General features: G+C 51.6%; 2 protein-coding genes across 3 annotated transcripts in view; one reads left to right on the top strand and one right to left on the bottom strand.

The window, feature by feature from the left end:
• The window catches only part of vps45 (vacuolar protein sorting 45 homolog), a 101589-nt gene extending 67535 nt beyond the window's left edge, over nt 1-34054 (bottom strand). Inside the window, exons 1-7 of the mRNA XM_068022894.1 lie at nt 33809-34054; nt 32350-32484; nt 25306-25366; nt 23223-23302; nt 22240-22308; nt 19569-19706; nt 9452-9562 (exon numbers count right to left, since the gene is read on the bottom strand). Coding sequence (XP_067878995.1) covers nt 9452-9562; nt 19569-19706; nt 22240-22308; nt 23223-23302; nt 25306-25366; nt 32350-32484; nt 33809-33901 — 687 coding nt within the window. The 5' untranslated portion in view covers nt 33902-34054. The remainder of the gene's footprint in view (nt 1-9451; nt 9563-19568; nt 19707-22239; nt 22309-23222; nt 23303-25305; nt 25367-32349; nt 32485-33808) is intronic.
• An 11035-nt stretch (nt 34055-45089) lies between these two features.
• On the top strand, nt 45090-134749 carry otud7b (OTU deubiquitinase 7B). Of its 2 annotated transcripts, none has more exons than XM_068022625.1 (14): nt 45090-45246; nt 76861-76969; nt 82880-83082; nt 86191-86361; nt 86615-86776; nt 97453-97554; nt 101726-101853; nt 102328-102440; nt 107816-107851; nt 108541-108668; nt 115027-115176; nt 115880-115994; nt 127539-127623; nt 129772-134749. In XM_068022625.1, exons 3-14 carry the CDS (start codon nt 82998-83000, stop codon nt 131065-131067), a joined length of 2571 nt encoding a protein of 856 aa, XP_067878726.1. In that variant the 5' UTR covers nt 45090-45246; nt 76861-76969; nt 82880-82997; the 3' UTR covers nt 131068-134749. The 2 variants fall into 2 exon arrangements, with proteins under 2 accessions (XP_067878726.1, XP_067878725.1); XM_068022624.1 differs by having other exon boundaries at nt 86561-86776.
• The last annotated feature ends 9430 nt before the right edge of the window (nt 134750-144179 follow it).

Genomic DNA, 144179 nt, shown 5'->3' with positions numbered 1-144179 from the left:
CCGGGAGTGGGTCAGTATTTACAGGGGGTCCCCGGGAGTGGGTCAGTATTTACAGGGAGTCCCCGGGAGTGGATCAGTATTGACAGGGGGTCCCCGGGAGTGGGTCAGTATTTACAGGGAGTCCCCGGGAGTGGGTCAGTATTGACAGGGAGTCCCCGGGAGTGGGTCAGTATTGACAGGGAGTCCCCGGGAGTGGGTCAGTATTGACAGGGAGTCCCCGGGAGTGGGTCAGTATTGACAGGGAGTCCCCGGGAGTGGGTCAGTATTGACAGGGAGTCCCCGGGAGTGGGTCAGTATTGACAGGGAGTCCCCGGGAGTGGGTCAGTATTGACAGGGAGTCCCCGGGAGTGGGTCAGTATTGACAGGGAGTCCCCGGGAGTGGGTCAGTATTGACAGGGAGTCCCCGGGAGTGGGTCTGTATTTACAGGGAGTCCCCGGGAGTGGGTCAGTATTTACAGTGGGTCCCCGGGAATGGGTCAGTTTTGACAGGGAGTCCCCGGGAGTGGGTCAGTATTGACAGGGAGTCCCCGGGAGTGGGTCAGTATTTACAGGGGGTCCCCGGGAGTGGGTCAGTATTGACAGGGAGTCCCCGGGAGTGGGTCAGTATTGACAGGGTGTCCCCGGGAGTGGGTCAGTATTGACAGGGAGTCCCCGGGAGTGGGTCAGTATTGACAGGGAGTCCCCGGGAGTGGGTCAGTATTGACAGGGAGTCCCCGGGAGTGGGTCAGTATTGACAGGGAGTCCCCGGGAGTGGGTCAGTATTGACAGGGAGTCCCCGGGAGTGGGTCAGTATTGACAGGGAGTCCCCGGGAGTGGGTCAGTATTGACAGGGAGTCCCCGGGAGTGGGTCAGTATTGACAGGGAGTCCCCGGGAGTGGGTCAGTATTGACAGGGGGTCCCCGGGAGTGGGTCAGTATTGACAGGGGGTCCCCGGGAGTGGGTCAGTATTGACAGGGGGTCCCCGGGAGTGGGTCAGTATTGACAGGGGGTCCCCGGGAGTGGGTCAGTATTGACAGGGGGTCCCCGGGAGTGGGTCAGTATTGACAGGGGGTCCCCGGGAGTGGGTCAGTATTGACAGGGGGTCCCCGGGAGTGGGTCAGTATTGACAGGGGGTCCCCGGGAGTGGGTCAGTATTGACAGGGGGTCCCCGGGAGTGGGTCAGTATTGACAGGGGGTCCCCGGGAGTGGGTCAGTATTGACAGGGAGTCCCCGGGAGTGGGTCAGTATTGACAGGGGGTCCCCGGGAGTGGGTCAGTATTGACAGGGGGTCCCCGGGAGTGGGTCAGTATTGACAGGGGGTCCCCGGGAGTGGGTCAGTATTGACAGGGGGTCCCCGGGAGTGGGTCAGTATTGACAGGGGGTCCCCGGGAGTGGGTCAGTATTGACAGGGGGTCCCCGGGAGTGGGTCAGTATTGACAGGGGGTCCCCGGGAGTGGGTCAGTATTGACAGGGGGTCCCCGGGAGTGGGTCAGTATTGACAGGGGGTCCCCGGGAGTGGGTCAGTATTGACAGGGGGTCCCCGGGAGTGGGTCAGTATTGACAGGGGGTCCCCGGGAGTGGGTCAGTATTGACAGGGGGTCCCCGGGAGTGGGTCAGTATTGACAGGGGGTCCCCGGGAGAGGGTCAGTATTTACAGGGTGTCCCCGGGAGTGGGTCAGTATTTACAGGGGGTCCCCGGGAGTGGGTCAGTATTGACAGGGAGTCCCCGGGAGTGGGTCAGTATTGACAGGGGGTCCCCGGGAGTGGGTCAGTATTGAAAGGGGGTCCCCGGGAGTGGGTCAGTATTTACAGGGGGTCCCCGGGAGTGGGTCAGTATTTACAGGGGGTCCCCGGGAGTGGGTCAGTATTTACAGGGGGTCCCCGGGAGTGTGTCAGTATTTACAGGGGGTCCCCGGGAGTGTGTCAGTATTTACAGGGGGTCCCCGGGAGTGTGTCAGTATTTACTGGGGGTCCCCGGGAGTGTGTCAGTATTTACAGGGGGTCCCCGGGAGTGTGTCAGTATTTACAGGGGGTCCCCGGGAGTGTGTCAGTATTTACAGGGGGTCCCCGGGAGTGTGTCAGTATTTACAGGGGGTCCCCGGGAGTGTGTCAGTATTTACAGGGGGTCCCCGGGAGTGGGTCAGTATTTACAGGGGGTCCCCGGGAGTGGGTCAGTATTTACAGGGGGTCCCCGGGAGTGGGTCAGTATTTACAGGGGGTCCCCGGGAGTGGGTCAGTATTTACAGGGGGTCCCCGGGAGTGGGTCAGTATTTACAGGGGGTCCCCGGGAGTGTGTCAGTATTTACAGGGGGTCCCCGGGAGTGGGTCAGTATTTACAGGGGGTCCCCGGGAGTGTGTCAGTATTTACAGGGGGTCCCCGGGAGTGGGTCAGTATTTACAGGGGGTCCCCGGGAGTGGGTCAGTATTTACAGGGGGTCCCCGGGAGTGGGTCAGTATTTACAGGGGGTCCCCGGGAGTGGGTCAGTATTTACAGGGGGTCCCCGGGGGTGGATCAGTATTTACAGGGGGTCCCCGGGGGTGGATCAGTATTTACAGGGGGTCCCCGGGGGTGGATCAGTATTTACAGGGGGTCCCCGGGTGTGGGTCAGTATTTACAGGGGGTCCCCGGGGGTGGATCAGTATTTACAGGGGGTCCCCGGGGGTGGATCAGTATTTACAGGGGGTCCCCGGGGGTGGATCAGTATTTACAGGGGGTCCCCGGGGGTGGATCAGTATTTACAGGGGGTCCCCGGGGGTGGATCAGTATTTACAGGGGGTCCCCGGGGGTGGATCAGTATTTACAGGGGGTCCCCGGGGGTGGATCAGTATTTACAGGGGGTCCCCGGGGGTGGATCAGTATTTACAGGGGGTCCCCGGGGGTGGATCAGTATTTACAGGGGGTCCCCGGGGGTGGATCAGTATTTACAGGGAGTCCCCGGGAGTGGGTCAGTATTTACAGGGGGTCCCCGGCGGTGGATCAGTATTTACAGGGAGTCCCCGGGAGTGGGTCAGTATTTACAGGGAGTCCCCGGGAGTGGGTCAGTATTTACAGGGAGTCCCCGGGAGTGGGTCAGTATTTACAGGGGGTCCCCGGGGGTGGATCAGTATTTACAGGGAGTCCCCGGGAGTGGGTCAGTATTTACAGGGAGTCCCCGGGAGTGGGTCAGTATTTACAGGGAGTCCCCGGGAGTGGGTCAGTATTTACAGGGGGTCCCCGGGAGTGGGTCAGTATTTACAGGGGGTCCCCGGGAGTGGGTCAGTATTTACAGGGGGTCCCCGGGAGTGGGTCAGTATTTACAGGGGGTCCCCGGGAGTGGGTCAGTATTTACAGGGAGTCCCCGGGAGTGGGTCAGTATTTACAGGGGGTCCCCGGGAGTGGGTCAGTATTTACAGGGGGTCCCCGGGAGTGGGTCAGTATTTACAGGGGGTCCCCGGGAGTGGGTCAGTATTTACAGGGAGTCCCCGGGAGTGGGTCAGTATTTACAGGGAGTCCCCGGGAGTGTGTCAGTATTTACAGGGAGTCCCTGGGAGTGGGTCAGTATTTACAGGGAGTCCCCGGGAGTGGGTCAGTATTGACAGGGGGTCAATGGGAGTGGGTCAGTATTTACAGGGGGTCCCTGGGAGTGGGTCAGTATTGACAGGGAGTCCCCGGGAGTGGATCAGTATTTACAGGGGGTCCCCGGGCCTGGGTCAGTATTTAAGGGGGTCCCCGGGAGTGTGTCAGTATTTACAGGGAGTCCCCGGGCCTGGGTCAGTATTTACAGGGAGTCCCCGGGCCTGGGTCAGTATTTACAGGGGGTCCCCGGGAGTGGGTAAGTAGTTACAGGGAGTCCCCAGGAGTGGGTCAGTATTTACAGGGGGTCCCTGGGAGTGGGTCAGTATTTACAGGGAGTCCCCGGGAGTGGGTCAGTATTTACAGGGAGTCCCCGGGAGTGGGTCAGTATTTACAGGGGGTCCCCGGGAGTGGGTCAGTATTTACAGGGAGTCCCCGGGCCTGGGTCAGTATTTACAGGGAGTCCCCGGGCCTGGGTCAGAATTTACAGGGGGTCCCCGGGAGTGGGTCAGTAGTTACAGGGAGTCCCCGGGAGTGGGTCAGTATTTACAGGGGGTCCCCGGGAGTGGGTCAGTATTTACAGGGGGTCCCTGGGAGTGGGTCAGTATTTACAGGGAGTCCCCGGGAGTGGGTCAGTATTTACAGGGAGTCCCCGGGAGTGGGTCAGTATTTACAGGGGGTCCCCGGGAGTGGGTCAGTATTTACAGGTGGTCCCCGGGGGTGGATCAGTATTTACAGGGAGTCCCCGGGAGTGGGTCAGTATTTACAGGGAGTCCCCGGGAGTGGGTCAGTATTTACAGGGGGTCCCCGGGAGTGGGTCAGTATTTACAGGGGGTCCCCGGGAGTGGGTCAGTATTTACAGGGGGTCCCCGGGAGTGGGTCAGTATTTACAGGGAGTCCCCGGGAGTGGGTCAGTATTTACAGGGAGTCCCCGGGAGTGGGTCAGTATTTACAGGGGGTCCCCGGGAGAGGGTCAGTATTTACAGGGTGTCCCTGGGAGTGGGTCAGTATTTACAGGGGGTCCCCGGGAGTGGGTCAGTATTTACAGGGAGTCCCCGGGAGTGGGTCAGTATTTACAGGGGGTCCCCGGGAGTGGGTCAGTAGTTACAGGGAGTCCCCGGGAGTGGGTCAGTATTTACAGGGGGTCCCCGGGAGTGTGTCAGTATTTACAGGGGGTCCCTGGGAGTGGGTCAGTATTTACAGGGAGTCCCCGGGCCTGGGTCAGTATTTACAGGGAGTCCCCGGGCCTGGGTCAGTATTTACAGGGGGTCCCCGGGAGTGGGTCAGTAGTTACAGGGAGTCCCCGGGAGTGGGTCAGTATTTACAGGGGGTTCCTGGGAGTGGGTCAGTATTTACAGGGAGTCCCCGGGAGTGGGTCAGTATTTACAGGGGGTCCCCGGGAGTGGGTCAGTATTTACAGGGGGTCCCTGGGAGTGGGTCAGTATTTACAGGGAGTCCCCGGGAGTGGGTCAGTATTTACAGGGAGTCCCCGGGCCTGGGTCAGTATTTACAGGGAGTCCCCGGGCCTGGGTCAGAATTTACAGGGGGTCCCCGGGAGTGGGTCAGTAGTTACAGGGAGTCCCCGGGAGTGGGTCAGTATTTACAGGGGGTCCCCGGGAGTGGGTCAGTATTTACAGGGGGTCCCTGGGAGTGGGTCAGTATTTACAGGGAGTCCCCGGGAGTGGGTCAGTATTTACAGGGAGTCCCCGGGAGTGGGTCAGTATTTACAGGGGGTCCCCGGGAGTGGGTCAGTATTTACAGGTGGTCCCCGGGGGTGGATCAGTATTTACAGGGAGTCCCCGGGAGTGGGTCAGTATTTACAGGGAGTCCCCGGGAGTGGGTCAGTATTTACAGGGGGTCCCCGGGAGTGGGTCAGTATTTACAGGGGGTCCCCGGGAGTGGGTCAGTATTTACAGGGGGTCCCCGGGAGTGGGTCAGTATTTACAGGGAGTCCCCGGGAGTGGGTCAGTATTTACAGGGAGTCCCCGGGAGTGGGTCAGTATTTACAGGGGGTCCCCGGGAGAGGGTCAGTATTTACAGGGTGTCCCTGGGAGTGGGTCAGTATTTACAGGGGGTCCCCGGGAGTGGGTCAGTATTTACAGGGAGTCCCCGGGAGTGGGTCAGTATTTACAGGGGGTCCCCGGGAGTGGGTCAGTAGTTACAGGGAGTCCCCGGGAGTGGGTCAGTATTTACAGGGGGTCCCCGGGAGTGTGTCAGTATTTACAGGGGGTCCCTGGGAGTGGGTCAGTATTTACAGGGAGTCCCCGGGCCTGGGTCAGTATTTACAGGGAGTCCCCGGGCCTGGGTCAGTATTTACAGGGGGTCCCCGGGAGTGGGTCAGTAGTTACAGGGAGTCCCCGGGAGTGGGTCAGTATTTACAGGGGGTTCCTGGGAGTGGGTCAGTATTTACAGGGAGTCCCCGGGAGTGGGTCAGTATTTACAGGGGGTCCCCGGGAGTGGGTCAGTATTTACAGGGGGTCCCTGGGAGTGGGTCAGTATTTACAGGGAGTCCCTGGGAGTGGGTCAGTATTTACAGGGAGTCCCCGGGAGTGGGTCAGTATTTACAGGGGGTCCCCGGGAGTGGGTCAGTATTCACAGGGAGTCCCCGGGAGTGTGTCAGTATTTACAGGGGGTCCCTGGGAGTGGGTCAGTATTGACAGTGAGTCCCCGGGAGTGGATCAGTATTTACAGGGGGTCCCCGGGCCTGGGTCAGTATTTAAGGGGGTCCCCGGGAGTGTGTCAGTATTTACAGGGGGTCCCTGGGAGTGGGTCAGTATTTACAGGGAGTCCCCGGGCCTGGGTCAGTATTTACAGGGAGTCCCCGGGCCTGGGTCAGTATTTACAGGGGGTCCCCGGGAGTGGGTAAGTAGTTACAGGGAGTCCCCGGGAGTGGGTCAGTATTTACAGGGGGTCCCTGGGAGTGGGTCAGTATTTACAGGGAGTCCCCGGGAGTGGGTCAGTATTTACAGGGAGTCCCCGGGAGTGGGTCAGTATTTACAGGGGGTCCCCGGGAGTGGGTCAGTATTTACAGGGAGTCCCCGGGCCTGGGTCAGTATTTACAGGGAGTCCCCGGGCCTGGGTCAGTATTTACAGGGGGTCCCCGGGAGTGGGTCAGTAGTTACAGGGAGTCCCCGGGAGTGGGTCAGTATTTACAGGGGGTCCCCGGGAGTGGGTCAGTATTTACAGGGGGTCCCTGGGAGTGGGTCAGTATTTACAGGGAGTCCCCGGGAGTGGGTCAGTATTTACAGGGAGTCCCCGGGAGTGGGTCAGTATTTACAGGGGGTCCCCGGGAGTGGGTCAGTATTTACAGGTGGTCCCCGGGGGTGGATCAGTATTTACAGGGAGTCCCCGGGAGTGGGTCAGTATTTACAGGGAGTCCCCGGGAGTGGGTCAGTATTTACAGGGGGTCCCCGGGAGTGGGTCAGTATTTACAGGGGGTCCCCGGGAGTGGGTCAGTATTTACAGGGAGTCCCCGGGAGTGGGTCAGTATTTACAGGGGGTCCCCGGGAGAGGGTCAGTATTTACAGGGTGTCCCCGGGAGTGGGTCAGTATTTACAGGGGGTCCCCGGGAGTGGGTCAGTATTTACAGGGAGTCCCCGGGAGTGGGTCAGTATTTACAGGGAGTCCCCGGGAGTGTGTCAGTATTTACAGGGAGTCCCTGGGAGTGGGTCAGTATTTACAGGGAGTCCCCGGGAGTGGGTCAGTATTGACAGGGGGTCCATGGGAGTGGGTCAGTATTTACAGGGAGTCCCCGGGAGTGGGTCAGTATTTACAGGGAGTCCCCGGGAGTGGGTCAGTATTTACAGGGAGTCCCCGGGAGTGGGTCAGTATTTACAGGGGGTCCCCGGGAGTGGGTCAGTATTCACAGGGAGTCCCCGGGAGTGGGTCAGTATTCACAGGGGGTCCCTGGGAGTGGGTCAGTATTGACAGGGAGTCCCCGGGAGTGGATCAGTATTTACAGGGGGTCCCCGGGCCTGGGTCAGTATTTACAGGGGGTCCCCGGGAGTGTGTCAGTATTTACAGGGGGTCCCTGGGAGTGGGTCAGTATTTACAGGGAGTCCCCGGGCCTGGGTCAGTATTTACAGGGAGTCCCCGGGCCTGGGTCAGTATTTACAGGGGGTCCCCGGGAGTGGGTCAGTAGTTACAGGGTGTCCCCGGGAGTGGGTCAGTATTTACAGGGGGTCCCTGGGAGTGGGTCAGTATTTACAGGGAGTCCCCGGGAGTGGGTCAGTATTTACAGGGAGTCCCCGGGAGTGGGTCAGTATTTACAGGGGGTCCCCGGGAGTGGGTCAGTATTTACAGGGGGTCCCTGGGAGTGGGTCAGTATTTACAGGGAGTCCCTGGGAGTGGGTCAGTATTTACAGAGAGTCCCTGGGAGTGGGTCAGTATTTGCAGGGAGTCCCCGGGAGTGGGTCAGTATTTACAGGGGGTCCCCGGGCCTGGGTCAGTATTTACAGGGAGTCCCCGGGAAGGTGTCAGTATTTACAGGGAGTTCCCGGGAGTGTGTCAGTATTTACAGGGAGTCCCCGGGAGTGTGTCAGTATTTACAGGGGGTCCCCGGGAGTGTGTCAGTATTTACAGGGGGTCCCCGGGAGTGGGTCAGTATTTACAGGGGGTCCCCGGGAGTGTGTCAGTATTTACAGGGAGTCCCCGGGAGTGGGTCAGTATTTACAGGGAGTCCCCGGGAGTGGGTCAGTATTTACAGGGGGTCCCTGGGAGTGGGTCAGTATTTACAGGGAGTCCCCGGGAGAAGGTCAGTATTTACAGGGGGTCCCCGGGAGTGGGTCAGTATTTACAGGGGGTCCCTGGGAGAAGGTCAGTAGTTACTGGGCGAATTCCTCTGGCCCACGAACAGAAAAATAAATCCATCACTTTCCGTTAATCATTGTGCCAGAACTTTCTGTTCTGACTCAGTCGAGAGATGTGATTCTGGGAAAAGGGTCACCATTATAGAAACTGTGTTTCTGAGCATTCAGCCTCAACAGTCGAATGTTCAGCTTCCAGCTTTACTTTACAAAATGAAGGAAGCACAACAGTCTCCTGGCACTGTACCCTGTACCCACACCTTCCGGCACCCTCCAGCAGTCTCCTGGCACTGTACCCTGTCCCCAGACCTTCCGGCACCCTCCAGCAGTCTCCTGGCACTGTACCCTGTACCCAGACCTTCCAGCACCCTCCAGCAGTCTCCTGGCACTGTACCCTGACCTTCCGGCACCCTCCAGCAGTCTCCTGGCACTGTACCCTGTACCCAGACCTTCCAGCACCCTCCAGCAGTCTCCTGGCACTGTACCCTGTACCCAGACCTTCCGGCACCCTCCAGCAGTCTCCTGGCACTGTACCCTGACCTTCCGGCACTCTCCAGCACAGTCTCCTGGCACTGTACCCTGTACCCAGACCTTCCAGCACCCTCCAGCAGTCTCCTGGCACTGTACCCTGTACCCAGACCTTCCAGCACCCTCCAGCAGTCTCCTGGCACTGTACCCTGTACCCAGACCTTCCAGCACCCTCCAGCAGTCTCCTGGCACTGTACCCTGTACCCAGACCTTCCGGCACCCTCCAGCAGTCTCCTGGCACTGTACCCTGACCTTCCGGCACTCTCCAGCACAGTCTCCTGGCACTGTACCCTGTACCCAGACCTTCCAGCACCCTCCAGCAGTCTCCTGGCACTGTACCATGTACCCAGACCTTCCAGCACCCTCCAGCAGTCTCCTGGCACTGTACCATGTACCCAGACCTTCCAGCACCCTCCAGCAGTCTCCTGGCACTGTACCATGTACCCAGACCTTCCAGCACCCTCCAGCAGTCTCCTGGCACTGTACCCTGTACCCAACCCTTCCAGCACTCTTCCCTGTTAAATTACACTGACTGCAGCCTAATGCTGAGCCACTCTGAGACAGGAGGTGCAACATGAGGGCTCACCTGGTTGAGCAGCGGTGTGATGGCATCATCGCTACGATCCAGGATGAGAAGCAGGGGTGGCACCTCTGTCCTACGGAAATCGAACAGCTCGTACTCCTTGGTGATGATTTGCTGCCATTGGAACAGATCAAATGAATTAAGGTGAACAGAATATTGATCTGCGTAATAAATATTCAACAACCTTCCCAAGAGACACAATGCCCTGCACTGCAGAATCTTTCTCTTTGAAAAACTTTTCAGCTTGACAATGTAAGAGAGACAAGTGGGAAACAGAGCACACATTCAGGCATTCAGAGTTTTTTTTAATTCATTCATGGGATGTGGGCGTCGCTGGCCAGGCCAGCATTTATTGCCCATCCCTAATTGCCCTTGAGAAGGTGGTGGTGAGCTGCCTTCTTGAACCACTGCTGTCCATTTGGGGCAGGTAGACCCACCGTGCTGTTAGGAAGGCAGTTCCAGGATTTTGACCCAGCGACAGTGAAGTAACAGCAATATAGTTCCAAGTCAGGATGGTGTGTGGCTTGGAGGGGATCTTGCAGGTGGTGGTGTTCCCATGTATTTGCTGCTCTTGTCCTTCTAGGTGGGAGAGGTCGTGAGTTTGGAAGGTGCTGTCGAAGGAGCCTTGGTGCATTGCTGCAGTGCATCTTGCAGATGGTACACACTGCTGCTACTGTGCGTCGGTGGTGGAGGGAGTGAATGTTTGTCGATGGGGTGCCAATTAAGCGGGCTGCTTTGTCCTGGATTGTGTCAAGCTTCTTGAGTGTTGTTGGAGCTCCACCCATCCAGGCAAGTTGAGAGTATTCCATCACACTCCTGACTTGTGCCTTGTAGATGGTGGACAGAATTTGGGGAGTCAGGTGGTGAGTTACTCACTGCAGGATTCCTAGCCTCTGACCTGTTCTTGTAGTCACGGTATTTATATGGCTACTCCAGTTCAGTTTCTGGTCAATGGTAACCCCTAGGATGTTGATAGTGGGGGATTCAGCGATGGTAATGCTATTGAATGTCAAGGGGAGATAGTTAGATTCTCTCTTGTTGGAGATGGTCATTGCCTGGCACTTGTGTGGCGCGAATGTTACTTGCCACTTAACAGCCCAAGCCTGGATATTGTCCAAGTCTTGCTGCATTTCTACACAGACTGTTTCAGTAGCTGAGGAATCGCGAATGGTGCTGAACATTGTGCAATCATCAGCGAACATCCCCACTTCTGACCTTATGATTGAAGGAAGGTCATTGATGAAGCAGCTGAAGATGGTTGGGCCGAGGACACTACCCTGAGGAACTCCTGCAGTGATGTCCCGGAGCTCAGATGATTGACCTCCAACAACCACAACCATCTTCCTTTGCGCTAGGTATGACTCCAGCCAGCGGAGGGTTTCCCCCTGATTCCCATTGACTCCAGTTTTGCCAGGGGTCCTTGATGCCATACTCGGTCAAATGCTGCCTTGATGTCAAGGGCAGTCACTCTCACCTCACCTATTGAATTCAGCTCTTTTGTCCATGTTTGAACCAAGGCTGTAATGAGGTCAGGAGCTGAGTGGCCCTGGCGGAACCCAAACTGAGCATCACTGAGCAGGTTATTGCTAAGAAAGTTCCGCTTGATGGCACTGTTGATGACACCTTCCATCACTTTACTGATGTTTGTGAGTAGGCTGATGGGGCGGTAATTGGCCGGGTTGGACTTGTCCTGCTTTTTGTGTACAGGACATACCTGGGTAATTTTCCACATTGCCAAGTAGATGCCAGTGTTGTAGCTGTACTGGAACAGCTTGGCTAGGGGCACAGCAAGTTCTGGAGCACAGGTCTTCAGTACTATTGCCGGAATATTGTCAGGGTCCATAGCCTTTGCAGTATCCAGTGCCTTCAGTCGTTTCTTGAAATCACGCGGAGTGAATCGAATTGGCTGAAGTCTGGCATCTGTGATGCTGGGGACTTCAGGAGGAGGCCGAGATGGATCATCAACTCGGCACTTCTGGCTGAAGATTGTTGCAAATGCTTCAGCCTTATCTTTCACACTGATGTGCTGGGCTCCTCCATCATTGAGGATGGGGATATTTGTGGAGCCACCTCCTCCAGTTAGTTGTTTAATTATCCACCACCATTCATGGCTGGATGTGGCAGGACTGCAGAGCTTAGATCTGATCCGTTGGTTATGGGATCGCTTAGCTCTGTCTATTGCATGCTGCTTACGCAGTTTGGCATGCAAGTAGTCCTGGGTTGTAGCTTCACCAGGTTGATACCTCATTTTGAGGTATGCCTGGTGCTGCTCCTGGCATGCCCTCCTGCACTCTTCATTGAACCAGGGTTTTGGTCTCCTGGCTTGATGGTCATGGTAGAGTGGGGGATATGCTGGACCATGAGGTTACAGATTGTGGTTGAGTACAATTCTGCTGCTGCTGATGGCCCCAGCGCCTCATGGATGCCCAGTTTTGCATTACTAGATCTGTTCAAAATCTATCCCATTTAGCACGGTGATAGTGCCAAACAACACGATGGACGGTATCCTCAATGTGAAGACGGGACTTCGTCTCCGCAACGACTGTGCGGTGGTCACTCCTACCAATACTGTCATGGACAGAAGCATCTGCGGCAGGCAGATTGGTAAGGATGAGGTCAAGTACGCTTTTCCCTCGTGTTGGTTCCCCCACCACCTGCCGCAGACCCAGTCTAGCAACTATGTCCTTTAGGACTTGGCCAGCTCGGTCAGTAGTGGTGCTACCGAGCCACTCTTGGTGATGGGCATTGACGTCCCCCACCCAGGGTACATTTTGTGTCTTTGCCACCCTCAGTGCTTCCTCCAAATGGTGTTCAACATGGAGGAGTACTGACTCATCAGCTGAGGGAGGGCGGTAGGTGGTAATCAGTAGGAGGTTTCCTTGCCCATGTTTGACCTGATGCCATGAGACTTCATGGGGTCCAGAGTTGATGTTGAGGACTCCCAGGGCAACATAGACCCTATCAAACACCCCCAGGACAGATACAGCATGGGGTTAGATACAGAGTAAAGCTCCCTCTACACTGTCCCTATCAAACACTCCCAGGACAGGTACAGCACTGGGATTGGCTGCTCTCTGATTTGGGAGCCTGAGTGTTGAGAGCCTCAACGAGGTGCAGCTGAGAGTGCTGGTGGCAGTTGGAGGTTGCAGAGGTGGAGAGAGGAGCTGCACTGAGCAAGGGAGAGCAGCTACCAACAAGCAGAGGAAAACTCCAACAACAGTCTCCATTAAAGAGAAGAAAGGGACATTTTGTGGAAACAAGGCTTTGTCTGGAGGTGGGTGCTGAACACCAGTAATTTACTTTAGACTGTTGGGGGAGGAACAAGTGGCTGGAACAACAAGGGGTGGGGCTGCCAATTCAACAGGAATCTGTGCTGCTGCACAAGCACACAGGAAAGCTCCCTCCCCACCCCAATTGCCAAGCCTGGGTCAGCTGAAGCTGCCCAGCTAAACAGACGGAAGGGGATAGATAGTGCCTGGGCAGCTTCAGCTGACCCAGGTGAAGACGACTCCCCCAACCAGAAGACCGGAAGACCAACTTCAAAGACTGTTTGTTTTAAGTGTACTGTGAGCACCACCTCCAGAAAGCAAGTCATCCCTTCCAGCTTGCCTTTGCCTCTCCTCTCTTACCTCAGCCTCTCCACTAACCTGTTGTTTGTTTGTTTGTCTTTTCAAATTTTTCTGTGAATCTGTTATTTAGTGTGCAAGTCCACAATTTGGGGTGGGTTTAGCTCTTGGACCCATGGCAAGCCCTTCATCACCGGTGGCGGGGCCCTCTACTACCTACGCAGCTGCAGCTTCTGTGGCTGCCCACGTGGCCCCGTCACCCTTTAAATTATTGACATGCAGCCATGGGGTGAAGAGCTATCCCCACCCCAACATGTCTATTGAGGCCTGCGTTAAGGCAATGGCCGTGGTTGTCGGCCCCTCGGCCATTGTTGCGGCCTCAAAGATGTATGGGAAGGCTGTGTTCTTTTTGAAGACCGAGCGGGCGGTGTCCCTGGCCCTGAGTAAAGGGCTCACTGTGGGGGGGACCTTCCTGCCAGTGGACCCTCTGGGGGCCACTGCGCATCGGATAATGTTGTCCAACGTCCCACCCTTCATTCCCAGTGAGCTCCTCCTCCCCCACCTGCACCATCTGGGGGAGGTGAGGTCGGGGATCACCCCAGTCCGGCTTGGTCTTAGGGAGCACAGCCTCCAACATGTCTACTCCTTCCGCCGCCAGTTATTTATGCAGCTGGCGCGGGAGGAGGACACGGAGGGCCAATTTAATGTGGAGTTCCAGGGGACGGCCTACCGCGTCTTTTGGACCTCGGACGGGGCGCGGTGCCACGTCTGCAAGGGGGTGGGGCATGTTCGGAAGAACTGCCCCAACCTCCCGGCCGCCAGCTCCACCTCGGCGGCCCAGAGTGGTTCCGCAGCACCTCCTCCCACTCCCCCCGCACATCCAACAGACACCGCTCAGTCGGTTCCGGAGGCTGTGGTTTTCACAGCCTCTGGCGGGGAGGGGAGCGTCCGTCCGAGCGGAAGGAAGACGCGGGGAAAAAAGAAACATCGTGAGGCGCGTCCCCTGGACACTTTGACTCAACCCGAGCCTGAGCTCAGCCCAAAGCCCATTCCCATGGAATCCACCTGTCCCAGGGCTGGGCTCAGGCCCAGGGTGACGAAAAAAGGAAAAAAGGGTGCGGAGGCGGAGGCCTCTGATGACATGGAGGTCTCTGAGTCTCCGCGCCCAAGTGCGAAAAAGAGGAGAAGGCACCCCTCCACAGAAATAACACAGGGCCCTGAGGTGCAGGGCCCATCTGTTGGAGGGGAGCTGCCTCCTGTTTCTGGTCCTCAGGTGCCCCCTACCGCCACCACCAAGGCTGCAAAGTCCGGGCAGGTGCTCCCTATTCCTCAGGATGGAGGGGAGGGGATGGCCCCGGTACGTGAGGCCCCTCCTGAAGGAGTAAGTGGGGCCCTGCTTGTGGTGGGGGAGCCTGGGGAAACCGCCCATTCCGCCACTGCTACTGGGTCGGGTGTCCTGAATGAAGGGGAGGGCGAGGCCCCAGAGGGTCGGGCCTCCCAGCCGGAGTCCACCACCAACCAGGAGACACCCGACCCAGTTATAACTGAGAATGCTGCCCCATCTGCTGGGCCGGTGGGTGCTGGCGGAGCGGGAGATGGCCTCCTCTCGCCGCCTCCAGTCTCGGCTCCGGCTGGTTTCCCGGAGTCCGGAACTTCTGTCTCCCCTGGACCAGTCATTGGCCTGGGGATGGAGGTGGAGGGGGGTCCTGAACCGCTGGTGCCTACAGGCTCCAGTTTCACAATAGAACCCAGAGAGGACTCCTCCGCCATCGATCCTGGGGGTGGGATCGTGACGGAGGCGGGACCAGCTGGCGCGGCCGGGACGTCCGCCCCACAGTGTGTGGTGGATGTGTCGGCCGCTGGCGGTGACGACCCGGAGGAGGATGGGGATTCGGTGCGGGGCACGGAGGATGATCTTGATTCCATCGCCAGTGAGGTGGTGGAGTCCCTCGTGCCTCCCACCGAATCTCCTCTCATCCCCACGGCGGAACTCCGGGATTTCCTCGCGGCTTGCAGAGGTTGCCGCAATAAAGTTCAGCTGGCCCTCGACCGTTGGTCGAATCTGGCGCTGATCATCCAGTCCGTCCGTGCCGCCCTTAAGATAGCGGGCAAGCGCGCGGACGTGAAACTGGTTGAGAGGCGCCGTTTTAATGTGTTCCTCAATGGGTTGCTGGGGGAGTGGAGGGCCAGGTGCACTTCCACTCCCTCCTCACAGTGAGGTATTGGTGACGGGTTTTACGTACCTTTGACATGAAGATAACCATAGCCAGCCTCAACATCAACGGCAGCAGAGGGGCTCACCGCAGATTTCACAATCTCAGTCCTTAGGGAAGGGAGATACGCGGTGAGCTTTCTGCAGGAAACCCACACCGTTCCGGGAGACGAAGCCACCTGGCTCCTGGAGTGGCAGGGTGGGGTCTACATGAGTCACCTCACCCCTATTTCTAGTGGGGTGGCTATCTTGTTGGCCCCGACTTTTCAGCCGGAGATCTTGGGGGTCAAGGAGCTAGTGCCGGGCCGCTTGCTCCACCTCGCCGTTCGCCTGGGTAGCGTGCCGCTCCACTTTGTGAACGTGTACGCGCCCAGGCCCGGCGCTTTGCAAGCGCGCTTCTTTGAAGAAGTGTCTGCTCTCTTGAACTCCATCGATAGCGGCGAGTGCATCATCCTCGGGGGGGATTTTAACTGCACCCTCGAGGTGGGGGATCGCTCCGGTCCCCAGCGCGGCCAAGCGTCGGTGGAGAAGTTGAGGGGACTGATCAGCTCCCTTAACTTGGTGGACGTCTGGCGGAATCTCCATCCCGACTCCAGCGCCTTCACGTGGAGGTCTGGAGGAGGGGGGTCGCGAATCGACCGCCTCTACATTTCGCAGGCGTACGTCTCCCGTGTCTCGGCGGCCTCCATGCGGCTGGTGCCGTGCTCGGACCACCGCCTGGTGTGGGCGGAGTTCACTCCACTCCGCACGCGGGCGGGGTCTGCGTACTGGCACTTTAACAACCGGCTGCTGGAGGACGTGCGATTTCGGGACTCGTTCTGTCGATTCTGGGCCGACTGGAGAAGGAAGCAGGGGGGCTTCCCCTCCTTGAGGCTATGGTGGGATGTGGGCAAGACTCACATCCGCGTCTTCTGTCAGGAGTACGCGAAGGGGTCGACCAAGAGGCGGGAAGCCGAGGTCGGGCGCCTTGAGAGGGAGGTGCTCGACTTGGAATCCCGCCTCGGTCATGCCGTCGCGGACCCGGCCCTGTGGCAGGCGTACAAAGAGAAGAAGGGCGCGCTGAGGAACCTGCAGCTCATAGGGTCCCGAGGCGCGTACGTGAGGTCGCGGATCCAGATCCTGGAAGATTTGGACCGCGCCTCACCCTTCTTCTACTCGCTGGAAAAATGGCGGGGGGTCCGTAAGCAGCTCGTCGAGCTGCTGGCCGACGACGGATCCTCCATCACGGATCCGGAGGGAATGGGCCTCCTGGTCCGGACGTATTACAGTGCGTTGTTCTCTCCGGATCCGTCCAGCGAGGATGCGCGCAGAGTTTTGTGGGAGGACCTGCCGCAGGTCAGCCCGGAGGGCGCCGAAGGATTGGAGGCTCCGCTCACGTTGGCGGAGCTGACTGGCGCCCTCCACCAGCTCTCGAGGGGCAAATCCCCAGGGCTGGATGGGTTGACCGTGGAGTTCCTCAGGGCGTTCTGGGACGTCCTGGGGGACGATTACGCGCGGGTCCTGGGGGAAAGCCTGGCGACCGGGGAGATGCCCCTCTCGTGGCGCAGGGCGGTCATCGTCCTGCTGCCGAAGAGGGGCGATCTCCGCCTGCTTAAAAACTGGCGTCCGGTCTCCCTCCTCAGCACGGATTATAAGATCTTTGCCCGGGCTATGTCTACCCGCCTGGGCTCCGTGCTGGCCCACATGATCCACCCCGACCAGTCCTACACGGTCCCGGGCCGGTCCATCCAGGACAACATCCACCTGGTCCGGGACCTGATCCATCTTTCCCAGAGGACTGGTCAGTCGGTCGCCTTTCTCTCCCTCGATCAGGAGAAGGCGTTCGACAGGGTGGATCACGATTACCTTTTCGGGACTCTGCGCGCTTTCGGACTCGGGCCGCATTTTGTGGCCCGGGTCCGACTTTTATACGCCGCCGCAGAGTGTCTAGTCAAAGTTAACGGGTCCTTGACGGCGCCCCTTCGATTTGGGAGAGGAGTGCGTCAGGGGTGCCCCATGTCCGGCCAATTGTATACCATCTGCGTGGAGCCCTTCCTGTGCCTGCTTCGCAGGAGGTTGACGGGATTGGCTCTGCGCGAGCCGGCCATGCGGGTCGTCCTCTCGGCTTACGCCGACGACGTGCTCCTCGCAATCACAGATCCCGTTGACTTGCGGAGGATGCGCGACTGCCAGCAGACCTTTTCTGCCGCGTCCTCCGCGAGGATCAATTGGGAGAAATGTTCCGGACTCCTGGTTGGTCAGTGGCGGGTGGACTCCCTGCCGGAGGAGATGACACCTTTTGCGTGGAGCACCACGCACCTCCTCTATCTGGGAGTCCACCTTAGCCCCGCTGAGGAAGCCTGGCCGGCAAACTGGCAGGAGTTGGAGGCGAAAGTCACCGCTCGGCTGGGGCGCTGGACAGGACTGCTCCGAGTGCTTTCCTACAGGGGCCGAGCGTTGGTCATAAACCAACTGGTGGCCTCCATGCTGTGGTACCGGTTGGTCACTTTGGCCCCGCCCCCTGTATTTGCCACCAAGATCCAGAAGAAACTCGTCGATTTCTTCTGGGGCAAGAGGAAACACTGGGTCTCTGCCGCGGTCCTGAGTCTCCCGATCGAGGAGGGCGGTCAGTCGCTGGTGTGCGTCCGCACCCAGGCTGCGACTCTCCGCCTTCGGACCCTGCAGAGATACCTGTACGTCGAGCGTCCTCCCAGATGGTGTGCGCTGGCGACGTATTTTTTCCGCCAGTGTCACTGCCTTCAAGACGACACGCAGCTCCCGGTGGAGTCCGTTAGCCGCGCCTCTCTGAGGGAGTTGCCTGTCTTTTACCGGGATCTTTTCCGAGTCTGGAACATGGTCGCCTCCAGTCAGGGCGCTCCCCCGCCGGCGGAGGAGAGCGCCTCGGCTGTCCGGGCGGCCGACTCCGGGGACGGTCCGGCGGGCGGAGGAGTAGCTGAAACCCCCGGGACGCCCCTCACTGTGGGTGGCGAGGGGGCTCGGGAGTGCGGAGCGATCCCGGCCGAGCTGACCCCCGCTCGGCCGGAACTGCTCATCGGACCCAGGCCCCGAAACCCTCCTCGGGAGCCGGTCCCGCACAATCCGAGCCGCCTCTCGGAAATGCCCTCCGTGCCATTCCAATCGGCGCGGAGGGGTTTCCTGTACGGGCTGCTCCTGCACACTCTCCACTTCCTCGCCCTCGTCAGCCGGCCGGACACGCCCTGGCGGTCCGCGTTGCCATCTGGCGGCGAGGGGAAACCCCGATGGAGGTCTCTCTACGCGGGAGTCTTCCCCCTTTACATCGGGGACCTGGGGTGGAGGGTACTGCACAGAGCAGTCCCGTGCAATAGGCTTTTAAGTAGGTTCACGGACTCCCAGGCCACCTGTACTTTCTGCGGCCTGGACGAGTCCGTGTTCCACATTTATATGGAGTGTGCGAGGTTGCAGCCCCTATTTGAGTATCTGAAGGGGCTGCTCCTCAAATTCTGGCTGCACTTCAGTCCCACACTCCTGATCTTTGGGCACCCGGTGCGGAGGGGCTTGGGCCGGGAGGAGGATCTCCTCGTCGGTCTGCTCCTGGGCCTGGCCAAGGTGGCAATTCACAGGTCCAGGTTGCGGGCCGTCGGGGGTTCCGTCCTCCCCGATTGCCTGCCCCTCTTCCGCGGTTACGTTCGCGCCCGGGTGTCCCTGGAAAAGGAGCATGCGGTGTCCGCCGGTACGCTTGAGGCCTTCCGCGACCGGTGGGCACCGCAGGGACTGGAGTGCATCGTCGATGCCGAGAATGCCATTTTAATTTGAGTTTTTTGTTTATTTTTCTGTTTTAATAAAGTTATTTTTAAAAAAAAAAACAGGGTTAGATACAGAGTAAAGCTCCCTCTACACTGTCCCCATCAAACACTGCCAGGCCAGGTACAGCACAGGGTTAGATACAGAGTAAAGCTCCCTCTACACTGTCCCCATCAAACACTCGAGGTGTTTAAGACCTAGCCTCAGTAATTCAATCCCAACTATGCCAGCAAATCATTTTTCATTTCCCAAGTGCGTTTTCCTGCAGCTGTAGTTCAGAGTGTCTGCTGTGTGGATCTCAAGTGAAGCCAGCATTAACCACCGGTCAGTCACAAATTGAGCCAAAGAATGAGAGTGTACACAGCGATTCTGACTGAAAAGGAACCTGCTTTTCATTCTCAGCAAAGTTCCTTTCAAGCACTGATCAGTGAAGTGGTCAAGTTGAACTTATTCAGACACATGCACAGCTGGTATATTCACCCACTGTTTCCACGATCAGCTGTAAATCTAATCCACACAGATCAGTCTCCACCTCACTTCCATTTACACACACACAAATCACTGCAATGTGTTGCATCACCTTGACACTCTCCGCAAGCCTCTTTGCCATGTCAGACGACAACTGGTAACGGATCATGGGACATTTCTTCAATGACAGTAGGACCGCAGTCAAGCCCTGGGTGGTTCGTGCCAGAAGTGCAGGGTTCCAGTTCCTGCCCTGTTAATAAGGACACAGGACATTAACCCTTGCATAACCATCAGCTAATTAAACAAAAGGGCATTAGAAAACATCTAACTAGTGTCTATATCAAAGGGGACTTCTCCTTATCAACATCAAACACTCCCAGGACAGGTACAGCACAGGGTTAGATACAGAGTAAATCTCCCTCTACACTGTCCCATCAAACACTCCCAGGACAGGTACAGCACAGGGTTAGATACAGAGTAAATCTCCCTCTACACTGTCCCATCAAACACTCCCAGGACAGGTACAGCACAGGGTTAGATACAGAGTAAATCTCCCTCTACACTGTCCCATCAAACACTCCCAGGACAGGTACAGCACAGGGTTAGATACAGAGTAAATCTCCCTCTACACTGTCCCCATCAAACACTCCCAGGACAGGTACAGTATGGAGTTAGATACAGAGTAAAGCTCCCTCTACGCTGTCCCATCAAACACTCCCAGGACAGGTACAGCACGGGGTTAGATACAGAGTAAAGCTCCCTCTACACTGTCCCCATCAAAGACTCCCAGGACAGGTACAGTATGGAGTTAGATACAGAGTAAAGCTCCCTCTACACTGTCCCCATCAAACACTCCCAGGACAGGTACAGTACGGGGGTTAGATACAGAGTAAAGCTCCCTCTACACTGTCTCCATCAAACACTCCCAGGACAAGTACAGCACAGGGTTAGATACAGAGTAAAGCTCTCTCTACACAAAAAAAAAAAAACGGGGATTGGCTGCTCTCTGATTTGGGAGCCTGAGTGCATCAACGAGGTGCAGCTGACTGTGGCTGTGTGCACAGGTTGGAGGCTGCAGGCTGTGTGACTGCTGCAAGTGGGAGATTCAAAAAAAAAAGAAAAAAAAAAAAAACGGGGTTAGATACAGATTAAAGCTCCCTCTACACTGTCTCCATCAAACACTCCCAGGACAGGTACAGTATGGAGTTAGATACAGAGTAAATCTCCCTCTACACTGTCCCCATCAAACACTCCCAGGACAGGTACAGCACGGAGTTAGATACAGAGTAAATCTCCCTCTACAGTTATAGTGAAACCTCAGAACAGATCAATGCTCAGGGTGTTCATTACTGGACTATCCAGACACATATAAATAGTCCCTCCTGACACCTCAACCCAACATTGCTTTCAATATCGAAGGAAGGAATCATCACCCAGGCACCCCACCCTCTGTCTCAACACTTTATCCTCTATCGTTCCTCACTGGCAATTGATTGACTTTAGCTCGGACTGAAATTATCAGCTGCAGAACCTTCACTGGAAAGAGTTGAAGTCATTCATCCTTCAGCATTGACATCGTGCATGCAAGCACCCACACACCCCCATACGCGCACACACCCACCCACAGGCCCCCATACGCACACACACCCACCCACCCGCAGGCCCCCATACGCACACGCACCCACCCACCCGCAGGCCCCCATACGCACACGCACCCACCCACCCGCAGGCCCCCATACGCACACGCACCCACCCACCCGCAGGCCCCCATACGCGCACGCACCCACCCACAGGCCCCCCACACGCGCACGCACCCACCCACAGGCCCCCACACGCGCACGCACCCACCCACAGGCCCCCACACGCGCACGCACCCACCCACAGGCCCCCATACGCGCACGCACCCACCCACAGGCCCCCATACGCGCACGCACCCACCCACAGGCCCCCATACGCGCGCGCACCCACCCACAGGCCCCCATACGCGCGCACACCCACCCACAGGCCCCCATACGCGCACGCACCCACCCACCCACAGGCCCCCACACGCGCACGCACCCACCCACAGGCCCCCACACGCGCACGCACCCACCCACAGGCCCCCACACGCGCACGCACCCACCCACAGGCCCCCACACGCGCACGCACCCACCCACAGGCCCCCACACGCGCACGCACCCACCCACAGGCCCCCATACGCGCACGCACCCACCCACAGGCCCCCACACGCGCACGCACCCACCCACAGGCCCCCACACCCACCCACAGGCCCCCACAGGCCCCCACACCCACCCACAGGCCCCCACATGCACACGCACCCACCCACAGGCCCCCACATGCACACGCACCCACCCACAGGCCCCCACACCCACCCACAGGCCCCCACACCCACCCACAGGCCCCCACACCCACCCACATGCACCCCCACGTGCGCACACACCCGCACCTGCACACGCATCCAGGCAAGTGGAGAGTATTTCATCACACTCCTGACTTGTGCCTTGTAGATAGTGGACAGGCTTTGGGGAGTCAGGAAGTGGGTTACCCCACTCCAGAATTCCTAGCTTCTGACCTGCTCTTGTCCCACAATATTTATATGGCTGGTCCAGGTTTGTTTTGGGTCAATGGAAACCCCAAGGATGCTGATGTTTGGGGATTCAGCGATGGTCATCTGTTGTATGTCAAAGGGAGATACATAACAAATCCAGGGAAGAGGGAATCACACACACCCACTGTCCATACATAAATATTTTAGTGTTATATCACAGCCACTGTCTTCATACCTGAGCACAGCCCGTCAGATTGAGAGAGAACACGTGTGGACTCACAGCAATAAAATCCCCATAAAACTCCTGAAACAGCAAGAAAGATCAGAGTGAAGGAGAGACAAAATGTGAATCCAGGACTTTGGTTGTTAAAAGTTTTCAATTTTGTCAGAGCAAGTAAACCATTCCCTGGGACAAACTGGTTCCAGGCCCCACGGCAGGGTGTGGGAGGGGCTCAAGGCCCAGCGACAGGGGAGGGGGTGTGTGGAGGAATTCAGTGGGGCCCAGGGCCCAGTGACAGTGTTGGCGGGGGGGTTGGGGGGGGGGGGGAAAATCAGGGGGCTCCAGGCCCAGCGATGGGTGGAGGGAATCAGGGGGCTCCAGGCCCAGCGATGGGTGGTGGGAATCAGGGGGTCCCAGGCCCAGCGATGGGTGGAGGGGAATCAGGGGGTCCCAGGCCCGGTGACAGTGTGGTGGGGGGGGGGGGGATAATCAGGGGGTCCCAGGCTCGGTGACAGTGTGGTGGGGGGGGGGGGGGGAATCAGGGGGGTCCCAGGCCCAGCGATGGGTGGGGGGATCAGGGGGTCCCAGGCCCGGTGACAGTGGGGGGGGGGAGATCAGGGGGCTCCAGGCCCAGCAATGGGTGGGGGGAATCAGGGGGTCCCAGGCCCGGTGACAGTGTGGGGGGGAGGGGGGATCAGGGGGCTCCAGGCCCAGCGATGGGTGGGGGGAAATCAGGGGGTCCCAGGCCCGGTGACAGTGTGGGGGGGGGGGGGTTGGGGGGGAATCAGGGGGTCCCAGGCCCGGTGACAGTGTGGGGGGGGAGGCGGTAGGGGACCCTGGGCCCTGATACAGTGTTGGTGGTGGGGGGGGGGGGGGGGGGGGGGGGGAGATCGGGGGTCAGAGCTCACCTCTTTAGAGAGAATGAAAGGGGCTCGCTCCCTTTATGCCCTCAGTCCCTCCCTCCATCAGTTTAAGGGACAGAGCTGCTTGCCACTCACCTGAACTTCAGAAACCACCTCCTGCTCATCAGCCTCAGCCAGGGACTTGATATCACTCTTACTGATCACATTACTGAAATCTACCAACAGAGAGGCAGTAACTGGCTACTGAAACTCAAACCATCATTCCACACATACATAGAATCATAAGATCATAGAAAGTTTAAGACACAAAAAGAGGCCACTTGGCCCATCGTGTCTGTGCTGGCCGAAAAACGATCCACTTAATCTAATCCCACCTCCCAGCATTTGGTCTGTCGCCCTGCAGCTTATGGCACTTGAGGTGCATGTCCAGACTCCTTTTGAATGAGTTGAGGGTTTCTGCCTCAACTACCCTTTCAGGCAGTGAGTTCCAGATCCCACCACCCTCTGGGTTTTTTTTTTTTTTTAGAGATACAGCACTGAAACAGGCGCTTCGGCCCACCGAGTCTGTGCCGACCATCAACTACCCATTTATACTAACCGTGCAGTAATCCCACATCACCTACCTACAATAGGGGCAATTTATAACGGCCAATTTACCTATCAGCCTGCAAGTCTTTGGCTGTGGGAGGAAACCGGAGCACCCGGCGAAAACCCACGCAGTCACAGGGAGAACTTGCAAACTCCACACAGGCAGTACACAGAATTGAACCCGGGTCACTGGAGCTGTGAGGCTGCGGTGCTAACCACTGCGTCGCCCTAAAAAGTTTTTCCTCATCTCCCCTCTAATCTTTCTGCCAATCACTTTAAATCTCTGCCCCCACGTCACTGACCTCTCTGCTAAGGTGAATAGACCCTTCACCTCCACTCTATCCAGGCCCCTCAAAATTCTGTACATGTCAATCAGATCTCCCCTCAGCCTTCTCTGTTCCAAGGAGAACAGCCCCAGCCTATCCAATCTTTCCTCATAGCTGCATTTTTCCAGTCCTGGCTACATCCTGGTAAATCTCCTTTGTACCCTCTCTCTAGTGCAATTACATCCTTTCTGTAATGAGGTGACCAGAACTGCATACTGTACTCAAGTTGTGTCCTAACCAATGAGTTATACAGTTCTAGCATAACCTCCCTGCTCTTATATTCCATACCTCAACTAATAGAGGAAAGGATTCAGTATGCCTTCTTAACCACCTCATCAACCTGTCCTGCTACCTTCAGGGATCAGTGGACATTCACTCCAAGGTCCCTCACTTCTCAGTGTTTTCCCATTAATCGTGTATTCCTTTGCCTTGTTTGACCTCCCTAAATGCATCACCTCACACTTCTCCAAGTTGAATTTCATTTGCCACTTTTCTGCCCATCTGACCAGACCATCAATGTCTTCCTGTAGCCTACAGCTATCCTCCTCGCAATCTACCACACGGCCAATCTTTGTGTTGTCTGCAAACGTCTTGATCGTGCCCTCTACATTTACGTCCAAATCGTTGATATATACCACAAAAAGCAGGAGACCCAGTACTGAGCCCTGCAGAACGCCACTGGAAACAGCCCTCCAGTCACTAAAACAGCCGTCAACAACTACCCTTGGTTTCCTGCCACTGAGCCAATTTTGTATCCACCATGCTGCATTTCCCTGGATCCAATGGAATGTTATTTTTTTAAACCAGTTTGCCATGTGGGACCTTGTCAAAAGCCTTGCTAAAATCCATGTAGACCACATCAACTGCACTACCCTCATCTATCTTCTGTGTTACTTACTCAAAAAAAATCAATTCAAGTTAGTCAAACAAGACCTTCTCTTAACAAATCCATACTGACTATCCTTCATTAACCTGTGCCTTTCTAAGTGACAGTTTATCCTGTCTCTCAGAATAGATTCCAATCATTTTCCAAGATAGCAGCAAGGGACCCAGAGTCTATCTCTGACCTGTGCCCTGGCAGAGATCACTCAGGTCCTTGCTAACTGAGGTCCCTCCTTGACCTCAGGGCACTGAAGCCAACTGCAGCGTGCAGCTGACATCAGCTACCTTGGCAGATCCAGGGGATGGAAATTAAACCCTTTTCTGCTCTGTGCCCCATGACTTTGCACCCTCTGATACTGAGCCATCAGGAGAGCTGTTCCTTTCACAGAAACTAGTCAGTGACGTGACTGTCAAGTACTCACAGACAAAGAACAGACCGTACTTGGGTCTGTGCAGCTCCTGGACCAGAAATTCAACGTTCTCCTAGAAAATACAAATGAACAATTACAATAGGAAAAGCTACAATCTTGTAAAGTGATCCGTACCCCACAATCTTATCGTTATCTCCCAACTCCCACCCTGCATTCACTTCAACTCCACCCTTAAACCCCATCCACACCCCAACCCCTAACCCCCACCATCCCTCAAGCCCACCTTACCCGATTCCCACCCTGCACCCATTTCACCTTGACCCCTAACCTCACCCTTAACCCCACACCCCCTAACCCCACCCCCTTACCCACTTCACCTCAATCCCCTAACCCCACCCTGAACGCCACCCCGAACCCCTGACTCCACCTCACCTCACCCCACCTTCTCACCCAATCCCTTCACTCCACTTTCCCAATTCCCAGAGACAACAAACCTTTTGACTAATAATAAAAGCAAAATACTGCAGATGCTGGAAATCTGAAATAAAAACAAGAAATGCAGGAAATACTCAGCAGGTGGAGAGATGCTGCCAGACCTGCTTTTGACTAATAAAATTGCTGAAACCCATACTAACCTGTATTGTCCTGTCTCCCAGCTGAGCTGCGAGCTGCATATACTTGCCTGCCCAGAATGGTCACAGGGATGCAGTGAGGGGACACAGTTAAGAAGAGACAGTTTGCCTGAGTGAGACATTTGCCAGAGTGAATTTGGAAATTTGGTGCACGTGGTAATTCGGTGTGAAGGGGGAAAGAGGGTCTCCTTTTCCGATTTTTTTCAGTCTCTAACAGCTGGTGAGTCTTCTTCCTGACTCCAAGGTAGGTGAATGCAACTTTCCATGACTTCAGTTTGAATTATTAACTAATTGACTCAAATAATGTTGTACAGAGATGGCAGGGCCGGTGGTCTGCCGCAACTGCAGCACGTGGGAATCTGTGGAAAGCACTGCAATACCAGACAACCATGTTTGCAGTAAGTGTTGGTGGCTTGCACGGCTTCAGCTCAGAATTATTGAGCTGGAGAGTGAGTTGTAGACATTGTGGAGCATCAAGGAGGGGGAAGAGTTACCTGGACATTTTGTTCCAGCAGGCAGTCACACCCCTTGGAGTAGGGAGACCATTAGAGATGGCCAATGGTCAGGGACAGGAGGGTGTGACTGCAAGTGAGGCAGGTAGGGGGAATCAGCATGTAGTGATGGAGGAGCTGCAGCCCCTGACCTTGTCCAACAGGTACAAGGCCCTTGCTACCTGTGTGGATGAAGTGAAGGACTGCAAGGTGGATGAGCGGACTGACCATGGCACCATGGAAGAATGTGGTAGTGATAGGAAACAATATAGTTAGGGGGATAGATACAGTTCTCTGCAGCCGCAATCGGGAGCTCCAATGGCTGTATTGCCTGCCCAGTGCCAGGGTTAAGGACATCTCCTCGTAGCTGGAGAGCAACCTCGAATGGGAGGGGGAGGATCCAGTTGTGGGAACCAATGACAGAGGTAGAACCTGAAATGGTTCTGCTTAGAGAATTTGAAGAGTTAGGGTCCAAACTAAAACACAGAACATCAAAGGTAATCATCTCTGGATTGCTACCTGAGCCACACGCAAATTGGCACAGGGTCAAGCAGATTAGAGAACTAAACGCGTGGCTCAAAGAGTGATGTGGGAAGAAGGGGTTTCGATTCTTGGGGCACTGGCATCAGTACTAGGGAAGAGGGAGCTATTCTGTTGGGATGGGCTTCACTTGAACCGGGCTGGAACCAGTGTCCTGGTCAATCACATAACTAGGGCTGTGGACAGGGCTTTAAACTAATAGGGGGTGGGGGGAGGGTTTGGGTCAAGAGAAATTTAGAAATCCAAAGAGAGGGGTCAGGGCATCGGAGCAGGATGGTGATGTGGGACAGGAAGGGACAGAGAGTTTAACAAAAAATTGTACATTGGCAAATCAGGTCATTGCAAGGAAGAGGTTAAAAAAAATGATATTAAAGTTCCTTTATCTGAATGCACAAAGATCTGTAATAAGATCGATGAACTCGTGGCATGGAGGTAAATGATCTAGATCTAATTGCCATTACCGAGACATGGTTACAAGGAGAACAAGGTTGGGAAATGAATATTCCAGGGTACACAATATTTCGGAGAGACAGACAGAATGGCAAAGGAGGAGGGGTAGCCCTGATAGTAAAGGATGACATAAAGACATTAACAAGAAGGGATCTGGCCTCAGAAGATCATGAAGTAGAATCAGTTTAGGTTAGGAAATTAGGAATAGCAGGAGTCAGAAAACACTGGTAGGAGTAGTTTACAGGCCCTCTAACAGTAGTTATATTATTGGACAGAACATTAAACGGGAAATTATTGGAGCATGTAAAAAAGGTAATGTATTAATTGTGGGGGACTTTAATCTGCATATAGACTGGAACAATCAAATTGGCAACACCGGTCTGGAAGATGAATTTGTAGAATGCTTTCGTGACAGTTTCTTGGAGCAATATGTTGTAGAACCGACTAAGGATAAAGCTATCTTAGATCTCATATTGTGTAATGAAGCTGGGTTAATAAGCAATGTCACAGTAAAAGATCCACTGGGAAATAGTGATCATAATACCACTGAATTTCATGTTAAGTTTGAAAGTGACACATTTCAATCACAAACAAGAATCGTAAACTTAAACAAAGCCAATTCCAAAGGTATGAGGGGAGAACTGGCTAAGGTTAATTGGGTAAACAGACTGGAAGGGATGGCAGAAAATGAACAGTGGGAAACATTTAAAGAAACAATTCAAAGGGTTCAACAAAAGTACATTCCATTCAAAAACAAAAACTCGTTCAGAAAGACCCATCCTTGGCTCACTCAGGAAGGAGATTATTAGATTAAAAGAGGCTTACAATGTAGCAAAAAATAGTAGCAAGTCTGAGGATTAGGAGTGTTTTAGAAACCAGCAAAGGGCCACCAAAAAGTTGATAAAAAGAGAAAAAATAGAATGAGAGAGTAAACTATTGACAGGTAAAATCAAGGAAAACCCAAAGATGTTTTACTAGTACATTAGGAGAAAGAGGATAACTAAGGAAAGGGTAGGGCCGAGCAGAGATGTACAAGGGATCTTACACGTGGATGCAGATGATGTGGGCAGGGTTCATAATGAGTTTTTTGCCTCTGTCTTCACAAAGGAGAGGGATGATTCAGACATTTTAGTAAAAGAGGAGGCGTGTGAAATATTGGATACGATTAGCATAATGAGAGAGGGAGTACGAGAGGTTCTGACATCCTTGAAAGTGGATAAATCACCAGGGCCGGATGGATTGTATCCCAGGTTGTTACAGGAAGCCTGGGAGGAAATAGCGGATGCGCTGAGGATCATCTTCAAATCCTCACTAGTTACAGGAGAGGTACCAGATGATTGGTGGTCTGCGAACGTTGTACCATTGTTTAAAAAGGGTGCGAGGGACAAGCCAAATAATTACAGGCCGGTCAGTCTGACCTCGGTGGTGGGTAAATTATTAGAATCAATTCTGAGGAACAAGATAAACTGTCACTTAGAAAAACACAGATTAATCAGGGATAGTCAGCATGGATTTGTTAAGGGAAGATCATGTCTTACTAACTGAATTGACTTTTTTCAGAAGTAACAAGGAGGATTGAGGAGGGTAGTGCAGTGGATGTGATCTACATGGACTTTAGTAAGGCGTTTGACAAGGTCCCACATGGCAGACTGGTCAGTAAAATGAAAGCCCATGGAATACAGGGGAATGTGGCAGGTTGGATCCAGAATTGGCTCAGGGACAAGAAACAAAGGGTAGTAGTTGACGGATGTTTTTGTGAATGGAAAGCTGTTTCTAGTGGCGTTCCACAGGGCTGTGTTGGGTCCCTTGCTGTTTGTGGTATATGTTAATGATTTGGACTGAAATGTGGGAGGCATGATTGGGAAATTTGCTGATGACACAAAAATTGGCTGTGTAGTTAATAGTGAGGAGGAAAGCCGTGGACTCCAGAAAGATATCAATGGTTTGGTTGAGTGGGCAGAAAAGTGGCAAACGGAATTCAATCCAGAGAAGTGTGAGGTAGTGCATTTGGGAAGAGCAAATAAAGCGAGGGAATACACTATAAACAGGAGGATACGGAGAAGGGTAGAAGTGAGAGACCTTGGAGTGCATGTCCACAGGTCCCTGAAGGTGGCAGGACACGTGGATAGAGTGGTGAAGAAAGCATATGGATTGCTCTCCTTTATTGGCCGAAGTAGATCACCACAGTGGCGCAGTGGTTAGCACTACAGCCTCACAGCTCCAGGGACCCGGGTTCGATTCTGGGTACTGCCTGTGTGGAGTTTGCAAGTTCTCCCTGTGTCTGAGTGGGTTTTCTCCGGGTGCTCCGGTTTCCTCCCACAAGCCAAAAGACTTGCAGGTTGATAGGTAAATTGGCCATTATAAATTGTCACTAGTATAGGTAGGTGGTAGGGAAATATCGGGACAGGTGGGGATGTTTGGTAGGAATATGGGATTAGTGTAGGATTAGTATAAATGGGTGGTTGATGGTCGGCACAGACTCGGTGGGCCGAAGGGCCTGTTTCAGTGCTGTAACTCTAATCTAATCTAATCTAATCTAAAAGCAGAGTTGCGACGCTGGAACTGTATAAAATGCTGGTTAGGCCACAGCTGGAGTTTTGCGTACAGTTCTGGTCACCACATTACAGAAAGGACATAATTGGTCTGGAGAGAGTACAGAGGAGATTTACAAGAATGTTGTCAGGGCTTGAAAGTTGCAGCTATGAAGAAAGATTGGATAGGTTAGGGTTGTTTTCCCTGGAACTGAAGAGGCTGAGGGGTGACTTAATTGTGGTGTACAAAATTATGAGGAGCTTAGATAGAGTAACAGGGAGGACCTGTTTCCCCTAGTGGAGAGGGGGCACAGATTTAAGGGGATTGGTAGAAGGATTACAGGGAACATGAGGAAAAATATTTTCACCCAGAGGGTGGTGGGTGTCTGGCAGTCACTGCCAGGAATGGTGGTGGAGGCAGAAACCTTCAACTCATTTAAAAGGTACTTGGACATGTACCTGAAGTGCTGTAACCGGCAAGGCTATGGACCAGGCGCTGGAAGGTGGGATTAGATTGGGCAGCTAGTTTTCGGCTGGCACAAACACAACGGGCTGAATAGCCTCCTTCTGTGCTGTAATTTTTCTATGTTTCTAGGTTCTAACTAACCAACAAAAACAGATTGTAAGAGCTTTTATAAGTACATAAAAAGGAAGAGAGTAGCTAAAGTAGATGTTGGTCCCCTAGAGGCAGAGACAGGAGAAATCATCATGGGGAATGAGGAAATGGCAGAGACATTGAACAAATATTTTGTGTCTGTCTTCACAGTAGAAGACACAAGTTCCATACCAGAAATAGGCAGTAACCTAGTGGTTAAAAAGAGAGAAGAAATTAATATCAGTTGAGAAAAAGTATTGGAGAAACTTGAGGGACTAAAATCTGACAAGTCCCCTGAACCAGATGGTCTACATCCTAGGGTTCGAAAAGAGATAGTTGCAGAGATAGTGGATGCTCTGGCTATGATTTTCCAGAATTCCTTAGATTCAGGAATGGTCCCGTCAGATTGGAAGTTGGCAAATGTTACACCGTTTTTCAAGAAAGGAGGTAGAGAGAAAACAGGGAACTATGGGCCAGTTAGCCTAACATCAGTCATTGGGAAGATGCTGGAAACTATTATTAAAGAAGTCTTAACATTGTACTTGGAAAAGCAGAGTATGATTAGAACAAGTCAGCATGGTGTTACTAAAGGGAGATTCTGTTTGACAAATTTATTAGAGTTTTTTGAGGATGTAACTAGTAAGGTAGATAAAGGGGAACCAGTCGATGTAGTGTACCTGGATTTCCAAAAGGCATTCGATAAGGTGCCACATAAAAGACTAATAGGCCAGTTAAGGGCTCATGGTGTTGGGGGTAATATATTAACGTGGATAGAGGATTGGTTAACAGATAGGAAGCAGAGAGTGGGCAGTGAATAGTGGGGTGCCGCAAAGATCAGTGCTGGGGCCTCAGCTATTTACACTCTATATTCATGACTTGGATGAAGAGACAGACAGTAATGTATCTAAGTTGGCTGCTGATACAAAGCTTGGTGGAAAGGTAAGCTGCAGGGAGGACGTAGAGAGGCTACAAAGGGATACAGACAGGTTAAGTGAGTGGGCAACAAAATGGCAAATGGAGTATAATTTAGGGAAGTGTGAAGTTGTTCACTTTGGTCAGAAATAGAAAAGCAGAATATTTTTTAAAAGGTATGAAACTGGGAAGTGTTGATGTTCAGAGAGACTTGGGGGTACTCGTACAAGGAACGTACAAAGTTAACATGCAGGTGCAGCAGGCTATTAGGAAGGCAAATGACATGTTGGCCTTTATTGCAAAGGGATTGGAGTACAGGAATGAAGTCGTCTTACTAAAATTGTACAGGGCTTTGGTGAGACCGCAACTGGAATACTGTGTGCAGTTTTGGTCTCCACATTTTGAGAGGATATACTTGCACTGGAGGCAGTGCAGCAAAGATTTACTAAATTGGTCCCTGGGATGAGGGGGTTGTCCGATGATAGGCTGAGTAAATTGGGCCTATATTCTCTGGAGTTTAGAAGAATGAGAGGTGATCTAATTGAGACATAGAGTCTGAAAGGGCTTGATAGAGTAGAAGCTGAGAGATTGTTCCCACTGGTCAGGGAATCTAGAACGCAGTCTCAGGATAAGGTGTCAATCATTCAGGACTGAGATGAGAAATTACTTCACTCAAAGGGTTATAAATCTTTGGAATTCTGTACCTCAGAGGGTTGTGGATGCTGCATCATTGAATATATTTAAGGCTGAGATAGATAGATTTTTGGTCTCGGGATCAAGGGATATGGGAGCAGGCAGGAAAGTAGAATTGAAGCCCAAGATCAGCTATGATTGTATTGAATGGCAGAGCAGGCTCGATGGGCCATATGGTCGCCTGCTCCGAGTTCTCGTGAGTGGATTGCAGGCCCCTGATGTGGTGCAGGCAGTCAGCAGGTGACACGTACCTTGGTGGGCCGCAGGAAGCAGATAGCTTTCAGATGCTTCATAGTCTCACGGTTTGTGGAATCAATGCGCTCAAAGAGATAAACCTCCTTCTGCAGGATCTCAGACTGTGTGTATACCATACTGATGATGCTGGTCTGTGTGAGGAAACAAAGACACTTCACACATTGCCTCCAATCTGCCCTTTCCCCATCAAAATGCTGACTGCCTTGGATAATATACAGAGTAAAGCTCCCTCTACACTGTCCCATCAAACACTCCCAGGACAGGTACAGTACGGGGTTAGATACAGAGTAAAGCTCCCTCTACACTGTCCCCATCAAACACTCCCCAGGACAGGTACAGCACGGGGGTTAGATACAGAGTAAATCTCCCTCTACACTGTCCCCATCAAACACTCCCAGGACAGGTACAGTACGGGGGTTAGATACAGAGTAAATCTCCCTCTACACTGTCCCCATCAAACACTCCCAGGACAGGTACAGTACGGGGGTTAGATACAGAGTAAAGCTCCCTCTACACTGTCCCCATCAAACACTCCCAGGACAGGTACAGTACGGGGTTAGATACAGAGTAAATCTCCCTCTACACTGTCCCCATCAAACACTCCCAGGACAGGTACAGCACGGGGGTTAGATACAGAGTAAAGCTCCCTCTACACTGTCCCCATCAAACACTCCCAGGACAGGTACAGTACGGGGGTTAGATACAGAGTAAAGCTCCCTCTACACTGTCCTCATCAAACACTCGCAGGACAGGTACAGCACGGGGGTTAGATACGGAGTAAAGCTCCCTCTACACTGTCCCCATCAAACACTCCCAGGACAGGTACAGCACGGGGTTAGATACAGAGTAAAGCTCCCTCTACACTGTCCCCATCAAACACTCCCAGGACAGGAACAACACAGGGTTAGATACAGAGTAAAGCTCCCTCTACACTGTCCTCATCAAACACTCGCAGGACAGGTACAGTACGGGGTTAGATACAGAGTAAAGTTCCCTCTACACTGTCCCCATCAAACACTCCCAGGACAGGTACAGTACGGGGTTAGATACAGAGTAAATCTCCCTCTACACTGTCCCCATCAAACACTCCCAGGACAGGTACAGCACGGGGGTTAGATACAGAGTAAAGCTCCCTCTACACTGTCCCCATCAAACACTCCCAGGACAGGTACAGTACGGGGGTTAGATACAGAGTAAAGCTCCCTCTACACTGTCCTCATCAAACACTCCCAGGACAGGTACAGTACGGGGTTAGATACAGAGTAAAGCTCCCTCTACACTGTCCCCATCAAACACTCCCAGGACAGGTACAGTACGGGGGTTAGATACAGAGTAAAGCTCCCTCTACACTGTCCCCATCAAACACTCCCAGGACAGGTACAGTACGGGGGTTAGATACGGAGTAAAGCTCCCTCTACACTGTCCCAGGCCGCATTCGCCTCCTCGGTCTCTCACCGTCTCCTTGTCCATCAGCAACACCTTCATCCCGGGGCCGCTCTCCTCGATCATCTTGGACACATACTGTTTGACAGCGAGAACCACGTTCATGGTGGCGGAGGAGGTTCAGAAAGACTGGCAGCAAATCCCCCGGCCTGTTCGCAGTCCCCGGCCTTTCCCCGTGTCCCAGCGGCAAGGCCCCGCCGCCGCTCCCGGTCTCAGAGCAGAGTGAAGAACGGCGGCGCGGGGCTGTCTGGGAGTTGTAGTCCTCCCTGCCCCGCCTGGGAGGACCGCACTGCGCCGGCGCAGGACTGCCGCGGGGCCACCTGGGAGTTGTTGTCCACTCAACTTCCCTGCCCTGCCTGGGAGGACCGCACTGTGCTGGCGCTAGAACTACAACCCCCATCCTGCCCTGAGTAGCAGGCTACGGGTTCCAGTTGGTGTCAATATGACACCAACATGTTGCTTTGTCAACATTGCGGATCAGAGGTGAAGGCACGATTTAAAGGGCAGGTCACTGCTCTCAGTATCAGGCAGTAGGTTAACTTGTATATTTTATTCATGAGTGGATTGTAGATACAAAAAAATTTAAAGAATAAAGCTGCCAGGAATGGTGGTGGAGGCAGAAACCCTCAATTCTTTTCAAAGGTACCTGGACATGTACCTGAAGTGCTGTAACCGGCAAGGCTATGGAGCAGGTGCTGGAAGGTGGGATTAGATTGGGTGGCTAGTTTTTCCGCCGGCACAGACACAATGGGAGGAGTGGTCTCCTTCTGTGCTGTAATTTTTCTATGGTTCTGTGGAGAACACAGCTTTCCAAATAGTTGTTAGGTAACATCGAATATACAGCACAGAAACAGGCCATTCAGCCCATCTAGTTCATGCTGGTATTAATGTTGCACATGAGCCTCCTCTCAACCTATCAGCAGATCCTTCTATTCCTTTCTCCCTCATATTTGTCCAGCTTTCACCCTAAATGCATCTATTCCATTCACCTCAACCACTCCCTGTGGGAGCAAGTTCCACATTCTCACCATTCATAGTCTTACAGTCATTTACAGTATAGGAGGAAGCCACTCACCCATCGTGTCCATGCTATCCCTCTGTGGAGCAGTCCAGTCAGTCCCACTCCCCTGCTCGATCCCCCTAGCCCTGCAAGTACATTTCCTTCAAATGGACATCCAATTTCCTTTTGAAATCATTGGGTAAAGAAGTTTCTCCTGAATTCCCTGTTGGATTTATGAGTGACTGTCTTATATTTACTACCTCTTCCCCATGGGTGGAAACCTGTCTACCTTATCAAACCCTTTTACAATTTTAAAGACCTCCATCAGGTCACTCCCTCAGCCTCCTCTTTGTAGAGAAAAGACTCGCAGCCTATTCAGTATTTCCTGATCGGTATATAATCTCATTTCTGGTAACGTCCTTGTAAATCCTTTTTGCACCTTCTCCAGTGTCTCTATGGGATGGAGACCTGAAATGTACAGAGTAATCCAAGGTTCATTTCAGTTCTATCCCTTTAGCAGTACATTTCAGTGCTTGTTTTGTTTTTCACAGCCTTATTAACCAGCATCACTACTCTTAGTAAAAGCAAAATACTGCGGATGCTGGAAATCTGAAATAAAAACAAGAAATGCTGGAACCACTCAGCAGGTCTGGCAGCATCTGTGGAAAGAGAAGCAGAGTTAACGTTTCGGGTCAGTGACCCTTCTTTGGAACTGACAAATATTAGAAAAGTCACAGATTATAAACAAGTGAGGTGGGGGTGGGGCAAGAGATAACAAAGGAGAAGGTGCAGATTGGACCAGGCCACATAGCTGACCAAAAGGTCACGGAGCAAAGGCAAACAATATGTTAATGGTGTGTTGAAAGACAAAGCATTAGTACAGATTAGGTGTGAATACACTGAGTATTGAAGAGCGGCAAGTGCAAACCTGAAAAAAACAGTGGGTAAGCAAACTGAACAAACTAAGATGAAATGAAATAAATGCAAAAAAAGATTGTAAAAAATGTAAAAAAGAATGTAAAAAAAAGGAAGAAAAAATAACTAAAAATGAAAGTAAAATGGGGGGCTGTCATGCTGTGAAATTATTGAACTCAATGTTCAGTCCGGCAGGCTGTAGTGTGCCTAATCGGTAAATGAGATGCTGTTCCTCGAGCTTGCGTTGATGTTCACTGGAACACTGCAGCAATCCCAGGACAGAGATGTGAGCATGAGAGCAGGGGGGAGTGTTGAAATGGCAAGCAACCGGAAGCTCAGGGTCCTGCTTGCGGACTGAGCAAGCACTACTCTTAGTGATTTGTGTATCTGACTCAATAGCAGTAATCTCACTCCTGAATCATTAGGTTGTGGGTTCATGCCTCACTCCAGGACTGAAGTGTATGAGCTAGGCTGACATTTCACTGCCTGTCAAATGGTGTAAAAGATTCCATCACTTTATTTGAAGAAGCGTAGGGAGTTTTCCTGCTTTGTTTTCTCCTGGAATAAACAGCATCAAAACAGATTAACTGTGTAATTAACTCATTTACGTTTGCAGGAACTTGCTGTCTGCAAATTGGCTAATACAGTTACTTACAAAACAACAGCAAGTACACTTCAAGAGTAATTAATTGACAGTGGAGCATTTTGGGATGTGAAACAGATTTCATGTAAGTTTATTATTTCCTATAAAAGTGGTGGTTCAGTCGTTTTACAACTGGGTGAGTAACCCAGAGGCTGTGAGTTTAAGACTTAACTTGCACCAAGTCCCATTTCCCTTATAGAGTCATAGAGTTATACAGCACAGAAACAGGCCCTTCAGCCCATCGTGTCTGTGCCGGCCATCAAGCACCTAACTGTTCTAATCCCATTTATCATCCCTGTTCTCGCTGACTTACATTGGCTCGAGGTCAAGCAACATCTTGATTTTAAAATTCTCAATCTTGTTTTCAAATCCCTCCTTGGCCTCACCCCTCCCTAGCTCTGTGACCTTCTCCTGTCCCACATCCCTGCAAGACCTCTGCACTCCTCCAATTCCGATCTCTTGAGCATTCCCCGATTCCCATCGCTCCACCATTGGCGGATGTGCCTTCAGCTGTCTCAGGCCCTAAGCTCTGGAATTCCCTCCCTAACCCTCTCCACTTCTCTCTCCTCCTTTAAGATTCTCCTTAAAACCGACCTCTTTGATCGAACTTTTGGTCACCTGTCCTAATATCTCCTTTTGTGGCTCGGTGTCATATTTTTTTTTATAATGTTCCTGTGAAGTGCCTTGGGATGTTTTATCACATTAAAGGCGCTATATAAGTATAAGTTGTTGTTGTTAAACGCACTATATAAATATAAGTTGTTGTTGTTAAAGGCACTATATAAAGATAAGTTTTTGTTGTTGTTAAGTCCCACCAAGGCAATGCATAAAACTGAATTTAATCAATTCGTAATATGTGAACTGGTAACAGGAAAAAAACATGAAAACTGCTAGATGAACATAAAAACCCAACTCCTTCACCAATCTTCGGGGAAGGGAAACTCCATCTATCATCTCCTGATTACATTCAAGCTGCACAGAGAGTTGGGAGAGACAGGTTGCACGTGAGTGGGAAATATTAAAGTATTAGGGTGGGGTCGGAGTAAGAGGGAACATAATAAAGTCTAAATTAGGGTTACTGAGCATCTATGAGAATGTGCGAAGTTTGTCAGATAAGGTTGGTGTGGTGCAGACGATGTTGTGGTGATAATGAAGACCTGGCTCGAAGGGCAGGACTGGCTGCTAAATATTCCAGGATATGATGTGTTCAGGAAAGATAGGAAAGGAAGGAAAAGAGGAGGGTGGCAGTTTTGATTAAGGAGAGCATTGCAATGCTGGAGGGAGAGGATGAGAGGTGAGAGTGACTGCCCTTGACATCAAGGCAGCATTTGACCGAGTATAGCATCAAGGAGCCCTAGCAAAACTGAGGTCAATGGGAATCAGGGGGAAAACCCTCCACTGGCTGGAGTCATACCTAGCACAAAGGAAGATGGTTGTGGTTGTTGGAGGTCAATCATCTGAGCTCCAGGACATCACTGCAGGAGTTCCTCAGGGTAGTGTCCTAGGCCCAACCATCTTCAGCTGCTTCATCAATGACCTTCCTTCAATCATAAGGTCAGAAGTGGGGATGTTCGCTGATGATTGCACAATGTTCAGCACCATTCGTGACTCCTCAGATACTGAAGCAGTCTGTGTAGAAATGCAGCAAGACTTGGACAATATCCAGGCTTGGGTTGATAAGTGGCAAGTAACATTCGTGCCACACAAGTGCCAGGCAATGACCATCTCCAACAAGAAAGAATCTAACCATCTCCCCTTGACATTCAATGGCATTACCATCGCTGAATCCCCCACTGTCAACATCCTAGGGGTTACCATTGACCAGAAACTGAACTGGACCAGCCACATAAATACCATGGCTACAAGAGCAGGTCAGAGGCTGGGAATCCTGTGGCGAGTAACTCACCTCCTCCCTCCCCAAAGCCTGTCCACCATCTACAAGGCACAAGTCAGGAGTGTGATGGAATACTCTCCACTTGCCTGGATGAGTGCAGCTCCAACAACACTCAAGAAGCTCGACACCATCCAGGACAAAGCAGCCCGCTTGATTGGCACCCCATCGACAAACATTCACTCCCTCCACCACCTACGTACAGTGGCAGCAGTGTGTACCATCTACAAGATGCACTGCAGCAATGCACCAAGGCTCCTTCGACAACACCTTCCAAACCCGTGACCTCTACCTACTAGAAGGACAAGGGCAGCAAACACATGGGAACACAACCACCTGCAAGTTCCCCTCCAAGCCACACACCAGCCTGACTTGGAACTATATCGCTGTTCCTTCACTGTTGTTGGGTCAAAATCCTGGAACTGCCTTCCTAACAGCACTGTGGGTGTACCTACCCCACATGGACTGCAGCGGTTCAAGAAGACAGCTCACCACCACCTTCTCAAGGGCAATTAGGGATGGGCAATAAATGCTGGCCTGGCCAGTGATGCCCACATCCTATGAATGAATAAAAAAAATGTCCCAGAGGGGTCAAGGAGAGAATCTATTTGGCTGGAGCTGAGGAATAGACAAGGTGCACTTCCATTGCTGGGTGTAGTCTATAGGCCACCAACTAGTGGGAAAGAGGGACAAATCTGCCAGGAATTTATAGAGAGGTGCAGGAATTAGAGTGGTTATAATGGGGGACTTCAATTATTCAAATATAGACTGGGATAGTAGTAGTGTAAAGGGCAGAGAGGGGCAAGAGTTCCTAGAGTGTGTTCAGGAGAATTCTCTACAGTGGTATGTTTCCAGTCTAACGAGGAAGAAGACACTGATACACCTGGTTCTTGGGAATGAGGTGGCCAAGTAGATCAAGTGTCAGTAGGGGAACATTTAGGGGACAGTGATCATTGTATCATCAGGTTTAGGTTGGCTATGGAAAAGGACAAGGAACAATTAGAGCAAGAATAATTAACTGGGCGAAAGCCAACTTCAATGAGATAAGAATGGATCTGGCTCAGATAAATTGGAATTAAAGGTTGGCAGGCAAAACAGTAACTGAACAATGGGTTGCCTTTAAAGAAGAGATAGTTCGGGCACAGTCAAGGTACATTCCCATGAAGGGGAAAGGAAAGGTGAACAAATCCAGAGCTCCCTGGATGATGAAAGAGATAGAGATTAAGGTGAATAAGAAAAAGTGTGCTGATGACAAATGTCAGGTGGATAATACAACCTGGAGAACCAGGTTGAATGTAGAAGGTTCAGAAGGGAAGTGGGAAAGCAATTAAAAGAAGCAAAGAGTGAGTATGAAAAGAGACTGGCAGCTAATAGAGAAGGGAATCCAAAAGTCTCCTATGGGCATATTAATGGTAGAAGGGTGGTAAAAGGAGGAGTGGGGCCAATTAGAGACCAAAAAGGGGATTTACACATGGAGGCAGGAGGCATAGCTGAGGTGTTAAATTAATACTTTCATGGGATGGAACAGTCCCATTATATTGGAAGTTGGCAGATGTTTTACTGCTTTTCAAGAAAGGAGGGAGAGAGAAAACAGGGAACTACAAGCAGTTAGCCGAACATCAGTCATTGGGAAAGTGTTAGAATCTATTATTAAGGAAGTCTTAACAATGCACTTAGAAAAGCACAATACGATTAGAACAGGTCAACATGATTTTACTAAAGGGAAATCCTGTTTGACAAATTTATTTGAGTTTTTTAAGGATCTAACTAGTAGGGTAGATAAAGGGGAACCAGTAGATAATGTAGTACACCTGGATTTCCAAAAGGCATTTGATAAGGTGCCTCACAAAAGGTTAATAGGCAAGAAAAGGACTCATGGAGTTGGAGGTAATATATTAGCATGGATAGATGATTGGTTAACAGACAGGAAGCAATGAGTGGCCATAAACGGGGCATTTTCAAATTGGCAGGCAATAAAGAGTGGAATGCTGTAAGAATCAGTGCTGGGGCTTCAGCTATTTACAATCTATATTCATGATTTGAATGAAGAGACAGAGAGTAATGTATTCCTAAGTTTGCTGATGATACAAAAGTAGGTGGAAAGGTAAGCTGTGGGGAGGATACAGGGAGGCTGCAAAGAGATACAGGCAGGTTAAATGAGTGGGCAACAAGATCGCAGATGGAGTATAATGTAGGGAAGTGTGAACTTATTTACTTTGGTCGTTTAAAAAAGAAAGCAGAATATTTTTTAAAAGGTGTGAAACAGGTAAGTGTTGATGTTCAAAGAGACTTGGGTGTGTTTGTACAAGGAATGCAGAAAGTTAACCTGCTGGTACAGCAAGCAATTAGAAAAGCAAATGGTATGTTGGCCTTTATTGCAAGGGGATTGGAGTACAGGAATAAGGAAGTCTTGCTATAATTGTACAGGGTTTTGGTGAGACCACATCTGGAATACTGTGTGCAGTTTTGGTCTCCAAATTTAAGAAAGGATACATTTGCAGTGCAGCGAAGTTTCACTAAATTGGGGATGAGGGGGTTGTCATATGATAGGCTGAATAAATTGGGTCTATATTCTCTGAAGTTTTGAAGAATGAGAGGTGGTTTTATTGAAACATGCAAGATTTTAAAGGGGCTGGGTAGAGTAGACACTGAGAGATTGTTTCTGTTGGTTGGGGAATTTAAAACATGGGGACACAGTCTCAGGATAAGGGGCTGATCATTTAGGACAGAGATGAGGAGAAATTTCATTACTCCAAAGGATTGTGAATCTTTGGAATTCTCTACACCACAGGGTTGTGGATTCTTCATCATTAAATATATTTAAGGCTGGGATAGATAGATCTTTGGTCTGTCAGGGACTTGAGGGATTTGGGGAGTGGGTGGGAAAGTGGAGTTGAATCCTAAAATCAGCCATGATCCCACTGAATGACGGAGCAGGCTTGATGGGCCATATGGTCTACTCCGTCTCCTATTTCTTGTGTTCTTCGTATCTGTCTTTACCAAGGAAGAAGATGCTATGCAGTGCATGGTGAAAGAGGAGGTAATTCAGACACTTGGAGGGTTTAAAACTGATGAGGAGGAAGTATTGGGGGGTAGGCTGCCTGTACTTAAAGTTGATAAGGCATCAGGACATGATGAGATGCATCCAAGAATACTGAGGGAAGTGAGAGTGAAAATTGCGGAGGCACTGGCCATAATTTTCCAGTCTTCCTTAGACTCAGGTGGTGCCAAAGGCCTGGAGGATTGCAGATGTTACACCCTTGTTCAAAAAAGGGTGTCAAGATAAGCCCAGAAACTACAAGCCAGTCAGTTTAACCTTGGTGGTAGGGAAGCTTCTTGAAATGATAATTTGGGACAAAATTAATAGTCACGTGGACAAATGCAGGTTTAAGGAAAGCCAGACCAGATTTGTTAAGGGCAAATTGTGCTTAAATAACTCACTGGAGTTTTTTAATGAGGTAACAGAGAGAGTTGGTGAGGTTAATGCTGTTGATGTGGTGTTGTTACGGCCAGGTGAGGAGGGAGTCACAGTCACCCCTCTTGCCCTTCCTCTTATTTGACTGCAACAGGGTTTATTCCTTTTTAAACAGTGGTTGTACTTATCACCTCAGTGAGTGTTTTACCTTTTATCTTTTACGTGATTGTGAAAGAACCAATCGGACAGGTTTTCTTGAGTTTAAACAAGAAAGAGATGAGTTTATTATACTCAAAAATCTAAACCCGATTTAAAAATAATAAAAAAAATACGCTACACATTCACGTGAGAATCACACACACACAAATAGATTACAAAGTGGAAAGTAGGTTTTCTGTTTAGATTAAAGTCCAGAATAAATGAAACTTAAATACACAGTCCGTGAGCTTGGATGATTCGGTGGTCTTCCAGCTGAAGTTGTATTCTTGAACTCTTTGGCTGGTCAAAGTGTACCTTGTGACTGGCCTGCTTGGCTCAGGGGTATCTTGGAGGCAGAACTGTAGGTGGCTCTCTTCCTCTCGTCTCTCTAGCAGTCTGTAGGCTTGGAGGGTCCACAGTCGCAGCTAGTTTTCAAACTTGATATTTTCTGGAGAAAAAGAAAGGGAGGCACACAGCCTTCCCTGCTGCTTCAGTCTCAGTTACTGCTTGGTTCTTTTTGTGTAACAAAACTCCCAGTTTTTTCAGAGAAGGACAGACAGTCACATGACTGTCTCAGGGTATTCTCTGGAACCTTTTAATGAGATACAAGGTTCAGAATTGGCTACACGGGCCCCAGGAGGCCAATATTTACACTTGGAGGAGTTTGCTCTTTCAAAGTCAATGTGTCAGGATTACCTTGACTGCCATGCTAATGAAACAATCCTAGGTAATTCAATTACTTGGAGCAAGCCATTGTTCTGGGTCCAGGCTTCTCAGACTTCTTTCTCCGTTTGGGCCTTGGAATGTGCAAAGGTGCGGTGCAAGTTGCGGGGCCATCTTGGCTGCCAGTTTTTTTACAGTTAACTGTAGGATTTTCTCTATTAAAAGTCTAATGTAAGTTTCCAACCGATGAATTAATATCTCTCATTTGGCATATACTGTTTTCTTGACAGGTGTACATGGATTTCCAAAAGGCATTTGATATAGTGTCACACAACAGACTTGTGAGTAAAGTTATAGCTCATGGAATAAAAGGAAGAGTAGCAATATGGATACGATATTGGCTGAGTGACAGGAAACAGAGAGTGGTGCTTATTGAATGTTTTTCAGACTGGAGGATGGTTTGTACTAGTGTTCCCCAAGGGTTGGTGTTAAGACCCTTTCTGTTCCTGATATATATTAATGACTTTGGTATTCAGGGCACAATTTCAAAATTTGCAGATGATATGAAACTTGGAAACATTGTGAACTGTGAGGAGCATCGTGTAGAAATTCAAAAGGACGTGTTCAGGTTGGTGGAATGGGTGGACAAGTGGCAGATGAAATTTAATGCAGCAAAGTGTGAAGTGATTCATTTTGGTAGGAAGAAAGCGGCGAGATAGTGCAGAGGGTACAATTCTAAAGAGGGTGCAGGAGCAGAGGGACCTGGGAGTATATGTGCAGAAATCATTGAAGGAGGCAGGACAGGTTGAGAGAGTGGTTAATAGAGCATTCAGCTTCCTAAACTTCATTAGTAGGGGCATAGAGTACAAAAGCAAGGAAGTTATATTAAACTTGTATAAAACACTGGCTCGCCGTCAACTGCAGTCTTGCTTCCAGTTCTGGGTGCCACATGTTAGGAAAGACGGGAAGACTATAGAGTGAGTGAAGAAAAGGTTCATGAGAATGGTTCCAAGGATGAGAAACTTCAGTTACGTAGATAGATTGCAGAAGTTGGGACTGTTTTCTTTGGAGGAGAAGGTTGAGAGGAGATTTGATAGAGGTGTTCAAAATCATGAGGAGTCAGAGTAGATAGGGAAAGACTGTTCCCACTGGTGGAAAGATTGAGAACAAGAGGGCACAGAATTAAGATAATTGGCAAAAGAAGCAATGCAGACCTGAGGAAAAACTTCTTCATGCAGCGAGTGGTTAGGATGTGGAAAGTACTGCTTGTGAGTGTGGTGGAGGCAGGTTCAATCGAAAGGGAATTGGATTATTATCTGAAAAGGAAGAATGTGCAGGGTTCCGGGTAGGTCGGGATGTGACTCGAGGTAAACTGCTCTTACAGAGAGCTAGTGCAGACACAACCGGCTGAATAGGATCATAGGGATTATAGGAAATAGGACCAGGAGGAGGCCATTCGGCCTGTCGAGCCTGCTCCACCACTCAAACAGATCATGGCTGATCATCGACCTCGACTCCACTTTTCCCCACTATCCCCATAGCCCTTGATATCGTTGGTATTCAAAAATCTATTAATTTCTGTCTTGAATATCCTCCTTCTGCGCTGTAACAATTCTGTGATTAACTTGGTTTCTCTGTCCACAGGTGCTGCCTAATCTGTGATGAGTTGCCAGTATTTTCTATTTTCATCCCACGCCTTGTTATTAGACTTTTTAAAGCATTAAAGGTTGGGCAATAAAATGGCCTCACCTGTAAAATTTTCTTCAGGTACGTGGCTAATTGTTTCAGTGCACGCCACCCTTAAATTTATTTTCAGCAGCTGCAAAGGTGTAGTATTCAGCACAGAAGGCAGCCTGTGTGGTACCTTCCGGGGCTGCTATGTGCAACTTATCGGGAAAATTGGGCCTTCGCATTATTGTTCACTTTCTCAGAATGAATTTAAAAAAAAAAATTAGTTTAAAACCTGAAGGGAATTGAGAAGTTTCTTTTTACACAGCAAGTTGTTGTGATCAGGAATGCACTGCTTTAAGGGAAAAAATTCAATGGTAACTTTCAAAAGGGAATTCGAAATATACTTGAAAAGGGAAGTTTTGCAGGACTGGGCAGTGGGATTAATTGGTTAGCTCTTTCAAAGAGCTAGCACAGGCTCAAAGGGCTGAATGGCCTCTTGTGTGTTTATCGGATTGAATGAAAGTACTTGATCAGTTCATTAGCACATGAAGTCTTATTCTGAAACAGGGAAGTTTGCTCAGTCCTTTGAGTATTGGTCATATCATGCTTGCACTTGTAGCAGTGAAGTAATGTTGCTGCATTGTTGTGGCTGCCTCACCCACCAAGGCACCGCCTGGACTGGGGGGAACCTCTGCCCCACCCGCATGACGTCATGCCGCCGTCTGTCATGACGTCAGACGCACGCCCTTCAACCGAACTCCACGAGCCGCGGCCCCGCCCCCCGAGAGCGCCGATTGGTCTGGGCTCCACACAAGCCCGGGTAACCCGGGGCAACCTGGCCGCCCATTGGTGGGGCGCGGCTGTCAATCAGGGCGGGTCCTCCAGTCCAGTAGGGGAGGTTGCGCTGGGAGGAGTGAGCGGCCGTCGCGCTGCGGCTGAGTTTGATGCTGGGAGTGTGGCTGCCAGTGACTCCCAGCCGCCTGGATTTAAGCCCCCTGTCCCGGCGGCTGCCAGGCCTCGGCCCCGGGGGACGTGCGGCCGGCTCTGGCGGCAGGTAAGGCTCCGCTTCTGTTTCGAGCGGCTTGCTAGGCCCGAAGCCTCGGAGTAGAGTTGGCGCGCCGCCCCAAGGGAAGCGCTGAGGTCGGCAGGAGGAACCGTGTACCCCTGGTAGCCCGGGCCTCTGGAGCGATCCCGGGAGCCGGGAGCCGGGGGCCGGGGGGGGGGTGGAGTGGGTGTACCCCCGGGGGAGTGGGTGTTGGAGTCTGAAGTTGGACCGAGGCCCAGGTGTTGGAGAGTTGGTGGCACTGGGTGCTGTTGCCCCCCAGAACACCGGCTGCTACTGGGTGGGCTGGGGTTCCGGGTGCCAGCCTCTGCCCAGTGTCTATTCCCCGGCTGAGAGCCCAGAGACTGAGAGATGGCAGGACTGTTGGACTGTGGAGGGCGTCACATCCAAGGGCTGATGCGCTTGGTCAACGTGACCCCACAAGCCGAGTCCAGGGGAGGAGTGAGCGGCCGCACCGCCACTGGGAGCGGGGCCCATCGTGGCGACCAAAGGAAGAGAGCCGATTCGATTCACCAAGTGGCCCACTCCTGTCTCGAAAGCAAGGAGCAGCTGTCCTGCTCTGGGTCTCCCTCAGCCGCAGGTCCTTCTCTCACAGGCGGATTATCATTCAGTGCTGACTGCAGGAAGGCGATTTTGTAATGTGGCTTGCATTCTGATTTTAAAAAAAACAGTCATTGGGCTCTGAGTGCAGTCCAACAGACGCAATGAAACTCTTCCTTTACATCCAATTGAAGTTATATAATTCTGGAACATGTTGAAACTCTGGCTGTGTCTTTATAACACGGTTACAGTACTGCTGGGGACAGGTCTGTCACTAACACTGGGGTACAGTACTGCTGGGGACAGGTCTGTCACAATAACACTGCGGTACAGTACTGGTCGGGACAGGTCTGTCACTGGATATCACTGGGGTACAGCACTGTCACTAACACGGGTACAGTACTGGTGGGGACAGGTCTGTCACTGGATATCACTGGGGTACAGTACTGCTGGGGACAGGTCTGTCACTGTATAACACTGGGGTACAGTACTGGTCGGGACAGGTCTGTCACTGTATAACACTGGGGTACAGTACTGGTCGGGACAGGTCTGTTACTGCATTACACTGGGGTACAGTACTGGTGCGGACAGGTCTGTCACTGTATAACACTAGGGTACAGCACTGTCACTAACACGGGTACAGTACTAGTGGGGACAGGTCTGTCACTGTATAACACTGTGGTACAGTACTGGTGGGGACAGGTCTGTCACTGTATAACACTGGGGTACAGTACTGCTGGGGACAGGTCTGTCACGAACACTGGGGTACAGTACTGGTGGGGGCAGCTCTGTTCCTGTATAACACTGGGGTACAGTACTGGTGGGGACAGGTCTGTCACTGTATAACACTGTGGTACAGTCCTGGTGGGGAGAGGTCTGTCAGTGTATAACACTGGGGTACAGTACTGGTGGGGACAGGTCTGTCACAGTATAACACTGGGGGACAGTACTGGTGGGGACAGGTCTGTCACTGTGTAACACTGTGGTACAGTACTGGTGAGGACAGGTCTGTCACTGTATAACATTGGGGGACAGGACTGGGGGAACAGGTCTGTCACTGTAAAACACTGGGGTGCAGTAGTGGTCGGGACAGGTCTGTCACTATAACACTGGGGTACAGTACTGGTGGGGACAGGTCTGTCACTGTGTAACACTGTGGTACAGTACTGGTGGGGACAGGTCTGTCACTGTGTAACACTGTGGTACAGTACTGGTGGGGACAGGTCTCTCACTGTATAACACTGTGGTACAGTACTGGTGGGGACAGGTCTGTCACTGTATAACACTAGGGTACAGTACTGGTGGGGACAGGTCTCACTGTATAACACTGGGGGACAGGACTGGTGGGGACAGGTCTGTCACTGTATAACACTGAGGTACAGTACTGGTGGGGACAGGTCTGTCACTGTATAACACTGGGGGACAGGACTGGTGGGGACAGGTCTGTCACTGTATAACAGAGGTACAGTACTGGTGGGGACAGGTCTGTCACTGTATAACACTGAGGTACAGTACTGGTGGGGACAAGTCTGTCACTCTGTAACATTGGGGGACAGTACTGGTGGGGACAGGTCTGTCACTGTATCACACTAGGGTACAGCACTGTCACTAACACGGGGACAGTACTGGTGGGGACAGGTCTGTCACTGTATAACACTGAGGTACAGTACTGGTGGGGCCAGGTCTGTCACTGTATAACATTGGGGGACAGGTCTGGTACAGGACTGGTGGGGACAGGTCTGGTACAGGACTGGTGGGGACAGGTCTGGTACAGGACTGGTGGGGACAGGTCTGGTACAGGACTGGTGGGGACAGGTCTGGTACAGGACTGGTGGGGACAGGTCTGGTACAGGACTGGTGGGGACAGGTCTGGTACAGGACTGGTGGGGACAGGTCTGTCACTGGATAACGCTGAGGTACAGTACTGATGAGGACGGGTCTGTCACTGGATAACGCTGGGGTACAGTACTGATGAGGACGGGTGTGTCACTGGATAACACTGGGGTACAGTACTGATGAGGACGGGTGTGTCACTGGATAACACTGGGGGTACAGTACTGATGAGGACGGGTTTGTCACTGTAGAACACTGGGGGACAGGTCTGTCACTGTATAAAATGGGGGTACAGTACTGATGAGGACGGGTCTGTCAGTGTATAACACTGAGGTACAGTACTGGTGGGGACAGGTCTGTCACTGTATAACACTGGGGGACAGTACTGGTGGGGACAGGTCTGTCACTAACACTGGGGGACAGTACTGGTGGGGACAGGTCTGTCACAGTATAACACTAGGGTACAGCACTAGTGGGGACAGGTCTGTCACTGTGTAACACTGTGGTACAGTACTGGTGGGGACAGGTCTCTCACTGTATAACACTGGGGCACAGTACTGGTGGGGATAGGTCTGTCACTGTAAAACACTGGGGTACAGTACTGAGGGCACAGGTCTATCACTGTAAAACACTGGGGTGCAGTAGTGTTCGGGACAGGTCTGTCACTGTATAAAATGGGGGTACAGTACTGGTGGGGACAGGTCTGTCGCTGTATAACACTGGGGTACAGTACTGATGTGGACGGGTGTGTCACTGTATAACACTGGGGTGCAGTGTTAGTGGGGACAGGTCTGTCACTGTTTAAAACTAGGGTTCCTTACTGGTGGGGGCAGCTCTGTTCCTGTATAACACTGGGGCACTACTGGTGGGGACAGATCTGTCACTGCATAACACACTGGGGTACAGTACTGGTGGGGACAGGTCTGTCACAGTATAACACTGAGGTACAGTACTGGTGGGGACAGGTCTGTCACTGTATAACATTAGGGGACAGTACTGGTGGGGACAGGTCTGTCAGTGTATAACACTGAGGTACAGTACTGGTGGGGACAGGTCTGTCACTGTATAACACTGGGGGACAGTACTGGTGGGGACAGGTCTGTCACTGCATAACACTGTGGTACAGTACTGGTGGGGACAGGTCTGTCACTGTATAACACTGTGGTTCAGTACTGGTGGGGACAGGTCTCTCACTGTATAACACTGGGGGACAGTACTGGTGGGGACAGGTCTGTCACTGCATAACGCTGGGGGTACAGTACTGATGAGGACGGGTCTGTCAGTGTATAACACTGTGGTACAGTACTGGTGGGGACAGGTCTGTCACTGTATAACACTGGGGGTACAGTACTGATGAGGACGGGTCTGTCACTGTCACACTGTGGTACAGTACTGGTGGGGACAGGTCTGTCACTGTAGAACACTGGGGGACAGGTCTGTCACTGTATAAAATGGGGGTACAGTACTGATGAGGACGGGTCTGTCAGTGTATAACACTGAGGTACAGTACTGGTGGGGACAGGTCTGTCACTGTATAACACTGGGGGACAGTACTGGTGGGGACAGGTCTGTCACTATAACACTGGGGTACAGTACTGGTGGGGACAGGTCTGTCACTGTATAACACTGGGGGACAGTACTGGTGGGGACAGGTCTGTCACAGTATAACACTGGGGGACAGTACTGGTGGGGACAGGTCTGTCACTGTGTAACACTGTGGTACAGTACTGGTGGGGACAGGTCTGTCACTATAACACTGGGGTACAGTACTGGTGGGGACAAGTCTGTCACTGTCACACAGGTACAGTACTGGTGGGGACAGGTCTGTCACTGTATAACACTGTGGTACAGTACTGGTGGGGACAGGTCTGTCACTGTATAACACTGGGGTACAGCACTGTCACTAACACGGGTACAGTACTGGTGGGGACAGGTCTGTCACTGTATAACATTGGGGGACAGTACTGGTGGGGACAGGTCTGTCACTGCATAACACTGGGGGACAGTACTGGTGGGGACAGGTCTGTCACAGTATAACACTGAGGTACAGTACTGGTGGGGCCAGGTCTGTCACTGTATAACATTGGGGGACAGTACTGGTGGGGACAGGTCTGTCACTGCATAACACTGGGGGACAGTACTGGTGGGGACAGGTCTGGTACAGTATAACACTGTGGTACAGTACTGGTGGGGACAGGTCTGTCACTGTAAAACACTGGGGTGCAGTAGTGGTCGGGACAGGTCTGTCACTGGATAATATGGGGGTACAGTACTGGTGGGGACAGGTCTGTCACAGTATAACACTGAGGTACAGTACTGGTGGGGGCAGCTCTGTTCCTGTATAACACTGGGGTACAGTACTGGTGGGGGCAGGTCTGTCACTGTATAACACTGGGGTACAGTACTGGTGGGGGCAGGTCTGTCACTGTATAACACTGGGGTACAGTACTGGTGGGGACAGGTCTGTCACTGTATAACACTGGGTTACAGTACTGGTGGGGACAGGTCTGTCACTGCATAACATTGGGGGACAGTTCTGGTGGGGACAGGTCTGTCACTGCATAACACTGGGGGACAGTTCTGGTGGGGACAAGTCTGTCACTGTATAACACTGAGGTACAGTACTGGTGGGGACAGGTCTGTCACTGTATAACACTGGGGTACAGCACTAGTGGGGACAGGTCTGTCACAGTATAACACAAGGGTACAGCACTAGTGGGGACAGGTCTGTCACAGTATAACTGAGGTACAGTACTGGTGGGGACAGGTCTGTCACTGTATAACAGTGGGGGACCGTACTGGTGGGGACAGGTCTGTCACAGTATAACGCTGAGGTACAGCACTGGTGGGGACAGGTCTGTCACTGTGTAACACTGGTACAGTACTGGTGGGGACAGGTCTCTCACTGTATAACACTGGGGCACAGTACTGGTGGGGATAGGTCTGTCACTGTAAAACACTGGGGTACAGTACTGAGGGCACAGGTCTATCACTGTAAAACACTGGGGTGCAGTAGTGTTCGGGACAGGTCTGTCACTGTATAAAATGGGGGTACAGTACTGGTGGGGACAGGTCTGTCGCTGTATAACACTGGGGTACAGTACTGATGTGGACGGGTGTGTCACAGTCTAACACTGGGGTGCAGTGTTCGTGGGGACAGGTCTGTCACTGTTTAAAACTAGGGTTCCTTACTGGTGGGGGCAGCTCTGTTCCTGTATAACACTGGGTCACTACTGGTGGGGACAGATCTGTCACTGCATAACCCTGGGGTACAGTACTGGTGGGAGAGGTCTGTCACTGTATAACACACTGGGGGACAGTACTGGTGGGGACAGGTATGTCACTGTCCAACACTGGGGGACAGTACTGGTGGGGGCAGGTCTGTCACTGTTTAAAACTAGGGTTCCTTACTGGTGGGGGCAGCTCTGTCTTTCTCACACTGGGGTACAGAACTGGTGGGGACAGGTCTGTCTGTATAACAGAGGTACAGTACTGGTGGGGACAGGTCTGTCACAGTATAACACTGAGGTACAGTACTGGTGGGGACAGGTCTGTCACTGTATAACACTGTGGGACAGTACTGGTGGGGACAGGTCTGTCACTGCATAACACTGTGGGACAGTACTGGTGGGGACAGGTCTGTCACTGCATAACACTGTGGGACAGTACTGGTGGGGACAGGTCTGTCACTGCATAACACTGTGGTACAGTACTGGTGGGGACAGGTCTGTCACTGTATAACACTGTGGTTCAGTACTGGTGGGGACAGGTCTCTCACTGTATAACACTGTGGTTCAGTACTGGTGGGGACAGGTCTCTCACTGTATAACACTGGGGTACAGTACTGGTGGGGACAGGTCTGTCACTATAACACTGGGGTACAGTACTGGTGGGGACAGGTCTGTCACTGTATAACACTGAGGTACAGTACTGGTGGGGACAGGTCTGTCACAGTATAACACTGGGGGACAGTACTGGTGGGGACAGGTCTGTCACTGTGTCACACAGGTACAGTACTGGTGGGGACAGGTCTGTCACTGTATAACACTGTGGTACAGTACTGGTGGGGACAGGTCTGTCACTGTATAACACTAGGGTACAGCACTGTCACTAACACGGGTACAGTACTGGTGGGGACAGGTCTGTCACTGTATAACACTGAGGTACAGTACTGGTGGGGACAGGTCTGTCACTGTATAACATTGGGGGACAGTACTGGTGGGGACAGGTCTGTCACTGCATAACACTGGGGGACAGTACTGGTGGGGACAGGTCTGTCACAGTATAACACTGAGGTACAGTACTGGTGGGGCCAGGTCTGTCACTGTATAACATTGGGGGACAGTACTGGTGGGGACAGGTCTGTCACTGTAAAACACTGGGGGACAGTACTGGTGGGGACAGGTCTGTCACTGTAAAACACTGGGGTGCAGTAGTGGTCGGGACAGGTCTGTCACTGCATTACACTGGGGGACAGTACTGGTGGGGACAGGTCTGTCACAGTATAACACAGAAGTACAGTTCTGGTGGGGACAGGTCTGTCACTGTATAACATTGGGGGGCAGTACTGGTGGGGACAGGTCTGTCACTGCATTACACTGGGGGACAGTACTGGTGGGGACAGGTCTGTCACAGTATAACACATAAGTACAGTTCTGGTGGGGACAGGTCTGTCACTGTATAACACTGAGGTACAGTACTGGTGGGGAGAGGTCTGTCAGTGTATCACACTGGGGTACAGTACTGGTGGGGACAGGTCTGTCACTGTATAACACTGGGTTACGGTACTGGTGGGGAGAGGTCTGTCAGTGTATAACACTGGGGTACAGTACTGGTGGGGGCAGGTCTGTCACTGCATAACCCTGGGGTACAGTGGTGGGAGAGGTCTGTCACTGTATCACACACTGGGGGACAGTACTGGTGGGGACAGGTCTGTCACTGTACAACACTGGGGTACAGTACTGGTGGGGGCAGGTCTGTCACTGTTTAAAACTAGGGTTCCTTACTGGTGGGGGCAGCTCTGTCTGTCTCTCACTGGGGTACAGTACTGGTGGGGACAGGTCTGTCTGTATAACAGAGGTACAGTACTGGTGGGGACTGGTCTGTCACTGCATAACACTGGGGGACAGTACTGGTGGGGACAGGTCTGTCACAGTATAACACTGGGGTACAGTACTGGTGGGGACAGGTCTGTCACTCTCACTGGGGTGCAGTACTGGTGGGGACAGGTCTGTTAGTGTATAGTATTGAGGTACAGTACTGGTGGGGACAAGTCTGTCACTGTTTAACACTGGGGTACAGTACTGGTGGGGACAAGTCTGTCACTGTATAACACTGGGGTACAGTACTGGTGGGGACAGGTCTGTCACTGTATAACACTGGGGTACAGTACTGATGGGGACAGGTCTGTCACTGTATAATACTGTGGTACAGTACTGGTGGGGACAGGTCTGTCACTGTATAACTGGGGTACAGTACTGGTGGGGGCAGGTTTGTCACTGTATAATACTGTGGTACAGAACTGGTGGGGACAGGTCTGTCACTGTATAATACTGTGGTACAGTACTGGTGGGGACAGGTCTGTCACTGTATAACACTGTGGTACAGTACGGGTGGGGACAGGTCTGTCAGTGTATAACACTTGTGTACAGTACGGGTGGGGACAGTTCTGTCAGTGTATAACACTTGTGTACAGTACGGGTGAGGACAGTTCTGTCAGTGTATAACACTTGTGTACAGTACGGGTGAGGACAGTTCTGTCAGTGTATAACACTGGGGTACAGTACTGGTGGGGACAGGTCTGTCAGTGTATAACACTGTGGGACAGTACTGGTGGGGACAGGTCTGTCTGTATAACACTGGGGTACAGTACTGGTGGGGACAGGTCTGTCTGTATAACACTGGGGTACAGTACTGGTGGGGACAGGTCTGTCACTGTATAACACTGTGGTACAGTACTGGTGAGGACAGTTCTGTCAGTGTATAGCACTGGGGTACTGTACTGGTGGGGACAGGTCTGTCAGTGTATAACACTGTGGGACAGTACTGGTGGGGACAGGTCTGTCAGTGTATAACACTGTGGGACAGTACTGGTGGGGACAGGTCTGTCAGTGTATAACACTGGTGTACTGTACTGGTGGGCACAGGTCTGTCACTGTATAACACGGGTACAGTACTGGTGAGGACAGGTCTGTCAGTGTATATCACTGGGGTACAGTACTGGTGGGGACAGGTCTGTCAGTGTATAACACTGGGACAGTACTGGTGGGGACAGGTCTGTCAGTGTATAACACTGTGGGACAGTACTGGTGGGCACAGGTCTGTCACTGTATAACACGGGTACAGTACTGGTGAGGACAGGTCTGTCACTGTATATCACTGGGGTACAGTACTGGTGGGGACAGGTCTGTCACTGTCTCACACTGGGGTACAGTGCTGGTGGGGACAGGTCTGTCAGTGTATAATACTGGGGTACATTACTGGTGGGGACAGGTCTGTCAGTGTATAATACTGGGGTACATTACTGGTGGGGACAGGTCTGTCACTGTATAATACTCGGGTCCAGTACTGGTGGGGACAGGTCTGTCACTGTATAACACTGGGGTACAGTACTGGTGGGGACAGGTCTGTCACTGCATAATACTGTGGTACAGTACTGGTGGGGACAGGTCTGTCACTGCATAATACTGTGGTACAGTACTGGTGGGGACAGGTCTGTCAGTGTAGAACACTTGTGTACAGTACTGGTGGGGACAGGTCTGTCACTGCATAATACTGTGGTACAGTACTGGTGGGGACAGGTCTGTCAGTGTAGAACACTTGTGTACAGTACTGGTGGGGACAGGTCTGTCAGTGTATAACACTGGGGTACAGTACTGGTGGGGGCAGGTCTGTCACTGTTTAAAACTAGGGTTCCTTACTGGTGGGGGCAGCTCTGTCTGTATAACACTGGGGTCCAGTACTGGTGGGGACAGGTCTGTCTGCAAAACAGAGGTACAGTACTGGTGGGGACAGGTCTGTCAGTGTATAACACTGGGGTACAGTACTGGTGAGGACAGGTCTGTCAGTGTAGAAAACTGTGGTACAGTACTGGTGGGGACAGGTCTGTCACTGTCTCACACTGGGGTACAGTACTGGTGGGGACAGGTCTGTCACTGTCTCACACTGGGGTACAGTACTGGTGGGGACAGGTCTGTCAGTGTATAATACTGGGTACATTACTGGTGGGGACAGGTCTGTCACTGTATAACACGGGTACAGTACTGGTGAGGACAGGTCTGTCAGTGTATATCACTGGGGTACAGTACTGGTGGGGACAGGTCTGTCAGTGTATAACACTGTGGGACAGTACTGGTGGGGACAGGTCTGTCAGTGTATAACACTGGTGTACTGTACTGGTGGGCACAGGTCTGTCACTGTATAACACGGGTACAGTACTGGTGAGGACAGGTCTGTCACTGTATATCACTGGGGTACAGTAGTGGTGGGGACAGGTCTGTCAGTGTATAACACTGGGGTACAGTACTGGTGGGGACAGGTCTGTCACTGTATAATACTGGGGTACAGTACTGGTGGGGACAGGTCTGTCACTGCATAATACTGTGGTACAGTACTGGTGGGGACAGGTCTGTCACTGCATAATACTGTGGTACTGTACTGGTGGGGACAGGTCTGTCAGTGTAGAACACTTGTGTACAGTACTGGTGGGGACAGGTCTGTCACTGCATAATACTGTGGTACAGTACTGGTGGGGACAGGTCTGTCAGTGTAGAACACTTGTGTACAGTACTGGTGGGGACAGGTCTGTCAGTGTATAACACTGGGGTACAGTACTGGTGGGGACAGGTCTGTCAGTGTATAACACTGGGGTACAGTACTGGTGGGGGCAGGTCTGTCACTGTTTAAAACTAGGGTTCCTTACTGGTGGGGGCAGCTCTGTCTGTATAACACTGGGGTCCAGTACTGGTGGGGACAGGTCTGTCTGCAAAACAGGTACAGTACTGGTGGGGACAGGTCTGTCAGTGTATAACACTGGGGTACAGTACTGGTGGGGACAGGTCTGTCAGTGTAGAACACTGTGGTACAGTACTGGTGGGGACAGGTCTGTCACTGTCTCACACTGGGGTACAGTACTGGTGGGGACAGGTCTGTCAGTGTATAATACTGGGTACATTACTGGTGGGGACAGGTCTGTCACTGTATAATTTTCAGGTCCAGTGCTGGTGGGGACAGGTCTGTCACTGTATAACACTGGGGTCCAGTACTGGTGGGGACAGGTCTGTCAGTGTAGAACACTTGTGTACAGTACTGGTGGGGACAGGTCTGTCAGTGTATAACACTGAGGTACAGTACTGGTGGGGACAGGTCTGTCACTGTATAATACTGTGGTACAGTACTGGTGGGGACAGGTCTGTCAGTGTAGAACACTTGTGTACAGTACTGGTGGGGACAGTTCTGTCAGTGTATAACACTGGTGTACAGTACTGGTGAGGACAGGTCTGTCAGTGTAGAACACTGAGGTACAGTACTGGTGAGGACAGGTCTATCACTGTATAACACTGAGGTACAGTACTGGTGGGGACAGGTCTGTCAGTGTAGAACACTTGTGTACAGTACTAGTGGGGACAGGTCTGTCAGTGTATAACACTGAGGTACAGTACTGGTGGGGACAGGTCTGTCACTGTATAATACTGAGGTACAGTACTGGTGGAGACAGGTCTGTCAGTGTATAACACTAGTGTACAGTACTGGTGAGGACAGGTCTATCACTGTATAACACTGAGGTACAGTACTGGTGAGGACAGGTCTATCACTGTATAACACTGAGGTACAGTACTGGTGAGGACAGGTCTATCACTGTATAACACTGGGGTACATTACTGGTGGGGACAGGTCTGTCAGTGTATAACACTGGTGTACAGTACTGGTGAGGACAGGTCTATCACTGTATAACACTGGGGTACAGTACTGGTGGGGACAGGTCTGTCACTGTATAACACTGGGGTACAGTACTGGTGGGGACAGGTCTGTCACTATTACACTGAGGTCCAGTGCTGGTGGGGACAGGTCTGTCACTGTATAACACTGAGGTCCAGTACTGGTGAGGACAAGTCTATCACTGTATAACACTGAGGTACAGTACTGGTGGGGACAGGTCTGTCACTGTATAACACTGAGGTCCAGTACTGGTGAGGACAGGTCTGTCACTATTACACTGGAGTGCAGTACTGGTGGGGACAGGTCTGTCACTGTATAACACTGAGGTACAGTACTGGTGGGGACAAGTCTGTCACTATTACACTGGAGTGCAGTACTGGTGGGGACAGGTCTGTCACTGTATAACAGAGGTACAGTACTGGTGGGGACAGGTCTGTCACTGTATAACACTGGGGTACAGTACTGGTGGGGACAGGTCTGTCACTGTATAACACTGAGGTACAGTACTGGTGAGGACAGGTCTGTCACTGTATAACACTGAGGTACAGTACTGGTGGGGACAGGTCTGTCACTGTATAACACTGAGGTACAGTACTGGTGAGGACAGGTCTGTCACTGTATAACACTGGGGTACAGTACTGGTGGGGACAGGTCTGTCACTGTATAACACTGGGGTACAGTACTGGTGAGGACAGGTCTGTCACTGTATAACAGAGGTACAGTACTGGTGAGGACAGGTCTGTCACTGTATAACACTGAGGTACAGTACTGGTGGGGACAGGTCTGTCACTGTATAACACTGAGGTACAGTACTGGTGGGGACAGGTCTGTCACTGTATAACACTGAGGTACAGTACTGGTGAGGACAGGTCTGTCACTGTATAACACTGGGTACAGTACTGGTGGGGACAGGTCTGTCACTGTATAACACTGGAGTGCAGTACTGGTGGGGGCAGGTTCTTCATTGGCGATTGGATTAATTTGATAGGATGAGTTCAGATTATGAAACAGTATGTATTCGGTTGTGAGCTATTTTTTGCTTGTTTAAAATAGCTGGCATGAACGCGCTAACTTGATGCAGTGTAATCTCTTCTGTGGTTATTGGTGTTTACCTGTCCCAGCTGCATTGTGCTTGATTTGAAAGTAGAGTTTTTCCCCTTCCATTCCTCAGCAGTTGTTGCCCAGGAAGTATGTGCACTGGCTGAGGAATGTTAGTTTGACCATTTATTGTGAAGTGAGTGTAGGATGGTTGGGCGACAGTTAAACAGAGCTGTGATTTGAATAAATCACTTGGCTTCTGACTGTGTCGTGAACTTCAACTCAACACACATTGGCTAACCTCATCTGATTGCCTGATCGCAGTTCTTCCTCCTTTCCTCTGGCTACTTTCTGTTCTAAATAGTAAAGATTTTCAACGATATGGCGATAGTGCGGGAAATGGTGTCGATGCAGAAGATCAGCTGTGATCTTATTGAATGGTGCAGCAGTCATGAGTGGCTGAATGGCCGACTTGTCCTATGTTCCTGTTTCATTGCTAAGTGAGGTTGGTTATGTTGGTGTGAGGGTTGAACAAAGAACAAAGAAAATTACAGCACAGTAACAGGCCCTTCGGCCCTCCAAGCCTACGCCGATCCAGATCCTCTATCTAAACCTGTCGCCTATTTTCGAAGGTTCTGTATCTCTTTACTTCCTGCCCATTCATATATCTGTCAAGATACATATTAAAAGACGCTATCGTGCCCGCGTCTACCACCTCCGCTGGCAACGCGTTCCAGGCACCCACCACCCTCTGCGTAAAGAACTTTCCACGCATAGCCCCCCTAAACTTTTCCCCTTTCACTTTGAACTCGTGACCCCTAGTAATTGAATCCCCCACTCTGGGAAAAAGCTTCTTGCTATCCAACCTGTCTGTTCCTCTCATGATTTTGTACACCTCAATCAGGTCACCCCTCAACCTCCGTCCTTCTAATGAAAATAATCCTAATCTACTCAACCTCTCCTCATAGCTAGTGCCCTCCATACCAGGCAACATCCTGGTGAACCTCCTCTGCACCCTCTCCAAAGCATCTACATCCTTTTGGTAATGTGGCGACCAGAACTGCACGCAGTATTCCAAATGTGGCCGAATCAAAGTCTTATACAACTGTAACATGACCTTCCAACCCTTGTACTCAATACCCCGTCCGATGAAGGAAAGCATGCCGTATGCCTTCTTGACCACTCTATTGACCTGCGTTGCCACCTTCAGGGAACAATGGACCTGAACACCCAAATCTCTCTGGACATCAATTTTCCCCAGGATTTTTCCATTTACTGTATAATTCACTCTTGAATTGGATCTTCCAAAATGCATCACCTCGCATTTGCCCTGATTGAACTCCATCTGCCATTTCTCTGCCCATTTCTCCAATCTATCTATATTCTGCTGTATTCTCTGACAGTCCCCTTCACTATCTGCTACTCCACCAATCTTAGTGTCGTCTGCAAACTTGCTAATCAGACCACCAATACTTTCCTCCAAATCATTTATGTATATCACAAACAACAGTGGTCCCAGCACGGATCCCTGTGGAACACCACTGGTCACACGTCTCCATTTTGAGAAACTCCCTTCCACTGCTACTCTCTGTCTCCTGTTGCCCAGCCAGTTCTTTATCCATCTAGCTAGTACACCCTGGACCCCATGCGACTTCATTTTCTCCATCAGCCTACCATGGGGAACCTTATCAAACGCCTTACTGAAGTCCATGTATATGACATCTACAGCCCTTCCCTCATCAATCAACTTTGTCACTTCCTCAAAGAATTCTATTCAGTTGGTAAGACATGACCTTCCCTGCACCAAACCATGTTGCCTATCACTGATAAGCCCATTTTCTTCCAAATGGGAATAGATCCTATCCCTCAGTATCTTCTCCAGCAGCTTCCCTACCACTGACGTCAGGCTCACCGGTCTATAATTACCTGGATTTTCCTTGCTACCCTTCTTAAACAAGGGGACAACATTAGCAATTCTCCAGTCCTCCGGGACCTCACCAGTGTTTAAGGATGCTGCAAAGATATCTGTTAAGGCCCCAGCTATTTCCTCTCTCGCTTCCCACAGTAACCTGGGATAGATCCCATCCGGACCTGGGGACTTGTCCACCTTAATGCCTTTTAGAATACCCAACACTTCCTCCCTCCTTATGCCGACTTGACCTAGATTAATCAAACATCTGTTCCTAACCTCAACATCTGTCCCTCTCCTCGGTGAATACCGATGCAAAGTACTCGTTTAGAATCTCACCCATTTTCTCTGACTCCACGCATAACTTTCCTCCTTTGTCCTTGAGTGGGCCAATCCTTTCTCTAGTTACCCTCTTGCTCCTTATATATGAATAAAAGGCTTTGGGATTTTCCTTAACCCTGTTTGCTAAAGATATTTCATGATCCCTTTTAGCCCTCTTAATTCCTCGTTTCAGATTGGTCCTACATTCCTGATATTCTTCCAAAGCTTCGTCTTTCTTCAGCCTCCTAGACCTTATGTATGCTTCCTTTTTCCTCTTAGCTAGTTTCACAATTTCACCTGTCATCCATGGTTCCCTCATCTTGCCATTTCTATCCCTCATTTTTACAGGAACATGTCTCTCCTGCACGCTAATCAACCTCTCTTTAAAAGCCTCCCACATATCAAATGTGGATTTACCTTCAAACAGCTGCTCCCAATCTACATTCCCCAGCTCCTGCCAAATTTTGGTATAGTTGGCCTTCCCCCAATCTTCCTTTCGGACCACTCTCGTCTTTGTCCATGAGTATTCTAAAACTTGGGGAATTGTGATCACTATTCCCCTACTGAAACTTCAACCACCTGGCCGGGCTCATTCCCCAACACCAGGTCCAGTATGGCCCCTTCCCGAGTTTGACTATTTACATACTGCTCTGGAAAACCCTCCTGGATGCTCCTTACAAATTCTGCTCCATCTAGACCTCTAACACTAAGTGAATCCCAGTCAATGTTGGGAAAATTAAAATCTCCTATCACCACCACCCTGTTGCTCCTACATTTTTCCATAATCTGTTTACATATTTGTACCTCTATCTCACGCTCTCTGTTGGGAGGCCTGTAGTACAGCCACAACATTGTTACCGCACCCTTCCAATTTCTGAGTTTTGCCCATATTGCCTCACTGCTCGAGTCCTCCATAGTGCCCTCCTTCAGCACAGCTGTGAAATCCTCTTTGACCAGTAATGCAACTCCTCCACCCCTTTTACCTCCCTCTCTATCCCGCCTGAAGCATCAATATCCTGGGATATTTAGTTGCCAATCATGCCCTTCCCTCAACCAAGTCTCAGTAATAGCAATAACATCATACTCTCAGGTACTAATCCAGGCCCTAAGTTCATCTGCCTTACCTACTACACTTCTTGCATTAAAACAAATGCACCTCAGACCATCAGTCCCTTTGCGTTCATCATCTGCTCCCTGTCTACTCTTCCCCTTAGTCACGCTGACTTCATTATCTAGTTCCTTACAGGCTTTAGTTACTACCTCCTTACTGTCCACTGACCTCATTTGGTTCCCATCCCCCTGCCACATTAGTTTAAACCCTCCCCAACAGCGTTAGCAAAAGCACCCCCAAGGACATTGGTTCCAGTCCGGCCCAGGTGTAGACCGTCCAATTTGTAATAGTCCCACCTCCCCCAGAACCGGTCCCAATGTCCCAAAAATCTGAACCCCTCCCTCCTGCACCATCTCTCAAGCCACGCATTCATCCTGACTATTCTTTCATTTCTACTCTGACTAGCACGTGGCACTGGTAGCAATCCTGAGATTACTACCTCTGAGGTCCTACTTTTTAACTTGGCTCCTAACTCCCTAAATTCTGCTTGTAGGACCTCATCCCGTTTTTTACCTATATCATTGGTGCCTATGTGCACAATGACAACTGGCTGTTCACCCTCCCCTTTCAGAATGTTCTGCAACCGATCTGAGACATCCCTGACCCGTGCACCTGGGAGGCAACATACCATTCGGGAGTCTCGTTTTCGACCACAGAACCGCCTATCTACTCCCCTTACAATCGAATCCCCGATGACTATAGCCCTTCCACTCTTTTTCCCGCCCTTCTGAACAGCAGAGCCAGCCACGGTGCCATGGACCTGGCTACTGCTGCCTTCCCCTGGTGAGCCATCTCCCTCAACAGAATCCAAAATGGTATACCTGTTTTGGAGGGAGATGACCGCAGGGGACACCTGCTCTGCCTTCCTGCTCTTTCTCTGTCTTTTGGTCACCCATTCCCTTTCTCCCTCAGCAATCCTAATCTGCAGTGTGACCAATTCACTAAACGTGCTATCCACGACCTCCTCAGCATCGCGCATGCTCCAAAGTGAGTCCATCCGCAGCTCCAGAGCAGTCATGCGGTCTAACAAGAGCTGCAGCTGGACACACTTCCAGCACGTGAAGGAGTCAGGGACATCAGCTGTGTCCCTGAGCTCCCACATTGAGCAAGAGGAGCATAACAAGGGTCTGAGATCTCCTGCCATTTTTAATCTTAAGCTTAACTTAGATAAACGAAAAAGGAACGAAAAGTTTTTACCAATCACACGGAAAAAAAAATTTGAAAAAGCCTTACCTTATCTGCACACCACCGAGTCCTTTTTTTTTGGTTAGAGGAGGAGGGCAGGTGGGAAACACTACAGGTGTAGTGTCTCGGGTTCAGCCGCTGCCCAAATATATAGGACTTACTTACCCAGCTGCCACCTCACTCTCCCTGTCGCCGTTGCAAAAATTTGTTAATCCTGAGGATGTTGGATTGACGGCAGAGTGAAGTCGGACAGGATGAAGTGCCACCTCACACAGCAGCTCTCCCAGTACCTGGAGTCGAATCTCCAGGCTGTGTCTGTGGGAGATTTCACTCCCTTCACTTTGTGTCCTGACCTTTTTGTGATTGCTGCGTTCATCAAGTAAGGTATGGTGAAGTGAGGGGTGTTTTGACTCTTGGGCTCTGCGTGTGGCCAGTGGGTGAGGTATGGTGAAGTGAGGGGTGTTTTGAATCTCTGGCTCTGTGTGTGGCCATTGGGTGAGGTATGGTGAAGTGAGGGGTGTTTTGACTCTCGGGCTCTGCGTGTGGCCAGTGGGTGAGGTATGGTGAAGTGAGGGGTGTTTTGACTCTCGGGCTCTGTGTGTGGCCAGTGGGTGAGGTATGGTGAAGTGAGGGGTGTTTTGAATCTTGGGCTCTGCGTGTGGCCATTGGGTGAGGTATGGTGAAGTGAGGGGTGTTTTGACTCTTGGGCTCTGCGTGTGGCCAGTGGGTGAGGTATGGTGAAGTGAGGGGTGTTTTGACTCTCGGGCTCTGTGTGTAGCCAGTGGGTGCTGCCAGGTCAGCTTCGCAACGACACTTAGTATGAAAGGCGTTTGAGTCATGAAAAGGACACAGTTTGAAACTACAAGTTGCATTAAATTGTCTTTTGTTCTGCCCTCACGCAGCCTATGCCCATGTGGGTGGCATTTTCCCCTCTCCCACCCCAAGGTGTGAGAGTTGGGGCAAGTTTTCTATCACAGGCTTGTGTACCCAGGAGCCTCCCAGAGGGTCACTCAGTCACCTGGAGATCAGAATTGGTATGATCCTGCCTTCAAAGCCTGACTGGTTTCCCTCAGTCATTCCAATGTGGAGCTAGATCGGGAGCCAGGGGAACAGAACAGGGCTTGCATCAATCCTGCAGTGCTCGGATTTGAAATCTTTTCACAAATGTTTGAGTCCAGCTAACTTATGTGGGACACAGCCCAATCCCCAGCCTGACCTGGCTCTCTGCTCTGTCCTTTCTGCCTGGGTGTAGTTGACCTGCTCTATCAGCTGCCCACTTCTGTTTCAGTTTTGTCTTTTTGTTCTGGGTGCAGGAAAAACAGGTTTGAAATAGACTGAATGTTAACTTTCTGAGCAGGGCCATGAACACTATCAGGGTCAAGTGAGCAGATTAACTTATCCTCTGTGACCTCAAGGTCACAAAGTAAGGATATCTCTGTTTCAATATTTGAAATTTGGAGATTGATTCCCAATGCTGAATTCAAGTGGCTGATTAAAGGATAGATCTTTGAAAATCATTCTCATTTGAGCTATGCCACAGCTGATTGAAATCAAAGAAGGCAGAATACTCCTCTCCCAGGGAGAGATACCAAATTGGATGTTGTCGTTCATTGCAAGGCGACAGGGACATCAGATTTTATTGTGTCCCAATGCAGTCACTGGCCAGTCAGTACAGCATACTAACAGGCATTCGAAAACGTCACAGCATCTGTAGGATCAGTGGCAAACACCCATACATAACATTGGGTACAGTACTGGTGGGGACAGGTCTGTCACTGTATAATACTGGGGTACAGTACTGGTGGGGACAGGTCTGTCACTGTATATTACTGGGATACAGTACTGGTGGGGACAGGTCTGTCACTGTATAACACTGGGTTACAGTACTGGTGGGGACAGGTCTGTCACTGTATAACATTGGGGTGCAGTACTGGTGGGGACAGGTCTGTCACTGTATAACACTGGGGTACAGTACTGGTGGGGACAGGTCTGTCACTGTATAACACTGAGGTACAGTACTGGTGGGGACAGGTCTGTCACTGTATAACACTGGGGTACAGTACTGGTGGGGACAGGTCTGTCACTGTATAACACTGGGGTACAGTACTGGTGGGGACAGGTCTGTCACTGTATAACACTGGGGTACAGTACTGGTGGGGAGAGGTCTGTCACTGTATAACACTGAGGTACAGTACTGGTGGGGATAGGTCTGTCACTGTATAACACTGGGGTACAGTACTGGTGGGGATAGGTCTGTCACTGTATAACAGAGGTACAGTACTGGTGGGGACAGGTCTGGCACTGTATAACACTGGGGTACAGTACTGGTGGGCACAGATCTGTCACTGTATAACACTGGGGTACAGTATTGGTGGGGACAGGTCTGTCACTGTATAACACTGGGGTACAGTACTGGTGGGGATAGGTCTGTCACTGTATAACACTGGGGTACAGTACTGGTGGGGATAGGTCTGTCACTGTATAACACTGGGGTACAGTACTGGTGGGGATAGGTCTGTCACTGTATAACACTGAGGTACAGTACTGGTGGGGACAGGTCTGTCACTGTATAACACTGGGGTACAGTACTGGTGGGCACAGATCTGTCACTGTATAACACTGGGGTACAGTACTGGTGGGGACAGGTCTGTCAATGTATAACACTGGGGTACAGTACTGGTGGGGACAGGTCTGTCACTGTATAACACTGGGGTACAGTACTGGTGGGGACAGGTCTGTCACTGTATAACACTGAGGTACAATACTGGTGAGGACGGGTTTTGTGGCCTGTTCTGTTGTCCAATTGAGATTTGTTCTCACTGTGTTGCTGGGCTGGTCTAATGGTGATGTACGGAATGAACTTCAGGCGTATTTCTCACACATTTAGCCTGCAAGGGGAAGTTGTGGGATGTGGGGTGAGGCTGCTACTTCAACAGAACAATGCTTTAGGTTAAAGGGCCCCGATTGTGATGATTTCTGAAGTGTTGTTTTTAATGGTTTCATCTGAATGAAGATGCGCTGTTTCAGCTGTCATTCCTCCCTTTTGGAATTGCAGCTTTAAGTTTTATATACAGACTAATGCACCACATCTGTACAAATCTGGCCACCTTTCTTGGAGGGAGAATGACTTTTATTACTGGACTAAGTTGCCCAGGAAATCCCCTCATTTTCTGCACTCACTCGCTGTTTTCCTTTGGACTTTCCATTCTTTCTCTCCATCGCTTTGAAACTGAAATCCTTGGCGCTGGATGCTTGCTGGTCCCAGGGCACTGCTCAAAGGAGCAGGGTTTTCTCACCAAACACATTTCAGTACAACTCCCTCAAACAGAGCCCCACTCAATGGACCTTTAGCTCCTGACTGTTCATGACACATTACTGGAAAATGGAACAGTAGCTACAATACAGACAGATCCGGTTTGAATATTCACACTCCGCACCTGACCTCATTACAGCCTTGGACAAAAGAGCTGAACACGAGGTTAGGTGAGAGTGACGGCCCATGATAGCAAGGCAGCATTTGACTGAGTATGGCATCAAGGAGCCCTGGCAAAACTGGAATCAATGGGAATCAGGGGGAAAACCCTCCGCTGGCTGGAGTCATACCTAGCGCAAAGGAAGATGGTTGTGGTTGTTGGAGGTCAATCATCTGAGCTCCAGGACATCACTGCAGGAGTTCCTCAGGGTAGTGTCCGAGGCCCAACCATCTTCAGCTGCTTCATAAATGACCTTCCTTCAATCATAAGGTCAGAAGTGGGGATGTTCGCTGATGATTGCACAATGTTCACCATTCGTGACTCCTCAGATACTGAAGCAGCCCGTGTCCAGATGCAGCAAGACCTGGACAATATTCCCAATATCCAGGCTTGGGTTGATGAGTGGCAAGTAACATTCGCGCCACACAAGTGCCAGGCAATGACCAATTCAAACAAGAGAGAATCTAACCACCTCCCCTTGACATTCAATGGCATTGCCATCGCTGAATCGCCCACGATCAACATCCTAGGGGTTACCATTAACCAGAAACTGAACTGGAGTAGCCATATAAATACCGTGGCTACAAGAGCAGATCAGAGGCTAGGAATCCTGTGGCGAGTAACTCACCACCTGACTCCCCAAAGCTTGTCTACCATCTACAAGGCACAAGTAACAAGTGTGATGGAATACTCTCCACTGGCCTGGATGGGTGCAGCTCCAACAACACCCAAGAAGCTCGACACCGTCCAGGACGAAGCAACCTGCTTGATTGGCACCCCATCTGCAAACGTTCACTCCCTCCACCACCGACGCACAGTGGCAGCATTGTGTACCATCTACAAGACGCACTGCAGCAATGCACCAAGGCTCCTTTTGACTGCACCTTCCAAACCCACGACCTCTACCAACTAGAAGGACAAGGGCAGGAAATGCATGGGAACACCACCACCTGCAAGTTCCCCTCCAAGTCACACACCATCCTGACTTGGAACTATATCGCTGTTACTTCACTGTCGCTGGGTCAAAATCCTGGAACTGCCTTCTTAACAGCACTGTGGGTGTACCTACCTCACATGGACTGCAGTGTTACAAGAAGGCAACTCACCACCACCTTCTCAAGGGCAATTAGGGATGGGCAATAAATGCTGGCCTGGCCAGTGACGCCCACAACCCATGAATGAATAAAAAAACACAAACTGTGTGAGGGAAGTCCTTGCTGAAATTGTGAGAACACAGCCTGCCAAGCCTTGAAAGTTTTAGATTGTGAATGTTTGTTTGACCAGGGAAGAAGGTGCTGTGTGTCACCTGGTGCTGGAGTTCACAGCTAGAGTGTTGATACTTGGGGTATGAATGGTTGCACACTCGCTCCCTCCCTCACTCACACTCTTTCTCTCTCCCTCACTTGCTTACTCTCCTCCTCTCCCTGGACCAGCCTCCTTCACTCTCGACCCTCTGTGTGTGACTGTGACTCGGGTGGTGCTGGACCTCAGCCCACATTGAGTGGAGGAAGTTGACTTATTTCAAACATCTCAGTTACAGGCATGTTTTTTTGATCTGAGTTTTGTTTCCTGCCCTTCCTTCCAGTTGCCTGAGCTCATTTCAGTTTCTGCTCCCTGCGGTATATGTTCACAAGCTGTCTCAACCTTTGCCCAGACTATCTCTGACTCACTGGTGCTGCACATATACTCCAGTCTTTTGGAGCTCCATGTATTGGAAGGGCGTATAGTGGGAGGTTGCCCTGGGGTACAGTGTTGTAGTGTATTGCTGCTCCCTGTATTGGAAGGGTGGATAGTGGGAAGTTGCCCTGGGGTACAGTGTTGCAGTGTATTGCAGCTGCCTGTATTGGAAGGGTGGATAGTGGGAAGTTGTCCTGGGGTACAGTGTTGCAGTGTATTGCTGCTCCCTGTATTGGAAGGGTGGATAGTGGGAAGTTGCCCTGGGGTACAGTGTTGCAGTGTATTACAGCTCCATGTATTGGAAGGGTGGATAGTGGGAAGTTGTCCTGGGGTACAGTGTTGCAGTGTATTGCTGCTCCCTGTATTGGAAGGGTGGATAGTGGGAAGTTGCCCTGGGGTACAGTGTTGCAGTGTATTGCTGCTCCCTGTATTGGAAGGGTGGATAGTGGGAAGTTGCCCTGGGGTACAGTGTTGCAGTGTATTGCTGCTCCCTGTATTGGAAGGGTGGATAGTGGGAAGTTGCCCTGGGGTACAGTGTTGCAGTGTATTGCTGCTCCCTGTATTGGAAGGGTGGATAGTGGGAAGTTGCCCTGGGGTACAGTGTTGCAGTGTATTGCTGCTCCCTGTATTGGAAGGGTGGATAGTGGGAAGTTGTCCTGGGGTACAGTGTTGCAGTGTATTACAGCTCCCTGTTTTGGAAGGGTGGATAGTGGGAAGTTGCCCTGGGGTACAGTGTTGCAGTGTATTGCAGCTCCCTGTATTGGAAGGGTGGATAGTGGGAAGTTGCCCTGGGGTACAGTGTTGCAGTGTATTACAGCTCCCTGTTTTGGAAGGGTGGATAGTGGGAAGTTGCCCTGGGGTACAGTGTTGCAGTGTATTACAGCTCCCTGTATTGGAAGGGTGGATAGTGGGAAGTTGCCCTGGGGTACAGTGTTGCAGTGTATTACAGCTCCCTGTATTGAAAGGGTGGATAGTGGGAAGTTGCCCTGGGGTACAGTGTTGCAGTGTATTACAGCTCCCTGTTTTGGAAGGGTGGATAGTGGGAAGTTGCCCTGGGGTACAGTGTTGCAGTGTATTGCAGCTCCCTGTATTGGAAGGGTGGATAGTGGGAAGTTGCCCTGGGGTACAGTGTTGCAGTGTATTACAGCTCCCTGTTTTGGAAGGGTGGATAGTGGGAAGTTGCCCTGGGGTACAGTGTTGCAGTGTATTACAGCTCCCTGTATTGGAAGGGTGGATAGTGGGAAGTTGCCCTGGGGTACAGTGTTGCAGTGTATTACAGCTCCCTGTTTTGGAAGGGTGGATAGTGGGAAGTTGCCCTGGGGTACAGTGTTGCAGTGTATTGCTGCTCCCTGTATTGGAAGGGTGGATAGTGGGAAGTTGCCCTGGGGTACAGTGTTGCAGTGTATTGCAGCTCCCTGTATTGGAAGGGTGGATAGTGGGAAGTTGCCCTGGGGTACAGTGTTGCAGTGTATTGCTGCTCCCTGTATTGGAAGGGTGGATAGTGGGAAGTTGCCCTGGGGTACAGTGTTGCAGTGTATTGCTGCTCCCTGTATTGGAAGGGTGGATAGTGGGAAGTTGCCCTGGGGTACAGTGTTGCAGTGTATTGCTGCTCCCTGTATTGGAAGGGTGGATAGTGGGAAGTTGCCCTGGGGTACAGTGTTGCAGTGTATTACAGCTCCCTGTATTGGAAGGGTGGATAGTGGGAAGTTGCCCTGGGGTACAGTGTTGCAGTGTATTGCTGCTCCCTGTATTGGAAGGGTGGATAGTGGGAAGTTGCCCTGGGGTACAGTGTTGCAGTGTATTGCAGCTCCCTGTATTGGAAGGGTGGATAGTGGGAAGTTGCCCTGGGGTACAGTGTTGCAGTGTATTGCTGCTCCCTGTATTGGAAGGGTGGATAGTGTGAAGTTGCCCTGGGGTACAGTGTTGCAGTGTATTACAGCTCCCTGTATTGGAAGGGTGGATAGTGGGAAGTTGCCCTGGGGTACAGTGTTGCAGTGTATTACAGCTCCCTGTATTGGAAGGGTGGATAGTGGGAAGTTGCCCTGGGGTACAGTGTTGCAGTGTATTGCTGCTCCCTGTATTGGAAGGGTGGATAGTGGGAAGTTGCCCTGGGGTACAGTGTTGCAGTGTATTGCTGCTCCCTGTATTGGAAGGGTGGATAGTGGGAAGTTGCCCTGGGGTACAGTGTTGCAGTGTATTGCAGCTCCCTGTTTTGGAAGGGTGGATAGTGGGAAGTTGCCCTGGGGTACAGTGTTGCAGTGTATTACAGCTCCCTGTTTTGGAAGGGTGGATAGTGGGAAGTTGCCCTGGGGTACAGTGTTGCAGTGTATTACAGCTCCTTGTTTTGGAAGGGTGGATAGTGGGAGGTTGTCCTGGGGTACAGTGTTGTAGTGTATTGCTGCTCCCTGTATTGGAAGGGTGGATAGTGGGAAGTTGCCCTGGGGTACAGTGTTGCAGTGTATTGCTGCTCCCTGTATTGGAAGGGTGGATAGTGCGAAGTTGTCCTGGGGTACAGTGTTGCAGTGTATTGCAGCTCCCTGTATTGGAAGGGTGGATAGTGGGAAGTTGCCCTGGGGTACAGTGTTGCAGTGTATTGCTGCTCCCTGTATTGGAAGGGTGGATAGTGCGAAGTTGTCCTGGGGTACAGTGTTGCAGTGTATTGCTGCTCCATGTATTGGAAGGGTGGATAGTGGGAAGTTGCCCTGGGGTACAGTGTTGCAGTGTATTGCAGCTCCCTGTTTTGGAAGGGTGGATAGTGGGAAGTTGCCCTGGGGTACAGTGTTGCAGTGTATTGCTGCTCCCTGTATTGGAAGGGTGGATAGTGGGAAGTTGCCCTGGGGTACAGTGTTGCAGTGCATTACAGCTCCCTGTATTGGAAGGGTGGATAGTGGGAAGTTGCCCTGGGGTACAGTGTTGCAGTGTATTGCTGCTCCCTGTATTGGAAGGGTGGATAGTGGGAAGTTGCCCTGGGGTACAGTGTTGCAGTGTATTACAGCTCCCTGTATTGGAAGGGTGGATAGTGGGAAGTTGCCCTGGGGTACAGTGTTGCAGTGTATTGCTGCTCCCTGTATTGGAAGGGTGGATAGTGGGAAGTTGCCCTGGGGTACAGTGTTGCAGTGTATTGCTGCTCCCTGTATTGGAAGGGTGGATAGTGGGAAGTTGCCCTGGGGTACAGTGTTGCAGTGTATTACAGCTCCCTGTATTGGAAGGGTGGATAGTGGGAAGTTGCCCTGGGGTACAGTGTTGCAGTGTATTACAGCTCCCTGTATTGGAAGGGTGGATAGTGGGAAGTTGCCCTGGGGTACAGTGTTGCAGTGTATTGCTGCTCCCTGTATTGGAAGGGTGGATAGTGGGAAGTTGCCCTGGGGTACAGTGTTGCAGTGTATTGCTGCTCCCTGTATTGGAAGGGTGGATAGTGGGAAGTTGCCCTGGGGTACAGTGTTGCAGTGTATTGCTGCTCCCTGTATTGGAAGGGTGGATAGTGGGAAGTTGCCCTGGGGTACAGTGTTGCAGTGTGTTACAGCTCCCTGTATTGGAAGGGTGGATAGTGGGAAGTTGCCCTGGGGTACAGTGTTGCAGTGTATTACAGCTCTCTGTATTGGAAGGGTGGATAGTGGGAAGTTGCCCTGGGGTACAGTGTTGCAGTGTATTACAGCTCTCTGTATTGGAAGGGTGGATAGTGGGAAGTTGCCCTGGGGTACAGTGTTGCAGTGTATTGCAGCTCCCTGTATTGGAAGGGTGGATAGTGGGAAGTTGCCCTGGGGTACAGTGTTGCAGTGTATTGCTGCTCCCTGTATTGGAAGGGTGGATAGTGGGAAGTTGCCCTGGGGTACAGTGTTGCAGTGTATTGCTGCTCCCTGTATTGGAAGGGTGGATAGTGGGAAGTTGCCCTGGGGTACAGTGTTGCAGTGTATTGCTGCTCCCTGTATTGGAAGGGTGGATAGTGGGAAGTTGCCCTGGGGTACAGTGTTGCAGTGTATTACAGCTCCCTGTTTTGGAAGGGTGGATAGTGGGAAGTTGTCCTGGGGTACAGTGTTGCAGTGTATTGCTGCTCCCTGTATTGGAAGGGTGGATAGTGGGAAGTTGTCCTGGGGTACAGTGTTGCAGTGTATTGCTGCTCCCTGTATTGGAAGGGTGGATAGTGGGAAGTTGCCCTGGGGTACAGTGTTGCAGTGTATTGCTGCTCCCTGTATTGGAAGGGTGGATAGTGGGAAGTTGTCCTGGGGTACAGTGTTGCAGTGTATTGCTGCTCCCTGTATTGGAAGGGTGGATAGTGCGAAGTTGTCCTGGGGTACAGTGTTGCAGTGTATTGCTGCTCCCTGTATTGGAAGGGTGGATAGTGGGAAGTTGTCCTGGGGTACAGTGTTGCAGTGTATTGCTGCTCCCTGTATTGGAAGGGTGGATAGTGGGAAGTTGCCCTGTGGTACAGTGTTGCAGTGTGTTACAGCTCCCTGTTTTGGAAGGGTGGATAGTGGGAAGTTGCCCTGGGGTACAGTGTTGCAGTGTATTGCTGCTCCCTGTATTGGAAGGGTGGATAGTGGGAAGTTGCCCTGGGGTACCGTGTTGCAGTGTATTACAGCTCCCTGTATTGGAAGGGTGGATAGTGGGAAGTTGCCCTGGGGTACAGTGTTGCAGTGTATTGCTGCTCCCTGTATTGGAAGGGTGGATAGTGGGAAGTTGCCCTGGGGTACCGTGTTGCAGTGTATTACAGCTCCCTGTATTGGAAGGGTGGATAGTGGGAAGTTGCCCTGTGGTACAGTGTTGCAGTGTATTGCTGCTCCCTGTATTGGAAGGGTGGATAGTGGGAAGTTGCCCTGGGGTACAGTGTTGCAGTGTATTACAGCTCCCTGTATTGGAAGGGTGGATAGTGGGAAGTTGCCCTGGGGTACAGTGTTGCAGTGTATTGCTGCTCCCTGTATTGGAAGGGTGGATAGTGGGAAGTTGCCCTGGGGTACAGTGTTGCAGTGTATTGCTGCTCCCTGTATTGGAAGGGTGGATAGTGGGAAGTTGCCCTGGGGTACCGTGTTGCAGTGTATTACAGCTCCCTGTATTGGAAGGGTGGATAGTGGGAAGTTGCCCTGGGGTACAGTGTTGCAGTGTATTGCTGCTCCCTGTATTGGAAGGGTGGATAGTGCGAAGTTGTCCTGGGGTACAGTGTTGCAGTGTATTGCTGCTCCCTGTATTGGAAGGGTGGATAGTGGGAAGTTGCCCTGGGGTACAGTGTTGTAGTGTATTGCTGTCCCTGTTTTGGAACGGTGGATAGTGGGAAGTTGCCCTGGGGTACAGTGTTGCAGTGTTTTGCAGCTCCCTGTATTGGAAGGGTGGATAGTGGGAAGTTGTCCTGGGGTACAGTGTTGCAGTGTATTGCAGCTCCCTGTATTGGAAGGGTGGATAGTGGGAAGTTGCCCTGGGGTACAGTGTTGTAGTGTATTGCTGCTCCCTGTTTTGGAAGGGTGGATAGTGGGAAGTTGCCCTGGGGTACAGTGTTGCAGTGTATTGCTGCTCCCTGTTTTGGAAGGGTGGATAGTGGGAAGTTGCCCTGGGGTACAGTGTTGCAGTGTATTGCAGCTCCCTGTATTGGAAGGGTGGATAGTGCGAAGTTGTCCTGGGGTACAGTGTTGCAGTGTATTGCAGCTCCCTGTATTGGAAGGGTGGATAGTGGGAAGTTGCCCTGGGGTACAGTGTTGCAGTGTGTTACAGCTGCCTGTATTGGAAGGGTGGATAGTGGGAAGTTGCCCTGGGGTACAGTGTTGCAGTGTATTACAGCTCCTTGTTTTGCAAGGGTGGATAGTGTGAAGTTGCCCTGGGGTACAGTGTTGCAGTGTATTGCTGCTCCCTGTATTGGAAGGGTGGATAGTGGGAAGTTGCCCTGGGGTACAGTGTTGCAGTGTATTACAGCTCCCTGTATTGGAAGGGTGGATAGTGCGAAGTTGCCCTGGGGTACAGTGTTGCAGTGTATTGCAGCTCCCTGTATTGGAAGGGTGGATAGTGGGAAGTTGCCCTGGGGTACAGTGTTGCAGTGTATTGCTGCTCCCTGTATTGGAAGGGTGGATAGTGGGAAGTTGCCCTGGGGTACAGTGTTGCAGTGTATTGCTGCTCCCTGTATTGGAAGGGTGGATAGTGGGAAGTTGCCCTGGGGTACAGTGTTGCAGTGTATTGCTGCTCCCTGTATTGGAAGGGTGGATAGTGGGAAGTTGCCCTGGGGTACAGTGTTGCAGTGTATTACAGCTCCCTGTATTGGAAGGGTGGATAGTGTGAAGTTGCCCTGGGGTACAGTGTTGCAGTGTGTTACAGCTCCCTGTTTTGGAAGGGTGGATAGTGGGAAGTTGCCCTGGGGTACAGTGTTGCAGTGTATTACAGCTCCCTGTATTGGAAGGGTGGATAGTGGGAAGTTGCCCTGGGGTACAGTGTTGCAGTGTATTACAGCTCCCTGTTTTGGAAGGGTGGATAGTGTGAAGTTGCCCTGGGGTACAGTGTTGCAGTGTATTACAGCTCCCTGTATTGGAAGGGTGGATAGTGGGAAGTTGCCCTGGGGTACAGTGTTGCAGTGTATTGCTGCTCCCTGTATTGGAAGGGTGGATAGTGGGAAGTTGTCCTGGGGTACAGTGTTGCAGTGTATTACAGCTCCCTGTATTGGAAGGGTGGATAGTGGGAAGTTGCCCTGGGGTACAGTGTTGCAGTGTATTGCAGCTCCCTGTTTTGGAAGGGTGGATAGTGTGAAGTTGCCCTGGGGTACCGTGTTGCAGTGTATTGCAGCTGCCTGTATTGGAAGGGTGGATAGTGTGAAGTTGCCCTGGGGTACCGTGTTGCAGTGTATTACAGCTCCCTGTATAGACTGGAAGATTCCAGTTGGACTGGGACATGTTTGTGACAGCAGCTCCCTCAGTGTCAGAGCAACAAGCTATACTTTACTTTGTCCCTACTGGAGCTTCCATCATGACCTGTTCTCCCACCCCCTCACTCTGTCACTGAGGGTGCTTGCTGAGATTCTCTCATCTGCTTCTTGGCGATGGGGCTGTGCCACTCCGGCATCATCCTGGTGAATGTCCACTATATTTTCTTGCTCTTGTGCCCTCACTCTTTTGCCCTATTCCTTCCCCCAAACCCGCAACCTCCTTAGACTGCACCGTCCAAACCTGCGACTTCTACCACCTCGAAGGACAAGGGCAGGAAATGTATGGGAACACCACCACCTGCAAGTTCACCTCCAAGTCACACACCATCCTGACTTGGAACTATATCGCCATTACTTTACCGTCACTGGATCAAAATCCTGGAACTTCCTTCCTAACAGCACTGTGGGTATACCTACCTCACATGGACTGCAGCAGTTCAAGAAGGCAGCTCACCACCACCTTCTCAAGGGCAATTAGGGATGGGCAATAAATGCTGGCCTGGCCAGCGATGCTCACATCCCATGAATGAATGGGGAAAAACAAAGAGCTGAAGCAGTTGAATGGATTATTAACCTCGACGTGGAACGATAACTGCTTCCACAGCTGTATGCATATATAATCCTTGGAGTCCAGATATGATAAATCCGTGCTGTACTCCCTCCAAGACAGATATATCCTCCTGAGCTGTGATGCCCATTTATATATGTCTCCATATTGAGAGATACCCTGAAATTGCATCCCCTCTCGGGGATAGACGTGTAGACCAAGCACTGGGGCCTGGGCTAGTGTCTGTCCATGGCTTAACCAGCAGTAAAATGAGTTGGTGAGGATATTACTGCTGATCATTGTCCAGGGGCAGCCGCTTGTTGGAGCAGCTGAAGTGTTTAAGATGATTAAAGGATTGGATCGGGTTGATAGAGAGAAACTGTCCCCTCTGGTGGGGGGAGGGGAGTCCAGAACAAGGGGGCAGAATCTTCAAATTCGAGCCAGGCCGTTCTGGGGTGATGTCAGGAAGCACTTCACACAAACGGGAGAGGAAATCTGGAACTCTTTTCCCCACCGCCCCCACCCAACCTTAAAACGTGGGCAGTTCAGATCATCTGTGATCGAATTCAGTGTCATCTGTTCCTATATACCTGAGGAAAGGATCAGACTGTACTGTGCTGCATTCCATGGTTGAATATCTTGCCATTGCTCACTGCCTGGGCTCTGATATGAAGAGTGACCTTTTTGGGAAAGTTTCTGCAGCTGTGAGCCTGTGACTGGACAGAGGGGAGGAGGATACTGGGTCAGTCTGTACTCACTGTCTGGTGTATGGTCAAGTGGAGATGCGTGGGGAACATTAAATATTTAACCAGCAATACAAGACGGAGATGAATAAAAGGATCGAGAGAAAACTACCAGGGCTAGAAATCTGAAACGACAGCAATAAACACTGGAAACTCATACAGGATACTGGGGGAAAGATGGGAAATGGGATTGAAGCTGATTTAATGCCTTAAAGATCTAGCCCAGGCACCATGACTGCCTTCTGCGTTATCCATTCATCAAGGGTGGTCTGATGGCTAGTGGGAGGAGGGCAGTCTTGTGGTCTGGGGTGGAGGTTCGTGTAGGGAGCAGAGACACGTGGACAGTGTGTGTGGGGAGGAAGCGAATGGCTGAGGCTAAACGCTCATCATTGTCGCTGTCCCCTTGGTTTGTTTGGAGGGCCGGTGCAGCCAAGTAGGTCAACAGGATTTCTGGTGTAATGGTAACTAAAAGTGTGCGGCTGGGCTGGGAGTGGGGAGAATCTGCTCTAATCCACTGCCTGTTTGACAGAGGCTGCTTTGTGCAGACACCAGGCCAGTGGGTTGGGCAGGTTCCAGCTGCCAGCCAAGGTTGCATTTGCCCTGTGGTGGCAGCCACGGTAAGGAGCCATGTCACTGTGTTATTGGCTGCAGTCTGATCTGACAGTGTGGAGGGAGTTGGGAATGAGGAGGAGGTTGGTTGAAGAGGTTGTGAGTGTGGAGAAAGCAGATTCAGTTGTGTGATTGATGGCAGGCTGGTGCTAACTCAGTCGAGGCCAGTGCAGTAAGTGATGGTCAGATCAGGAAGTGTGTGTCTGTACTAAAGAGGTTGATTGAGGTGAGTGAGGACTGACGCCCAGGCTCACCGGCACTGCACTTGGACAGCTTTAGATCAAATTTATATTCCATTACATTCCAATCACACAATATTCTGAAACCACTTGGTGCAAAAACCACTTGGGCGGCGCAGTGGTTAGCACTGCAGCCTCACAGCTCCAGGTACCCCGGGTTCGATTCTGGGTACTGCCTGTGCGGAGTTTGCAAGTTCTCCCTGTGTCTGCGTGGGTTTCCTCCCACATGCCAAAGACTTGCAGGTTGATAGGTTAATTGGCCATCATAAATTGCCGCTAGTAATGGTAGCTGGTAGGGAAATATAGGGACAGGTGGGGATGTGATAGGAATACGGCATTAGTGTAGGATTAGTATAAATGGGTGGTTGATGGTCGGCACAGACTCGGTGGGCCGAAGGGCCTGTTAAAGTGCAGTATCACTAAACTAAACTAAAACCCTCCTGGGGAAAACCTGTCAACAAGTGGAGTCTGGGAACGGCCTGGCTGGGCGGGCGGGGGTGGCCCCAGTGCAGAAAATGATTTTATTTTTGATTTCTTCTTTGAAACAGGAAGTGATGTCAAATGATTTCCTGGAAAGAGCTGTGATGACATTCCCCTAGTGTCCTGAGAAGACCATTCCCTGCCTGACACACTGGATAAATCCCTCCCATTATCATGGTAGGTACCCTGTGGCTTTATTTTCCCCACTGGCAGTGGGGTTGTGCTGGGATTGGGGGCTGAGTACTGTAGTGGGGTTGTGCTGGGATTGGGGGCTGAGTACAGTGATGGGAGCTGGGCAAGGATTTTCCCTCGATGTATGATAAACTCTAAACTCATGGAGACCTGGAGAAATCAGCAATGAAAAAGCCAGTGCCTTTTTCATAGACCTTGCCCTGTACCCCAGTCCTGCCCTCGGCCCGTGCATCATCTGCCCACACCCCTCAGTCCCTTGCCCTGTACCCCAGTCCTGCCCTCGGCCCGTGCATCATCTGCCCACACCCCTCAGTCCCTTGCCCTGTACCCCAGTCCTGCCCTCGGCCCGTGCATCATCTGCCCACACCCCTCACCTTGCCCTGTACCCCAGTCCTGCCCTCGGCCCGTGCATCATCTGCCCACACCCCTCAGTCCCTTGCCCTGTACCCCAGTCCTGCCCTCGGCCCGTGCATCATCTGCCCACACCCCTCAGTCCCTTGCCCTGTACCCCAGTCCTGCCCTCGGCCCGTGCATCATCTGCCCACACCCCTCAGTCCCTTGCCCTGTACCCCAGTCCTGCCCTCGGCCCGTGCATCATCTGCCCACACCCCTCACCTTGCCCTGTACCCCAGTCCTGCCCTCGGCCCGTGCATCATCTGCCCACACCCCTCAGTCCCTTGCCCTGTACCCCAGTCCTGCCCTCGGCCCGTGCATCATCTGCCCACACCCCTCAGTCCCTTGCCCTGTACCCCAGTCCTGCCCTCGGCCCGTGCATCATCTGCCCACACCCCTCACCTTGCCCTGTACTCCAGTCCTGCCCTCGGCCCGTGCATCATCTGCCCACACCCCTCAGTCCCTTGCTCTGTACTCCAGTCCTGCCCTCGGCCTGTGCATCATCTGCCCACACCCCTCAGTCCCTTGGCTATCCTGTTGACAGAATCACAGAATAATACAGTGCAGAAGAGGCCCTTCGGCCCATCGTGTCTGTACTGATGCATTAAAGACACTTGACCTGTCTATCTAATCCCATTTGCCAGCACTTGGCCCATAGTCTTGAATGTTATGACGTGCCAAGTGCTCATCCAGGTACTTTTTAAAGGATGTGAGGCAACCTGCCTCTACCACCATCCCAGGCAGTGCATTCCAGACCGTCACCACCCTCTGGGTAAAAAAGTTCTTCCTCAAATCCCTCTTAAATCTCCCGCCCCTCACTTTAAATCTGTGACCCCGTCGTAACTGATCCTTCAACTAAGGGGAACAGCTGCTCCCTATCCACCCTGTCCATGCCCCTCATAATCTTGTACATCTTGATCAGGTCACCCCTCAGTCTTCTCTGCTCCAGTGAAAACAACCCAAGCCTATCCAACCTCTCTTCATAGCTTAAATGTTCCATCCCAGGCATCATCCTGGTGAATCGCCTCTGCACCCCCTCCAATGCAATCACATCCTTCCTATAGTGTGGCGACCAGAATTGCACACAGTACTCCAGCTGTGGCCTTACCAAAGTTCTGTACAACTCCAACATGACCTCTCTGCTTTTGTAATCTATGTCTCGATTGATAAAGGCAAGTGTCCCATATGCCTTTTTCACCACCCTATTAACCTGCCCTTCTGCCTTCAGAGATCTATGGACAAACACACCAAGGTCCCTTTGTTCCACGGAACTTGCCAGTGTCAGGCCATTCATTGAATACTTCCGTGTCACATTACTCCTTCCAAAGTGTATCACCTCACACTTTTCAGCGTTAAATTCCATCTGCCACTTTTCTGCCCATTTGACCACCCCGTCTATATCTTCCTGTAACCTAAGGCACTCCACCTCACTGTTAACCACTCGGCCAATCTTTGTGTCATCCGCAAACTTACTGATCCTACCCCCCACATAGTCATCTATGTCGTTTATATAAATGACAAACAATAGGGGACCCAGCACAGATCCCTGTGGTACGCCACTGGACACTGGCTTCCAGTCACAAAAACAGCCGTCTGTCATCACTCTCTGTCTCCTGCAGCTAAGCCAATTTTGAATCCACCTTATCAAGTTACCTTGTATCCCATGTGCATTTGCTTTCTTGATAAGTCTCCCATGTGGGACCTTGTCAAAGGCTTTGCTGAAATCCATGTAAACTACATCAACTGCACTACCCTCATCTACACACCTGGTCACATGCTCCAAAAATTCAATCAAATTTGTTAGGCATGACCTCCCTCTGACAAAGCCATGCTGACTATTCCTAATCAAATTTTGCCTCTCCAAGTGGTGATAGATTCTCTCCTTCAGAATTTTCTCCAATAGTTTCCCTGCCACTGACGTGAGACTCACTGGTCTGTAGTTCCCTGGCTTATCTCTACAACCTTTCTTAAATAGTGGGACCACATTAGCTGTTCTCCAGTCCTCTGGCACCTCCCCCGTGGCCAGAGAGGAATTAAAAATTAGGGTCAGAGCCCCTGCAATCTCCACCCTCGTCTCCCACAGCATCCTGGGACACAAATCATCCAGACCTGGAGACTTGTCCACTTTTCGGTCTTCCAAGATCTCCAATACCTTGTCACTCCCTATGACAATTTGCTCAAGAACCTCACAGTCTCTCTCTCTCTCTAAGTTCCATATCTACATCCTCTTTCTCTTGGGTGAAGGCAGAGTGAAGTATTTATTCAACACCCTACCAATGTCCTCTGGCTCCACCCACAAATTTCCCCCTTGGTCCCTAATGGGTCCTACTCTTTCCCTGGTTATCCTCTTCCCATTGATATACTTATAGAATATCTTGGGATTTTCCCTACTTTTACCCGCCAGAGCTTTCTCATATCCCCTCTTTGCTCTCCTAATTGCTTTCTTAAGCTCCACCCTACACTTTCTGTATTTCACTAATGCTTCCATTGATTTGCTCTCCTTGTATTTGCTAAAAGCCTCTCTTTTCCTTCTCATCGTACCCTGAATGTTTCTGGTCATCCATGGTTCTCTGGGCTTGTTGCTCCCACCTATTACCCCAGAGGGAACATGTTGGGCCTGTACCCTCCCCATTTCCTTTTTGAATGCCCCCCACTGCTCTTCTGCAGATTTCCCGACAAGTAACTCTTTCCAGTCTACCTTGGCCAGATCCTGCCTTATTTTACTAAAATTCACTCTCCCCCAATCCAAAACCTTTTTTTGCAACTTGTCTATTTCTTTCTCCATAACAAGCTTAAATTGTACCATGTTGTGGTCGCTATCACCAAAATGCTCCTCCACCAACACATCAACCACCTGTCCGGCTTCATTCCCCAGAATTAGGTCCAGCACTGCACCCTCCCTTGTTGGATCCTCTACATATTGAGCTAAAAAATTCTCCTGCATACATTTTAAGAACTCCGCTCCATCTAAGCCCTTAACACGATGACTATCCCAATTAATGTTGGGAAAGTTGAAATCACCTAATATAATTCCCCTATTATTTTTACACACCTCTGCAAATTGCACACATATTTGCTCCTCAATTTCCTGCTGACTATCTGGGGGTCTATAATAAACACCTAGCAATGTGGCTGTCCCTTTTTTATTCCTAAACTCTACCCATAAAGCTTCATTTGATGCCCCCTCCAAGATATCATCTCTCACTGCAGTAACTGACTCCTTAACTAATATTGCAATGCCCCCTCCTCTTTTACCCCCTCCTCTGTCTTGCTGAAGATTCTATATCCCAGGATATTGAGCTGCCAATCCTGCCCCTCCCTCAACCATGTCTCCGTGATGGCTACTATATCACAATTCCATGTGTCAATCATTGCCCTTAACTCATCCGTTTTACCTGTAATACTCCTGGCATTAAAGTAGAGGCCATCCATCCTGGTCTTACTCCCTTGTAACTTCCGCTGTATTCCCTCTGACTTGTTTGCTTTCCAGTGCTTAGCTGTGTCCCTATTCTGCTAGGAGTCTGCATCCCCTCCCCCTGCCAAATTAGTTTAAACTCTTCCCAACAGCACTAGCAAACCCGCCAGCAAGGATGTTAGTCCCCCTCTGGTTCAGATGTAGACTGTCCTGCTTGTACAGGTCCCGCCTTCCCCAGAAACGGTCCCAGTGGTCCAGGAATCTAAAACCCTCCCTCCTGCACCAACTCTTAAACCACGCATTCATCTGTGCTATTCTCCTATTTCTATACTCGCTAGCACGTGGCACTGGGAGCAATCCAGAGATTACAACCCGAGAGGTCCTGCGTTTTAGTCTACTGCCCAACTCCCTGAATTCTCGATGCAAGACCTCATCCCTCTTTCTACCTCTGTCATTGGTACCAACATGTACCATGACCTCTGCCTTATCACCCTCCCCCATCAGGATGCCCTGCAGCCATTCAGTGACATCCCAGACCCTGGCACCAGGGAGGCAACACACCATCCTGGATTCACGTTGACGGCCACAGTAGTGCCTGTCTGTTCCCCTGACTATAGAATCCCCTATTCCCTATTACTATTGCTCTTCCTCTCTTTCCCCCTTCCTGTGCAGACAGGCTGCTTGTGGTGCCAGAAGCTTGGCTCTGTCTGCACTCCCTGGAGGAACCAGCCTCATCAGCCTCCAAAATGGAATACTGATTTACAAGCGGGACCCCAGGGGACTCCTGAACTACCTGCCTGATTCTCTTGGACTGCCTGGTGGTCACCCATTCCCTTCCTTCCTCAAGTCCTTTCAGCTGCGGTGTGACCATCTCTCTGTACATGCTATCCACAATGCTCTCAGACTCACGGATGCTCCACAGTGTTTCCAGCCGCCGTTCCAGCTCTGAAACCCGAGCTTCCAGGAGCTGCAGCTGGACACACTTCCTGCACACATGCTGGTCCCGGGGACTAGAAATGTTCCTGGATTCCCACATGCAGTAAGAGGAGCAAACCACGGCTTCAAGCTCTCTCTTGCCATGACTAAACCCTTTAAATTTAAAACTTTAGAAGATTATAATTTTAAAAATCCAGTTGAACTGCCCTGTGCTGTTTGATTTATTTGATTTAGATTTAGAGATACAGCACTGAAACAGGCCCTTCGGCCCACCGAGTCTGTGCCGACCATTAACCACCCATTTATACTAATCCTACACTAATCCCATATTCCTACCACATCCTCACCTGTCCCTATATTCCCCTACCACCTACCTATACTAGGGGCAATTTATAATGGCCAATTTACCTATCAACCTGCAAGTCTTTTGGCATGTGGGAGGAAACCGGAGCACCTGGAGGAAACCCACGCAGACACAGGGAACTTGCAAACTCCACACAGGCAGTACCCAGAATTGAACCCGGGTCCCTGGAGCTGTGAGGCTGCGGTGCTAACCACTGCACCACTGTGCCGCCCATGTTGATTCAATATCCTTGCCCCAGTTCAGCTGCCCATTTGGATATTACACTGAATTCCTGATTTTTGACATGATTATCCTGTGATTCAGACTCTTCCCCAGTTGCTGCTTTCTCAGTTTCCTTCAGGATCCTGTAGCCTTTAATCACTTTGCCTGGTGTTGTGCTGTGTTCCAGGGCGGTGATGGGCTGCTGGTACCTCATCCGACATGTGCGAGTCCCTGATGCTGAATGTTGACTGGTTATTCAGCTGCAGAGGGCATTGCATTTTCCAGCAGTGGTTGCTGGCTACTAAGTGGGAGCCCTGGCTGGTTGGGACACTGACCGGTGACCAGAGATCACTGTACAAACTGGAGGCTGACTGTGGGACTGTTATTTACCTGATGGATCGTCCAATTGCTGTTTTGTAGCAACAAGAGTGAAATTTGAAGTTGCTTACATTGCATTGAAGAAAACCATCCTGCTCTCCCATTTTCCCCTTGTTACCAATCCGAAATCTGAACACATGTCCTAAGGATAATCCCGGCTGTGTGTCCTGGCCTGTGTTTTATTTCCAGTGTTTTGTCTGTCTTGCAGTGATCTATTGCAGAGAAGAGCCCATGGGTTGTCCTCATGTGTCAGCTATACATGGAGCATTGACCATTGACCTGTCCACATGTGTAGCTAGAAATAAGCAGTGTGACTTCATGATCACATGACCCTTGACATGGATACGGTCCTGTCAGACTTTGTTCGCTCGACAGGGGCAGAGCCTGGACTGGCACGGGATCTGCTCGAAGGTAAGAATGCCCAGACCGGAGAATCGCTGCAGTGACTATCAGACCATAGAGGCAGCGCCCGAGGCTGTTCACCCCAACGTATCTGTTGGTGTTTATTAGAGCATAGCCCTGTATCAATTCCAAACTAATCCCACTGTCCACTCTCTCCCCATAGCCCTGTATCAATTCCAAACTAATCCCACTGTCCACTCTCTCCCCATAGCCCTGTATCAATTCCAAACTAATCCCACTGTCCACTCTCTCCCCATAGCCCTGTATCAATCCCCAACCAATCCCACTGTCCACTCTCTCCCCATAGCCCTGTATCAATCCCCAACCAATCCCACTGTCCACTCTCTCCCCATAGCCCTGTATCAATCCCCAACCAATCCCACTGTCCACTCTCTCCCCATAGCCCTGTATCAATTCCAAACTAATCCCACTGTCCACTCTCTCCCCATAGCCCTGTATCAATCCCCAACCAATCCCACTGTCCACTCTCTCCCCATAGCCCTGTATCAATTCCAAACTAATCCCACTGTCCACTCTCTCCCCATAGCCCTGTATCAATTCCAAACTAATCCCACTGTCCACTCTCTCCCCATAGCCCTGTATCAATTCCAAACTAATCCCACTGTCCACTCTCTCCCCATAGCCCTGTATCAATTCCAAACTAATCCCACTGTCCACTCTCTCCCCATAGCCCTGTATCAATCCCCAACCAATCCCACTGTCCACTCTCTCCCCATAGCCCTGTATCAATCCCCAACCAATCCCACTGTCCACTCTCTCCCCATAGCCCTGTATCAATCCCAAACTAATCCCACTGTCCACTCTCTCCCCATAGCCCTGTATCAATCCCCAACCAATCCCACTGTCCACTCTCTCCCCATAGCCCTGTATCAATCCCAAACTAATCCCACTGTCCACTCTCTCCCCATAGCCCTGTATCAATTCCAAACTAATCCCACTGTCCACTCTCTCCCCATAGCCCTGTATCAATTCCAAACTAATCCCACTGTCCACTCTCTCCCCATAGCCCTGTATCAATCCCCAACCAATCCCACTGTCCACTCTCTCCCCATAGCCCTGTATCAATTCCAAACTCATCCCACTGTCCACTCTCTCCCCATAGCCCTGTATCAATTCCAAACTAATCCCACTGTCCACTCTCTCCCCATAGCCCTGTATCAATCCCCAACCAATCCCACTGTCCACTCTCTCCCCATAGCCCTGTATCAATTCCAAACTAATCCCACTGTCCACTCTCTCCCCATAGCCCTGTATCAATCCCCAACCAATCCCACTGTCCACTCTCTCCCCATAGCCCTGTATCAATCCCCAACCAATCCCACTGTCCACTCTCTCCCCATAGCCCTGTATCAATCCCCAACCAATCCCACTGTCCACTCTCTCCCCATAGCCCTGTATCAATCCCCAACCAATCCCACTGTCCACTCTCTCCCCATAGCCCTGTATCAATTCCAAACTAATCCCACTGTCCACTCTCTCCCCATAGCCCTGTATCAATCCCCAACCAATCCCACTGTCCACTCTCTCCCCATAGCCCTGTATCAATCCCCAAACTAATCCCACTGTCCACTCTCTCCCCATAGCCCTGTATCAATTCCAAACTAATCCCACTGTCCACTCTCTCCCCATAGCCCTGTATCAATTCCAAACTAATCCCACTGTCCACTCTCTCCTCATAGCCCTGTATCAATCCCAAACTAATCCCACTGCCCTCCGCTCTCTCCTCATAGCCCTGTATCAATCCCAAACTAATTCCACTGCCCCGCTCTCTTCCCATAGCCCTGTATCATTCCCAAACTAATCCCACTGTCCCGCTCTCTTCCCATAGCCCTGTATCAATCCCAAACTAATCCCACTGCCCCGCTCTCTCCTCATAGCCCTGTATCAATCCCAAACTAATCCCACTGCCCCGCTCTCTCTCTCTCTCTCTCTCCTCATAGCCCTGTATCAATCCCAAACTAATCCCACTGTCCCGCTCTCTTCCCATAGCCCTGTATCAATCCCAAACTAATCCCACTGCCCTCCGCTCTCTCCTCATAGCCCTGTATCAATCCCAAACTAATTCCACTGCCCCGCTCTCTTCCCATAGCCCTGTATCATTCCCAAACTAATCCCACTGTCCCGCTCTCTCCTCATAGCCCTGTATCAATCCCAAACTAATCCCACTGCCCCGCTCTCTCCTCATAGCCCTGTATCAATCCCAAACTAATCCCACTGCCCCGCTCTCTCCTCATAGCCCTGTATCAATCCCAAACTAATCCCACTGCCCCGCTCTCTCCTCATAGCCCTGTATCAATCCCAAACTAATTCCACTGCCCCGCTCTCTCTCTCTCTCTCTCTCTCTCTCTCTCTCTCTCCTCATAGCCCTGTATCAATCCCAAACTATTCCCACTGCCCCCCGCTCTCTCCTCATAGCCCTGTATCAATCCCAAACTAATCCCACTGCCCCGCTCTCTCTCTCTCTCTCCTCATAGCCCTGTATCTAACCCAAACTAATCCCACTGCCCCGCTCTCTTCCCATAGCCCTGTATCTAACCCAAACTAATCCCACTGCCCTCCGCTCTCTCCTCATAGCCCTGTATCATTCCCAAACTAATCCCACTGTCCCGCTCTCTTCCCATAGCCCTGTATCAATCCCAAACTAATCCCACTGCCCTGCTCTCTCCCCATAGCCCTGTATCAATCCCAAACTAATCCCACTGCCCCGCTCTCTCTCTCTCCCCATAGCCCTCTATCAATCCCCAAACAAATCCCACTGCCCCGCTCTCTCCCCATAGCCCTGTATCAATCCCCAACCAATCCCACTGTCCACTCTCTCCCCATAGCCCTGTATCAATTCCAAACCAATCCCACTGTCCACTCTCTCTCCATAGCCCTGTATCAATCCCAAACTAATCCCACTGCCCCGCTCTCTCTCTCTCTCCCCATAGCCCTGTATCAATCCCAAACTAATCCCACTGCCCCGCTCTCTCTCTCCCCATAGCCCTGTATCAATCCCGCTGCCCTGCAGCCCTGTCTCTCACTCTCATCCCCAGACTTCTGTCAGTTCCCTGAGTAGTGTGCTGGTAGCATTGAAAACCTTGACTTGCCTTGCAGGTAAAAACTGGGACATCACTGCGGCTCTCAGTGACTTTGAACAGCTCCGCCAGGTGAATGCTGGCAATTTACCTTACTCTTTCAACGAAGGACGTGGGGTCAAAGTGCAGGAAAAGGAACCGTCACGATTGGTCCGACCTGTGCTCCAGCGACAGGAGGACCCTGTACAAGGTGGGTGTTTGTCACCGTGTGTGTGGAGTTGAGGGGGGAATGTCTGCCGCTTGGTGCAGGGAGGGGAAGGGGCCACAATGTCTGGTGGAGAGGGGGAGGGGAATTTGCCATATTCCAGGGGGAGGAGAAAACTGGGAATAAATGGAGTGAAATGATTTTTCTATTGTGCCGTTTAACGAGAATGTTTTACTTTGAGCAGAGAAGCGCCTGACTCGGGGAATCTCTCACGCCAGCTCCACCATTGTCTCTCTAGCACGTTCCCACATGTCGAATAATGGCAGCAGTGAGCATTCATTGGAGACTCCGATTTGCACCTTCCAGCTGCCCGACTTGACTGTATACCGGGAGGATTTCCGAAACTTCATAGAGCGCGATTTGATTGAACAGTCGATGCTGGTGGCGCTGGAGCAGGCTGGTATGCATCATGACCTTTAGATAATAACCAAACACACTGGCTTAGTGAGTGAGCAATATTAGGGTGTGGGAGGGGAGCGTGGTGCTCAGGGAACAGAGGGCACTGCTGTGTGTTGTCACCTCCAGGGCTACAGTTGTATCATTTAACTGGTTGATGTAATCTGTGCTGTCCCCAAGTTGCTGGATATGGTCAGCTGCCAGAACACAGCAATGTGTTTGCTGCACGAGTCAGTGTGAATTAGACATCATCTCTCAGATAACTGATCCACAGTGGAGCATCCCAGTGTAATCCACTCGAGAGAAATTGCACAACATAAAAGCCAGGAAGTGAAACCCAAGCTGATTGTTTGTTATCTGAGCCCTGAGATTGAATGGCTGCCTCGGAATTGAGAAGTCAGCTCTTGCGTCTGCAGTTTAAGGGTCAGGACCAACATGGGTTTGCAATGCAATCATAAATTCATCTCTCTCTCCTTCTGCTTGCGTAAATGACAGATGTCACACCGAAAAATTAAATCAGTATAAAGGACCCTGAGGTCACGTAATACAAGTCCGATACACAGTAAATCTCCCTCTACACTGTCCCCATCAAACACTCCCAGGGCAGGTACAGTACAGAGTTAGATACAGAGTAAAGCTCCCTCTACACTGTCCCCCATCAAACACTCCCAGGACAGGTACAGTACAGAGTTAGATACAGAGTAAAGCTCCCTCTACACTGTCCCCCATCAAACACTCCCAGGGCAGGTACAGTACAGAGTTAGATACAGAGTAAAGCTCCCTCTACACTGTCCCCCATCAAACACTCCCAGGACAGGTACAGTACGGGGTTAGATACAGAGTAAAACTCCCTCTACACTGTCCCCATCAAACACTCCCAGGACAGGTACAGCACGGGGTTAGATAGAGTAAAGCTCCCTCTACACTGTCCCCCATCAAACACTCCCAGGACAGGTACAGTACAGAGTTAGATACAGAGTAAAGCTCCCTCTACACTGTCCCCATCAAACACTCCCCAGCGAGGTACAGCACGGAGTTAGACACAGAGTAAATCTCCCTCTACACTGTCCCCATCAAACACTCCCAGGACAGGTACAGCATGGGGTGAGAAACTCGTCGATTTCTTCTGGGGCAAGAGGTAACACTGGGTCTCTGCCGCGGTCCTGAGTCTCCTGATCGAGGAGGGCGGCCAGTCGCTGGTGTGCGTCCGCACTCGGGCTGCGACTCTCTGCCTTCGGACCCTGCAGAGATACCTGTACGTCGCGCGTCCTCCCAGATGGTGTGCACTGGCGACGTATTTTTTCTGCCAGTGTCACTGCCTTCAAGACGACACGCAGCTCCCGGTGGAGTCTGTTAGCCGCGCCTCTCTGAGGGAGTTGCCTGTCTTTTACCGGGATCTATTCCGAGTCTGGAACATGGTCGCCTTTTCGAGAGCCGGTCCCACACAAACCGAGCCACCTCTTGGAAATGCCCTCTGTGCCATTCCAATCGGCACGGAGGGGTTTCCTGTACGGGCTGCTCCTGCACACTCTCCACTTCCTCGCCCTTGTCAGCCGGCCGGACACGCCCTGGCGGTCCGCGTTACCATCTGGCGGCGAGGGGAAACCCCGATGGAGAGCTCTCTACGCGGGAGTCTTCCCCCTTTACATCGGGGACCTGGGGTGGAGGGTGTTGCACAGAGCAGTCCCGTGCAATAGACTTTTAAGTAGGTTCACGGACTCCCAGGCCGCCTGTACTTTCTGCGGCCTGGACGAGTCCGTGTTCCACGGTTATACGGAGTGTGCGAGGTTGCAGCCCCTGTTCGAGTATTTGAAGGGGCTGCTCCTCAAGTTCTGGCTGCACTTCAGTCCCACGCTCCTGATTTTTGGGCGCCTGGTGCGGAGGGGCTTGGGCCGGGAGGAGGATCTCCTCGTCGGTCTGCTCCTGGGCCTGGCCAAGGTGGCAATTCACAGGTCCAGGTTGCGGGCCGTCGGGGGGTCCGTCCTCCCCGATTGCCTGCCCCTCTTCCACGGTTACGCTCGCGCCCGGGTGTCCCTGGAAAAGGAGCATGCGGTGTCCGCTAGTACGCTTGAGGCCTTCCACGACCGGTGGGCACTGCAGGGACTGGAGTGCATTGTCGACGCCGAAAATGTCATTTTAATTTGAGTTTTTTGTTTATTTATCTGTTTTTAATGAAGTTATTTTAAAAATGTAAATATATATATATAAAGGGCCTGGAGTATAAAGCCACCTTAAAAAAAAAAGGGGGGAAAAAAAACGGGGTTAGATACAGAGTAAAGCTCCCTCTACACTGACTCCATCAAACACTCCCAAGACAGGTACAGCACGGGGTTAGATACAGAGTAAAGCTCCCTCTACACTGACTCCATCAAACACTCCCAAGACAGGTACAGCACGGGGTTAGATACAGAGTAAAGCTCCCTCTACACTGTCCCCATCAAACACTCCCAGGACAGGTACAGTACGGGGGTTAGATACAGAGTCAAGCTCCCTCCACACTGTCCCCATCAAACACTCCCAGGACAGGTACAGCACGGGGTTAGATACAGAGTAAAGCTCCCTCTACACTGTCCCCATCAAACACTCCCAGGACAGGTACAGCACTGGGATTGGCTGGTCAATTTGGAGCACTTCCTGCCAGCAATCAGGGGGAGCAGCTGCACCTGTGTTGCAGCAATTGCAGAGAGGAGAGTGGAGACTGCAGCAACTGGAGAAAGTTGAATACAGAGTGGAAACTGCAGCAACTGGAGAGAGAGATTGGAGAAAGGTGAATACAGAGTGGAGGGAAACCATCAAGGAAGGCTGCAATTTTTCTGGAGAGGTGGGTGTCAGGGCACCTGAAAGACTATTAAGTTTAAACTGTTTGGGGGAGGGAGAAGAGGCCTGAAGACTCAGGGGTGGGGCAGCCAAATCCAGTAAGGGCCCCTGTGTTTGTATTGGTGTTTGCACACAGGGAGCTCCCTCCCCACCCCAACTGCCTGCTCGGGACAGCTGGAGTTGCCCGGGTGAAGACTGTCTTGTTAAAATCAGAAGAGGAGAGTACCGGGCGGCTCCAGCTGTCCCGGGCGAAGAAGCCTCCCCCAACTGGAAGACAACATACAGTTTTGGACTAATTGTGATAAAGGTGCTCCAACTGGCAGTTGAAACAAACATCCTTTTCAGCCTTTCTCTCCCTTCCTCCACTCAGTCGCCTCAATCACCTATCCTCCCCTTTTCCTTTACCATCCTACGCCATCCTCCTCTACTCCCACTCCACCTTGTTTAAAGTTTGCTTTTTTAAAAAAAATTGTGTAAATTTGTTTTGTTTCTTGGGGGTGGACGTAGCTCTTAGACCCCATGGCAAGCCCCTCTTCGCCGGTGGTGGGGCCTTCCCGTTCATATGCTGCTGCGGCTGCTGCAGCTGCACCTGTTGCCCCGTCACCGTTTGCTTTATTAACAACGAAGCATGGGGTCAAGAGCTATGTCCACCCGAACATGACTATAGAGGCATGCGTGAAAGCAATGGCCGAGGTTGTCGGCCCTTCGGCCATTGTTGCAGCCTCTAAAATGTACGGGAAGGCAGTGTTTTTCCTGAAGACCGAGCGGGCGGTGTCCCTGGCTCTGAGCAAGTAGCTCACCGTGGGCGGGACCTTTCTGCCAGTGGACCCCCTGGAGGCCACTGCGCAAAGGCTCATTTTATCCAATGTCCCGCCCTTCATCCCTGGTGAGCTCCTCCTTCCCCACCTGCACCATCTGGGGGAGGTAAAGACGGGGCTCACCCCAGTCCCGCTCGGTCTTCGGGAGAACAGCCTCCGACACGTCTACTCCTTCCGCCGCCAGTTATTCATGCGGCTGGCGCGGGAGGAGGTGACAGAGGGCCACTTCAATGTAGAATTCCAGGGGACGGCCTACCGCGTCTTCTGGACCTTGGACGGGGTGCGGTGCCATGTCTGTAAGGGGGTGGGGCATGTTCGTAAGAACTGCCCCAACCTCCCGGCTGCCAACTCCAACTCAGCGGCCCAGGGTGGCGACGCTGCACCTCCTCCCACCCCCACTACACCACCACCAGATACCATTCAGTCGGTACCGGAGGCTGTGGCTTTCACGGCCTCCGGCAGGGAGGGGGGTGACCGTCCAAGTGGAAGGAAGGCGCGGAGGAGAAATAAACATCGAGAGGCGCGTCCCCTGGATATCGTGACACTACCCGAGCCTGAGCTCAGCCCAAGGCCCGATCTCGGGAAGTCAACTTGCCCCAGGGCTGGGCTCAGGCCCAGGGTGAATAAAAAAAAGGAGAGTGTGGAGGTGGAGGCCTCTGATGATATGGAGGTCTCTGAGCCTCCGCACACAACTGGGAAAAAGAGGAGAAGGCACCCCTCCACAGAGGTAACAAGGGGCCCTGAGGCGCAGGGCCCATCTGTTGGAGGGGAGCTGTCTCCTGTTTCGGGTCCCCAGGTTTCCCCTACCGCCACCACCAAGGCTGCAAAGTCCGGGCAGGTGCTCCCTATTCCTCAGGATGGAGGGGAGGGGATGGCCCCGGTACATGAGGCCCCTCCTGAAGGAGTAAGTGGGGCCCTGCTTGTGGTGGGGGAGCCTGGGGAAGCCGCCCATTCTGCCACTGCTACTGGGTCGGGTGTCCTGAATGAAGGGGAGGGCGAGGCCCCAGAGGGTCGGACCTCCCAGCCGGAGTCCACCACCAACCAGGAGACACCCGACCCAGTTATAACTGAGAATACTGCCCCACCTGCTGGGCCTGTGGGTGCTGGCAGAGCGGGAGATAGCCTCCTCCCTCCGCCTCCAATCTCGGCTCCGGTTGGTTTCCCGGAGTCGGGAACTTCTGTCTCCCCTGGACCACTCATTGCCCTGGGGACGGAGGTGGAGGGGGGTCCTGAGCCGCTGGTGCCTACAGGCTCCAGTTTCACAATAGAACCCAGAGAGGACTCCTCCGCCATCGATCCTGGGGGTGGGATCGTGACGGAGGCGGGACCAGCTGGCGCGGCCGGGACGTCCGCCCCACAGTGTGTGGTGGATGTGTTGGCCGCTGGCGGTGACGACCCGGAGGAGGATGGGGATTCGGTGCGGGGCACGGAGGATGATCTTGATTCCATCGCCAGTGAGGTGGAGTCCCTCGTGCCTCCCACCGAATCTCCTCTCATCCCCACGGCGGAACTCCGGGATTTCCTCGCGGCTTGCAGGGATTGCCGCAATAAAGTTCAGCTGGCCCTCGACCGTTGGTCGAATCTGGCGCTGATCATCCAGTCCGTCCGTGCCGCCCTTAAGATAGCGGGCAAGCGCGCGGACGTGAAACTGGTTGAGAGGCGCCGTTTTAATGTGTTCCTCAATGGGTTGCTGGGGGAGTGGAGGGCCAGGTGCACTTCCACTCCCTCCTCACAGTGAGCTGTTGATGACGGGTTTTAAGTACCTTTGACATGAAGATAACCATAGCCAGCCTCAACATCAACGGCAGCAGAGGGGCTCACCGCAGATTTCACAATCTCTCAGTCCTTAGGGAAGGGAGATACGCGGTGAGCTTTCTGCAGGAAACCCACACCGTTCCGGGAGACGAAGCCACCTGGCTCCTGGAGTGGCAGGGTGGGGTCTACATGAGTCACCTCACCCCTATTTCTAGTGGGGTGGCTATCTTGTTGGCCCCGACTTTTCAGCCGGAGATCTTGGGGGTCAAGGAGCTAGTGCCGGGCCACTTGCTCCACCTCGCCGTTCGCCTGGGTAGCGTGCCGCTCCACTTTGTGAACGTGTACGCGCCCAGGCCCGGCGCTTTGCAAGCGCGCTTCTTTGAAGAAGTGTCCGCTCTCTTGAGCTCCATCGATAGCGGCGAGTGCATCATCCTCGGGGGGGATTTTAACTGCACCCTCGAGGTGGGGGATCGCTCCGGTCCCCAGCGCGGCCAAGCGTCGGTGAAGAAGTTGAGGGGACTGATCAGCTCCCTTAACTTGGTGGACGTCTGGCGGAATCTCCATCCCGACTCCAGCGCCTTCACGTGGAGGTCTGGAGGAGGGGGGTCGCGAATCGACCGCCTCTACATTTCGCAGGCGTACGTCTCCCGCATTTAGGCGGCCTCCATGCGGCTGGTGCCGTGCTCGGACCACCGCCTGGTGTGGGCGGAGTTCATTCCGCTCCGCACGCGGGCGGGGTCCGCGTACTGGCACTTTAACAACCGGCTGCTGGAGGACGTGCGATTTCGGGACTCGTTCTGTCGATTCTGGGCCGACTGGAGAAGGAAGCAGGGGGGCTTCCCCTCCTTGAGGCTATGGTGGGATGTGGGCAAGACTCACATCCGCGTCTTCTGTCAGGAGTACGCGAAGGGGTCGACCAAAAGGCGGGAAGCCGAGATCGGGCGCCTTGAGAGGGAGGTGCTCGACTTGGAATCCCGCCTCGGTCATGCTGTCGCGGACCCGACCCTGTGGCAGGCGTACAAAGAGAAGAAGGGCGCGCTGAGGAACCTGCAGCTCATAGGGTCCCGAGGCGCGTACGTGAGGTCGCGGATCCAGATCCTGGAAGATTTGGACCGCGCCTCACCCTTCTTCTACTCGCTGGAAAAATGGCGGGGGGTCCGTAAGCAGCTCGTCGAGCTGCTGGCCGACGACGGATCCTCCATCACGGATCCGGAGGGAATGGGCCTCCTGGTCCGGACGTATTACAGTGCGTTGTTCTCTCCGGATCCGTCCAGCGAGGATGCGCGCAGAGTTTTGTGGGAGGACCTGCCGCAGGTCAGCCCGGAGGGCGCCGAAGGATTGGAGGCTCCGCTCACGTTGGCGGAGCTGACTGGCGCCCTCCACCAGCTCTCGAGGGGCAAATCCCCAGGGCTGGATGGGTTGACCGTGGAGTTCCTCAGGGCGTTCTGGGACGTCCTGGGGGACGATTACGCGCGGGTCCTGGGGGAAAGCCTGGCGACCGGGGAGATGCCCCTCTCGTGGCGCAGGGCGGTCATCGTCCTGCTGCCGAAGAGGGGCGATCTCCGCCTGCTTAAAAACTGGCGTCCAGTCTCCCTCCTCAGCACGGATTTTAAGATCTTTGCCCGGGCTATGTCTACCCGCCTGGGCTCCGTGCTGGCCCACATGATCCACCCCGACCAGTCCTACGCGGTCCCGGGCCGGTCCATCCAGGACAACATCCACCTGGTCCGGGACCTGATCCATCTTTCCCAGAGGACTGGTCAGTCGGTCGCCTTTCTCTCCCTCGATCAGGAGAAGGCGTTCGACAGGGTGGATCACGATTACCTTTTCGGGACTCTGCGCGCTTTCGGACTCGGGCCGCATTTCGTGGCCCGGGTCCGACTTTTATACGCCGCCGCAGAGTGTCTAGTCAAAGTTAACGGGTCCTTGACGGCGCCCCTTCGATTTGGGAGAGGAGTGCGTCAGGGGTGCCCCATGTCCGGCCAATTGTATACCATCTGCGTGGAGCCCTTCCTGTGCCTGCTTCGCAGGAGGTTGACGGGATTGGCTCTGCGCGAGCCGGCCATGCGGGTCGTCCTCTCGGCTTACGCCGACGACGTGCTCCTCGCAATCACAGATCCCGTTGACTTGCGGAGGATGCGCGACTGCCAGCAGACCTTTTCGGCCGCGTCCTCCGCGAGGATCAATTGGGAGAAATGTTCCGGACTCCTGGTTGGTCAGTGGCGGGTGGACTCCCTGCCGGAGGAGATGACACCTTTTGCGTGGAGCACCACGCACCTCCTCTATCTGGGAGTCCACCTTAGCCCCGCTGAGGAAGCCTGGCCGGCAAACTGGCAGGAGTTGGAGGCGAAAGTCACCGCTCGGCTGGGGCGCTGGACAGGACTGCTCCGAGTGCTTTCCTACAGGGGCCGAGCGTTGGTCATAAACCAACTGGTGGCCTCCATGCTGTGGTACCGGTTGGTCACTTTGGCCCCGCCCCCTGTATTTGCCACCAAGATCCAGAAGAAACTCGTCGATTTCTTCTGGGGCAAGAGGAAACACTGGGTCTCTGCCGCGGTCCTGAGTCTCCCGATCGAGGAGGGCGGTCAGTCGCTGGTGTGCGTCCGCACCCAGGCTGCGACTCTCCGCCTTCGGACCCTGCAGAGATACCTGTACGTCGAGCGTCCTCCCAGATGGTGTGCGCTGGCGACGTATTTTTTCCGCCAGTGTCACTGCCTTCAAGACGACACGCAGCTCCCGGTGGAGTCCGTTAGCCGCGCCTCTCTGAGGGAGTTGCCTGTCTTTTACCGGGATCTTTTCCGAGTCTGGAACATGGTCGCCTCCAGTCAGGGCGCTCCCCCGCCGGCGGAGGAGAGCGCCTCGGCTGTCCGGGCGGCCGACTCCGGGGACGGTCCGGCTTGCGGAGGAGTAGCCGAAACCCCCGGGACGCCCCTCACTGCGGGTGGCGAGGGGGCTCGGGAGTGCGGAGCGATCCCGGCCGAGCTGACCCCCGCTGGGCTGGAACTGCTCATCGGACCCAGGCCCCGAAACCCTCCTCGGGAGCCGGTCCCGCACAACCCGAGCCGCCTCTCGGGAATGCCCTCCGTGCCATTCCAATCGGCGCGGAGGGGTTTCCTGTACGGGCTGCTCCTGCACACTTTCCACTTCCTCGCCCTCGTCAGCCGGCCGGACACGCCCTGGCGGTCCGCGTTGCCATCTGGCGGCGAGGGGAAACCCCGATGGAGGTCTCTCTACGCGGGAGTCTTCCCCCTTTACATCGGGGACTTGGGGTGGAGGGTGCTGCACAGAGCAGTCCCGTGCAATAGGCTTTTAGGTAGGTTCACGGACTCCCAGGCCAGCTGTACTTTCTGCGGCCTGGACGAGTCCGTGTTCCACATTTATACGGAGTGTGCGAGGTTGCAGCCCCTATTTGAGTATCTGAAGGGGCTGCTCCTCAAATTCTGGCTGCACTTCAGTCCCACGCTCCTGATCTTTGGGCACCCGGTGCGGAGGGGCTTGGGCCGGGAGGAGGATCTCCTCGTCGGTCTGCTCCTGGGCCTGGCCAAGGTGGCAATTCACAGGTCCAGGTTGCGGTCCGTCGGGGGTTCCGTCCTCCCCGATTGCCTGCCCCTCTTCCGCGGTTACGTTCGCGCCCGGGTGTCCCTGGAAAAGGAGCATGCGGTGTCCGCCGGTACGCTTGAGGCCTTCCGCGACCGGTGGGCACCGCAGGGACTGGAGTGCATCGTCGACGCCGAGAATGGCATTTTAATTTGAGTTTTTTGTTTATTTATCTGTTTTAATAAAGTTATTTTAAAACTGTAAATATGTACATAAAGGGGGCCTGAGGGCTAAAGGCCCCCTCGATGTGAAAAATATAAAAGGGGCCTGGGGTATAAAGGTCACCTTGTAAAAAAAAAAAAAAAAACGGGGATTAGATACAGAGTAAAGCTCCCTCTACACTGTCCCCATCAAACACTCCCAGGACAGGTACAGTACGGGGTTAGATACAGAGTAAAGCTCCCTCTACACTGTCCCCATCAAACACTCCCCAGGACAGGTACAGTACGGGGTTAGATACAGAGTAAAGCTCCCTCTACACTGTCCCCATCAAACACTCCCAGGACAGGTACAGTACGGGGTTAGATACAGAGTAAAGCTCCCTCTACACTGTCCCCATCAAACACTCGCAGGACAGGTACAGTACGGGGGTTAGATACAGAGTAAAGCTCCCTCTACACTGTCCCCATCAAACACTCGCAGGACAGGTACAGTACGGAGTTAGATACAGAGTAAAGCTCCCTCTACACTGTCCCCATCAAACACTCGCAGGACAGGTACAGTACGGGGGTTAGATACAGAGTAAAGCTCCCTCTACACTGTCCCCATCAAACACTCCCAGGACAGGTACAGCACAGCAGAAAGCCCATTCCTACTTGCATTCTTTTAATCCTCATTAGTTCAGCATCCAGCTTCTGGCTCCCAGTTAAAGCCCCCCATTGATCGTTAATGTCTCTGTGAACATGTTTACATTTGTACTCGAACATTGTTAAAGGCACTAAGTCATTTATAACTTGGGGAATTCCTGTCTCCTATACATTTTCTCTCCTTTAAGAAGACAAGCTCGCAGTGGTTGAAATGTTATTCTGTGGATGAGAAATTAGTGCTGGAGACTGGGGAAAAAATAGAAAGGTTTCATTGGCAGGCGTAACCTAAAATATGAACTGTACTATAAATATATAATAGCTGGATTTCCATTCATACACAGGAACTGCTTATTGGGTTACTGTGTGCCTGGCACAATGGGCAAAGGGAGGGTGCAGTCACAACTGGCACAGTGTGATACTGAATACAGGGCATTGATCACATGGACTACCCAATCTTGGATCCCACCTCATTGCAATGTCCCTCCCATCCTGGTGGTTTGTGCAAAATCTCCCTCCGTGCCGCCCCTTCTGTCGGCGCAGCCCTCCCTCCGTGCCGCTCCCTCCGTCGGCGCAGCCCTCCCTCCGTGCCGCCCCCTCTGCCCTGGATTTTCTGCCTGGCTCTCTTGTGTGGAGTTTATACCCACGAGTTTCTGGCTGGAAGGGAGAGTAGACTGCTTGTTGCTGGGGTGTGGATTGCACTACAATTCCCATGTCCACTGGGTTTACTGAGCACCTTCCATGTTGAGAGCCTGCTGATTTCCCTGTTTGTGCAGACAGTGTGATTTGTACTGACTGCACAGCCTGATTGTGAGGACAGTTTGATGGCACCGTCTGTGGGAATTCTGACAGCTATTACACACAGATTTTACATTTCCTCTTGTCCACAGGCCGTCTGAACTGGTGGGTGAATGTTGATGCCAGTTGCCAACGCTTGTTACCCCTAGCAACCACAGGCGATGGGAACTGCCTGCTTCACGCAGCTTCATTAGGTAAGTGACTACCCCAAAACTCCAGTCTGTAACTCACTACCAACACCCCCCCTCCCCTCGATCAGACTCCAGTCTGTAACTCACTACCAACACCCCCCCCCTCGATCAGACTCCAGTCTGTAACTCATTACCAACCCCCCCCTCCTCGATCAGACTCCAGCCTGTAACTCACTACCAACACCCCCCCCTCGATCAGACTCCAGTCTGTAACTCACTACCAACCCCCCCCCCCCCCGATCAGACTCCAGTCTGTAACTCACTACCAACCCCCCCCTCCTCGATCAGACTCCAGCCTGTAACTCATTACCAACTCCCCCCCTCGATCAGACTCCAGTCTGTAACTCACTACCAACACCCCCCCCCCCCCCGATCAGACTCCAGCCTGTAACTCACTACCAACACCCCCCCCTCGATCAGACTCCAGTCTGTAACTCACTACCAACACCCCCCCTCCCCTCGATCAGACTCCAGTCTGTAACTCACTACCAACTCCCCCCCTCGATCAGACTCCAGCCTGTAACTCACTACCAACACCCCCCCTCCCCTCGATCAGACTCCAGTCTGTAACTCACTACCAACTCCCCCCCTCGATCAGACTCCAGCCTGTAACTCACTACCAACACCCCCCCTCCCCTCGATCAGACTCCAGTCTGTAACTCACTACCAACACCCCCCCTCCCCTCGATCAGACTCCAGTCTGTAACTCACTACCAACTCCCCCCCTCGATCAGACTCCAGTCTGTAACTCACTACCAACGCCCCCCCCCGATCAGACTCCAGTCTGTAACTCACTTCCCACCACCCCCCCCTCGATCAGACTCCAGTCTGTAACTCATTACCAACCCCCCCCTCCTCGATCAGACTCCAGCCTGTAACTCACTACCAATCCCCCCTCCTCGATCAGACTCCAGTCTGTAACTCATTACCAACCCCCCCCCCTCCTCGATCAGACTCCAGTCTGTAACTCACTACCAACCCCCCCTCCCTCGATCAGACTCCAGTCTGTAACTCACTACCAACGCCCCCCCCCCCCCTCGATCAGACTCCAGTCTGTAACTCACTACCAACGCCCCCCCCCTCGATCAGACTCCAGTCTGTAACTCACTTCCCACCCCCCCCTCGATCAGACTCCAGTCTGTAACTCATTACCAACCCCCCCCTCCTCGATCAGACTCCAGCCTGTAACTCACTTCCCACCCCCCGCTCCTCGATCAGACTCCAGTCTGTAACTCACTACCAACCCCCCCCCCTCGATCAGACTCCAGTCTGTAACTCACTACCAACCCCCCCCCCTCGATCAGACTCCAGTCTGTAACTCACTACCAACACCCCCCCCCCCCGATCAGACTCCAGTCTGTAACTCATTACCAACCCCCCGCTCCTCGATTAGACTCCAGTCTGTAACTCACTTCCCACCCCCCCCCTCGATCAGACTCCAGTCTGTAACTCATTACCAACCCCCCCCTCCTCGATCAGACTCCAGTCTGTAACTCACTACCAACCCCCCCGCTCCTCGATCAGACTCCAGTCTGTAACTCACTACCAACCCCCCCCCCCCCCGATCAGACTCCAGTCTGTAACTCACTACCAACACCCCCCCCCCCCGATCAGACTCCAGCCTGTAACTCACTACCAACACCCCCCGCCCCCCCCCCCAATCAGACTCCAGTCTGTAACTCACTTCCCACCCCCCCCCTCCTCGATCAGACTCCAGCCTGTAACTCACTACCAACCCCCCCCCCCTCGATCAGACTCCAGTCTGTAACTCACTACCAACCCCCCCCCCCCTCGATCAGACTCCAGTCTGTAACTCACTACCAACCCCCCCCCCCCCCGATCAGACTCCAGCCTGTAATTCACTACCAACCCCCCGCTCCTCGATCAGACTCCAGTCTGTAACTCACTTCCAAGCCCCCCTCGATCTGACTCCAGCCTGTAACTCACTACCAACCCCCCGCTCCTCGATCAGACTCCAGTCTGTAACTCACTACCAACCCCCCGCTCCTTGATCAGACTCCAGTCTGTAACTCACTACCAACCCCCCCCTCGATCAGACTCCAGTCTGTAACTCACTACCAACCCCCCCCCCCCTCGATCAGACTCCAGTCTGTAACTCACTACCAACACCCCCCCCCCCCGATCAGACTCCAGTCTGTAACTCACTACCAACCCCCCGCTCCTCGATCAGACTCCAGTCTGTAACTCACTACCAACCCCCCCCCCCCCCCCAATCAGACTCCAGCCTGTATTTCACTACCAACCCCCCCCCCCCCCCCGATCAGACTCCAGTCTGTAACTCACTACCAACCCCCCGCTCCTCGATCAGACTCCAGTCTGTAACTCACTACCAACCCCCCCCCCCTCGATCAGACTCCAGTCTGTAACTCACTACCAACACCCCCCCCCCCCCGATCAGACTCCAGCCTGTAACTCACTACCAACACCCCCCGCCCCCCCCCGATCAGACTCCAGTCTGTAACTCACTTCCCACCCCCCCCCTCCTCGATCAGACTCCAGTCTGTAACTCACTACCAACCCCCCCCCCCTCGATCAGACTCCAGTCTGTAACTCACTACCAACCCCCCCCCCCTCGATCAGACTCCAGTCTGTAACTCACTTCCCACCCCCCCCTCCTCGATCAGACTCCAGTCTGTAACTCACTACCAACCCCCCGCTCCTCGATCAGACTCCAGTCTGTAACTCACTACCAACCCCCCGCTCCTTGATCAGACTCCAGTCTGTAACTCACTACCAACCCCCCCCCCCCTCGATCAGACTCCAGTCTGTAACTCACTACCAACCCCCCCCCCCCCGAATCAGACTCCAGCCTGTAACTCACTACCAACCCCCCGCTCCTCGATCAGACTCCAGTCTGTAACTCACTACCAACCCCCCGCTCCTCGATCAGACTCCAGTCTGTAACTCACTACCAACCCCCCCCCCCCCCCGATCAGACTCCAGCCTGTATTTCACTACCAACCCCCCCCCCCCGATCAGACTCCAGTCTGTAACTCACTACCAACCCCCGCTCCTCGATCAGACTCCAGTCTGTAACTCACTACCAACACCCCCCCCCCCGATCAGACTCCAGCCTGTAACTCACTACCAAGCCCCGCTCCTCGATCAGACTCCAGTCTGTAACTCACTACCAACCCCCCCCCCCCCCCCCGATCAGACTCCAGCCTGTATTTCACTACCAACCCCCCCCCCCCCCCCCGATCAGACTCCAGCCTGTAACTCACTACCAACCCCCCGCTCCTCGATCAGACTCCAGTCTGTAACTCACTACCAACCCCCCCGCTCCTTGATCAGACTCCCGTCTGTAACTCACTACCAACCCCCGCTCCTCGATCAGACTCCAGTCTGTAACTCACTACCAACCCCCCCGCTCCTCGATCAGACTCCAGCCTGTAACTCACTACCAACCCCCCGCTCCTTGATCAGACTCCCGTCTGTAAACTCACTACCAACCCCCCCCGCTCCTCGATCAGACTCCAGTCTGTAACTCACATACCAAACCCCCCGCTCCTCGATCAGACTCCAGTCTGTAACTCACTACAACCCCCCCCGCTCCTCGATCAGACTCCAGTCTGTAACTCACTACCAACCCCCCCCCCCCCCCGGATCAGACTCCAGTCTGTAACTCACTACCAACTCCCCCCCCCCCCGATCAGACTCCAGCCTGTATTTCACTACCAACCCCCCCCCCCCCCCCCCCCCCCCCGATCAGACTCCAGCCTGTAACTCACTACCAACCCCCCGCTTCTCGATCAGACTCCAGTCTGTAACTCAGTACCAACCCCCCCGCTCCTTGATCAGACTCCAGTCTGTAACTCACTTCCAAGCCCCCCTCGATCTGACTCCAGCCTGTAACTCACTACCAACCCCCCGCTCCTCGATCAGACTCCAGTCTGTAACTCACTACCAACCCCCCCGCTCCTTGATCAGACTCCAGTCTGTAACTCACTACCAACCCCCCCCCCCCCCCCCTCTATCAGACTCCAGTCTGTAACTCACTACCAAGCCCCCCTCGATCTGACTCCAGCCTGTGATTCTCATCTGCTCGAGCGCCTCAATCAGGCTCTGACCCTTTGGCCGGGTCCCCGGGCCCCTCACATGGTGTGTATGGTGTGTTGTGCTGTGCTGTGTAATGTATGTGGTTCATGCACAGGGATGTGGGGATTCCATGATCGGGATCTGATGTTACGGAAGGCTCTGTATTCGATGATGGAGAAAGGGGCAGAGAAGGAAGCTTTAAAAAGGAGGTGGAGATGGCAACAAACACAACAGAACAAGGAGGTAATTGATAATCAGAACTTTCCAAACCCTTTTCTATTCTTTCTCATTTCTAGCCCTCTGCTGCACACTTGCCTTGATTTGTGGGAGGACGGCTCCTGCTCCGGCGTTTGTTTATTTTATTTAGTTTAGAGATACAGCACTGAAACAGGCCCTTCGGCCACCAAGTCTGTGTCGACCATCAACCACCCATTTATACTAATCCTACACTAATCCCATAATACTACCACATCCCCACCTTTCCTCAATTACCCTACCAGCTACCTATACTAGGGGCAATTTATAATGGCCAATTTACCCATCAACCTGCAAGTCTATTGGCTTTGGGAGGAAACCGGAGCACCCGGAGAAAACCCACGTGGTCACAGGGGAACTTCCAAACTCCACACAGGCAGTACCCAGAAAGTGTGAGCTATAGTGTAACAAGGTGGTGGTAATCCACCATTGATCTCTGATTCCTGTCTCTCTCCCTCACAGTCAGGCCTGGTATACACAGAGGACGAGTGGCAGAAGGAATGGAATGAGTTGATAAAGCTGGCATCCAGTGAGCCTCGCATTCATTATGGAACCAATGGCAGTGGCTGTGGAGGGTACGTGAGGGACTGGCACAGGAGGGGAGGCGAGGAGTGCTGAATGGCCAGGGCTGGCACAGGAGGGGATAGAGTGGAAATGGAAGGCACGATGTTGAGCCCAAGCAACCGGGGACAGAGTGCCAGCAAACTGCCCACAAGACTAGAAAAGCTGGTGTGAGGTCATCCTGTAATGTGACAGATTGCTATGTTCCAGTTCATATCCAGCAATGGGTCAGTTTGTATCGGTGCAGAATTAGCAAGAATACAGCAGTCAAGATACCATCAAACCTGTGGGGGGGTGCAGGGGCAAAAAGAAAGTAAGAGAGAGCCCCCAGTGCTGGGGTAACAATGCGGAGTGAGACACACCCCCAGGGCTGGAGTAACAGTGCAGTGAGAGAGACAGCGAGAGAGAGACTCCCAGTGCTGGAGTAACAGTGCAGTGAGAGAGAGAGAGACTCCCAGTGCTGGGGTAACAGTGCAGTGTGAGAGAGAGAGAGACTCCCAGTGCTGGAGTAACAGTGCAGTGAGAGAGACAGCGAGAGAGAGACTCCCAGTGCTGGAGTAACAGTGCAGCGAGAGAGAGACTCCCAGTGCTGGGGTTGCAGTGCAGTGAGAGAGAGAGAGAGAGACTCCCAGTGCTGGGGTAACAGTGCAGTGAGAGAGAGACAGCGAGAGAGAGACTCCCAGTGCTGGGGTAACAGTGCGGTGAGAGAGAGAGACTCCCAGTGCTGGGGTAACAGTGCAGTGAGAGTGACAGCGAGAGAGACTCCCAGTGCTGGGGTAACAGTGCAGAGAGAGCGAGAGAGAGACTCCCAGTGCTGGGGTAACAGTGCAGTGAGAGTGACAGCGAGAGAGAGACTCCCAGTGCTGGGGTAACAGTGCAGTGAGAGTGACAGCGAGAGAGAGACTCCCAGTGCTGGGGTAACAGTGCAGTGAGAGAGAGAAAGACTCCCAGTGCTGGGGTAACAGTGCAGTGAGAGAGAGAGAGAGACTCCCAGTGCTGGGGTAACAGTGTGGTGAGAGAGAGATTCCCAGTGCTGGGGTAACAGTGCAGTGAGAGAGAGACAGCGAGAGAGAGACTCCCAGTGCTGGGGTTGCAGTGCAGTGAGAGAGAGAGCGAGAGAGAGACTCCCAGTGCTGGGGTAACAGTGCAGAGAGAGCGAGAGAGAGACTCCCAGTGCTGGGGTAACAGTGCAGTGAGAGTGACAGCGAGAGAGAGACTCCCAGTGTTGGGGTAACAGTGCAGTGAGAGAGAGAGAGACTCCCAGTGTTGGGGTAACAGTGCGGTGAGAGAGAGAGAGACTCCCAGTGCTCGGGTGACAGTGCAGCGAGAGAGAGACTCCCAGTGCTGGGGTAACAGTACAATGAGAGAGAGACTCCCAGTGCTAGGGTAACAGTGCAACGAGAGAGAAACTCCCAGTGCTGGGGTAACAGTGCAGTGCAGTGAGAGAGAGAGAGACTCCCAGTGCTGGGGTAACAGTGCAGTGCAGTGAGAGAGAGAGACTCCCAGTGCTGGGGTAGCAGTGCAGTGAGAGAGAGAGAGACTCCCAGTGCTGGGGTTGCAGTGCAGTGAGAGTGACAGCGAGAGAGAGACTCCCAGTGCTGGGTTAACAGTGCAGAGAGAGCGAGAGAGAGACTCCCAGTGCTGGGGTAACAGTGCAGTGAGAGAGACAGCGAGAGAGAGACTCCCAGTGCTGGGGTAACAGTGCAGTGAGAGAGAGACAGCGAGAGAGAGACTCCCAGTGCTGGGGTTGCAGTGCAGTGAGAGAGCAGTGAGAGTGACAGCGAGAGAGAGACTCCCAGTGCTGGGGTAACAGTGCAGTGAGAGTGACAGCGAGAGAGAGACTCCCAGTGCTGGGGTAACAGTGCGGTGAGAGAGAGACTCCCAGTGCTGGGTTAACAGTGCGGTGAGAGAGAGATTCCAGTGCTGGGGTAACAGTGCGGTGAGAGAGAGAGAGAGACTCCCAGTGCTGGGGTAACAGTGCGGTGAGAGAGAGACTCCCAGTGCTGGGGTTGCAGTGCAGTGAGAGTGACAGCGAGCGAGAGACTCCCAGTGCTGGGGTAACAGTGCGGTGAGAGAGAGACTCCCAGTGCTGGGTTAACAGTGCGGTGAGAGAGAGATTCCCAGTGCTGGGGTTGCAGTGCAGTGAGAGAGAGAGAGAGAGACTCCCAGTGCTGGGGTAACAGTGCAGTGAGAGAGAGACAGCGAGAGAGAGACTCCCAGTGTTGGGGTAACAGTGCGGTGAGAGAGAGAGAGAGAGACTCCCAGTGCTGGGGTAACAGTGCGGTGAGAGAGAGACTTCCAGTGCTGGGGTAACAGTGCAGTGAGAGTGACAGCGAGAGAGACTCCCAGTGCTGGGGTAACAGTGCAGAGAGAGCGAGAGAGAGACTCCCAGTGCTGGGGTAACAGTGCAGAGAGAGCGAGAGAGAGACTCCCAGTGCTGGGGTAACAGTGCAGTGAGAGTGACAGCGAGAGAGAGACTCCCAGTGCTGGGGTAACAGTGCAGTGAGAGTGACAGCGAGAGAGAGACTCCCAGTGCTGGGGTAACAGTGCAGTGAGAGACAGCGAGAGAGAGACTCCCAGTGCTGGGGTAACAGTGCAGTGAGAGAGAGACTCCCAGTGCTGGGGTAACAGTGCAGTGAGAGTGACAGCGAGAGAGAGACTCCCAATGCTGGGGTAACAGTGCGGTGAGAGAGAGACTCCCAGTGCTGGGGTAACAGTGCGGTGAGAGAGAGAGCGAGAGAGAGAGAGAGACTCCCAGTGCTGGGGTAACAGTGCGGTGAGAGAGAGAGCGAGAGAGAGAGAGAGACTCCCAGTGCTGGGGTAACAGTGCAGTGAGAGTGACAGCGAGAGAGAGACTCCCAGTGCTGGGGTAACAGTGCGGTGAGAGAGAGACTCCCAGTGCTGGGGTAACAGTTCAGTGAGAGAGACAGCGAGAGAGAGACTCCCAGTGCTGGGGTTGCAGTGCAGTGAGAGAGAGAGAGACTCCCAGTGCTGGGGTAACAGTGCAGTGAGAGAGAGAGAGACTCCCAGTGCTGGGGTTGCAGTGCAGTGAGAGAGAGAGAAACTCCCAGTGCTGGGGTTGCAGTGCAGTGAGAGAGAGAGAAACTCCCAGTGTTGGGGTAACAGTGCAGTGAGAGAGAGAGAGACTCCCAGTGCTGGGGTTGCAGTGCAGTGAGAGAGAGAGAAACTCCCAGTGTTGGGGTAACAGTGCAGTGAGAGAGAGAGAGACTCCCAGTGCTAGGGTAACAGTGCAGTGAGAGAGAGAGAGACTCCCAGTGCTGGGGTAACAGTGCAGTGAGAGAGAGAAAGACTCCCAGTGCTGGGGTAACAGTGCAGTGAGAGAGAGAGAGAGACTCCCAGTGCTGGGGTAACAGTGTGGTGAGAGAGAGATTCCCAGTGCTGGGGTAACAGTGCAGTGAGAGAGAGACAGCGAGAGAGAGATTCCCAGTGCTGGGGTAACAGTGCAGTGAGAGAGAGACAGCGAGAGAGAGACTCCCAGTGCTGGGGTTGCAGTGCAGTGAGAGAGAGAGCGAGAGAGAGACTCCCAGTGCTGGGGTAACAGTGCAGTGAGAGTGACAGCGAGAGAGAGACTCCCAGTGCTGGGGTAACAGTGCAGAGAGAGCGAGAGAGAGACTCCCAGTGCTGGGGTAACAGTGCAGTGAGAGTGACAGCGAGAGAGAGACTCCCAGTGTTGGGGTAACAGTGCAGTGAGAGAGAGAGAGACTCCCAGTGTTGGGGTAACAGTGCGGTGAGAGAGAGACTCCCAGTGCTCGGGTGACAGTGCAGCGAGAGAGAGACTCCCAGTGCTGGGGTTGCAGTGCAGTGAGAGTGACAGCGAGAGAGAGACTCCCAGTGCTGGGTTAACAGTGCAGAGAGAGCGAGAGAGAGACTCCCAGTGCTGGGGTAACAGTGCAGTGAGAGAGACAGCGAGAGAGAGACTCCCAGTGCTGGGGTAACAGTGCAGTGAGAGAGAGACAGCGAGAGAGAGACTCCCAGTGCTGGGGTTGCAGTGCAGTGAGAGAGCAGTGAGAGTGACAGCGAGAGAGAGACTCCCAGTGCTGGGGTAACAGTGCAGTGAGAGTGACAGCGAGAGAGAGACTCCCAGTGCTGGGGTAACAGTGCGGTGAGAGAGAGACTCCCAGTGCTGGGTTAACAGTGCGGTGAGAGAGAGATTCCCAGTGCTGGGGTAACAGTGCAGTGAGAGAGAGAGAGAGACTCCCAGTGCTGGGGTAACAGTGCGGTGAGAGAGAGACTCCCAGTGCTGGGGTTGCAGTGCAGTGAGAGAGAGAGAGACTCCCAGTGCTGGGGTAACAGTGCAGTGAGAGAGACAGCGAGAGAGAGACTCCCAGCGCTGGGGTAACAGTGCAGTGAGAGAGAGAGCGAGAGAGAGACTCCCAGTGCTGGGGTTGCAGTGCCGTGAGGGAGAGAGCGAGAGAGAGACTCCCAGTGCTGGGGTAACAGTGCAGTGAGAGAGAGACAGCGAGAGAGAGACTCCCAGTGCTGGGGTTGCAGTGCAGTGAGAGAGAGAGAAACTCCCAGTGTTGGGGTAACAGTGCGGTGAGAGAGAGACTCCCAGTGCTAGGGTAACAGTGCAGTGAGAGAGAGAGAGACTCCCAGTGCTAGGGTAACAGTGCAGTGAGAGAGAGAGAGACTCCCAGTGCTGGGGTAACAGTGCAGTGAGAGAGAGAGACTCCCAGTGCTGGGGTAACAGTGTGGTGAGAGAGAGATTCCCAGTGCTGGGGTAACAGTGCAGTGAGAGAGACTCCCAGTGTTGGGGTAACAGTGCAGTGAGAGAGAGAGAGACTCCCAGTGTTGGGGTAACAGTGCGGTGAGAGAGAGAGAGACTCCCAGTGCTCGGGTGACAGTGCAGCAAGAGAGAGACTCCCAGTGCTGGGGTAACAGTACAATGAGAGAGAGAGAGACTCCCAGTGCTAGGGTAACAGTGCAGCGAGAGAGAAACTCCCAGTGCTGAGGTAACAGTGCAGTGCAGTGAGAGAGAGAGAGACTCCCAGTGCTGGGGTAGCAGTGCAGTGAGAGAGAGAGAGAGACTCCCAGTGCTGGGGTAACAGTGCAGGGGCAGAGAGAGACTCCCAGTGCTGGGGTAACAGTGCAGTGAGAGAGAGAGACTCCCAGTGCTGAGGTAACAGTGCAGCGAGCCAGAGAGAGACTCCCAGTGCTAGGGTAACAGTGCAGCGAGCCAGAGAGAGACTCCCAGTGCTGGGGTAACAGTGCGGGGGCAGGGAGAGAGAGAGAGAGGGAGAGACCTCCAGTGCTGGGTTAACAGTGCAGAGAGTGACCCTAATGCTGGGGAGGAGGATGGAGTCCCTCCTTTGAGTAGCAGGTTGCTGTGTGAGATGAGTGATGACTCTTTCCTATTTTTATCTTTCAGGAGACTGGCAGCTTCAACCTTCCCTGCACTTAACAGGTAAGTCTGTCTTGGAGTGGGTGGTGGGTGAGGTGGGGTGACCTGTCTGGAGGGGGGCAGTGGGGCTTGAGCGTCTGTCTGTCTCAGATGAAAGTTTCCCAGAAAGCTGTGTGGCTAGTTCACTGCCTCTGCGGTGTCCCTCCCCGCGGCTCCCCTCCCCCGGCTCCCCTCCCCGCGGCGTCCCTCCCCCGGCTCCCCTCCCCGCGGCGTCCCTCCCCGCGGCGTCCCTCCCCCGGCTCCCCTCCTCGCAGCGTCCCTCCCCCGGCTCCCCTCCTCGCAGCGTCCCTCCCCCGGCTCCCCTCCTCGCAGCGTCCCTCCCCCGGCTCCCCTCCTCGCAGCGTCCCTCCCCCGGCTCCCCTCCTCGCAGCGTCCCGCACTATTCCTGATAGTGTGGCGACCAGTCATCCTCGGCACAAGCCAGACCTCCACTGGTGCTGCTCTTGACCTCAGCCATGGCTCCAGCCCTCTGGAAACTGGGTACAGTGGTGAACATGGTCAGTGAGTGTGGGGCACCTGTGATTGGAGTCCATTGGTTAGGAATCTCGCCCAGTCACTTGCTTCACAACTGTTAGACTGGGTTTCATGCATCTGCCTGAACTTCCTTACTCCAAACTGTCTGATCATTATCCTGTGTTCTCTGTGAGCAGTTTGTGTCAGTGTCCATGTTAATATGAGAATATCTATTACAGTGTAGACAGCTCTGAGGAACCGGTGTACGAGAGTTTGGAGGAATTTCACGTCTTCGTCCTTGCTCACGTGCTGCGAAGGCCGATTGTGGTTGTAGCAGACACCATGCTTAGGGACTCGGGCGGAGAAGGTGGGTATAAGCCGTGAGTATACTCCCACTGCACCCCAGAGCACATAAAGCATGGGGTAGATAGTAAACTCTCTCCACTCTGTCCTATCAAACACTCCCAGGACAGGTACAGCACGGGGTTAGGTACAGAGTAAAGGTCTCTGTCCCAGCAATCGCCTTGAGTTTCTATGGACCAGTCCATATACTCACTTCCCAGATTAATGCTGTGTGGCCTCTCTGAGTTCTCAAATGAGAGCTTGGAGAATGAGAAAAAAGAAAAAAAAAAAAAACGGGGTTAGATACAGAGTAAAGCTCCCTCTACACTGTCCCCAAACACTCCCAGGACAGGGACAGCACGGGGTTAGATACAGAGTAAAGCTCCCTCGACACTGTCCCCAAACACTCCCAGGACAGGTACAGCACAGGGTTAGATACAGAGTAAAGCTCCCTCTACACTGTCCTCATCAAACACTCCCAGGACAGGTACAGCACGGAGTTAGATACAGAGTAAAGCTCCCTCTACACTGTCCTCATCAAACACTCCCAGGACAGGTACAGCACAGGGTTAGATACAGAGTAAAGCTCCCTCTACACTGTCCCCATCAAACACTCCCAGGACAGGTACAGCACGGAGTTAGATACAGAGTAAAGCTCCCTCTACACTGTCCTCATCAAACACTCCCAGGACAGGTACAGCACGGGGTTAGATACAGAATAAAGCTCCCTCTACACTGTCCCAGTAATATGCCTCCGTGCCCATTTCAGAAAACCCTTCACAGACATGAGTTATACTCTCTCCAGCTATCCCGTCTGACTCCCCCTTCTAAAATACTGCAAACACTCTCATGCGCCCACCAGGTCATCGAGTCATTTATGCCATAGAAGGATTACATTTTTCCTATCGAGTCCATATTGGCTCTCTGTGGAGTAATCCAGTCAGTCCCACTCCCCTGCTCAGTCCCCACAGCCCTGCAATTTTATTTTCTTCAGGTACTGAGTTGAGAGTGTCCTAAAATGCCCATGACTGAAGACCCTTCTGTCCACTGGCAAAGCCACACATTCGTCCCCGCAGCTGCAGGCTGGATTTGCGGTGTTACATAGATTCATGGAAAGTTTAAGGCACGGAAAGAGGCAACTTGGCCCATCGTGTCTGTGCCAGCCAAAAAACGATCCACCTATTCTAATCCCACCTTCCAGCATTTGGTCTGTCGCCCTGCAGATTACAACACTTGAAGTGCATATCCAGACTCGTTTTGAATGAGTTGAGGGTTTCTGCCTCAACTACCCTTTCAGGCAGTGAGTTCCAGATCCCACCACCCTCTGGGTGAAAAGGTTTTTCCTCATCTCCCCTCTAATCTTTCTAGCAATCACTTTAAATCTATGCCGCCTAGTCACTGATCTCTCTGCTAAGGTGAATAGACCCTTCACCTCCACTCTATCCAGGCCCCTCAAAATTTTGTACATTTCAATCAGATCTCCCCTCAGCCTTCTCTGTTCCAAGGAGAACAGCCCCAGCCTATCCAATCTTTCCTCATAGCTGCATTTTCCCAGTCCTGGCTACATCCTGGTAAATCTCCTTTGTACCCTCTCTCTAGTGCAATTACATCCTTTCTGTAATGAGGTGACCAGAACTGCATACTGTACTCAAGTTGTGTCCTAACCAATGAGTTATACAGTTCCAGCATAACCTCCCTGCTCTTATATTCTGTACCTTGGCTAATAAAGGAAAGGATTCCATATGCCTTCTTAACCACCTTATTGACCTGTCCTGCTACCTCCAAGGTCCCTCACTTCTCAGTGTTTTCCCATTAATCGTGTATTCCTTTGCCTTGTTTGACCTCCCTAAATGCATCACTTCACACTTCTCCAAGTTGAATTTCATTTGCCACTTTTCTGCCCATCTGACCAGACCATCAATGTCTTCCTGTAGCCTACAGCTGTCCTCCTCGCTATCTACCACACGGCCAATCTTTGTGTCGTCTGTAAACTTCTTGATCGTGCCCTCTACATTTACGTCCAAATCGTTGATATATACCATAAAAAAACAGGGGACCCAGTACTGAGCCCTGCAGAACGCCACTGGAAACAGCCCTCCAGTCACTAAAACAGCCGTCAACAATTACCCTTTGATTCCTGCCACTGAACCAATTTTGTATCCACCATGCTGCATTTCCCTGGATCCAATGGGCTTTTATTTTTTTTAACCAGTCTACCATGTGGGATCTTATCAAAAGCCTTGCTAAAATCAATGTAGACCACATCAACTGCACTACCCTCATCTATCTTCCTTGTTACTACTTCAAAAAATTTGATCAAGTTAGTCAAACAAGATCTTCCCTTAACAAATCCATGCTGACTATCCCTGATTAACCTGTGCCTTTCTAAGTGACAGTTTATCCTGTCTCTCAGAATAGATTCCAATCATTTGCCCATTACAGAGGTTAGACTGACTGGCTTGTAATTATTCGGTCTATCCCTTGCTTTCTTTTTAAACAAAGGTACAACGTTAGCATTTCTCCAATCCACCGGCACCACACCTGTATCCAGTGAGGACTGGAAAATAATGGTCAGACCCTCTGCTATTTCCCCTCTCGCTTCTTTTAACAGCCTGGGGTACGTTTCATCTGGCTCTGGTGATTTATCAACTTTCAAGGATGCCAATCCCATTAATACTTCCTCTCTCTCTCTTTATCACATCCAATACTTCACACTCTTCCTCCTTAACTACAATATCTGCTTAGTCCCCCTCTTTCATGAAGACAAACGCAAAGTACTCATTTAGAACCATACCAACATCTTCCACCCCTACACATAGGTTACCTTTTTGGTCTTTTATGGGCCCTATTCTCTCCTTAGTTATCCTCTTACTCTTAATATATTGATAAAAACATCTTTGGGTTCACCTTGATTTTGCTTGCCAATATTCTTTCATGCCCTCTCTTTGCTTTCCTAATTTCCTTTGATTTCACCCTTCCACTTTCTATACTCCTCTCAGCTTTCTGTAGTATTGAGTTTTCAGTGTCGGGCTAAGCTTTCCTTTTCTGCCTTATCTCACCCTGTAGGCTCCTTAACATCCATGGGGCTCTAGATTTGGCCATCTCACCCTTTTTCTTTGTGGGAACATGTTTACCCTGAACCCCTTGAATCTCCCCTTTTGAATGCCTCCCACTGTTCTGACACTGATTTACCTTCAAGTAACTGTTTCCAGTCCACTTTCGCTAAATAGCGAAATTTACTATACAATAAATGGAAAAGTCCTGGGGAAAATTGATGTCCAGAGAGATTTGGGTGTTCAGGTCCACTGTTCCCTGAAGGTGGCAACGCAGGTAAATAGAGTGGTCAAGAAGGCATACGGCATGCTTTCCTTCATCGGACGGGGTATTGAGTACAAGAGTTGGCAGGTCATGTTACAGTTGTGTAGGACTTTGGTTCGGCCACATTTGGAATACTGCGTGCAGTTCTGGTCGCCACATTATCAAAAGGATGTGGATGCTTTGGAGAGGGTGCAGAGGAGGTTCACCAGGATGTTGCCTGGTATGGAGGGCGCTAGCTATGAGGAGAGGTTGAGTAGATTAGGATTATTTTCATTAGAAAGACTGAGGTTGAGGGGGGACCTGATTGAGGTGTACAAAATCATGAGAGGTATAGACAGGGTGGATAGCAAGAGGCTTTTTCCCAGAGTGGGGGATTCAATTACTAGGGGTCACGAGTTCAAAGTGAAAGGGGAAAAGTTTAGGGGGGATATGCGTGGAAAGTTCTTTACGCAGAGGGTGGTGGGTGCCTGGAACGCGTTGCCAGCGGAGGTGGTAGATGCGGGCATGATAGCATCTTTTAAGATGTATCTCGACAGATACATGAATGGGCAGGAAGTAAAGAGATACAGACCCTTAGAAAATAGGCGACATGTTTAGATAGAGGATCTGGATTGGCGTAGGCTTGGAGGGCCGAAGGGCCTGTTCCTGTGCTGTAATTTTCTTTGCTCTTTGTTCTTTGTTCTTAAATCACTCCTCAGCTTAGTAAAATTGGCCTTGCCCCAATTGAGAACTCTAACTCCTGTTCTGTCTCTGTCCTTTTTCCATAATTATGTTAAACTGACTGAATTATGATCACTACCACTGAAATGCTGTCCCACTGCCACTCCTTCCACCTGCCCATCTTCATTTCCTAAAACTAAGTCTAAAACTGTGCCCTCTCTTGTTGGACTTGCTACAGACTGGGAAAAAGAAATTCTCCTGAATGCACCAAGAATTCTGCTCCCTTAATTCCTTTCACACTAAAACTATCCCAGTTAATATTGGGGTAATTAAAATCCCCTACTTCTACTGCCCTATTGTTCTTGCACTTCTCAGAGATTTGCCTATATTTCTGCTCTTTCTCCCTCTGACTGTTTGGGGGTCTATAGTTCACTCCCAGCAGTGTGATTGCCCCTTTTTTGTTCCTTAGCTCAATCCATATGGCCTCAATTAATGAACCTTCCAACATATCATCCCTCCTCACAGCTCTAATAGTTTCCTTGATCAAAATTGCCACTCCCTCTCCTTTCTTATCCTCCTCCCCTATCGTGTCTGAAAACCCTTTAACCAGGAACGTTGAGCTGTCATTTCTGTCCCTCCTTAAGCCATGTTTCTGTAATAACTATGATATCATACTGTTGTGTGTCTATCTGTGCCCTCAGCTCATCTGCTTTATTTGCTATACTCCTTGCATTGAAATGGATACCCTCGAGCACTGCCAAACTCTCTTTTGTTTTCTAGCCTTTGTTTCCTCTGTCTTCCAGACTCATCCATTAATTTTCTGCCTTCCATTTTCATTTCTGATTTTGTCCCCATTCCCCCAGCCAAACCAGTTTAAACTTTCCCCAACAACACTAGCAAAATGTCCCGCAAGAAGCTCAGTCCTGGCTTTGTTCAGGTGCAACCCGTCTGGTCTGTACATCTCCCCCAGAGCCGGTCCCAATGTCCTGGGAACCGAAAGCCCTCCCTCCTACATCATCTTTCCAGCCACGCATTCATCTGTCTTATCCTTTTAATTTCTATACTCACTTGCGTGTGGCACTGGGAGTAATCCGGAGATTACTACTTTTGAGGTCCTGCTTGCTAATTTCTTACCCAGCTCCCTAAATTCTGACTGCAAGACCAAATCCCTCTTTCTATGCCGTTCGTACAGATGTGGACCACGACTGCTGGCTGTTCACCCTCCCCATTCAAGATGCTGTGCAGCCACTCAGTGACATCTTTGACCCTGGCACCAGGGAGGCAACTCACCATCCTGGATTCATGTCTGCGCCTGTCTGTTCCCCTGACTATTGAATCATATATCACGATGGCTCTTCCAGCCTTCCTTCTACCACCCTGTGCAGCTGAGCCACCCGTGGTGCCATGTACTTGGCTCTGGCTGCACTCCCCAGGTGAAGCATTACTTTCCTTAGTATTCAGAACTGAATACCTGCTGGAGAGTGAGATGCACTCGGGTCTCCTGCACTCCCTGCCTGATTCTTTTTGACTGCCCGGTGGTCACCCATTCCCTCTCTCCCTGCATACTCTTAAGCTGTGGGGTGACCACATCTATAAACGTGCTATCCACGAAGCTCTTGTCCTCACAAATGCACCGCAGTGTCGCCAGCTACCGCTCAAGTTCCAAAACCCGGAGCTCAAGCTGCCACAATAGATAACACTTCCTGCACAAATGGTTCTCCAGGATACAGGAAGCATGCTGGAGCTCCCACATAGCACAGGAGGTGCTCTCTCAAGGTTGAAGCACCCATACCATTCCTTTATGTATTAGTTGACTTTTTGCTACTGCTAAAAAAAAACCCTTGCCAATACTACAACACCTTAGAATTATTAATAAAACCTTCCTCGTACAGATAAATGCTACTAAAAAATCAATACACTTCACGAGTTAAAATAAACCTTACTCAAAAAAGTAATACTCACCAGCTACTCACTTGTTCCTTATTAATACTTAATTTATGCTCTTTAGTCTGCCAGTTGTTGAGCTGCTATAACCCAGCTATTTACACACCCACCCTGTGGTGTACCAACCCAGCTATTTACTGATACTCCCTAACAGCAGTTACTCATCAACCTTGCAGTTTCCTGTGATGTCACTGTTCACTTTGTTTTCAAACAGCTGGCCTCCTCTGAGTGATCTCTCGCTCCCTGTCGCTCCCTGTCTCTTCTCTCGCTGTTTCCTGCTGTGTGTGTCGCATTGATCTGTGGAACCTCACAGTATCGATGAGCAGATGGGGCCCCCAAGGAACATTGGGGGAGGGATCTGGACGAATGTGCAGAGGGTAGCTCGAGCGATACTATTCTCCTGTCTGTTTCATTGAGTGTGCGGCTGTGCTGACTGGAAATTTGCTTTGTTTGTTTTCCAGCCTTTGCTCCCATACCATTTGGTGGCATTTACCTGCCTTTGGAGGTTCCAGCCAACAAGTGCCATCGATCTCCACTTGTCCTGGCCTACGATCAGGCTCACTTCTCTGCACTCGTCTCCATGGAACAGAGAGAGTCCAGCAAAGAACAAGGTACTGACACACAAATATATACACTGTGCTGTTACTGTAGAATTGAGGTAGATATAAAAGATCTCCGGGCACTTCTTGGAGGGCAAGAGGAGTTCTCCCGGTGTACTGGGCCAAGAGTTATCCTTCAACAAACATCACTAAAAACAGATGAACTGCATTATCACATTGCCGGATAATCTTTCAGCCATTTATTTAATTTATTTATTTAGAGATACAGCACTGAAACAGGCCCTTCGGCCCACCGAGTCTGTGCTGACCATCAACCACCCATTTATACTAATCCTACATTAATCCCATTACCCTCTCACATCCCCACCTTCCCTCAATTCCCCAACCACCTACCTATACTAGGGGCAATTTATAATGGCCAATTTACCTATCAACCTGCAAGTCTTTGGCTGTGGGAGGAAACCGGAGTACCCGGAGAAAACCCACCCGGTCACAGGGAGAATTTGCGAACTCTGCACAGGCTGCACCCAGAATTGAACCCGGGTCGCTGGAGCTGTGAGGCTGCGGTGCGAACCAGTGCACCACTGTGCCACCGAGAATTGGTGAAAGGTGCCACTGAACTTCACATCCTTTCTTTTCTAACCCCTTGGTGATTGTGGCTTGTGGATTATATCTGTCCACCAGTAGTTTCTGAACTGTGAGTTCCAGTCACACTCGGTCAGTTTCTAATATTCTCATCTCTTCCCTTCTCTAGCCGTGATTCCTCTCACTGATTCCGAACACAAGTTGCTTCCAGTTCATTTTGCAGTGGATCCGGGAAAGGATTGGGAATGGGGGCCGCATGACAACGATAATGTGCGATTGGCCAGGTAGGTGTGTGACTCATTCTCTGTCCCTGTATTAACAATGTGTGATTGGCCAGGTAGGTGTGTGTCTCTGTCCCTGTATTAACAATGTGTGATTGGCCAGGTAGGTGTGTGTCTCTGTCCCTGTATTAACAATGTGTGATTGGCCAGGCCGGTGTGTGACTCATTCTCTGTCCTTGTATTAACAATGTGTGATTGGCCAGGTAGGTGTGTGTCTCTGTCCCTGTATTAACAATGTGTGATTGGCCAGGTAGGTGTGTGTCTCTGTCCCTGTATTAACAATGTGTGATTGGCCAGGTAGGTGTGTGACTCATTCTCTGTCCCTGTATTAACAATGTGCGATTGGCCAGGTAGGTATGTGACTCATTCTCTGTCCCTGTATTAACAATGTGTGATTGGCCAGGTCGGTGTGTGACTCTGCCCCTGTATTAACAATGTGTGATTGGTCAGGTAGGTGTGTGTCTCTGTCACTGTATTAACAATGTGTGATTGGCCAGGTAGGTGTGTGACTCTGTCCCTGTATTAACAATGTGTGATTGGCCAGGTAGGTGTGTGTCTCTGTCCCTGTATTAACAATGTGTGATTGGCAGGTAGGTGTGTGACTCTGTCCCTGTATTAACAATGTGCGATTGGCCAGGTAGGTGTGTCTCTCTGTCCCTGTATTAACAATGTGTGATTGGCCAGGTAGGTGTGTGAATCATTCTCTGTCCCTGTATTAACAATGTGCGATTGGCCAGGTAGGTGTGTGTCTCTGTCCCTGTATTAACAATGTGTGATTGGCCAGGTAGGTGTGTGACTCTGTCCCTGTATTAACAATGTGTGATTGGCCAGGTAGGTGTGTGTCTCTGTCCCTGTATTAACAATGTGTGATTGGCCAGGTAGGTGTGTGACTCTGTCCCTGTATTAACAATGTGTGATTGGCCAGGTAGGTGTGTGACTCTGTCCCTGTATTAACAATGTGTGATTGGCCAGGTAGGTGTGTGACTCTGTCCCTGTATTAACAATGTGTGATTGGCCAGGTAGGTGTGACTCATTCTCTGTCCCTGAATTAACAATGTGTGATTGGCCAGGTAGGTGTGTGAATCATTCTCTGTCCCTGTATTAACAAAGTGTGATTGGCCAGGTAGGTGTGTGAATCATTCTCTGTCCCTGTATTAACAATGTGTGATTGGCCAGGGAGGTGTGTGACTCATTCTCTGTCCCTGTATTAACAATGTGTGATTGGCCAGGTCGGTGTGTGACTCTGCCCCTGTATTAACAATGTGTGATTGGCCAGGTAGGTGTGTGTCTCTGTCCCTGTATTAACAATGTGTGATTGGCCAGGTCGGTGTGTGACTCTGCCCCTGTATTAACAATGTGTGATTGGCCAGGTAGGTGTGTGTCTCTGTCCCTGTATTAACAATGTGTGATTGGCCAGGTAGGTGTGTGTCTCTGTCCCTGTATTAACAATGTGTGATTGGCCAGGTAGGTGTGTGACTCGGTCCCTGTATTAACAATGTGTGATTGGCCAGGTAGGTGTGTGACTCATTCTCTGTCCCTGAATTAACAATGTGTGATTGGCCAGGTAGGTGTGTGTCTCTGTCCCCGTATTAACAATGTGTGATTGGCCAGGTAGGTGTGTGTCTCTGTCCCTGTATTAACAATGTGTGATTGGCCAGGTAGGTGTGTGACTCATTCTCTGTCCCTGAATTAACAATGTGTGATTGGCCAGGTAGGTGTGTGTCTCTGTCCCCGTATTAACAATGTGTGATTGGCCAGGTAGGTGTGTGTCTCTGTGCCTGTATTAACAATGTGTGATTGGCCAGGTAGGTGTGTGACTCATTCTCTGTCCCTGTATTAACAATGTGTGATTGGCCAGGTAGGTGTGTGTCTCTGTCCCTGTATTAACAATGTGCGATTGGCCAGGTAGGTGTGTGTCTCATTCTCTGTCCCTGTATTAACAATGTGTGATTGGCCAGGTAGGTGTGTGTCTCTGTCCCTGTATTAACAATGTGTGATTGGCCAGGTAGGTGTGACTCATTCTCTGTCCCTGAATTAACAATGTGTGATTGGCCAGGTAGGTGTGTGAATCATTCTCTGTCCCTGTATTAACAATGTGTGATTGGCCAGGTAGGTGTGTGAATCATTCTCTGTCCCTGTATTAACAATGTGTGATTGGCCAGGTAGGTGTGTGACTCTGTCCCTGTATTAACAATGTGTGATTGGCCAGGTAGGTGTGACTCATTCTCTGTCCCTGAATTAACAATGTGTGATTGGCCAGGTAGGTGTGTGAATCATTCTCTGTCCCTGTATTAACAAAGTGTGATTGGCCAGGTAGGTGTGTGACTCATTCTCTGTCCCTGTATTAACAATGTGTGATTGGCCAGGTCGGTGTGTGACTCTGCCCCTGTATTAACAATGTGTGATTGGCCAGGTAGGTGTGTGTCTCTGTCCCTGTATTAACAATGTGTGATTGGCCAGGTAGGTGTGTGTCTCTGTCCCTGTATTAACAATGTGTGATTGGCCAGGTAGGTGTGTGTCTCTGTCCCTGTATTAACAATGTGTGATTGGCCAGGTAGGTGTGTGACTCATTCTCTGTCCCTGTATTAACAATGTGTGATTGGCCAGGTCGGTGTGTGACTCTGCCCCTGTATTAACAATGTGTGATTGGCCAGGTAGGTGTGTGTTTCTGTCCCTGTATTAACAATGTGTGATTGGCCAGGTAGGTGTGTGACTCATTCTCTGTCCCTGTATTAACAAAGTGTGATTGGCCAGGTAGGTGTGTGAATCATTCTCTGTCCCTGTATTAACAAAGTGTGATTGGCCAGGTAGGTGTGTGAATCATTCTCTGTCCCTGTATTAACAATGTGTGATTGGCCAGGTAGGTGTGTGACTCTGTCCCTGTATTAACAATGTGTGATTGGCCAGGCAGGTGTGTGAATCATTCTCTGTCCCTGTATTAACAATGTGTGATTGGCCAGGTCGGTGTGTGACTCTGCCCCTGTATTAACAATGTGTGATTGGCCAGGTAGGTGTGTGTCTCTGTCCCTGTATTAACAATGTGTGATTGGCCAGGTAGGTGTGTGTCTCTGTCCCTGTATTAACAATGTGTGATTGGCCAGGTAGGTGTGTGACTCTGTCCCTGTATTAACAATGTGTGATTGGCCAGGTAGGTGTGTGACTCTGTCCCTGTATTAACAATGTGTGATTGGCCAGGTAGGTGTGTGTCTCTGTCCCTGTATTAACAAGGTGTGATTGGCCAGGTAGGTGTGACTCATTCTCTGTCCCTGAATTAACAATGTGTGATTGGCCAGGTAGGTGTGTGAATCATTCTCTGTCCCTGTATTAACAAAGTGTGATTGGCCAGGTAGGTGTGTGAATCATTCTCTGTCCCTGTATTAACAATGTGCGATTGGCCAGGTAGGTGTGTGTCTCTGTCCCTGTATTAACAATGTGTGATTGGCCAGGTAGGTGTGTGAATCATTCTCTGTCCCTGTATTAACAATGTGTGATTGGCCAGGTAGGTGTGTGTCTCTGTCCCTGTATTAACAATGTGTGATTGGCCAGGTCGGTGTGTGACTCTGCCCCTGTATTAACAATGTGTGATTGGCCAGGTCGGTGTGTGTCTCTGTCCCTGTATTAACAATGTGTGATTGGCCAGGTAGGTGTGTGTCTCTGGTCCTGTATTAACAATGTGTGATTGGCCAGGTAGGTGTGTGTCTCTGTCCCTGTATTAACAATGTGTGATTGGCCAGGTAGGTGTGTGTCTCTGTCCCCGTATTAACAATGTGTGATTGGCCAGGTAGGTGTGTGTCTCTGTGCCTGTATTAACAATGTGTGATTGGCCAGGTAGGTGTGTGACTCATTCTCTGTCCCTGTATTAACAATGTGTGATTGGCCAGGTAGGTGTGTGACTCTGTCCCTGTATTAACAATGTGTGATTGGCCAGGTAGGTGTGTGTCTCTGTCCCTGTATTAACAATGTGTGATTGGCCAGGGAGGTGTGTGACTCATTCTCTGTCCCTGTATTAACAATGTGTGATTGGCCAGGTAGGTGTGTGACTCATTCTCTGTCCCTGTATTAACAATGTGTGATTGGCCAGGTAGGTGTGTGACTCTGTCCCTGTATTAACAATGTGTGATTGGCCAGGTAGGTGTGTGACTCTGTCCTTGTATTAACAATGTGTGATTGGCCAGGTAGGTGTGTGTCTCTGTCCCCGTATTAACAATGTGTGATTGGCCAGGTAGGTGTGTGACTCATTCTCTGTCCCTGTATTAACAATGTGTGATTGGCCAGGTAGGTGTGTGACTCTGTCCCTGTATTAACAATGTGTGATTGGCCAGGTAGGTGTGTGACTCATTCTCTGTCCCTGTATTAACAATGTGTGATTGGCCAGGTAGGTGTGTGACTCATTCTCTGTCCCTGTATTAACAATGTGTGATTGGCCAGGTAGGTGTGTGACTCATTCTTTGTCCCTGTATTAACAATGTGTGATTGGCCAGGTAGGTGTGTGACTCTGTCCCTGTATTAACAATGTGTGATTGGCCAGGTAGGTGTGTGACTCATTCTCTGTCCCTGTATTAACAATGTGTGATTGGCCAGGTAGGTGTGTGACTCATTCTCTGTCCCTGTATTAACAATGTGTGATTGGCCAGGTAGGTGTGTGACTCTGTCCCTGTATTAACAATGTGTGATTGGCCAGGTAGGTGTGTGACTCATTCTCTGTCCCTGTATTAACAATGTGTGATTGGCCAGGTAGGTGTGTGACTCTGTCCCTGTATTAACCATGTGTGATTGGCCAGGTAGGTGTGTGACTCTGTCCCTGTATTAACAATGTGTGATTGGCCAGGTAGGTGTGTGAATCATTCTCTGTCCCTGTATTAACAATGTGTGATTGGCCAGGTAGGTGTGTGTCTCTGTCCCTGTATTAACAATGTGTGATTGGCCAGGTAGGTGTGTGACTCATTCTCTGTCCCTGTATTAACAATGTGTGATTGGCCAGGTAGGTGTGTGACTCTGTCCCTGTATTAACCATGTGTGATTGGCCAGGTAGGTGTGTGACTCTGTCCCTGTATTAACAATGTGTGATTGGCCAGGTAGGTGTGTGAATCATTCTCTGTCCCTGTATTAACAATGTGTGATTGGCCAGGTAGGTGTGTGTCTCTGTCCCTGTATTAACAATGTGTGATTGGCCAGGTAGGTGTGTGTCTCTGTCCCTGTATTAACAATGTGTGATTGGTCAGGTAGGTGTGTGTCTCTGTCCCTGTATTAACAATGTGTGATTGGCCAGGTCGGTGTGTGACTCTGTCCCTGTATTAACAATGTGTGATTGGCCAGGTAGGTGTGTGTCTCTGTCCCTGTATTAACAATGTGTGATTGGCCAGGTCGGTGTGTGAATCGTTCTCTGTCCCTGTGTTAACAATGTGTGATTGGCCAGGGAGGTGTGTGTCTCTGTCCCTGTATTAACAATGTGTGATTGGCCAGGTAGGTGTGTGAATCATTCTCTGTCCCTGTGTTAACAATGTGTGATTGGCCAGGGAGGTGTGTGTCTCTGTCCCTGTATTAACAATGTGTGATTGGCCAGGTAGGTGTGTCTCATTCTGTGTCCCCGTATTAACAATGTGTGATTAGCCAGGTCGGTGTGTGACTCTGTCCCTGTATTAACAATGTGTGATTGGCCAGGTAGGTGTGTGACTCATTCTCTGTCCCTGTATTAACAATGTGTGATTGGCCAGGTAGGTGTGTGTCTCTGTCCCTGTATTAACAATGTGTGATTGGCCAGGTAGGTGTGTGAATCATTCTCTGTCCCTGTATTAACAATGTGCGATTGGCCAGGTAGGTGTGTGTCTCTGTCCCTGTATTAACAATGTGTGATTGGCCAGGTAGGTGTGTGTCTCTGTCCCTGTATTAACAATGTGTGATTGGCCAGGTAGGTGTGTGACTCATTCTCTGTCCCTGTATTAACAATGTGTGATTGGCCAGGTAGGTGTGTGTCTCTGTCCCTGTATTAACAATGTGTGATTGGCCAGGTAGGTGTGTGACTCATTCTCTGTCCCTGTATTAACAATGTGTGATTGGCCAGGTAGGTGTGTGACTCTGTCCCTGTATTAACAATGTGTGATTGGCCAGGTAGGTGTGTGACTCATTCTCTGTCCCTGTATTAACAATGTGTGATTGGCCAGGTAGGTGTGTGACTCATTCTCTGTCCCTGTATTAACAATGTGTGATTGGCCAGGTAGGTGTGTGTCTCTGGTCCTGTATTAACAATGTGTGATTGGCCAGGTAGGTGTGTGTCTCTGTCCCTGTATTAACAATGTGTGATTGGCCAGGTAGGTGTGTGACTCTGCCCCTGTATTAACAATGTGTGATTGGCCAGGTAGGTGTGTGTCTCTGGTCCTGTATTAACAATGTGTGATTGGCCAGGTAGGTGTGTGTCTCTGTCCCTGTATTAACAATGTGTGATTGGCCAGGTAGGTGTGTGTCTCTGGTCCTGTATTAACAATGTGTGATTGGCCAGGTAGGTGTGTGTCTCTGTCCCTGTATTAACAATGTGTGATTGGCCAGGTAGGTGTGTGACTCTGCCCCTGTATTAACAATGTGTGATTGGCCAGGTAGGTGTGTGTCTCTGGTCCTGTATTAACAATGTGTGATTGGCCAGGTCGGTGTGTGTCTTTGTCCCTGTATTAACAATGTGTGATTGGCCAGGTAGGTGTGTGACTCTGTCCCTGTATTAACAATGTGTGATTGGCCAGGTAGGTGTGTGTCTCTGTCCCTGTATTAACAATGTGTGATTGGCCAGGTAGGTGTGTGACTCTGTCCCTGTATTAACAATGTGTGATTGGCCAGGTAGGTGTGTGACTCTGTCCCTGTATTAACAATGTGTGATTGGCCAGGTAGGTGTGTGATTCTGTCCCTGTATTAACAATGTGTGATTGGCCAGGTAGGTGTGTGTCTCTGTCCCTGTATTAACAATGTGTGATTGGCCAGGTAGGTGTGTGACTCTGTCCCTGTATTAACAATGTGTGATTGGCCAGGTAGGTGTGTGACTCATTCTCTGTCCCTGTATTAACAATGTGTGATTGGCCAGGTAGGTGTGTGACTCATTCTCTGTCCCTGTATTAACAATGTGCGATTGGCCAGGTAGGTGTGTGACTCTGTCCCTGTATTAACAATGTGTGATTGGCCAGGTAGGTGTGTGACTCTGCCCCTGTATTAACAATGTGTGATTGGCCAGGTAGGTGTGTGTCTCTGGTCCTGTATTAACAATGTGTGATTGGCCAGGTAGGTGTGTGTCTCTGGTCCTGTATTAACAATGTGTGATTGGCCAGGTAGGTGTGTGTCTCTGTCCCTGTATTAACAATGTGTGATTGGCCAGGTAGGTGTGTGTCTCTGGTCCTGTATTAACAATGTGTGATTGGCCAGGTAGGTGTGTGTCTCTGTCCCTGTATTAACAATGTGTGATTGGCCAGGTAGGTGTGTGTCTCTGTCCCTGTATTAACAATGTGTGATTGGCCAGGTAGGTGTGTGACTCTGTCCCTGTATTAACAATGTGTGATTGGCCAGGTAGGTGTGTGTCTCTGTCCCTGTATTAACAATGTGTGATTGGCCAGGTAGGTGTGTGTCTCTGTCCCTGTATTAACAATGTGTGATTGGCCAGGTAGGTGTGTGTCTCTGTCCCTGTATTAACAATGTGCGATTGGCCAGGTAGGTGTGTGTCTCTGTCCCTGTATTAACAATGTGTGATTGGTCAGGTAGGTGTGCGTCTCTGTCCCTGTATTAACAATGTGTGATTGGCCAGGTAGGTGTGTGACTCTGTCCCTGTATTAACAATGTGTGATTGGCCAGGTAGGTGTGTGACTCTGTCCCTGTATTAACAATGTGTGATTGGCCAGGTAGGTGTGTGACTCTGTCCCTGTATTAACAATGTGTGATTGGCCAGGTAGGTGTGTGTCTCTGTCCCTGTATTAACAATGTGTGATTGGCCAGGTAGGTGTGTGTCTCTGTCCTTGTATTAACAATGTGTGATTGGCCAGGTAGGTGTGTGTCTCTGTCCCTGTATTAACAATGTGTGATTGGCCAGGTAGGTGTGTGACTCTGTCCTTGTATTAATAATGTGTGATTGGCCAGATAGGTGTGACTCATTCTCCGTCCCTGTATTAACAATGTGTGATTGGCCAGGTCGGTGTGTGACTCTGTCCCTGTATTAACAATGTGTGATTGGCCAGGTAGGTGTGTGACTCATTCTCTGTCCCTGTATTAACAATGTGTGATTGGCCAGGTAGGTGTGTGACTCTGTCCCTGTATTAACAATGTGTGATTGGCCAGGTAGGTGTGTGACTCATTCTCTGTCCCTGTATTAACAATGTGTGATTGGCCAGGTAGGTGTGTGACTCATTCTCTGTCCCTGTATTAACAATGTGTGATTGGCCAGGTAGGTGTGTGTCTCTGGTCCTGTATTAACAATGTGTGATTGGCCAGGTAGGTGTGTGTCTCTGTCCCTGTATTAACAATGTGTGATTGGCCAGGTAGGTGTGTGACTCTGCCCCTGTATTAACAATGTGTGATTGGCCAGGTAGGTGTGTGTCTCTGTCCCTGTATTAACAATGTGTGATTGGCCAGGTAGGTGTGTGTCTCTGTCACTGTATTAACAATGTGTGATTGGCCAGGTAGGTGTGTGACTCATTCTCTGTCCCTGTATTAACAATGTGTGATTGGCCAGGTAGGTGTGTGACTCATTCTCTGTCCCTGTATTAACAATGTGTGATTGGCCAGGTAGGTGTGTGACTCTGTCCCTGTATTAACAATGTGTGATTGGCCAGGTAGGTGTGTGTCTCTGTCCCTGTATTAACAATGTGTGATTGGCCAGGTAGGTGTGTGTCTCTGTCCCTGTATTAACAATGTGTGATTGGCCAGGTAGGTGTGTGACTCATTCTCTGTCCCTGTATTAACAATGTGTGATTGGCCAGGTAGGTGTGTGTCTCTGTCCCTGTATTAACAATGTGTGATTGGCCAGGTAGGTGTGTGACTCTGTCCCTGTATTAACAATGTGTGATTGGCCAGGTAGGTGTGTGTCTCTGTCCCTGTATTAACAATGTGTGATTGGCCAGGTAGGTGTGTGACTCTGTCCCTGTATTAACAATGTGTGATTGGCCAGGTAGGTGTGTGACTCATTCTCTGTCCCTGTATTAACAATGTGTGATTGGCCAGGTAGGTGTGTGTCTCTGTCCCTGTATTAACAATGTGTGATTGGCCAGGTAGGTGTGTGACTCTGTCCCTGTATTAACAATGTGCGATTGGCTAGGTAGGTGTGTGTCTCTGTCCCTGTATTAACAATGTGTGATTGGCAGGTAGGTGTGTGACTCATTCTCTGTCCCTGTGTTAACAATGTGCGATTGGCCAGGTAGGTGTGTGACTCTGTCCCTGTATTAACAATGTGTGATTGGCCAGGTAGGTGTGTGTCTCTGTCACTGTATTAACAATGTGTGATTGGCCAGGTAGGTGTGTGAATCATTCTCTGTCCCTGTATTAACAATGTGTGATTGGCCAGGTAGGTGTGTGACTCATTCTCTGTCTCTGTATTAACAATGTGTGATTGGCCAGGTAGGTGTGTGACTCTGTCCCTGTATTAACAATGTGTGATTGGCCAGGTAGGTGTGTGACTCATTCTCTGTCCCTGTATTAACAATGTGTGATTGGCCAGGTAGGTGTGTGACTCTGTCCCTGTATTAACAATGTGCGATTGGCCAGGTAGGTGTGTGTCTCTGGTCCTGTATTAACAATGTGTGATTGGCCAGGTAGGTGTGTGTCTTTGTCCCTGTATTAACAATGTGTGATTGGCCAGGTAGGTGTGTGACTCTGTCCCTGTATTAACAATGTGCGATTGGCCAGGTAGGTGTGTGTCTCTGTCCCTGTATTAACAATGTGTGATTGGCCAGGTAGGTGTGTGACTCTGGCCCTGTATTAACAATGTGTGATTGGCCAGGTAGGTGTGTGTCTCTGGTCCTGTATTAACAATGTGTGATTGGCCAGGTAGGTGTGTGTCTCTGTCCCTGTATTAACAATGTGTGGTTGGCCAGGTAGGTGTGTGTCTCTGGTCCTGTATTAACAATGTGCGATTGGCCAGGTAGGTGTGTGACTCATTCTCTGTCCCTGTATTAACAATGTGCGATTGGCCAGGTAGGTGTGTGACTCATTCTCTGTCCCTGTATTAACAATGTGTGATTGGCCAGGTAGGTGTGTGTCTCTGTCCCTGTATTAACAATGTGTGATTGGCCAGGTAGGTGTGTGTCTCTGTCACTGTATTAACAATGTGTGATTGGCCAGGTAGGTGTGTGACTCATTCTCTGTCCCTGTATTAACAATGTGTGATTGGCCAGGTAGGTGTGTGTCTCTGTCACTGTATTAACAATGTGTGATTGGCCAGGTAGGTGTGTGACTCATTCTCTGTCCCTGTATTAACAATGTGTGATTGGCCAGGTAGGTGTGTGACTCTGTCCCTGTATTAACAATGTGTGATTGGCCAGGTAGGTGTGTGTCTCTGTCCCTGTATTAACAATGTGTGATTGGCCAGGTAGGTGTGTGTCTCTGTCACTGTATTAACAATGTGTGATTGGCCAGGTAGGTGTGTGACTCATTCTCTGTCCCTGTATTAACAATGTGTGATTGGCCAGGTAGGTGTGTGTCTCTGTCCCTGTATTAACAATGTGTGATTGGCCAGGTAGGTGTGTGACTCTGTCCCTGTATTAACAATGTGTGATTGGCCAGGTAGGTGTGTGACTCTGTCCCTGTATTAACAATGTGTGATTGGCCAGGTAGGTGTGTGTCTCTGTCACTGTATTAACAATGTGTGATTGGCCAGGTAGGTGTGTGACTAAGTCCCTGTGCATAAACAAGGGATGTTAGGGGGGGTGGGGAGGTGACTGTCCCAGTGAGACACGAGTCCTCATTGTGATCTGGAGCCCACACAGCATGCTGGAATCCCGCGACATCATCTTGGAATGAAACAATTATGGGTGTGTTTGATTTCTTTTCTCAGATGTGTGAGCGGAGATACTTCTCCGTGTCTCACTCGGTCTCTCTCCCTCTCTCTCCCCCCCTCTCTCTCCCCCCCTCTCTCTCTCCCCCCCTCTCTCTCCCCCCCCCTCTCTCTCCCCCCCCTTCTCTCTCCCCCCCCTTCTCTCCCCCCCCTTCTCTCCCCCCCCCTTCTCTCCCCCCCCCTTCTCTCCCCCCCCCTTCTCTCTCCCCCCCCCTTCTCTCCCCCCCCCCTTCTCTCCCCCCCCCCTTCTCTCCCCCCCCCTTCTCTCTCCCCCCCCCTTCTCTCCCCCCCCCCCTTCTCTCCCCCCCCCCCTTCTCTCCCCCCCCCCTTCTCTCCCCCCCCCCCCCTTCTCTCCCCCCCTTCTCTCCCCCCCTTCTCTCCCCCCCCCTTCTCTCCCCCCCCCCTTCTCTCCCCCCCCTTCTCTCCCCCCCCCTTCTCTCCCCCCCCCCCTTCTCTCCCCCCCCCCCTTCTCTCCTCCCCCCCTTCTCTCTCTCTCTCCAGCCTCATTTAACATCACACTTCTTTCTCCCCAGTGTGACCCTTTCATTGGAAGCCAAGTTACATGTGCTGCACACCTACATGAGTGTCACCTGGATACAACTGGCCTGTGAAACTCAGGTGAGTTATTCTCCAGAAAGCAGAGTTACCCAACTCCTCCCCCCCACCTCCGTTCGCCCGTCACTCCTGTACTGATCCACAAATCCCGTTCGCCCGTCACTCCTGTACTCACTCATCCGCAAATCCCGTTCTCCCGTCACTCCTGTACTCACTCATCCGCAAATCCCGTTCTCCCGTCACTCCTGTACTCACTCATCCGCAAATCCCGTTCGCCCGTCACTCCTGTACTCACTCATCCGCAAATCCCGTTTGCCCGTCACTCCTGTACTCACTCATCCGCAAATCCCGTTTGCCCGTCACTCCTGTACTCACTCATCCGCAAGTCTCGTTTGCCCGTCACTCCTGTACTCACTCATCCGCAAGTCTCGTTTGCCCGTCACTCCTGTACTCACTCATCCGCAAGTCTCGTTTGCCCGTCACTCCTGTACTCACTCATCCGCAAGTCCCGTTTGCCCGTCACTCCTGTACTCACTCATCCGCAAGTCCCGTTTGCCCGTCACTCCTGTACTCACGCATCCGCAAGTCCCGTTTGCCCGTCACTCCTGTACTCACGCATCCGCAAGTCCCGTTTGCCCGTCACTCCTGTACTCACGCATCCGCAAGTCCCGTTTGCCCGTCACTCCTGTACTCACGCATCCGCAAGTCCCGTTTGCCCGTCACTCCTGTACTCACTCATCCGCAAGTCCCGTTCGCCCGTCACTCCTGTACTCACTCATCCGCAAATCCCATTCGCCCGTCACTCCTGTACTCACGCATCCGCAAATCCCATTCGCCCGTCACTCCTGTACTCACTCATCCACATTGGCTCCTGGTCTGGCAGCATCTCTCCTTACTTGGCTCAATGTTTAATTTTGTTTGGTGACCCTGACTTTATGCATCACCGGAGGGATAAATCTTCCACAATTTACGCTCAAACCCTTTACAATGGTGAACTCTTCCATTAGATCCCCTTCACTTCCACTCTATTGAATATAAAGGTAGGTTTGTTTGCACATCTTCCAATTGAAAGGGGAAGAAGTTGAGGGTTAAGATTGATCATTAAAGGAGGGAATTCTGCAGTTATTGCATCAAAAGTATAGCACAGAAGCAGGCCATTCAGCCCATCTGCTCCGTGCTGGTGCATCTGCTCCACATGAGCCTCCTCCCACCCCCTCTTCATTTCACCCTATAAGCATATCGTTCTGTTCCTTTCTCCCTCGTGTGTTTATCCGGCTTCTCCTTAAATGTATCTCTGCTATTCCCCTCAACCACTCCCTGTGGTAGCAAGTTCCACATTCTCACCACTCTCTGGGTGAAGAAGTTTCTCCTGGATTCCCCATTGGATTTATTAGTGACTGTCTTATATTTATAACCCTAGTTCTGGTCTCCCCCACAAGTGGAAACATCTGTTGTAAGTGTTAACCAGCTCTATCAGTTCATCCCTCAGCCTGCTCTTTTCTAGAGCCATGCAGATACAGTGAGTATGATAGCAAGGTGAATGGTATGTTGACCTTTATTTCAAGGGGGCTGGGGTATAAGACTGAGTGAAATCTTACTGTAATGGTACAGGGCTTTAGTGAGACTGCACCTGGAGTGCTGTATATAGTTTTGGTCCCTTTATGTAAGGAAGAATATACTTTCCTTAGTGGGGTTGCAACAAAGATTGATCACTAGATTGATTCCTGGAATGAGAAGTTTGTCTGAAACGCCAGGGAATAAATAATGAGAGGTGATTGCATTGAAACGTGTAAAATTCTGAGAGGGCTTAATGGAGTAGACACAGAGACCGTTTCCCCCCTGGCTGGAGAGTCTGGAACACAGTCATTTCGAGGGACTGAGATGAGGAGAAATTTCTTCACTGAGGCTTGTGAATCTTTGGAATTCTCTGCTCCAGAGAGCAGTGGATGATCAGTCATTGAGTATGTTCTAGACTGAGATCAGTAGATTTTTGGGTAATACAGGATAGTACAGGAAGGTGGATAATCGACCATGATCTTTCATTGAACAGGCTTGAGGGGTCATGCGGCCTACTCCTGAGCCTATTTCTAATGTCATTAAGAGAATGCCAGCCTGTTCAATCCTTCCTGCTAGTTCTGGTATCCTCCTTGTGAAAGTGCTGGCGAGTTAGTGCTGTGTTTTGATGAGCTTGTGTGTTTTGTTGTGTTGCAGCAAGCTCCCCTGGCCCAGCCAGAGTCTCCCAGTGCCTCCGGAGGGGACGATGCCCGCTCGGTGGCCGAGTCCGGGGAGTCAGACAAAGAGTCAGTGTGCAGCAGCTCCAACGGGAACAGCAGCAAGACCAGCGGCAAGGAGAAAGCCAAGAAAGACAAGGACAAGGAGAAGAGGAGGGCAGAGTCGGTGGCTAATAAACTAGGCAGCTTTGGTAAGAGTTTGGGCAGCAAGCTGAAGAAAAACATGGGCTTTATCCACAGTAAAGGCAGCAGAGGCAATGGGCAGAATGGTGGTACCTTGGAAAAGAGCAGGAAGAAAGCGTCTTTGAAGTCCCAGAAAGGATGCAAAGAAAGCAGCATGGTAGAGAGCCCCTCGCTGGGAGACAGAGCAGCAGGTACCCTGGTTAAATCTCAGCCTGCTGACCACTACAAATACAGCAATGATGTGAAGCTGAGTCTCAGCATCCTGCGGGCAGCCATGCAGGGAGAGCGGAAGTTTATCTTCACTGGCCTCCTCACTACCAGCCACCGGCACCCGTACCAGGAGGAAATGATCCAGCATTATCTGAGTGATGCTGAGGAGCGTTACTTCACTGAACAGGAACAGAAGGAGGCCGGGAAGAAAGGGCCATCGAATGGCAGCGCGGTGAAGAAGTCTAATCAGGACCTCTCTGCTCAGGCAAGGTTCGACTCACAGGAGCGACTGACTGAGGACTTGCAGAGCGAGATTCCCATCAACCCTTACAGCCCCTCGGCTCAGGGCAGCCAGAGTGGTCCGCAGTCCCTCACGGCCAAACTTTCCACTTACCATGAGCCTTCCTTCAGCGTCCTCTCCATCCCCCGACCCAGCCTCATAACAACTGACTTCAGCTCCCAGCCACCCAACTATCAGGAGACCAGGCGCCAGCTAGCTGGAGGCTCTTCCAACAGCTTGCCCTCCTACGCTACCCTGCCCAGGCATTGTGGGCAAGGACACTCAGCTGCGGGCAGCCCTGCCCGCTCCTCCCGCCACACGCCCCCCACAGAGACAGAGGAGCCTCCTGATTACCCCACCTCCTCCTGCAACAGCTCCTACCACAGTTTCAGCAACGGCTTCACGGAGCAGTCGGACTGCTCGGGGCCAGAGGGGTCCCAGGACCCAGTCATGGGCAGGAACGTTTACTGCGTCCAGCAGACGCGGTGCCGCCAGGCAAACTGTAACTTCTATGGGCACCCGGAGACGGGGAACTATTGTTCATGCTGCTACAAGGAGGAGCTGAGGAAGAGGGACAGGGAGCCCCCGTCACACAGGTTTTGAGCTCAGTGCTTTATCCTGCAGCTCTGCCTCCAAGGGGGGAGGTGTAACAAGACGGGTGATGCAATAACGTCCACTCCTGGAGATGAGGGGCGGAGGAGGAAGACCCCACAGCTTGCACTGTGTCGAAGGTCGAGGCCCGAGTGAGGTCAGGCCCTGGGAGAGTCCGTATAAGGAGAAAGTACAAGTTTGTAAAAATTATTTTTTCTTTTGATATTGTCCCCTTTGCTCCTCCACACCCCCAGCCAATATATATATTTTCCAGAGATGTTGATTGATATTTTTGGTTTACTGAGCGTTGCATGTAACATGCGAGATAGAAGCTGTTACCATTTTACTCCAATTGTCTCTCTCTGACACACTCCTTGGGGAGAGGTAATACACCCACCCCCGCCCCGGCCACTGAGACCTCACTCCCATCAATAAACAGAAGGGGAAGGGGTGAGACCCAGTTCAAAACAGGCTGATGGCAAGCTCCAAGAGTCTCTACTCACCATTTCACTGACATGCCAAAAGCTCCAGTATCTTCCTCCCTTGCAATGTGGTCCCCACACCTGTCAGGAACTTCTGCGGGGGTCAGGGGATTGAGGGGGCTCCACATGTTGCTGGGTGGGGGCCAGGTTTGAGGACTATGGAGAGAGTTACAGATTCCCAGGTGAGTAAGTACACAGAGGCTACAGGTGGAGGGATGGAGAGGAGCCCAGCCTGCCTGATCGGGTATACCTGCGTGTGATCAGGATGTGAAAGGGGGGTTACAATAGTGAGGCCGGGGTGGCACTGACTCTTCCGCCAGGGGCCGGAGTGACACTACAGGCAATGGCCTGATGGGGTGTATCCTGTGGCATACCAGCAGCTGTCACACTCCCTGTTACAATGTGGTGACATTGATGTGTTTGTATTCCTGTGTCAGTGAGACAGGGAATATCGATCAGATCACAGTTCGACTCTCACCAGCAACCCCTCTGAAAACTGAGTGCTGCAAAACCACTGCTTCATGGAGAAATATAAAGTGTGTGCAGGGCGGGTGGAGTAAACTGATCCCCTCCCTCCATAATCACTCACTGTAGGCAGTAAACCGTGCAGCGGACACTTCTCTCCTGATGATTCGGTATTGGTTGTGGGAAGGTTTATTTTAAGGGAGGGTGAGGTATTTCGTGCTTTGAAAAATTGTCACGCGCAGATGAATTCCACAAGTCAGCATTCACTGCTCCAAAAATTTCCAGTAAGATTCCAGGGTCCTGTTTCCCATTCTGCTCTGAGTACTGTGGGACTGGATTATACAGCCCACTCCATGTGTAACTGCTGTTCATATACTCATTGTTTAAATCTGGTGCTTAATCCCCCACTGAGGGTCCTCATCATTGACTCTCACCTCCTGGCACTTTAACAAAAGGCTGACTCAGAACAATTTTTTATCCTAATTAACCACCAGGGTCCCAAGAAAATGTTGTTTCATTTCGAGTTTGTTAATTGAGCAGAAAATCAGCTGCTTTCCATTTGATTAGTTAAAATGAATTTCAGCGATTAAAGCATTTATCTGTGTCAGTCATGGCTCAGGAGACAGCAATTCCTTGCCTCTTGGTGGGTCGTGGCTTCAACAACCATTCAAGAGCCTTGAACTCAGAATCTAGACTGACACTCACTGTGGGAGGGTCAGTGCTGAGGGAGTGCAGCACTGTCGGAGGGTCAGTGCTGAGGGAGCGCAGCACTGTGGGAGGGTCAGTGCTGAGGGAGCGCAGCACTGTGGGAGGGTCAGTGCTGAGGGAGCGCAGCACTGGGAGGGTCAGTGCTGAGGGAGTGCAGCACTGTGGGAGGGTCAGTGCTGAGGGAGTGCAGCACTGTTGGAGGGTCGGTGCTGAGGGAGTGCAGCACTGTGGGAGGGTCAGTGCTGAGGGAGTGCAGCACTGTGGGAGGGTCAGTGCTGAGGGAGTGCAGCACTGTTGGAGGGTCGGTGCTGAGGGAGTGCAGCACTGTGGGAGGGTCAGTGCTGAGGGAGTGCAGCACTGTGGGAGGGTCAGTGCTGAGGGAGTGCAGCACTGGGAGGGTCGGTGCTGAGGGAGTGCAGCACTGTGGGAGGGTCGGTGCTGAGGGAGTGCAGCACTGTGGGAGGGTCAGTGCTGAGGGAGTGCAGCACTGGGAGGGTCGGTGCTGAGGGAGTGCAGCACTGTGGGAGGGTCGGTGCTGAGGGAGTGCAGCACTGTGGGAGGGTCAGTGCTGAGGGAGTGCAGCACTGGGAGGGTCGGTGCTGAGGGAGTGCAGCACTGTGGGAGGGTCGGTGCTGAGGGAGTGCAGCACTGTTGGAGGGTCAGTGCTGAGGGAGTGCAGCACTGTTGGAGGGTTAGTGCTGAGGGAGTGCAGCACTGTTGGAGGGTCAGTATTGAGGGGGTGTAGCACTGTGGGAGGGTCAGTACTGAGGGAGTGTAGCACTGTCTGGTCAGTGCTGAGGGAGGACTGCAATGTCGGAGGGTGAGGAGGGGAATGTTTCTTTAGTCTGTGAGGAGGGGAGGGAGAGTATTTGCTAAGTTCTCTCAGTCACACTCTCACTGTTGCACCATTCCTTACACAACACTAACTGGGATGTTCTGCATTAAAGGAACTGCATAAATGTCTGTCATTGTAACTGAGCCTCCTTGGTTGAAGGCTGTTCCATAGTCAGGGGTTTACCTGGTGCCACAGAGAAGGGGGATCTGCCACAGCAGCTTGTCTGAGCCACAACATCCCATATCAGTCCATGTCATGTGCCCCAGTGTGAATACCAGCTCTACCAGAATTCCCCCTCTGAACAGCAACCTTGCCTGTACCTGGGGTGGGTGCTGGAAACATCTCTGCACAGGGTGGGATGATTGATTTCAGTAACTGCAGCTTAGCGTCTTTTGCTTCTGGTGCCCCTGCCGAGCAAGGAAGGTGCAGACCTGGTCCTTGGATTAGACTCCGACAATCTGCTTCCATCCTTTTTCTCTATCAGGAAGAGCGGGATGTGCAGGGGCCGTTTGGGACTTAGTGTGGTTCATGCCACATTGTGAACCTATGGAGTTGACCCTAACATGACAGCATCTTGGGTACCCAACCCTTGATCTCCAGCAGGGGTGCCAGACCGACTGGGACAGGTCAGCTTCCATACAGGTTTTTTCTGGCATGAATTAAATGGGTCATTGAACAACAGAAAGATTGAGAGGGAGATGTCTTTTGGGAGTTCTCATTTTATCATTACTTTTGCATTTAGAAATATTGATTATAGAGTGAGGGTGGAATTGAGAAGATATGGAGTAATTGTGAGTTAGTGAGATTGGGTTTCACTGAGTGTAGCTGTGACTTGCATCCCATTCTTTCCACAATCTGCAGTAACTGATGGTTTGAAGATGTCACCACAGGGAGTCCTGGTGATTGGAATGCTGTTGCTTTTTTGTTGAGAATTGTTAATTGTCACGATACAAGGTTAATTTTTAAAATTTCACACAGCCAGCCAGACCCTTCCAGAAGATCCCATTTCCCCCCTCTCCCCATGCCCGTGGAGATGAATGAGACTGAGTGTTGTGTTTATCTCTCAAGAGGTTTGAATAGGTCCAGTGTGCAACACACACGTGACTCTGTAAATTTTCAGTGCTGTATGTTAGTTAGAATGTACAGAACATAGAACATTTTCTTTATTCACACTATTTTTGGAATAAACTGAAAAATGAATCAAGCTGTGTTTTTGTTTCTCGATTCTGTTCATAAAGGTCAGGGCAGCTGTGCCCAGGTTTGGGGGAATCTCTGTCACAGAGCAGCAGCTGTGCCCAGGGTTGGGGGGGAATCTCTGTCACAGAGCAGCAGCTGTGCCCAGGGTTGGGGGGGAATCTCTGTCACAGAGCAGCAGCTGTGCCCAGGGTTGGGGGGGAATCTCTGTCACAGAGCAGCAGCTGTGCCCAGGGTTGGGGGGGAATCTCTGTCACAGAGCAGCAGCTGTGCCCAGGGTTGGGGGGGAATCTCTGTCACAGAGCAGCAGCTGTGCCCAGGGTTGGGGGGGAATCTCTGTCACAGAGCAGCAGCTGTGCCCAGGGTTGGGGGAATCTCTGTCACAGAGCAGCAGCTGTGTCCAGGTTTGGGGGAATCTCTGTCACAGAGCAGCAGCTGTGCCCAGGGTTGGGGGGGAATCTCTGTCACAGAGCAGCAGCTGTGTCCAGGTTTGGGGGAATCTCTGTCACAGAGCAGCAGCTTACAGGATCTATAGAATCAGTAGCTACTGATGGGACAGCAGGTGCCCTGAGGTTACTGGCACACTATCAGTTGCCCAGTCCTAATCCCCTTCGATATTCTTCATATGTTTATCTGCCTTCCTGTTAAATGCACAGCAGCTGGGATTTACAGAAACCCAAGGTACCAGCATCCTGATGCTTGAACGCACCCTGCCCTTCACCCACAATTGGGGTGCTGAGCCTAATAAAGCAGCAAGATCCCAGGTTTCCTCCCTGTCTCTGCTGAATTAGCCAGGTGGAGTGTTGCAGGGGTGCGAGCACTCTGTGTGTCTGATCCAGGGTGAGGGAAAGGAGCCTCCTCACGCTGGCACATAGTGGGGGGTGCCCTCGGAGGGAACCAGTGTTTGGGAATGTGGAAGACCAGCCGAATAGGGGCAGTCCTGCCCTGGGGCAGAGAGGGAGTAGTCACTTGTGTGAAGTGGTCTAACCAAGAGTGGGCATTGAGTTCAGTCAGATGCCAGTGGCTCCTTTATACTGCCAGTCCAGAAGCAATGCTGGGGAAGGATTAGGTTTCAGCAGCCTCGAGAGAAGGCGATGAACAGCAGGGTTAGATTTAGGACAAAGGAATCATTAAATGCTGCTGCAACTCCATCACTGCCTGCTGCTGGTACCAGTAGGAAGGTGCTGGGAGCACGACAGCTCAACCTGGGCTACACTCACCTTTCTGAGCCAGGCAGAAGTTCGATGGCCCCAAAAGTGTCTCCTGTACATTTATAAAGCAGATTCAACAAAATCCCATCCTGGAAAAGAAGCTGGTCACTCACTGTCCACTTTCAGTGTTGGACACCAGTCACCACTGCCCACTCACAGTAATGGACACAGTCACCACTGCCCACTCACAGTAATGGACACAGTGACCACTGTCCACTTTCAGTGTTGGACACCAGTCACCACTGCCCACTCTCACAGTAATGGACACAGTCACCACTGCCCACTCTCACAGTAATGGACACAGTCACCACTGCCCACTCTCTCAGTAATGGACACAGTCACCACTGTCCACTTTCAGTGTTGGACACCAGTCACCACTGTCCACTCTCACAGTAATGGACACAGTCACCACTGCCCACTCACACAGTAATGGACCAGTCACCACTGTCCACTCTCTCAGTAATGGACACAGTCACCACTGTCCACTTTCAGTGTTGGACACCAGTCACCACTGCCCACTCTCACAGTAATGGACACAGTCACCACTGCCCACTCACACAGTAATGGACACAGTCACCACTGTCCACTCTCACAGTAATGGACACAGTCACCACTGCCCACTCACACAGTAATGGACACAGTCACCACTGTCCACTTTCACAGTAATGGACACAGTCACCACTGTCCACTCTCACAGTAATGGACACAGTCACCACTGCCCACTCTCTCAGTAATGGACACAGTCACCACTGCCCACTCACAGTAATGGACACAGTGACCACTGTCCACTCTCAGTGTTGGACACCAGTCACCACTGCCCACTCTCTCAGTAATGGACACAGTCACCACTGTCCACTCTCACAGTAATGGACACAGTCACCACTGCCCACTCACAGTAATGGACACAGTCACCACTGTCCACTCTCACAGTAATGGACACAGTCACCACTGCCCACTCTCACAGTAATGGACACCAGTCACCACTGCCCACTCTCACAGTAATGGACACAGTCACCACTGCCCACTCTCACAGTAATGGACACAGGTCACCACTGTCCACTTTCACAGTAATGGACACAGTCACCACTGCCCACTCACAGTAATGGACACAGTCACCACTGTCCACTCTCAGTGTTGGACACCAGTCACCACTGCCCACTCACAGTAATGGACACAGTCACCACTGTCCACTCTCACAGTAATGGACACAGTCACCACTGCCCACTCACAGTAATGGACACAGTCACCACTGTCCACTCTCAGTGTTGGACACCAGTCACCACTGCCCACTCTCACAGTAATGGACACAGTCACCACTGCCCACTCTCACAGTAATGGACACAGGTCACCACTGTCCACTTTCACAGTAATGGACACAGTCACCACTGCCCACTCTCACAGTAATGGACACAGTCACCACTGCCCACTCTCACAGTAATGGACACAGTCACCACTGTCCACTCTCACAGTAATGGACACAGTCACCACTGCCCACTCTCACAGTAATGGACACAGTCACCACTGCCCACTCTCACAGTAATGGACACAGTCACCACTGCCCACTCTCACAGTAATGGACACAGGTCACCACTGTCCACTTTCAGTGTTGGACACCAGTCACCACTGTCCACTCTCACAGTAATGGACACAGGTCACCACTGTCCACTTTCAGTGTTGGACACCAGTCACCACTGTCCACTCTCACAGTAATGGACACAGTCACCACTGCCCACTCTCACAGTAATGGACACAGTCACCACTGCCCACTTTCACAGTAATGGACACAGTCACCACTGTCCACTCTCACAGTAATGGACACAGTCACCACTGCCCACTTTCACAGTAATGGACACAGTCACCACTGTCCACTTTCAGTGTTGGACACCAGTCACCACTGTCCACTCTCACAGTAATGGACACAGGTCACCACTGTCCACTTTCAGTGTTGGACACCAGTCACCACTGCCCACTCTCACAGTAATGGACACAGTCACCACTGCCCACTTTCACAGTAATGGACACAGTCACCACTGTCCACTCTCACAGTAATGGACACAGTCACCACTGCCCACTTTCACAGTAATGGACACAGTCACCACTGCCCACTCTCACAGTAATGGACACAGTCACCACTGCCCACTTTCACAGTAATGGACACAGTCACCACTGTCCACTCTCACAGTAATGGACACAGTCACCACTGCCCACTTTCACAGTAATGGACACAGTCACCACTGTCCACTTTCAGTGTTGGACACCAGTCACCACTGTCCACTCTCACAGTAATGGACACAGTCACCACTGCCCACTCACACAGTAATGGACACAGTCACCACTGTCCACTCTCAGTGTTGGACACCAGTCACCACTGCCCACTCACAGTAATGGACACAGTCACCACTGTCCACTCTCACAGTAATGGACACAGTCACCACTGCCCACTCACAGTAATGGACACAGTCACCACTGTCCACTCTCAGTGTTGGACACCAGTCACCACTGCCCACTCTCACAGTAATGGACACAGTCACCACTGCCCACTCTCACAGTAATGGACACATGTCACCACTGTCCACTTTCACAGTAATGGACACAGTCACCACTGCCCACTCTCACAGTAATGGACACAGTCACCACTGCCCACTCTCACAGTAATGGACACAGTCACCACTGTCCACTCTCACAGTAATGGACACAGTCACCACTGCCCACTCTCACAGTAATGGACACAGTCACCACTGTCCACTCTCACAGTAATGGACACAGTCACCACTGCCCACTCTCACAGTAATGGACACAGGTCACCACTGTCCACTTTCAGTGTTGGACACCAGTCACCACTGTCCACTCTCACAGTAATGGACACAGGTCACCACTGTCCACTTTCAGTGTTGGACACCAGTCACCACTGTCCACTCTCACAGTAATGGACACAGTCACCACTGCCCACTCTCACAGTAATGGACACAGTCACCACTGCCCACTTTCACAGTAATGGACACAGTCACCACTGTCCACTCTCACAGTAATGGACACAGTCACCACTGCCCACTTTCACAGTAATGGACACAGTCACCACTGTCCACTTTCAGTGTTGGACACCAGTCACCACTGTCCACTCTCACAGTAATGGACACAGGTCACCACTGTCCACTTTCAGTGTTGGACACCAGTCACCACTGCCCACTCTCACAGTAATGGACACAGTCACCACTGCCCACTTTCACAGTAATGGACACAGTCACCACTGTCCACTCTCACAGTAATGGACACAGTCACCACTGCCCACTTTCACAGTAATGGACACAGTCACCACTGCCCACTCTCACAGTAATGGACACAGTCACCACTGCCCACTTTCACAGTAATGGACACAGTCACCACTGTCCACTCTCACAGTAATGGACACAGTCACCACTGCCCACTTTCACAGTAATGGACACAGTCACCACTGTCCACTTTCAGTGTTGGACACCAGTCACCACTGTCCACTCTCACAGTAATGGACACAGTCACCACTGCCCACTCACACAGTAATGGACACAGTCACCACTGTCCACTCTCTCAGTAATGGACACAGTCACCACTGTCCACTTTCAGTGTTGGACACCAGTCACCACTGTCCACTCTCACAGTAATGGACACAGTCACCACTGTCCACTTTCAGTGTTGGACACCAGTCACCACTGCCCACTCTCACAGTAATGGACACAGTCACCACTGCCCACTCTCACAGTAATGGACACAGTCACCACTGTCCACTCTCTCAGTAATGGACACAGTCACCACTGTCCACTTTCAGTGTTGGACACCAGTCACCACTGTCCACTCTCACAGTAATGGACACAGTCACCACTGCCCACTCACAGTAATGGACACAGTCACCACTGTCCACTCTCACAGTAATGGACACAGTCACCACTGTCCACTCTCACAGTAATGGACACAGTCACCACTGTCCACTTTCAGTGTTGGACACCAGTCACCACTGTCCACTTTCACAGTAATGGACACAGTCACCACTGTCCACTTTCAGTGTTGGACACCAGTCACCACTGCCCACTCTCACAGTAATGGACACAGGTCACCACTGTCCACTTTCAGTGTTGGACACCAGTCACCACTGCCCACTCTCACAGTAATGGACACAGTCACCACTGTCCACTCTCACAGTAATGGACACAGTCACCACTGTCCACTTTCAGTGTTGGACACCAGTCACCACTGCCCACTCTCACAGTAATGGACACAGTCACCACTGTCCACTCTCACAGTAATGGACACAGTCACCACTGTCCACTTTCAGTGTTGGACACCAGTCACCACTGCCCACTCTCACAGTAATGGACACAGTCACCACTGTCCACTCTCACAGTAATGGACACAGTCACCACTGCCCACTCTCACAGTAATGGACACAGTCACCACTGTCCACTCTCACAGTAATGGACACAGTCACCACTGTCCACTTTCAGTGTTGGACACCAGTCACCACTGTCCACTCTCACAGTAATGGACACAGTCACCACTGCCCACTCTCACAGTAATGGACACAGTCACCACTGTCCACTCTCACAGTAATGAACACTGGTCACTCAGTGTCCACTCTCACAGTAATGGACACAGGTCACCACTGTCCACTCTCACAGTAATGGACACAGGTCACCACTGCCCACTCTCACAGTAATGGACACAGTCACCACTGTCCACTCTCACAGTAATGGACACAGTCACCACTGCCCACTCTCACAGTAATGGACACAGTCACCACTGTCCACTCTCACAGTAATGAACACTGGTCACTCAGTGTCCACTCTCACAGTAATGGACACAGGTCACCACTGCCCACTCTCACAGTAATGGACACAGGTCACCACTGTCCACTCTCACAGTAATGGACGCAGGTCACCACTGTCCACTCTCACAGTAATGGACACAGGTCACCACTGCCCACTCTCACAGTAATGGACACAGGTCACCACTGTCCACTCTCACAGTAATGGACACTGGTCACCACTGCCCACTCTCACAGTAATGGACACAGGTAACCACTGTCCACTCACAGTAATAGACACAGGTCACCACTGTCCACTCTCACAGTAATGGACACAGTCACCACTGCCCACTCTCACAGTAATGGACACTGGTCACCACTGCCCACTCTCACAGTAATGAACACTGGTCACCACTGTCCACTCTCACAGTAATGGACACAGGTCACCACTGTCCACTCTCACAGTAATGGACACTGGTCACCACTGCCCACTCTCACAGTAATGAACACTGGTCACCACTGTCCACTCTCACAGTAATGGACACAGGTCACCACTGTCCACTCTCACAGTAACAGATGGTGGTCACTCGCAGTCCACTCTCTCAGTAACAGATGGTGGTCACTCACTGTCCACTCTCACAGTAACAGACATGGTCACTCAGTGTCCACTCTCACAGTAACATATGGTGGTCACTCACTGTCCACTCTCACAGTAACAGACATGGTCACTCAGTGTCCACTCTCACAGTAACAGATGGTGGTCACTCACTGTCCACTCTCACAGTAACAGACATGGTCACTCAGTGTCCACTCTCACAGTAACAGACATGGTCACTCAGTGTCCACTCTCACAGTAACATATGGTGGTCACTCACTGTCCACTCTCACAGTAACAGCTGGTGGTCACTCACTGTCCACTCTCACAGTAACAGGTGGTGGTCACTCACTGTCCACTCTCACAGTAACAGACATGGTCACTCTGTGTCCACTCTCACAGTAACAGATGGTGGTCACTCACTGTCCACTCTCACAGTAACAGACATGGTCACTCAGTGTCCACTCTCACAGTAACATATGGTGGCCACTCAGTGTCCACTCTCACAGTAACATATGGTGGTCACTCACTGTCCACTCTCACAGTAACAGATGGTGGTCACTCACTGTCCACTCTCACAGTAACAGATGGTGGTCACTCAGTGTCCACTCTCACAGTAACATATGGTGGTCACTCAGTGTCCACTCTCACAGTAACAGATGGTGGTCACTCACTGTCCACTCTCACAGTAACAGATGGTGGTCACTCACTGTCCACTCTCACAGTAACATATGGTGGTCACTCACTGTCCACTCTCTCAGTAACAGATGGTGGTCACTCACTGTCCACTCTCACAGTAACAGATGGTGGTCACTCACTGTCCACTCTCACAGTAACAGCTGGTGGTCACTCTCTGTCCGCTCTCACATTAGCAGATGGTGGTCACTCACTGTCCACTCTCACAGTAACTGATGGTGGTCACTCACTGTCCACTCTCACAGTAACAGATGGTGGTCACTCACTGTCCACTCTCACAGTAACAGATGGTGGTCACTCACTGTCCACTCTCACAGTAACAGACATGGTCACTCAGTGTCCACTCTCACAGTAACAGACATGGTCACTCACTGTCCACTCTCACAGTTACAGATGGTGGTCACTCACTGTCCACTCTCACAGTAACAGATGGTCACTCAGTGTCCACTCTCACAGTAACAGATGGTGGTCACTCACTGTCCACTCTCACAGTAACAGACATGGTCACTCACTGTCCACTCTCACAGTAACAGGTGGTGGTCACTCACTGTCCAATCTCACAGTAACAGACATGGTCACTCACTGTCCACTCTCACAGTAACAGATGGTGGTCACTCAGTGTCCACTCTCACAGTAACAGACACTGGTCACTCACTGTCCACTCTCACAGTAACAGGTGGTGGTCACTCACTGTCCACTCTCACAGTAACAGACATGGTCACTCAGTGTCCACTCTCACAGTAACAGATGGTGGTCACTCAGTGTCCACTCACAGTAACAGATGGTGGTCACTCAGTGTCCACTCTCACAGTAACAGATGGTGGTCACTCAGTGTCCACTCTCACAGTAACAGACATGGTCACTCAGTGTCCACTCTCACAGTAACAGGTGATGGTCACTCACTGTCCACTCTCACAGTAACAGACATGGTCACTCAGTGTCCACTCTCACAGTAACAGATGGTGGTCACTTTCTGTCCACTCTCACAGTAACAGACATGGTCACTCAGTGTCCACTCTCACAGTAACAGATGGTGGTCACTCACTGTCCACTCTCACAGTAACAGATGGTGGTCACTCACTATCCACTCTCACAGTAACAGATGGTGGTCACTCACTGTCCACTCTCACAGTAACAGATGGTGGTCACTCACTGTCCACTCTCACAGTAACAGACATGGTCACTCAGTGTCCACTCTCACAGTAACAGATGGTGGTCACTCACTGTCCACTCTCACAGTAACAGATGGTGGTCACTCACTGTCCACTCTCACAGTAACATATGGTGGTCACTCACTGTCCACTCTCACAGTAACAGATGGTGGTCACTCAGTGTCCACTCTCACAGTAACAGATGGTGGTCACTCACTGTCCACTCTCACAGTAACAGACATGGTCACTCAGTGTCCACTCTCACAGTAACAGATGGTGGTCACTCACTGTCCACTCTCACAGTAACAGATGGTGGTCACTCACTGTCCACTCTCACAGTAACATATGGTGGTCACTCACTGTCCACTCTCACAGTAACAGACATGGTCACTCAGTGTCCACTCTCACAGTAACAGATGGTGGTCACTCACTGTCCACTCTCACAGTAACAGACATGGTCACTCAGTGTCCACTCTCACAGTAACATATGGTGGTCACTCACTGTCCACTCTCACAGTAACAGCTGGTGGTCACTCACTGTCCACTCTCACAGTAACAGATGGTGGTCACTCACTGTCCACTCTCACAGTAACAGGTGGTGGTCACTCACTGTCCACTCTCACAGTAACAGACATGGTCACTCAGTGTCCACTCTCACAGTAACAGATGGTGGTCACTCACTGTCCACTCTCACAGTAACATATGGTGGTCACTCACTGTCCACTCTCACAGTAACAGACATGGTCACTCAGTGTCCACTCTCACAGTAACAGATGGTGGTCACTCACTGTCCACTCTCACAGTAACATATGGTGGTCACTCACTGTCCACTCTCACAGAAACAGATGGTGGTCACTCACTGTCCACTCTCACAGTCACAGACATGGTCACTCATTGTCCACTCTCACAGTAACAGACATGGTCACTCAGTGTCCACTCTCACAGTAACAGATGGTGGTCACTCAGTGTCCACTCTCACAGTAACAGATGGTGGTCACTCACTGTCCACTCTC

The sequence above is a fragment of the Heterodontus francisci genome, chromosome 46 (genome assembly GCF_036365525.1).
Source record: "Heterodontus francisci isolate sHetFra1 chromosome 46, sHetFra1.hap1, whole genome shotgun sequence".
NCBI lineage: Eukaryota > Metazoa > Chordata > Chondrichthyes > Heterodontiformes > Heterodontidae > Heterodontus > Heterodontus francisci.
This window is presented reverse-complemented; position numbering and strand designations above follow the sequence as displayed.

Bases quoted from the DNA above. Each gene is read 5' to 3' on its own strand.
- otud7b (XM_068022624.1), top strand. From the start codon at position 82,998: ATGACCCTTGACATGGATACGGTCCTGTCAGACTTTGTTCGCTCGACA. The intron at 86,362-86,560 runs GTGGGTGTTTGT...TACTTTGAGCAG, and splicing joins ACAGGAGGACCCTGTACAAG to AGAAGCGCCTGACTCGGGGA. The intron at 102,441-107,815 runs GTACGTGAGGGA...TTTATCTTTCAG, and splicing joins AATGGCAGTGGCTGTGGAGG to GAGACTGGCAGCTTCAACCT.